Below are 144179 nucleotides of genomic sequence, written 5' to 3' on the forward strand. Positions count from 1 at the left end.
ACGCGTGTATGTGTTTTGTAACATCGCCTTAAGCCCAACTCAGTTTATTTACTGCCTTCCCCATCTGTTACGCTTACATTTCATTTGTTTGTTTGAAAAGAAGATTCCCGTCTGTTCCCATCATGACAATCAGGCGATGATTCTCTGAAGCGGACAGGGCTCACAAACGCAAATGTGCAACCAGATGAGGCACAGCACACCAGACATTTCTTGCCAAAATCATTTATGAAAGACACCGAGAGATGGATTCTATTGATCTAGATTTCTACAAGACAAGTTAAATAACCGTGTGTATATTCAATAAACATTCTCAACAGTCAATCAGAGGTAGGACTAGCATAGCCTTGGTACAAGGAGTGAAAGGCCATCGACTGTCTGTATAGTGTGGACAAAGCATAACCTTAATGTTAGCCTGCATTTTTGTCTGGGAATGAAGTAGCCCATAATAGATTCAAGTAAGCCTATTAACCATAATTTTTGTATGCTTGATATTCATTTTTAAGTCTGAGTTCATTCACGTTTATGATAGTCGAATGGCAGTAATGAAACTTTCATTCGTTCACAGCCATCATCAATTGAATATAATGCCTTCTCTGTGATTATGGTCAACGATTTTATTATTTTTTTTATTTTTTTGTGTGGAAACATTACAAAAACCATGGGACATCTGTGACAGATGTCTGTGTTTTTCCTCCCGTCCTCGAGTCATGTTTACGCAACTCGTTTGTTATCTAATGCATTCTCGGCTCTTTTCGTATAAACAAAAAACTTCTGAACTCTCTCATAACAGCAGGAGCGGGGTCTGGCTTCCATTACATCGTAACCACAAACATCAGACAAGCAAAACAAATACACTTAGCTCGGCATAGGTTACATAACGGCATTTGTGAAGACGCCCGCTTGGGTAGCCTAGTAACATAAAACAGTTGCGTTCTGTGGGCCGTCATAGACTAGTCTACTAATTCAACCCTAAGGAGCCGATGGTTTCGTATTAGAAAACGTTAAATTCGATTATGTTTCTTCGTGATGTTCATGCATGGCAACTAGTATGATGCTTGGCATAAGAACAGACATGGAGTTTGCCAACGTCAAAACTACAATGGTAGCCTAGGCTACATGAGATTAAGATTACGATAGTATCATTCCCAGAAATAAACAGCAATGATTAGGCAGGTTTTGTTTACCTTTTGAAGAATCCAATATGTTTCCTCTCAGGGGAAATTGTGATTGGTTCAACGTTTATTTTGAAGCAATATTGCATATGCGCATAAAATGCTTATTTCAAGTGCATTGGGCGAGAACCAGATGTCCATAAGCAATGGACGAGTTCGTATGACATAACTTCTCACCAGCTGCTAAAAGCTTCTGAATCTACATGGCAGAAAATGCCGTTCCTCTATGACTCGCACGCATCTGCAGGTCCACGACAGTCATGCGTTCCCGGAGTGGCTCATTGATATTTTGGTTTACGCAAAAAGCTACAAGGCTAATAATTGACATCCTACGTGTTTCACAACACAACGGCGCATGACCCGAGCTCGCTCAGTAAACAAGGGACGTGTTTGAACTGGACGGGACTGGCGCGGGACAGTCAGGATCCGAATGAATTTAACTTTTCATTCATTAAACTTTCTGAATACCTCCTGAGGTCATGTTAGTTGTATATTTTTTTTCTTATTCATCGAATCACAGTGATGTTATATGCCTTTCAGACTGCCCTGCTTCTCAGAGTAGAAAAAAAATAACCACTTAAAAATCCATCACAAGGCCCCATGCTAATATTCATTTTTTTCCTTCTTAAGAAATATGAAATTCATTGTAGCAGTGTGCCTCTGAGTGAGGACAAAATGGATGAAACGACAAACTGGATTAAATGCTACCATGGTGAACCATGTGTAATCAAGCCATTTCTATCAACGATGTTATGAAAACACTGCCTGTCTTTGATTAGCTGGTGATAATTAATTCACAATTAAGTGCCACTTGCTCAAAAGGGAACTACCTTAGAACATTTTAATACTGATTATTATAATTTTGCAACAAAATTATGTAATTGCACGGACAGAATTTTATGAACTTGCTTTACAATTGACCAAAACAACTATGATGGTGACTTGCTGAAATTAGCAATTACCACCCAAGAACAAAATGGAAAAAAGGCTCCAATAGTTATTTATTTTTTTTAATGTATTTACAAATTAAATCTGCCAACAAGCTGCATGAACAGAAACAGGGGTAATCTGTAATACATTGCAAACCGTTTTTAAATTTTGCCATTTCAGCAATCAAGCACTGCTTATATGTATGGCTAAAACAATACATGAAAAGACCCATTCTGGCCTAAACTTTTTTGTATGGTTTCCATCATATTTAACCAATGTTATTAACATGGACAGTGCACATAATCGCCTCAACACAAGTGTTAGGATCAATCATAAAATAAAACAAGCAGTTCTATGTATTTATTGACAGTATGGCACAGCAATAACATGAACACAACACAAGTTAATAACATTAACAACGGTTAAATTCAGTTGAATTACATTAAATATGGATGAATTAAGTTGTGGTCTTTTGAAGCTGGAGGATAACAATGAACTGTGTAAAGTTCGAGTAGGTAAGCACATTGTTGTTCAAGATTTAAGTGCTTCTGAGGCTAAGGTTAATCAGACAGGGATTATTAATACTTCAGATATGATGTGTGTGCGTACAAGTATGTTTGGATAAGGCAAACTAGACATACAAAAATAATCTATTTAAAATTAAACTTAAAAATAATACACTCTTTAGTTATTCAGTGCTACCCTGTACATTCGCTGCCAGTCTTGAAATGAAATTCCAAGGCCTGCAGGCCGGTGTTATATCTGAAATAAAGCAAGGTAAAAGCTGGCTGTTCTATCCTAACACCCCAGGCATTCTGAGAGGAGTCAGATATTGACTCTGGCCTTGGCTGCCATTTTAGTAGTGTAGCTTTTTATTATTGCCAGGCCCTAGCCTGAAGATAGGCAGCGCAGCAGAACAGAACGTTAGCAACGACCTGTATGACAACGCTGTCGAGGCGGTTCTTTTCGGAGATGAAACGCAGCCCTCTCTAAAAAAAAGAGGCAGGACTGGGCGTGTGCACGAGCGCGTGCGTGTGTGCGTGTGCGACTGCAGCCTAGGGATCGCAGTCGGGAATGCAATGAGAGAAGGTGGCTCCGCCCACTCTAAGAGAGCGCCGGCCTATAGGAGAGCTCCCCGCTGAGCATCCTGCGCCTCAGCTCCCCCCACAGCAGGGTGCGCTCTCGCTGCGAGCCCTTCATGAAGCCGCGGTTCTCCTGGGCGCGGCGGGACAGGTAGGGGATGACCTCGTTCACCGGGCCGTACGGCACGTACTTGTACACGGGGAAGCCCGCCTGACCTGCGCAGACAGAAGAGGGGGGGGAGGGGGGACACCAGGAGAATATTACCACATTATCGAGACCCCCCCCCAGACACCCAGCTCCCGCTCCACTTCCATCCCCTCTGCTTCATAAACACAGGTGATCCCAGGCCGTAGCAGGAGTTCCTGGTGCTGTATTACAGTACCCATGGTTCATTGCAGCACCATTACACTTCGGTGAGATCAAATAACTATATTAGTATAGCGGTTCTTTACTGCTAACTGTCAAAGACACTTTGCAAAGTACCAGAAGGAAAATTGGGTAAAACCCGAACCCCCAAAATGCAAGCAAAGGTTAAAAAAAAAACTTCGCACGGGCTGAGGCCGCTGAGTGACTTTTCTGGTGATTCAGGACCGTGGAATGTATCATCTTCAGCGGTAGAGTGAGACAGGCTTCCAGTGTGAAGAGTGCGGAGCTGGGTATTGGTCTAAAGAATCAGAGGTTTCGCCGCTTCCGGAGTTAAACATCCCTCTGAATACGGAGAGCTAGACGCTCTCGGATTTGAGCGCTCCCTGGGATTCAGGCACCTGGATAATCCTGATAGTTCCTGTAATTATTTCAGCCTAAGCTGTTTAAGGCCTGTCGGAGGGTAAACAGGGCCCGGTCGCGTCAGCGCGCCGAAGACGCTGAACCACAGCTGGATTAGGGGGTTTCGTAAGACGTGGCGCGGCGCCCGTCCGTGACGCACTGTACGCGCGCTCGTTCGCCGCGGGTCCATTTAAGGACAAGGCCTCGCCGACGCCGTCCCCCCCCCCCCCCCCGCTGCGTGCTATCCCGTTACCGCCCGCGTGTGCCAAAGCTGGCGCGAACGCGGCTGGCGGTAAAGGCGGATATCCCGCCACCCGATGGCCGACGGGACGCGCCCACAGGCTCGGGGGGAAGGGGCGGGCGGCCGGATTAGGGGGGGGAGGGAGAAAAGACGAAGGAAAGCGTGTTAGCGACCGCGGGCGCTAGCGTCTGAGCGGCTCACCGAGCGGGAAGCTGATCTGGTCGCACATCCCCAGGAGCTGGCCGAAGTAGACCTTCTTCTCCGCGGGCGACAGGCCCATCTCGTTCATCCTGTTTCGGCGACACAGAGAGAGGGAGGCGGAGCACGGGGTTAAAGCCAGGACAGTTTCGCGCCTCGTTTGGGCAACGGTTTCGGCGTTTAAAACACAAGCGCTACGCTACTCACGCGTGTGGGCGCAAGAGTAAACACTCGCTAAACCAAACTGCAGTGAGTCAGGAGAGGGCTGCCTCCTTTAAGGCCTTACCTCTGAATGGTAAACTTGACGGTGTCCTCGTTATGCGAGGCCACCATGACGTTGGCCTTTCTGTTGTGCTCGATCTCCTCCAACACGTAGTCCAGACACCTGCGAGGGACAGAGCAGATCGCGTTCAGTCAAACGGACCTCATCGATGACTAACTTCCTCCATCGTTTTCCATTCACAAGTTTTTACACGGGCCCGTACGATTTTACGACTTGAGCTGCCGGATGATTTATGACCGTTTCTTTGGAGGCGTCTACAAATGGGTGAGCAGCTGAACAGGAACCCGAGTGATTTCATTATTTTTTTCGTGAAAACGCACGGAGGTGGCTCTCTGGGATTGAACCCTCCCGAGGCGGAACATGTTTTCTTCGTGTTTAATTCCGCTTCTGCCATAACGCACAAGTGACGGACCCACCATGGGGAAAAACACAAGCTAAATAAAGAGCATCGTTTCGTAGTTCTCTGAAAACTCTGACATAGTAAACTTCTAAAACATTACCAGTTCTTATCTGAATATTTTGAGGATGTCCTTCAGGGGTAGCCTGAAAATCCCTGGGCGGGGCGAAACACTGGTGATGATGATGATGATTTATGACCACGTAACGTTTGATACGCATCAGTCAGCTGTGGAGCGGCTAAAAATCCCGAATGAACTCAACTGATAAGGAAGACTCTGGAGTTATCTGTCCTTCAGACGCAAAAGAAAATAAAAAAGGAAGAGAGAGAAAGCGAACGGGTTTGGGTGCGGCTGTTTTTGTTCTCTCCCCCCTCACTTGTGGTACATCCGGTTGGTGGCCTCGTAGTCGGGGTTGATGGGGTCCTCGTAGCCGATCTCGGCGGCCCGGGTCCTCTCCTGGTACATGTAGGCCCCGCGCACCAGCTTGGCCCCGAAATACCAGCCCTCGCGCCGCGACAGCTCCACGTCCAGGGACACGTTGTCGTAGGCCTCCTGCGGAGACACGGGGGGGGGGAGCGTCACAGAGCTCGTAACCCACATGCGACCTGGGCAGCGGTGCCAGATTTGAAAACGGATAACCCGCCCAAAGCCATTTTCCCCCCACAGAATAACGCTTTAAAAAGTAGCCCAAATGGGCGGGTTTTCGCCCAATCTGGCAACGTTGGTCCCGGCCTCACTTTCTGGCCCATACACATATGGGAGCACAAGCCTTACCAGGCTGAGGTCACATTTACTGCAACTTCCAGGGAGGCGCTTGTGTTTGGCTCTCACCTTCAGGTAGCACTGGTAGGTGTTGAAGATGACGGGCCTCTCCCTGTTGAAGATCCTCTGCATCTCCAGCGTCAGCCTGCTGATGGCCGGCTGGAAGTAGGTCTGCTCCGCGTCCACCATCAGCCGCACGCCGTTCTCCTCCGCGTGCTGCGAGACGAGAGCCGCCATTTTACTCAGCGACGTTCCCAAGGCCCCGCAGTTCCTTTTGCCTACATTTCCCAGCATACACACTGGCTCTGGATCACGTGCACCCGCACGCTTTTATTGAGATGTTAGCGCCAGCAAATGTTAGCCCCAACCACAATCAACCGGGAGTGATTTGACCAAAATAAAGGCCTGTGTAGGTCTAGTGACACATAGCTGATACTGATAATTTTTCGTACCCTTCAGCAGCTTGGTTATTGTACAGTCCAGCTGTTTTATGCAATTTGCCAATAAACAAACAGACAAGTATTGGAATGTGTGAAAAGGCTCAGGCAGAGGCGGAAACTGCGTGACCTCTGACCCTTGCCGCACCTTGGCCAGGATGTCCATCCTCTGCAACATCCTCTTCATCTGCCTCTCCTCTTCCTCCGTGAACATGCTGAGGAGCGGCTCCAGGTGTCCCGTCTAGAGAAGGAGAGAGAGAGAGGGGGGACGAGTTTAGCGACCTCCATCGCTCCCTCGCCGCCGCGGCTAATGTAACGACGCGCAAAATGGCCGCCGCGCATCACCGCGCTGCCGCGTGTTAGCGGAGGCTGAGGTGAGCGCTCTACCCTTCCGCTGCAAAGTGCCCTGAGATCACGGAGAGCTCGACATAAACGCGGTCTGTTATTACTGAAGTGGAAAAGCCCGGCCGGCTCTGGAGCGAAGCGCGCGGCGAGCTAAGCTAGGTGGATCGCGCTAAAATAACTCCCCGCACCGCCTGCGCGTTGCATAGCAACAACACTCAAAATACGTCCATTTGATTTCTTAAATCCGTGGGACTTAAGCAGAGGGCCTGTGTACCCAGGCCGGATTAGGAAGATCAATGCCTACCTCCACGTTGGGTACAACAAGCAGGTTGGATATCTTTGTTCTTTCATCTATCAGACTGTTCCAGTCCAACAGGTCAATGGTCCTGCAGGGTCAGGAGGAGCACAAAATACAATTTTAAGGCAGGAAAAGGACAAACTGTGGACTGCTGAATATCATTTTTATGAGCGTGCATTTGACTCAGTGCCAATTATCAGGTGCGACCATACATTCAGGTGATAAGCATTATCTGAAATTAGGAGTGCTAGAGCCCATGTGCTGATTAATTGTGCAATCTGGTTTAATTAGGCAATCGTTCTTACCCAGAGGATCCCAGCTTCTCGCCTGTAAACCAGTTCTGAATGTCCTCCTTGGCACCAAGTTTAATCAAAGTCTCCTGTAACAGAGGGGGAGAAACACAGGCCAATAGTCTTTAAGCCAGGAGTTTATTTTTTTATTTTTTTTTTAACCTTTTCCGATCCCAGGACCCTCACCCAGGCTAAGGCAAACAGGAAGCACTCATCATAAATTGCGTTTAAAAAGATTGCGGCCCGGGATTGGGGGGGTTAAGATTGTGATCACAGATCGGGAGGGGGGGGGGGGGGGTTTCATATTGCAGTTGAGGGCCCCCTGCAGCACCTTCACGGGCCCCCTGTTGAAAACCCAAAGCCTCAGACTCTTTAGATCACTATTACTGACATAGTGGAATATGTACCAGAAGCCACCCGGTATCCAGAGAACTGAAGTGCCTTCGGCAAATGAGAAAATTTCACATGCAAGAAAAACAACTATGTAAATAAGCATATTCGATAAACCCTTGTTCTACAAAAGAGCGCTATGAATGGAGATTTGTGTTGGCCCCAAACAGCTCTCTCAAAGGAGGTGCACTGGCAAACAACAGCAGATTTCAGGGATATCGGGTGTTCCGAAATGGCTGATGCAAGCTGATGCATGTAAATGGGACACATTCTGACATGATTAAACAATGTCAGAGGAGAGCAAGAGACAGGGCTGCAGCAGTGGCGTTCCCTCCCTGGATCACACACATACACACACACACACACACACACACACACACACAGACACATACACACACACACCACACACACACACACACTCACACACACACACACACACGCACACACACACACACACACACTCTCACACACACACACACACACACACACACAAACACGCACACACCCACATGCACACACACGCACACACACACACACACACACATGCACACCCAAACACGCACACAGCCACACGCACACGCACACCCAAACGCATACACAAGAACACACACGTACACACACAGCCACACACACACACACAGCTGTCTACACCCTTTCAGTGTGACACTGATCAATTTCCACAGCGGCCTCAAGCAAAATATTCTGCAAGAGACTTTAGAATCCTTAAATTCAAAATGCCATCATGGCAAATTGATATTTATAATGTACCGCAGTGTACACTGTGTAAGCATACCGGCTTCCATTTAAAAGTACACATTCCCCCCGTCCCCAACAAAATGAAAGTATGCTGAAAGAAATACTTCAGGAGGATATGCTGTGCTTGTACAATGACTCAGCAGAGATAGTGCTTTGGGGAAGGTGTTCTGTAATCTTTTAAACTGGGAAAAAGTCCTCTTCATTTTGAGGTTTGTCTTCATTTCAGTGATAGCCAATAGATAATCCTGCAGAAAAAAAAATTAGATTTGCTCGGAAGTTTTGTGTTTGTGTCTTTGTTTTCACTATTTTTAAAATGTCAGCGTGTGTAAATGAATGTACACTGGTTACAGTGATCTTTTGGTAATCCTAAATCAATGCCTAAATACCTACATCCAGATTGAGATAGCCAGTGTGTTCAGTAGGAAGCAGAACTTCCCAGTGATTGCTTGAGTGCTCACTTTTACAACCGTTTGCCGCCATTAATTAGCCAATTATATGGCTGCTCCTTATCTCACAAAGCCATTCTGATAAAGACTCTGCCCGCCGACACTACAATAAGGAAGGACTAATTGCATCATTACGAATACACTACTCGTTCGATTCGGTTTTATAATGTTCCGGTGCATTCCGAGATAAACTTCAAAAGTTAGAAAAGACCGTGTACTTTTATGAGCCTGCCTCCCGTTTGAGGAACTCCAAGAAGTTAACACGAACACGGTTCTGCTTGTGATAGCCTCTTCCCTTTAGGAAACGCTGCATAGCTCGCTGTTTGAGTTCACTAAAATTTTTAATTAACAGTCGGATCCACGCCGAGCCTCTTCAAGACAGGGCTTAAGGGTAAATCCTGTAAGCCCGCAACTCTGGAACTCTGCCCTGCCCAGGGGAGGTTATGTTCCAGAAGCAGCGCGGAGAGTTCATGAGGTGATTTTTTAATAATGTCCTCCTGAGCTTGTTTGACCCTCACCCCCTGCTGGTGATCAGCGCTGTAGGTGCTGAGTTCAGCAGTAATGCAGGCTAACTGCGGGGGGTTCGCAACGCTGGGGGAAGGCCGTGTTTCAGCACGGCCACCATAAAACAAAAGGCAGGGCAAATGATCGCATTTTTTTTACGAGAGGCGTGTCTGGAGACGGTCATCTCAGAATGAACGACTGCTGGAATCTGTGATGTCGACAAGGCAACGAAAGCAAAAGTGAACTTAGAAAAGTTAAAATTAATGCAACCCACTCTCCCCCCCAATCCCCCCAATTGCTATCAATCCCCCTTACCCAGACTGCTATTAAGCCCCACCAACCCCCCGGTCACAATTAGCCCACCCCCTCCCCACTGGTTGCAGTCAGCCCCCTCCTCCCCCATTTTGCGTCACGTCACGTCTCCACAGATGACCTCCGACCCCCAGGGGCAGCCCAGGCCGTACCTGCAGCTGCTCCAGCTCCAGCTTCTGCTCCAGGGCCTCCATGCCCCCTTTCCCCTGCTTGTCGGCCAGGAAGCTGAAGAACCGCCTCCACTTCACCAGCACCTCTGAGAACTGAAGCTGTGGGGGGTGAGAGGGGGGCCGCGGAGGGGGCGGGGGAGGCAGGGAAGAACGAGGGTAAAGTTCGCGTCAGAAGCGGCGAACAAAGACTTCAACAGACCGCCGGCCCGCCTTCCCGCCAAAACTCACCAGGAACTGCGGCCGCCCCAGAGCCGTCATCTTGATGGCGGAGAAGCCGTCCTGGGAACTTCCGCCTGGGTAGCAATAAAACGCGCTCGTTATCACATTCCACTACGGGTTAAAAAAAACCCACACAAAACACACACAGCTGAGGGAAACGTAGCAGTGGCAGATGTGACAGCGTCCATTTTGAGCGTTTTGTGGTCTTTTCAGACGGCTTGGTCCTTTGACTCGGTGAGCTTACCCCCCCCCCCCAGACAATAATGCACAGCACGGGACATGGGGGTGTTTTAATTTCACTGAAAACCCTAATTAATGCGCTGAAACCCTGCAGCCGTTCGACTACGGATGATTTAAACGGGGGATTTAAACGACGAACTAGGCTGAGATGGCCTCTGCCACTTTGCCGCTACGGCTGGTGACATGTGTGCGGTTTTCAATCAGTCTCTGCTTCAGGTGATCCGACCTGTTACGTCCTGGGGGACGGGGGGGGGCGCTCACCTGAAGCTCTGATGCAGTTGAGGAAGGTCTCCATGTGGTGGTCGCACTTGGCCTCGTCGGCGTAGAAGTAGGTGCGGGCGCTGATCACCCCCCCTCTGCGGTCCCCGAACTGTCGGTGGGCCTTGTACTTCTTCTCGCGGTGGTCCTCACCTGTGGTCAGAGGGCACAGGTGTCAGCCGGTGACCGGGACCGAGCTAAAACAGATGGGACAAACTTTTTGTCCTTAACTCTGACTTACAATTAAATGCAAACCTGCACTGTTGTCTTCAAGAGCAGTTTGCAGAGCTCAGAAAACACTAGAACTAACCTGCCAAACTGCGTCTGTGAAGGAGTGTAACGTTTGCATTTATTTTTGTAAATCAAACTTAAAGGACAAATATAGATCGAATACAGAACAAAGCTCCTCCAGCATACTGTACCACCACAAAAAGAGCACACCAAAGATGTACAAAAATCTGGCACTGATTCCCATGGAACTGATCTGCTTAATCTGTGGATCAATCTTTCCCCAATACATAACCAACCAATCAGATGTGTCCAATATATTAAACACGGCCATCTCGGTGCGTTTCTCAGCGAGGGAACCGACTAAAGAGAAATGGAAATTATGGAAGTTCCACGGATAACCGGTGCCATGGTTAAAATGGAAGAAGAGAGGGCAGGAAACAACCCAACGTCAACCCAACATCAGGAATCCTTTAACCAACCACTGCATGTTAAACCACATAGACACCCAGCGGAAGTACATTAATAAAGCAACAATATCTGACAGCGAATGTTTTAGCTTTCCTGTACGTGGCTGTTCCTTGGTAACGTGGTACTCTGTACCAGTATCTGCAATACAGAAAAGTGGGTAATTGTCTAAGTGAGTCACAAATCATTTACGGCAGAAGTTAAGTCAGTTATGTTCCATGTGCCACTTATCAAAACTGGTTCTGGATAACAGCTTCTGCTAACCGTATCAGTATACAGTTAATAAATTTAAGTGATGAAACCAAACAAAGTCACATATGTGGCTTAATAGTGACGAAGCAACTACTGACCTCTGCTCTCTTTCTCTGCTTCGGATACACATGATCTGAAAGGAAGGGGGGGGGGGGAGTTAATTATCTCAGGTTTGTGTAATTTGGTAACTGCATGACAGAAAGGGTGGAAAAACACACATTATGAAACCTGGTTTCCGAGTGCTGTTATCCTTTAACTGCAGTAAGGTCGAGAGCATCCGGCAGCCCGGTTAATAAAGCGTGTTTCCGTGGCCTGTTAAAACGAGCTCAGCGCTTTCTGTGTTTTTTTTAGCCTTGTCTGACAGCGTGTTGACATCGGTGAAAAAAGGGGCTGAGGAACCTTGACCCTCCGCTGCCTGCTCGGCCGGTCGCCCCCGGCAACCTGGCCCGGAGCCACGCCCCCTGCCCCTACCCCCCACCTGACGGCTGACCTCTCCCTCGCCGCCGCCGCGTTTGGGACCTCGCTGTCTGGGGAAGGAGCGCACGGGGCCTGACACGCTCGCAATGCCTCCGTATCTAATTTTACACCGCGGCGTGTCCGCACGTCAGCCAGGCGTAACCTCGGGAATTCATACGCCCCCCACACGCCCCCCGCCCCGCCCCCCGCCCCGCCCCCAACGTGCAGGAGGAACCCTCCTCTACTGACAGGTGCGGTGACCTTCACACACCACCGGCCAGCGCGATTCCGGCTATTTCTCCCCCGCGGTGGCGAGAATGCGGACTGGTCAGAAACCGAGCCTGTCCGATGAGACAGCCCCCGTTGCGTAACACGCTCGCACACGCACGGAAAACGCCCTTTGGCGTCTGGGCAGCTGACGAGAGACTGCCAGACATTCTTTACAAAAACACTCGGGAGGGCATCGACACTCGTAAAGGCGCGGGAACAACAACGTTAAACTTTATTTTTTTCCCCACACCGTTTTACTGTAACTCTGGAGTCTGTGGCAACCGCGTTCAACGCAAGATAGACGGGAGAGGAAAACGGAATCAAGAACTTAAAGCCAGGCTTTTCCTTTGCTGACCCGTCTGGCTGGCAAACAAGCAAAATGGCCGACTTAGTCTCTTAGCTCCTTTCTCCACCATTCCGCCGTTGCACACCGCACTTACACGACAAAGGGACCGCGTGAAATGCCCGCTGTGCTATCTTATCTCACCCAGCAAACTCAGTGCTGTTCTGCTGCCCTAATAATCTCGTTCTAATCCCGCCACTGGCATCGTTCCCCCTGTGGAAACTTTCCTTTCCGACTGTCGCTTATCGCCGGAGAGGTAGCCATGCTTCGTTATCAAACATTAGACTGGCCCGTGGCGGTTCCAGAGTGACTTGCCCCGTTGCAATGATGCAGCGTTTCCTACGCTAAATTCCTTCAGAGCTGCATAACTGTCCCGTGAATGGGGCTTATTAAAATTCCACGCCTGTGATTATAACTCCTGTGTGGTTTTCCTTGTCTTCGTTACTTTATTGCAGAGTTCACTGCTGAAAGTATCCCATATGTTAAGTAAAACAAGGTTAAATACCTTGCTTGATACATGACATCAAATGTACGTAAAGCAAGGTTAAACACATTATTTCATATATGATATCAAGACTCTAATCTTTAGATATTGTCTTTATTTGAACATCAAAACATTCTCTTCTAAACTAGTATTGTTATTATTACTATTATCATTATTATTATTAGTGCGATTTCATACCGGTCAATGGAGGCTACGAATCTTATCACAAATCTTATGTGTTCATTAGAACTGTACTGATTTAAACGATTCCCAGTGTGAATCGGCCTGCGCTATTTCGGATTGATTCGACAAAGAATACACTTCACGAGAACATTCTAGGTTATCATATGATTATACCGCCTATTTGTTGAACACAAAGTGAAGCCCACAAACGAAAACAAAGCAGGCATTTATTAAATCCCCTTTTCTGTCAGCATGACGCAGTTGAATTTACGGATTGTTGTTTTACGAGGCGGTCTTTTCTAAGCAAGTAAATCAAAGCATACGGGGAAAATATATTTTACTGATCTGCATAAATTTTATATCAAAACCACATTAATGTGCAGCAAACATGCAACAGTATTTTCTAAAAGAGCCTAACTGAAGCCATTCATTGTTTAGCATGCTTGCACACACGCTCAGTCTATTTCTACACTGCGCAACAAGGCACTTTTCCAAAACACATTACGCAACAATTTCCTAGGCTGCCGCAACCGGCTCCAAAGGCATTCGGCTTCGCTTGTGGTTCTCATGTGACAGCATGTCCACAGACGCCACAACTCCACACCAGCCAATCAGATGAGGAGGGCCTTGCCCAAACTGGCCAATCGGCTTTGGGCTTTCTGTTTACTTTCCGATAACCTTATCGAATTACGCCTATATCAATGGTGAGAACTGAACACATACAGAATGTTCTGTCTCCTTATATAGGCTACTATTTGTATAATACTGTAATACACGTACAATTGCATGAGGATTTGTTATTAATGAATTGACTTTCAAGTCTTTTCCTGAATTTAAATGACATTGACCCCCAACTCTGATATCCAAATGGAGCAATGTTGCTTACAAAACCCAAAAGTATGTCTGACAGAAAGGGGGATTATCAACTGACTGGTATTATTCATGGAATGCAATGTGTACACTAAGCATGAGCAGGCTGCTTCAAATCGCTGGTTCATAGATGCTACTTGTCTCCCTAATTTCGCTATAGTAAGGGGATAGCTAACGTGAGCGGGAACTCACTCCATCTCCTTCTTCTCTGCCTCCTCTTGGGTAAGGTCTTCCTCCACACTGTAGTCTAGCACAGACCCCACCCCAAAAGCCTCGTTCTTCTGCAGCAGGGGCTTGATGGTCTGGTGGTCCTCCCCTGCCACAAACTGCCCGTAGAAAGTCATCTTCATCATCTGCTCAAAGGCCTTCTGGCCCAAGAGCTTCCTGCTGAGGTCCATTAACTACGATAGAAACAGAACACCAGGGAGTCTCATCTCAAGTTGGAAAAGTGGAGAGAATGCTACTGGGACAAATTATGCAAATACAAGACATGCTACGCACTGAAACGAAATTAGTGGCGCGATGTGGAAGCGAGGTCATTCTTTATCTGGATTTCACACATAAACACAGAAAATTGGGGAGGAGGAACACTACTAAAAAAAACTGTTTTCTGGCTCACGTTTCAATCTTTTGAAGTATGGCGCCATTTTCTGCGGTTTACATCCATTATAGCATTGTAGCTCATTAAATGAATTAATCACAACCCCCTCCATTTTATCCATTTAAAACGCGAGCGCTGCATTTGCTGCTAAAGCACTCAAACACTAGAACATAAGAGGATGTTTCAGTGGCAATAATACTCCGTGGTTTGGCTTAAGAGCTTTCATTTACCGTCACTGGGAACGTTGCCAAACACTGTTCTAAATGCAGCGGTAATTTCACATTGTCAATAGGAGCATATGACAGCATAGGGTCGGATGCGTAACACGATAGCTCAGCTTTAGTTGATGGACCGTTAAATCGCCACGAATCTTATTAAGGAAGTCTAGCAAATTTAGAAATACTTTTCAAAAACAGGTGGCGTTTGCTGGCTTTATAATGACGCGATTGTATTCTCTTTATCAAACCTACTTATTTCTTTCTTTGAATGTTTCATTTTTGTTACCAACGATAAACAGTTATAAAGTCAATATGGGTCTCTTCAGGCAAGACTTCACAACATCATCACCGATGCTTTCACCAGGGAACGAAACTTTAAAGACCGTCACACGAGCGCCGGGGATGTTGCACACTACGACAACGGAGAAGGCGACAGCCATTGGAGTCCCCAAGCACGAAGTTCGTTAAAACTAATTCTGCGCTCTTTTCGAGAACAATTATTGAAAGAAACATTTCTGTCTAAAATTCACCAGCTAGCAAAGATGTACAGTAACATTACCTCCTTGTTCTTGTCGACCAGGAAGTCATAACTGCAAAGTTTGAAAACCAATAAACTTCTGAGCAGCTCGAGGGAGCTTTTGCTCTTGTAGGCTTCTTTGGTATTTTCAAAGTCAATAGCGATCGTGCTGTTCGGTGGAGCATCAGCAGTTTTTGTTTGGCTAATGAGGTCTGTTTTTGCTGTGTCTACAGACACCGTGCAGGTAGAATCGTTCTGTTCATCCTTCCGTTTCGTAGAGGCCAACGTTGATCGCAGTCGTCGGCCCGATGACAAAGTCAGCCTCCTTACGTTAAATTCTGAATTTGCCCTGGCAAAAGTTGGCGCTATTTTAGCGTAAGACATAGTATTCGGATAACAGAGATCGATAAGATGGGCTGTGAAGTAGCTGGATCCAGAAACTTCCGATGAAAAACTTCTGCAACCGTTGAAGGATGCTCACCAGGACAGATATTTCCAACTCTCGGAAGGCACATGTATACTCGACGAGTAGAGACCGCCCATGTGTGAAGGATGGTTAGCTCAAGCACCGATTGGTGGAAAACATGCTGACGACATAAAGCTGAATAATTAACAATACTGAAAAAAACTACTGTAACAAGACTAAGTTGCCTTAATGACACGTGAATTCTTATTTACGGAACATAATGAGTATATTGTGGGAATGCAAAATGTTTCTATGCGAAGCATGTAATGTTTTCAGAAGATTTTTTATTGGTTATCCTTCATATATTGTGACTAGCCTTGTATATGCTATGTATCATGCATACTACAATTCAATTAAGTTACTATGTCCCATAAACTCTCCTAACTTAGTTGATCGAATATCTGTCTGTCTGCATAAGTCATGACAAACAATCCAGTCGACCAGTAATGGGCTACAATATTGATCAAGGAAATAAACCGTGAGATTAATTTGCAGGCACTGGAATAAAAATTAGACTTAGTACCTTATTCATCCAGCTTCTATTTATGAGAGCATTTAATTTAATTTAATTGCTCAGGTCTCAAGAAAAAAAAAGTAGAATTTTTCTTTCATTTTATTTTCAAGTGTGATTTAATTGTATCGAGCTTAACGTATCACTTGAAATATTGTGGTTGATTTTCCTCAAGTCAGAGGGAGCTCGTAACGCAACGATAATGCTTAGTCACAAGCCCACATAAGCAATCCACCACTCCGAGGGACCATGTAACACAATGATGACACCTAGTCCCAAGCCTACATAAGCGAGAGTAATTACATTTATGTAAAACAGTGGCGACCTTGACTGCGTTCCTCTTCAGCACAAAGAATATTGATGTCACTGCATTTTGTAAGCTCCACAAGTAGCGTTTTGTATCACTTTATCTCAAATGTTTTTGCCCGGAAAAAAACACCCTGGCAACAAGCACTCTGATGATAATAATAATAATAATAATAATAATAATAATAATAATAATAATAATAATAATGGTATACCAATGTTATTCTCAGATCTTGTGAGAAATTAAATACAGTATTTTATTTATTTATTTCGGTCATCCCAGCTTGCTACAGCTCTGCCATCTTTTCTGTTTTCATCACAGAAGTGGGAAGGGTCCAAATTGAAATGGAACCATATTCTTGCACTACTTTCCAAAGTGCTTCTGTTCCAGAACAGAACAAAATACATGCAGTTGGAATTCCTTATCAACTTGAACCAAGTTTTTTTTTTTTAAAGCATAAAAAAGCACGAAATCATGTCATGTGTCTTATAGTTTTATTTTGTTTTAATCACATGCCTGTCTTATTAACTGTCTCGGTGTGGAACCAATGCATAACATTTGGTTTTAGAATTTGTCTGCTGTTGGCAAGACATAAAACGACCTCTTTTGACACCAACTTTGACCATGTGGTTTGAGCAGTCATTGTATTGCTCTGTGCTCGAGTATCACCCACAAAGGGCTGGCATTATACATTGTGGTTGTAACAGTACGCCAAACTTACAAAGAGTATACAGGGACCCTTGTATCGCCCAGTAAATAATTCACAGGCACAGTTGATGTTCAGTATTTTTATCAACCAAAATTCAGATTAAGACGCTCATGACACAATTGCCGTCACAATTATTGTACGTGGGCAATGAAAACAAGTTAAAATGAATGCAATTAATTCATCTCAAACGTGGCTTGTGACAACTATACTGTAAGAGATACAATAACTTCCTGAAATTCAAAACTATATTGTTAGTTCATCAGCAAAACAGAGGGGGGAGCCGTTGCTACATTTATATGTTTACCTTTCACTCGTAAGGCATGTTAGCAACTTAGCGTGCTGTTAAAGTAAACATCCCACGCAGAACGCGTGTCGCAGAATTCAGTGAACAAATTTCATGTATTGTGAACAAGGAGGTAAAACCTAACAGCGGGGTTTTGTCCGTTTTATAATACAGAACTGAAAATAAAACAGCCACTATCACTGCAGCAATGAGTTCTGCCATCAGTCTGCTACTACTACTACTACTATTACTACTACTACTACTACTACTAATAATAATAATAATAATAATAATAACAATAATAATAATAATGTTGTTGTTGTGTTGTGTTGTTCTTCTTGTTGGCGGTGGTGGTAGTGTTGTCCATGCTTATTTACATTTCTATTTTTTTTATGATAATGTAAGCCATGAAATATCCCAGAATCATGGGCGAAAAAAAAAAAAAACGATAGTTAGAACGTCCATCAGGGTTTCGGACTGTCCCATTTGCAAGAACACACCCACTTCGTAGCAGTCTGTTGTGTGTCTGTTGTTAGAACAAGTAATCAACTGTTGCACACATATTTTACGAAGGCAGCCTCTCTTAAGTCCCTGTTGCCTGGGCCAAGGATAGGGTAACAAATCAGGAATTTCCTTCTGCCACTCCTGCAAGTGCAAGGGAAAAGAAAAAGAAAACGACCAGGCAAAGCATTTTTAAGCTCCCATTTCCGCCCTGAAAAGGCGATCTGGGCAGCTGCAACAGTTTTTGATGCGTATTTAATTTTATTTTTTTGTGTGAGTGCTTGGTTTAAACCACTCTGTATCAAATCGGTTGGGAACATGTCCCCACTTAACGGTGCAAACCGATATAACTGTTTCAGCTATTGTTGAGACCTTACAGTTTTAGCACTTTGATGATGTAGCCTACTACTTTTTCTCGCCTCGGAATAGTCCTCAAATTATTGGAGCATATTGGAGCGTACTGTTTTGCAAGACGGCTTTGTTCCAGAGAAGACGAAGAAAATAGTCCCTAACAAGAGGAAGCCAGTGACAGCGTGTACAAGTTTGGGTTTTGTAACTTTTTTTCATCCCGTTCTCGGAGTGGATTGGTGTCGCTATTTTCTGTCTAACTCTTAGGTACGTGGATGGTGGCTGTCTCCGTTTTTCTTCTTTGGGATCCTGGATTTACCCGTTCGTCTACAGATACCGTTACTTTTGAACGTTTGATGCAGTTAAAAGCAACCTGATCGACGAAACATTCGAACTTGATCAAGAAAGGGGAAAACCACAAAATATCCATCGAAAGTCCCCGTTTCAGGGAGGAATTCTCATCAAAAGAATCGCGTGGAAGGATGCTGTTTCTGGTAAAATGGCAATGAAGAACACCTTTGTAGCTGCTGTGGTGCTGAGTTTATTCTTTTGTCGGAGTTGTAGCCAAGAACTTAACCCGAAAGGCAGAAATGTATGCAAAGTGCCCGGGTAAGTAGTGCTGTGATACGTCGCAATGACGAATGGAATAACGGTTTTCTGCAAGAAGCAGGGAGCATTTTTTTTTCTCCCCATGCTGTTGAAAGTTTTTATTTATGACTTCTGCATTGAATGTGCAAAAAATAAAAAAATAATAATGGAATTTAAAAACGAGTGAAATTGTTTGAGGAACATAGGCCTAGCTTATTGTAAAATTGATCCACGTACAACCGTTAATTATAACAGTTCGTAGATTTTCACAGTATTGTTTGTTTTCTTCTTTTAATTCTGTTGTGTATCCAGTTAGAATTTATTATATTTTGTTTTTATAAAGTATGTTCAAGAAATACAAGAAAGCAATCTATAACAGCCATCCAGATGTGCACAACTGGATTTTCCGTGGGTGTCGAACGTTCACAAGAGGGCGCCACTTTTGAATGACGTGGGGCGATTCGTGGCAATGACACTGTTTTACTGAAACCTTCGAGAAATTACTGTGTGACAAATAATCTCTAATATCTTCATACGTGAGCCTCATCTGCCATCTAGTATGCCTATTATATAACAGTACAATGAAGTTCTAACATTTTTTGAAGTTATGATTCTTTGCGATATTTGCTTTGTCTTTGTAACCTACATTTTCTACCCTTGGCCTGATTGAGCATATGTGAGTTTGAGTCTACTTCACCCGTGATGTTATTTTTCTTTAAGATCTGAGCGTCCATGTTCCTACCAGTGTCATTTTGGGTTAATTTGTTTAATTCTGTTTTGTTTGACTTTGAATTGAAACAACATCTTCCAGTTTATAAAATGATACCCAAAAGCCTCTAACTTATGTCGAATCTGAGGGAAACAAATCAAAGATGGAATTTCCATCCTGGCAGCGATACTGTGAGACCTAATGCATAGTGTCCTTAAGATGGAGGCAAAGTGCTGTGTACTAAGCTAGATAACGAATGAGTAGTTGCCAATGTCTTTGAGAAAAATATTATTTTATTTTTTGAGGTGGATAGGCTGCTTGTTTTGGCAGAATGTTGGTCTAGACCTCACAATCTCCCATCAAATCTGGCACTCGTGCTATTGGTTAATCGTGTTCAGCTTTCGCACTGCTCAGAACACAGAAAAAAAATTGTGTTTGGGTGCCGTTCCCGTCAGGTGTGTCCCTTTCTGGAGACAGACTTAATGCTGGTACGCAACTTTTGTTCGTCCAACAACAGATGACATTAGAGATCTGGTGTAGAGGTCATTTGTGGGCATTATATTTTGCCACACAACAAATTCGCAGTGAAACGATATGAAGATGTTGTTGATCAAGTACAAGATGTTTGCAGCCAACAGTAGACACGTATCGTCTTTAAGTGGCCGTTTCTGCCTGACCGCAGAGCAAGATGCGTTGACCTGTAGTCACCCCTGGACCGAGGGACCAGCCAATATCTCTGGCAGTCTCTGCCTCCTCATTGGAAGATGTAGGCCATGCACAGAAGCACGCCCCTCCCCCCAAATCCAGGTCCTAGCTCTAAAAGACACCACGCATACTGTTCTTAGGCATACATATCTGATAGACGGTGTAGCTACAGAACATGTTTTAATCCTCTGAAGAGTAGGTTTTTTTTGTAATGTTCTTTGGAAGGTTTGTGTTCTAGAACTCAAGCAGTGATTGTTACATCAGCATTAGAATGTTCAGTTGAGATCATTCTAATCACATGTTTGTGGTCTTACCCTGCAACAGGTTGAAGCACTATTATCAATAGATTTGCCTATTGCTCCTCCCCCCGTCTGTTGTGGTTTTATGGGCTACCCTAAATGTTTATGTACGCAAAGAAAATGATATATATATATATATATATATAATGTTTGCCTTGAAAATTTAAATTGCTTAAACCTAATGTGATATCTCTAGCTTTGAAATTCCTTTTTGCTGAATTGTTTGGTCACTGTATCATTGTTGAATTGACCTTTTTTGCAACATAGTCTTAATCATTCCAGTTGAACTGCAGTTGACCTTATGGCCATTTTATTCACAAGTGAAGCAACGGATGCTTGTTCGCAATGGATAACATCCCATTTCTGTTTCTGTTTGTTCGCTTGAGCCTCGCCGTTATAAACCGGGACTCTTTCATTTCAGCATTGACAAAAACACGCAGAAGGCGGGAGAGAGAAGCCCGTGGTGTGTTATCAGAGCTGTACAGCGTTTCCTTCTCGCCTTCTGGTGTCACCGAACAAGCTTATTAACGACACATTGGGGCCGGGGCACTATTGTAATTTTCTTTTCTTTCTTTTTTTTTTTCTTATTTTGCCCTTGTTTCAATGAGAATGAAGTATTTAAGAGGCTTCACTCGTCAGTCTCGTTTCTCGAGGGGAATTCCCTCGCGGCTGCCGTGACAGAGAGAGATGTCCCGAACGAAGTAGCCGGCGCGCTCGTGCCCAGGGATCTTTCGGTTAGCGGCGCGAACAGAGACCTAAAACTTCAGCAGACGCAGCAAAACGCTCCCTCTGGGCGTTCGGTGAAGGGAAGTGAGTCACAATAACACGAGCGAAGCCCCATCTTATTTATAGATCATCTCCATCTGGCGCAAAGGTTTTGAAATCTAGATTGCTTTGTTTCCTGTTGCAGGAAAGGTCGGCGAGCTACTCGGTCCACGATAAAAACTGACCATCACAACGTAGTGTTGAGGCTGCTTTTAAGAAGAGTATGTGTATTTATCATGTGTAGGTGTTGCCCTGGGAAGCATAAAGAAAATGGTTTCCCCAGACAAAGATGTTTTTTTTTTTTTACAGAATGTTAAGCTTTAGCTTGAGAAAGACTTTGAAACATATGAAAAACACATATGCCTATGCACGTGTGGCACGGATGCAAGCTCATTGCATTTGTCTGACAAAGTAAAAAAAAAAACAAATAGGGTGAACCGAAAATAGCTCTTAAAAAAATAGTTCTGATTTTTCCACATAACCCTTGAGTTACTGCCTCGATGTAGCAGAACAAAGATTTTATTTTTCAAAGGACATGGTTTAGAGGCAGAAGATTGGCCATGTCTGAGGCAGTGTACCCCCTGTCACCCGCCCCCCCCCGCCCAAGACATAAAACCCTCAATGTTACCATGGTAACAAATGTTCCCAGGCTTCACTTCATCAAAGCTTTCGCTGGCCAGGTCATTGAGGACACTGACAGACGTCAGGACCACCTGAAAACCGTAGTGACATTATTGATATTGATAAATAGTAAACCCAGTAACAATGTCATTTTTTTGTACCGGCATTGGGGAAACAAGCTTTTGCAGACCATGCTAGTGAAGCCGGCAATGCTCCTGACATTTTTACAAGAAGAACACAGAGGCCTTAGGAGGCGGGACGCAAAGATGCAAAGATGCGGTGGCATTCGAAGGCCATACTGTACGCAGAACCGAGTGTGCAGTCACGCGTGACCCTCAGCACATGCCTCCCGCAGTGAACCCGGAGCTTCGTCTCCACGCGCGCGCGCGTTAGCGTAGCGTAGCATATTGCGCTTCGCTTGGAACTGCTGTTTCTCGTCCTGTTTATTGTTTTGAAAAGCAACGCGAGCCTTTGAGACGGAACAGAGACGTCAGCCGGTTGGGGTTTTTTTTTTTTCCGCTTTTAATGGTGGAAAAAAAAAAAGAAAAACCCACTGTGACTGAACGCAGAAGGCCTCCCGGAGCTCTTGAGAGGATATAAACGTGTGGACAGGGGGGCCTCCCGGAGGTCACGGGCGTAGGAGGGATGAGGAGATGAATCTCGCGCTTCGGAAACATCTTTCTCATGTAGTGAACCTCTCTGTCTTCCTACCATGAGGCCTCCTCGGCTTGCGCAATCCAACCACCCAGCCCCTACCCCCACCCGCCCACTCAAACGGTTCGCAGCTTACACCCTGACGCATGTGCCCCCGCACGGCTGGGATTCACAGCCTTCCTCCAGGCTGACCTCTGAAGTAGAGGGGCGTGGCCTGAGAGTCACATGGGCGCTGGTTGCCATCGATCAAACGTGTCGAACATGAAAGCGCGGGGCACCTGAAACGAGTTGAGCCCGAAGAAGCCACAGATGGCACTGAGAAATGTGAAATATGTGAGGAAGGCCACATGAGGTGGAAGTATGTGGTGGATGAAACGAGGCGGGGGTGAGGGGGTGGGGGGGTATGGGGGCTAGGGGGGAGGGGGACACTGGAGGATAGACTCTCCAGCAAACATTTGCTGTCTGTTTGCTGTGGTGACATCTGTGTGCCACCGAGGTGATTTTCCGAACCAATGCCTGTCACGCCCGTTTTCCCGCAGGTCCCCCGGGTTGGCGTGCTGCGCGGGGTGGAAGCAGCAGGGAGAGGAGTGCGTGACCCGTACGTACCTGCCGCGCCAAAACCGCTAACTAAACCGCTAACCCCGCCTTTCAGTGTGTTTACTCACATGAGACTGGCCCTAGGGCCGGAGCGTTGTTTGTCCCGCGAATGACAATGTCTTGTGTGTCTCCATCCCCCCCCCCAGCGCTGTGCGAGGGCAACTTCACGTGTAAAGAGAATGAGGTGTGTGTCAGACCCAATGAATGTCGCTGTCGCCATGGTTACTTCGGAGCCAGCTGTGACACCAGTAAGAAACCTCTCTCCGTTTCTTCTTGTTTTTTTTTTGTTTTGTTTTTTTTCCCCCCTCCCCTGAGACTCTGGTCTCAGCTGATAGACCTGCTGGGCAAATAGAACCCTGGAACAAACAAAAGCGAGGAAAATAGCAGGGTCTGTTAATTATAACGCGAAACGTTAATTATAATTTTGGTCAGGGAAGGGATGGGAAGGAAAGAATGTTAAGGAAAGTATAAATCAAAGGTGAAGGTTAGGGTTAGGGTTAGGGATTGTACTAAAATATAATGAATAAAAAAAACAAGGAAAGCATTTCATTTTTCAGTTTCTGACATCTGCAGTCCTAACAGTAGCAAGATGTACGGTACCAGAAATGCAGAAGTGTAGAATACACTGTATGTGTATGGATATGCACATTAGCAGTCCTGATTAAGAGGAACGAGTGTGTGAAAAGGTTTTTTTTTTACCGTCACAGAGTGCCCGACCCAGTTCTGGGGCCCGGACTGCAAGGGCAAGTGCACGTGCTACCCCAACGGCCAGTGCGACGACGTGACCGGCAAGTGCACCTGCAACCCCAACCGCTGGGGCTCCAACTGCGAGAAGGCCTGCCTGTGCCAGAAGGGCAAGTGCGACCAGGAGACGGGCAAGTGCACCTGCCACGCCGGCTTCTGGGGGCCACAGTGCGCCAGCAACTGCTACTGCAGCGCCAACTCGGTGTGCGAGCAGACCTCGGGCCACTGCCTCTGCCAGCCGGGCTGGTACGGGCGCAACTGCGGCGCGCAGTGCACCTGCAACAACTCGCCGTGCGAGCAGTACACGGGCCGCTGCCTCTGCCGCCCGCGCATGTGGGGCCCGCGCTGCGAGCGCTACTGCCAGTGCGTCCACGGCAAGTGCAACCCGACCGACGGCTCCTGCACCTGCACGCCCGGCTACCGCGGCAAGTTCTGCCGCGAGCCCTGCCCCGCCGGCTTCTACGGGCAGAACTGCAGGAACAGGCAAGTGGACGAGGAAGTGACGTAGGCCGGAGAGGGGGGGTTAACTTGTCAGAATAAGAGCGTAAGAACTGCAGGAACAGGCAAGTGCGCCCCTGGAAGAGGAAGTGATGTAGGCCAGGGGGGTTTACTTGTCAGAATAAGAGCGTAAGAACTGCAGTCACAGTACACCCCAGGAAGAGGAAATGACATAGGCTCGAGGGGGGTTAACTTGTGAGAATAAGAGCGTAAAGCATTAGGTGGCCATCTTGAGAACCGTGTGATCACCAAAGCAGGCCATTGGCTCATATTGGGCTTGTTTAAAGAAAGTCCTAGGCAGCAAACTGAATTTGGGAGCTTTTTTCCCTGTTTTTCATTTCTGAAGTGGATGTGTGTGAGTGTGTGTGTTTTCTGAGGAAGGAGGTGGATGAAGTCATGAAACGGCAGCTCACATGTCTTATCTGATTCTTATCTGTGGTCCAATTGCTCAGGTGCGCTATCTACTGCAAGCCCTTAATGAAGGGTGGCACGGGGATTAGGAGATACTGAGCTGTTCTGTGATAAAATCAACCTTGCCTGCCTATTCCCGGGGACTGAATTTCAATCTCTCAAAGGAACGTTTGAGTACAAACTTGAAAAAGGAAATATTGAAATACGCACGTTAGCTCGCAAGACTTATAACTAACAGAAAATGAATTAATATTAGTTTGGGTTGAACTCGTGTTGATGTTGGTAATGTTACTCACCTCGCCAGAGATTTTGCCCGTTAGAGACGAGAGAGACGGCCTGCATCTGTGGCAGCTGCAGTGGCCGATTGTGACATCAGCTGCGAGCGTGTTGTTCATATTCAGAAAGTTCCATCGGTGTTAATCAATGGGAAATTTTCTGATATGAAATCATAAATATATCAACAACAAAAAAAATTCAGCTAATGTCACAAGAAGCACACACAACACAATTCCATACTAGGTGTAGCTCCAGACCAAATTTAGAATGTCAGGCTGAAAAGCTGTAGGTGGGGTAGCGTACAGAATATTGATGCGAAATGAGGGGTAGCAATGAGGTAGAAGAGTGGGGCTGGCTTTTATCCGAGCTGAGCGTGCGGACTGACGGCGGCCCCCGCCCCCCCGCAGGTGCGGCCACTGTAAAGGGCAGCAGCCCTGCAAGGTGACGGAGGGCCGGTGCGTGACCTGCGAGCGGGGCTGGAACGGAACCAAGTGCGACCAGCCCTGCGCCCCCGGCTTCTTCGGCGAGAACTGCGTCGACGAGTGCCCCCCGTGCAAGGACGGCCACCACTGCAACCGCATCGACGGCAAGTGCACCCACTGCAACCCCGGCTGGATCGGAGATCGGTGAGGAGCCGCAGCGCGTTCACCTCGACTTTACACCACCGCGCTTAAGCAAAAAGTGTGCAGACATCCAATATATTGCCGTTATAGATTGTTATTTTTTTTTGTGACACTGAAAGACTGCAGCGATTCTCAGCATTAAACATCATTTAGAAATATATTGCAAAAACGACAACACGTTACCGCATATTGAAAAATATATTTGAGAGTCTCTCCATCTTTTCAAAATTATTAGTCGATGTTTTACAGCATACATTTCAAGATAGGGCAGTGTATTTATTGTGTAAGGGCGACTATATCTCAGCATAAATATTTTAAAGTTATGATGATTGAAGTGAATGAAATCCAGGTTCTGTGTTTTTTTTTTTGTTTGTTTTTTAAACGTAGCTGTGAGATGAAATGCCCGAACGGAACGTACGGTGAGAGCTGCGCAAACGACTGCAGCCACTGCTTCAACGGGGACTGCCACTTCGCCACGGGGGAGTGTCTCTGCGATCCCGGGTTTTATGGGACATAGTGAGTGTGATCAGCCCGTCTCATTCCCGCGCTGACGCGTCTTTTATCTCCCTTACAATCACGTAAAAAAAAACTGAGCCGGATCATATTTTCCCTACTTTTCTGCCCATTTATTTTTTATTCAAGCAGCACTTTAGACTCGAATCAAGCAGTCATTTAATGTGGTAAGGATCGTGCTTGCTGCAGTTAACCCTTGGGTACCTTATGCTGTGCACATATATTTAACATTTAACATTTGTGGTATTTAGCTGACGCTCTTGTCCAGAGCGACTTAGAATTTGTGCACAAAGAAAAGGCCCAGATTTGTAATTCACCAACATTCCAAGTGGCAGTTAATGAGAGAGCAATGGTAGGCCCATAACACACTGGCGATTGGCGATCCTTTGCCACTAGAACTAGCATATTCACTTTAGCAGCCCTTTGACTTAAAGAACATGGTCATTCGGGTTTTTTTTTTCTTCCAGCAGATGAAAATGTGTTAAAGCTCTTACATATGGGCTGCTCTTCAAATGGAAAGCAGTTGCTTTAAAAGGCAATGTTTTCAGTATTTTCACAAATACTACAAATTGTACTCGTGTCCTTCGTAGGAATGTCCCACACCAAAATCATCAAAAAATGCATCCTTATAAGGTGCCTTATTGTGGTTAAATTTGATGAAAGAATCAATGTTTCCTTCATCAGATAGGATATCCCATAGACGTCATCCAGCTTTCAAACTGCAAATTTGCCGTTTGAAGTTTCTTGTTAGGAGACTACCTTCGAAGAGAGCAGTTTTTAGATAGCGAGGTAGCTGCCTTCCGTTCTCGGTGTGTCTTACTGAAGTATATAACGTATGTAAGTGTAGAACTCAGTGTTTTCTTTAGATGATGGCCTGTCCGTTATGTCTCAGCATGAGTATTGAATTTCGTTCCATCAAAACCGAAGCCAAGGTAGTTGAGCCAGGGGCCTCGCTATGTTGCTAAGCAACATCGATAAGCATTACCACTGTCAGCTGATTTCTCAACTGCCAAAATGTCAAGATTGACATAGTCTAAGAAGTACAGAAAATGTAAACAGTTTAAAAACACTTACCCAGGGATTAGAGCGTAGTACATTGTGTTTCTCATGCTTGCATGTCACTTCTCCACACTAACTTCTACTTGATGAGTGGGGATTGGCTGGTACTCTACCCTTTCTTTCCGCCGCCATCACTCAAAGTGAGGTATGCTGGGAAATAATGCATTTCCCCCAGGGCATGGGCAGGTTGGGGTCAAAAACATTACACTATACTTCCAGTACTGTAGTGCAATTTGTGCATGGAAATGTACAATTATGTCACAGTTTTTGAATTTGTCATTTCCCCCAGTTGATTGCAAATTGATTTTATCTGTTTATCCCATTATGAAAAGGGTACTTCCGTACCTCTGCATCGCAAAAGAATTTCTGACGCACTGAATCTGATTAAATCTGATTAAACGATTAAAATGCTTCTCCCGTGTGTCAGAAATTCCTGTATTGCGAAGAGATTTAAAAAAAAATAAATAAAGAAATAAATAATTTCCCCGGAGATTGTGTTGTTGACATCCTCGCGGACATCTGTTTACTCTTAGCGCCTGGTTGCTACGGGTCGCCCCTGCGTCTTCCCCGGGCTCGATAGCGTCTCTGGGGCGGGAGCGCTGCAGTCACACGGATGAGTCAGAGCAGGCTAATTATCCCAGCATGCCGTGTTCCCAGAGCTCCCGCGGTCCCTCCGACACCGAGGCCGCCAGCCGCTGCGTTGTCACAGGCCGTTAGCCGTGATTAAATCAGCCTGGGTTTCGGGAGAACGGCCCGTCTCCTCCAGTCAGAACGTGCCCTTTTCACACTCTACGCAAACCCCGGGAGTTCATTTTTATCTGGGTGTGCTTTTTTCTTTGGAAAGTGGAAAAAGAACAGCCGAAAGCTCTGTGTTTGCGATTTGAACCTGTACCCTGCTGGTTATTGTTCCGATTTAACGACTGTTTGTACTGCGCTACTATTGTCTCTAGCCAATGACACCCTGGAATTTATATGGTACATGTTCCTTCTTTCATTTAAAAATGGCAGAAAATCCCTTCCTGCTGTAGTCGTTCAGTAGAAGAGTGAGCTTTTCACCAACACTGTTCAGCTTTTTTTTTCTAATAACAGAAATATTATTTTCCTGGTGTAACCTGTGATTCACTCCCGAGCTGTTATGTCTTCCTTTTATTTGTCTACTGTAATACTAATCCATTTATATGGTAATTTTTTTCTATCATTTGTATGCTAGTTAATTCCTTTCTGCTTGTTGTCAGTTGCATTGTCTGGCTTCTCAATGCAGTCTAATACATAAATATTATTATATATAATAATAATAATAATACTAGTGTCTTTCTTCTCTTTCCAGCTGTAATCTGACTTGTCAGTCTGGTCAGTACGGTGTGAACTGTGCACAAACCTGCTCTTGCCACGACAGGACGTGCAATCCGGTGTCTGGAGCCTGCAACCTCCGTAAGTCTGTTTCACTGACTGTGCCACTGGAGAGGGGGGTATGGTGGGGGTGGGCGGGGATGGTGGAGGGAGGGCAGGATGGGGTGTGGAGGATGTGGAGGTGGGGTGGAGATGTGGAGGGAAGGAGGGATGTGGATGTGGGTGGTGGGGGCTTTAGGGAAGAGATTGGGAGGTGGGGGATGTGGAAGGGATTGTGATGTGGAGGAAGGAGGGGCTGGGATGGGAGGAATTGGGAGAACGGTATTATACTATTCATGATGAGGCCTCCGAGCTCCATGAGTCGTGTTCAAAGCTCTTAGCAGCATTAGTGCGCGCATTGATTCCATGCGCTTGTAAAAAGCTTTGTTGAGGTTCACGCAATGGAGCGGTTGTGGTAGTGTGATAGTCTTATTGCGGGAAGGCCTTTGAGCTGAACGCAGAAGGAGTCCTTCTGGCGGGAAGGCTGGCTTAGGCTGAGAAGGGAGGGAGATTTGGGAGTACTGAGCAGGGAAGGCTCTTGATCTGAGACAGGGAAGGCTCTTTAGCTGAGGAAATGGAGAGAAGGAGTGCTGTAAACGAGGGAAGGGAAGGTCTTTAGCCTGAGACAGGGAGGAGTCTTTAACTGAGACGAGGCTACTTATAGCTATGACAGGGAACTGCAGCCTTACCTGAGAGCAGGGAAGGATGTTCCCTTCAACTGATACAGGGAGGCTCCTTGCCTTGAAAACAGCTTGATAGGATCCTCATTAAAACTGAGACGGGTAGGCCTACGTTCTAGTCTGAGACAGGGAAGGCCTCCTTTAGCCTGAGACAGAGAAGGAGTCCTTTAACCTGAGACAGGGAAGGCCTCCTTTAGCCTGAGACAGGGAAGGAGTCCTTTAACCTGAGACAGGGAAGGCCTCCTTTAGCCTGAGACAGGGAAGGCCTCCTTTAGCCTGAGACAGGGAAGGCCTCCTTTAGTCTGAGACAGGGAAGGCCTCCTTTAGCCTGAGACAGGGAAGGCCTCCTTTAGTCTGAGACAGGGAAGGCCTCCTTTAGTCTGAGACAGGGAAGGCCTCCTTTAGTCTGAGACAGGAAAGGCCTCCTTTAGTCTGAGACAGGGAAGGCCTCCTTTAGCCTGAGACAGGGAAGGCCTCCTTTAGCCTGAGACAGGGAAGGCCTCCTTTAGTCTGAGACAGGGAAGGCCTCCTTTAGCCTGAGACAGGGAAGGCCTCCTTTAGCCTGAGACAGGGAAGGCCTCCTTTAGCCTGAGCGGGTCGGAGCGTGCGGCTGTGCTGGATGACGCATCTCCAGCAGGAACGCGAGCGCACGTGCACTCAGAAACGCAGCGGCAGGGCGGCGGCTGCGGCGGAGGAAGGTTTGGCGCGGCAGGCCCTAATGGCGTTTCCAGACGGAGCGCGTCTCCCGTTCTACGCTCGTGTTTCGCTGGCAGCGTTCCCGCCCCTGCCCGAGAGAGCTGAGGGCCAGCGAAGGGGAAGAGGGGAAGAGGGGAAGAGAGATTTATGGGGAAGCGGGGTCGCCAGGGGTCACGCCGGCGGACATGTTGGGAAACGCGATGATGTCACAGTGTCAAGGCTTAACAAGCCCTTCCTTTATTCAGCTGCGAACACGTCGGACGAACTCGAACCCCACCTCCGTCGCACATCTTTCTCCGTCTCCTGACGTGATAACACGGGGCCTCTCGTTGGCGCATGCATCCAGGACGAGCCCTCTCTTTCACTTCTGTCCGAACGTGGGCTCCAGCATAAAGCGAATGTAGGTAAAGGATGTGTCCTAGGTCAGCAGGACTGCGGGTGGCCCCCGTCCGACAGTCAGATTGATGTGAGATGTGGCATTTGGGAACAAGCTGCCACACAGAGGACTTAATACTTCATGTTAACTCACAGCAAATGCCCAGTATTTTCAGGAAGAATTTATTTAAAAACTTGACTATGGAAAACGGTTAGAAATGGACACGTTTGTGTACTTTGACGTGTTTGTTCCGCGTGTGTTTTTCCTGCTGTCATGTTCTTTCTTCGGCACGGTTCGGCCATTTCTCATTCCCCTTTGCATTTGTTTCGTTAAAATTTTAATCGCTTCCAACTGTGTGGGAAATATTTTTAATTTATTAGTTGAGAGAGAGAGGGATAGATTAATCTGTGAAGCATGAAGGAGAAGATTTAAGATGAAACATTGGTTACGCATTACGCTGACCTTGTTTGACACCAGTTCGGAGTAGGAATACAGATTGTTGTTGCCGTGACGATAGAATGAACAGCGCAAGGGGACGCTGGGTCTGTCAGCGAGGTGGTGACACTCCCCGTCCTTCTCTTTCCAGAACCCAACCAGCGGATGGGCGTGATCGCGGCCGGGACGCTGGTGTCCTTCCTCCTCATCGTCCTCCTCTCCCTGCTGTGCTGCTGCTGCCTGTGCAAACAGAAGAACGAGAGCAAGTGTGTGAGCTGTTCACCTGTGGGTCGGGCTGTTCACCTGTGAGCTGAGCTGTTCACTTTCCAGCTGGGCTGTTTGCCTCAGAGCTGGGCTGTTCCCCACTGAGCTGAGCTCTTCACCTTAGAACTGGACTGTTCGCCTCAGACAGCATGAGCTCTTTCACCTAGAGTGAGCACTGAACTGGGCTGTTCCCCCTTTCTTCACAGAACTGGGCTGTTCATCCAAGCTGAGCATAGAACGCTGTTCTCCTCCAGCTGGGTTGTCTGCATCCCAGCTGGACCGTTTGCCTGCGAGCTGGGCTGGTAACCAACAGGTCAGACAGGGCCAGGGAACAGCCGGGGGGCCCCACTTTCACTCAGGGTCCCTCAGAAAGAAGCCTAAGGCAGTAATTCGGTTGTAAGTCCAGTATGGCTAAAATATACTCTGCCAGATGAAAGTGTTGACTGTCAGAGTTGATTTAGCACTGAGCTTTTAGCTACGTGAAGCAAAGTCCTCCATTCCTTCCAGAGCACAAACACGGTGCCTATGTAAATATTTGGTCATTTTATTTAAGCATACTTTACATTCTCCATTGTGTATACATCACATACTGTATATATACTCTGTGTGTGTTTACACAATGAGCTGAACAACTGAATACAAAAAGACCTTGAATGTTCAGTAGAGACATACACTGGAACACACACATACACACACACAGTTTGTTTCTATTTAACAATTTTAGCTTTTCTATCAGTGGGTAGTCCGCCTGAATTATCTTCATTTGAAAAGCTATGAAGAGTGATCGTGTCTGTCCTGCATAACTGCACTGAAGCTGAGCCACATGTGTATCCAACCCGTTCCCTTCCTTTCTGTTGTCTAAATCTGCTTCCTTTCTTTTCTTTTTTTCCCCTCACTCCCTCCATCCCTCCCTCCCTCCCTCCCTCCCTCTCCAGCCCAGACCGTGAAAACAGTGCCAGCAGCAAAATGAGCAAACGGCTGTTTTGCGGGAGATTCAGCAGAATCAGCACAAAACTGCCCCGGATTCCACTCCGACGGCAGAAGCTGCCCAAAGTTGTCGGTACGCACCCAAAACCCCCCCCACCCCCCACACACACCCAAAAAAAGCACATTTCTGCCCCCGCTTTACCATTTTACGAGTGTGAACCCCCCTCCACCCCCCGCCGTTTCCACAGCCGTCCTCCGAGGTAGCGGGGAGAGAGAGAGAGAGAGTTGTAAATGTCGATCAGCCTGCTGGCGAGAGGAGGGGGGGATGGGGGGCGCGGGGGGGGGCTGGGGGTGAGGGCGCTTAATCTGAGCGCCGTTTGGCCTTGCGCATCTTCGCCTGCCGCGCGGCTTCCCCGATAACTCCGACGTCGGCGCGTACGCGGCGCGCCTGGGACTAGATATTGTGTCTGGAAGACCCAGATACCGCGCCTGCCTGGGAACGTGCCTTCGAACCCGGGCACGTTCCCACACTCTCAGAGCGGCTCTTCTGGAAAAAAAAAGGTAAACGTGAGATCGGTGCCACCGCGGTTTAATAAATAAAGATCTGGATTTAAGGGGCATTCTGCGTGGACGGGGTTTTAGCACTGTACAGAGCGCTGAAAGAGCCTGCCTTTGACTGCCAAATGGGTATGCTGTTTCATTTGAATGGAATGTACTGGTCCCAAGCCTTATTATTTTTGGCTGTCCTAAATGCCATGTGTTCATATTATTACAACCCTAAACAGGGCCTTTTCTCTTTTCTTTTCTGCCCCCCCCCCCCCCCTTAGAAAAAGTCCCTTTTTCGGCCGAAGGCCGTGTTGTTAAAAAGCTGGATGCAGTGAGAGAGAGTGGTGAGAGATCTTTAATCAAAGGCTGCTCTGTTTCATCAGGTCAAAGCTCCTGTTTGGAAGTCTTGTGGTCTTCATAGTGGTGTAGACCACAGCACTCGGCTTAGCAGAGGGGAAAATGTGCACGCACACACACGGAAACACACACAGACACACACATAAGCACACACATGTACACACAGAAACACACACGTACACACACACGTACACACAGGCACAGACAGAAACACTCGCACAGAAACGCACACACACGGAAACACGTACAGTACACACAGAAAAACACAGACATACACACAGAAACACACACGTACACCCACACAGGGGCTGTCAGTGGGTGTTCTTAGGAAAGCCAGGGTTTTTCTTTCTAGATCAAAACAGGTTTTGTTTCAGAGTCTGGTCCTTTTAAAACACTGAGGTCAGGAGCAGGAGAAATCTTCCCTGCAGATGGGACTTTTGAGTTTAGAGCCAGCAAAGTCGACTGTGGTGTTTCCCAGAGAGAACTTAGTTTTGTCCAGGGAAAACGCGCAAGTGAAAAGCACCCAATCTTCTGGTCATTTCGATGCACGTAATGCATTATGACATCATTTAAAATGGCTGCCACGAGGGCAGACAGAAAGAGTATAGAGTGCTGAAAACCTCAACACATCGTGGTGGCCCGGAAAGGTCAAGAGCTGTTTGTAATATCATGTGTGGCCGTGTGACTTAAAAGAAGCCATTGTAACCGTGGAGATGCTTTCACTAGCCATAGATTGACGGTAGAGCGAGCAAGCCCCTCTTACTGCTTTAGGAGAAGGGTCGTACCCCTCCGCCCAGTCGCCCCTGCGCTCTCCGGGGTCTGTGTGTTTCGCCCCCTCCCTGACCTCAGCGAGGTCCCCCCCCCCACAAACGTTAATTCGAGAACGAGGCGCGCGAAGTGCCTGCGCTTCTCCAGGCCGCTTCAGGAGCACGCGCCCGCCCGCGAATCCAACCGATGACACGGGCCGAGGAGAGCCGCCACAGAGCCGCCATTGTTTGAAAACGTCCGCCGGCCTCGTCCTGTGGTCTCAGGACGATGGATCAGTTAACTCTTTCCTCTTTAAAGAACCGAAAGGAGAACAAACAAGCTGTCTGTTACAAGGCAGCGGTTAAAAAAAGACACATTTTTTAAAAAGTGGGCCAGCCAACAGTCTTTCATCTCAGCCTTGTCAACCAGGGACTCTAGTTAGGCGGGCTGTGTGAATCGCGCAAATCTGGAACGCAAGGCTAATTTGCTATCGGTGTTAGCATCGGAGGCTCAGCTGGGTCCGATATCCAAAATTTCCCAAGCACTTTCTCCTTACAAACAGACAAAGCTATTTTTTTTCAGTTATTAGTTTTGCTTGATGTTTAGCAAGATAAAGGTTTGCAGCGATGCAAAAATATTGGGTTGCGACATGGTTTTGTGGGAGTTTAGAGTTTAAGTATCCAGTTGTGTCGCGGCTAAGCTTAGCGTCGTTTAGCAAACGCGGCGTTCGGTTGTGGAACCCGGGCCCCACCTCAGCCCCTCGTCCATTAGAAGGAGAGCTCGGCGATCCTTTCCACTTTTTCTCCCTCCTTTTTCTCTAGAAACCGGCTGCTCTGCTTTCCTCATTGTCTTCCTGCAGGAGTGAGACGGGCTGTTGTTTGAAACTCTACCCTAACAGTGCGCCAAAATCCTGCACATTCCGGGGGTGGGGGGGGAGGTGAGGAGGGAGGGGGGGGGCGGGCTGGGGAAATGTGGGCCTTCGACAGGAAGAGGCCAAATTTATCCCAGCCCATGTCAGACCTGTGATTTATCCACACTGGGGTTGGTGGCAGCAGATGTCAGAAACAAAGGGGGTGCGGGGTGGGGTGTGTGGAGTTGCAGAAAACGTGTCGCCCCTGGGAACATCTTTCTTTCTTCACCGGCCATCACATGGCTTCACTCTGTCCTGGAAAAAAAAAAGGGGGGGGTAAAAAAGTCCTGCTGAATCTCCAGAGCCCTCAAGAGCGCTTTTTTGTCCTGAAGCAGTTCCTGATCCACCACAACAGTGCATCTCTCTCTTTTTGCACCCCCCTTCCCTCCCTCCCACGCATGCACACTTCCTCTGCTTCCCACCACCACCCCCCCACCCCCCCTCCGCCGCCTGCCCCGTGCCCTTCCGTCTTCCGCGCCGCAACAAGGCTTCCAAAAAAAGTGCCAGTGATCCGGGGCACCTGCTGCTTCAGGCCTGGGGAGGGGGGGCGGGGGTGTCGGGGGGCCGAGGGGTTCGGGGGGGGGGGCAGGGGAGCGCAGGATTCGGGGGGACCGGGGGGGCAAGGGGGGCCCCCGGAGCAGCTGCGAGCCGCTCCCTCCAGCTGGGGCTCGTCAAGAATGCGCCCTTGTCCCGCGGCGCCGTCTACCGCCACCTCCGGCGGGGCCTCGTCCTCCGGTAATCCCGCCAAATGGCGTCCGCGCGTTTACGCCGCGGCGCCTGCCGCTCGCCGGCCCGGCTGAGAGGCAACTGGCCGCCTTCTTCGGTCCGTTTGTCGTCTCTGATGATGATGATGGTTTTTTTCTTTTTTAGATTGTCTTGCCCTGTAAGACTGTGCCATCACATACCCTCTCTACCCAACCAGAGGTCCTTGAAAGACCCTTACAGTTGGCGCAGTTTTTCTGTGAAGGATTTTAAATGGATACTTATTCTGTTGTGTGAAATAGCACATCTCAGATCCAAAAACGTCTTCACCTAAACACTATTTACAGACTATTACTAAATATAGTAACAGCTATGCCTGTTTGTATTAATAATTATGATAGTACAGCAGTTTTTTTATCAGTTTGCAAAAACAAAAAAGGTGTGGTGATATCTTTCGTTTCTGACATTTTGAGCTGTGAACGATTCAACCTATTTTCATATCAATTCAGTGTGTAACTACCTCTGCAGTCCTGTTTATCAGTTCTCTCAAGTCACATTTGTTCACTATCTGTGTGAACCTGGACTCACTATTTAGCTCTTTTCACTCGGGTAAATCATTTGGGGGTTTTTTTAATCACCTAGGGCCAGGTTGGCCAAAACAGAACAGAGGCCGAATTTCACTCCTGGGGCTTTGTTAACATGAAGAAGCTCTGAGGGTAATCTTGGTGAACTAACTTGTGCAGATTTCACATCAGTTCCACACAAATCCCATTAAGGTGATTCTGTTTGCTTAGCATTAGCATTTAGCGTTGAGCAGATGCAGAAGTTTAGCAGGGTACATTTTGTGCAGCGATACTAAAATATCAGATGGCAACGTGACTTTGTGGTGTTCGGTTCATTATCAGTTTGTCACGTTACATTTCATTACAATTACATGTAATTTGTGTTTCTCAGAGTGTTCTGATTACTCCAGTTGTGTCACGTGTGGGGATGAACGAGTTTGCTTTAGTGTCCTGAAGGGCCTAGATCTCGCAGTACATCCATTTAATTCTGTTTCTCTGCAGCAGGCTGGTGTTCTGATTCTGTAAATAGTCGTTCGCTGTGGAAAGTCCCCAAAGCAGAACTGTCCTCCGGCCCTTTCCTTATGCGGTTACCGAGACACCACCGCCCTTGCCGACTTGCTCATCCTTCCCCTTTCTCACGTACACTTTGTTTCTTTCTATATATACTTGCGTTGGGAGATGTCATTGGGGGGGGGGGGGGGTGGGGGGATTGTAGCCAAAGATAAGGCAAAGAGTCGAGCTCAAAATCGGGAGTTCCCAGGGTGGAGAAGTGATCCTCGGGGAAGAAACGGACGGCATCATGTGCCACGGGCATGTAAACAGGCGTGTCTGCGGTCGGAGTACCGAGCTAGCTAGCGCTCTGCGGCCAGATGGGGGGGGGCGGGGATGGCGGGGGGGGGGGGGGGAGAAGCCACAGCCGTCCTCCAGCTGTCCTCTTTGGTCAGCAAAAAAATAAAATAAATAAATAAATAAAATTCTTCCCCATCAAAGGGAAGAGGAGAGAAGTAAAGAAACCCCTGACCAGAAGTGAAATGGTTTCCTAGAAAAGCGAACTGGCTGGTCAATGCTAAGTGTTCCTCGGGAGACTCAGTTCCTTAAGCTCACCGGGTTGTGTCTCTGTTTCAGCCGCGTCGGCTCAAATCTGCTAGCCCATCTGGATTTGACTTGCGCCAATGTGCTGGCGTTCGTGTTAGCATGCCATTAGGAAAGTCCGCTTCTCTCCAACCAAACCAAACCAAACTAAACCAAGCCCCGCCCCTTTTTCACTCACCGAGCAGTAGAGCGTATTGTACAAACACATGCTAGGTGATGGATGGGAGCTGCTGCTCTTTGGAGCGGCGGGGGGGCGGGCACCTTTGGTCGGCTCCGGCTGACCCGGTAATTCTGTTTGTTTGCTTTCCGAAAACGCCCCAGTGGCCCACCATGACCCCGAGAACACGTTCAACTGCAGCTTCATCGAGCCCCCTTCTGTGGTCGAGCAGCCCTCCCCGTCCTGGTCCTCCCAGAATTCCTTCTCCTCTTCTTTCGAGACCAGCGATGATGGACCGGTCTACTGCGTGCCGCACGAGGGTGAGTGACCGCCCCCCTGACCCACAATGCACCGGGTGTGTCCTGCACCAGCTATGGGGGATCGTTCATCAAACCAGAATGAGTGTGTGTCTAACACATGCTTGAAAAGGTCATTGCGTGCAACTTTTTATGTGTGGACATGACCCTCTCTGAGTCATTGACATAGTAAGATGGACTGTTCTACTCCATGAGCACCACTATGAAAATATCTGCTATCGTTTGTGTATGCTAGATAACAGTTTTTTTTTTCAGCTAATATTTATTCCGTAAAGCATTGTGGATGTGTGAATGTACATTGTATTTCTTTACTAAAAAAATCATTTTCAATTAAAATGAATTAACAATGGTCGCTAACCATAGCACCCCATCTGGGGGGAAATTACTCATCAGAATGAGATTAGCACGTGTCCGAACGGCTGGAAAGCACCCAGAGTTCGGGTGTTAGGGGTCACTGCCATTTCAGTTAAGTCCATTCCAAAAGATAAACTAACTCAGTTCATTCATAGGACCCTACGGTCATTTTTAAATTCATGAATTTAAGCTCAGTTCATTTCCTGAATCGAGCGGAAATGAGTTGACCTCTGACCCCGGCAAGGCAGAGAGAATGTAGTGGGTGAAGTTAGCATGGACCAGGGTTTGAGCTCAATTCCATTTCAATTCAGTCAGAAGACTCAGTCAATTCAATCCATGCTCTGTAAATTCCTCATGGAAAATTAAGGGTGTGTAATTCTTAATTTTTTCAATGAACTGAATTAGAAAATTCCTTTCCTTAATTGGCCAGATGGAAATGGAAATCCGGGGGCGCATGGCCCACCCTTGTAGGGCTGTAATTGTGACGATAGCGTCTCCCCTTTATCGGGTGGCATCTCCTCCAGCCGGTCCCGGGATGCTTGTGCAAACACAAACAGGAAACGCAGCGAAAGGCACACTCAGCACGTGGCACGCATCCAAATTACTCATTTCTCGGGGGCAAACCGTAGAACGGGAAAGAATCGGAAAGAGGGAAAAAGGGGATGTGGCTTTTTTCAGGGCAGGGTTGGGTCGCGTTTAGAGGTTCTCAAGCAATCAAAGCCGGTACTGAAAGCCTAAGCAGGAAGACTTTGATTGAGAACAGAGGGTAAAGTAAGCACAGAAAAGAGTGAGTCCGTCTGTGCGCTCGCTCCTTGCGTTCGGCCCTGGCGTGTGAACGGTCTCTCTGTGTCTCTCTGCTTCAGACTCCGTGGCGGAGAGCAAAGACAAGGGCGGCCCCCCCGCGGAGAAGACGGCGGCCCCCCAGGAGGAGGACGCGGGCGAGTACACCTCCCTGAAGGACGCCGGCTCCCCCAAGCGGCCGGCGGGCGACGCCGGCGAGACGCCGCTCCTCAAGTCGTCCGACAGCGAGGGCTCGGCCAGCGAGGGCTCCGAGTCGGCCATCGGGGCGCTGTACGCCCGCATCGCCCGGCTCTCCAAGCAGTCCCGGGACGAGGAGGACAAGGACGCCGCCGCCGCCGGCAAGCCCCCGTCTCCCGAGAGGACCAAGCCGCGCCCGCCCGACCCGTCCACCAAGCCCAAGGTCTCCTGGATCCACGGCACCGCCGGAGCCGCCCCGCCCGAAAAGGCCCAGGCCCCAGCGGCCCCCAAGGAGAGGAAGAGGAGCTCCGGGGAGGCGCCGGGGAGGAGCGAGAAGGAGGCGCAGAGGGCCAAGGAGAAGGGCGGCAAGCACCGGGAGCACCGGCACCAGGAGTCCAAGAGCGCGGCGGGGGAGGCGGGGGCGGGTGGCTCCCCCAGCAAAAACAAGGCCCACAAGCCCCGGCCGGGCCAGGAGCAGATGGAGCACATCAACGGGGCGGTGCAGAACGCCCTGCGCAAGATCGGCAACTTCCACGCCGACAGGAAGCCCGCCGAAGCCAAGGAGGCGCCCAAGAGCCCCGGGAAGGCGCGGTCCGAGGTGCTCCACCCCCACATGAACTCGGAGGCCGCCACCCTCCTGGCCGCCCAGCTGAAGGAGAAGACGCAGAGCATCAACCGCAACGAGGGCGTGGCCAAGCAGAACGGCCTGTCCGCCCCGCAGGCCCACCTCCGCGAGAAGCCCACGCCGCCCCAGAAGGCCAAACGCTCCGCGGCGGGGCCGCACCAGGCCGCCGCCAAGCCCCTGCTGCCCACCTCCGCCAACCTGCAGAAGATGGTTGCCCCCGCGGCAGAGACTGCGTCCCCGGAGCCCAAGGGCCCCGAAAAACAGGACTCCAACGGCCCCAGGGCCGCCGACTCGGGGGACCCCACGCCCAAGAAGACCCCCATTAAAAAACCCCCCAGGAAGAAAGGCAAGGAGGGGACCTTGGACACGGAAACTAAGAGCAGTCCCAAGACGGCCATTATGCCACCGCAGTTGGTGAAATAGAGCCGTCTCAAACTGCCAAAAGCTGTTGCCACGGTCGCGGTTTTCAAATAAATCGGGGACGACTCTGACCTACTTTTTTCCAGGCGTAGAAGCAAATGGACTCTGATAGTTTTTCGATCCAAATGGCTGAGGATTTGACTTTTGTTTTATGAAATTCTGTGGACCAGAAAAGGATGCATAGAACATGTCCCGCAGGAGCCAGATGTTGTCAGCGGCAATTTCTGAAACAATGGCGAGTTGTTTCGAAGAACTGTAAACCTTTCAGTATTACTTGGATTTAATGTCATGTTTTTATTTTCTCCAGTCTTGTATACTTGCAATTTAGTATTTTCAATTTTTTACGTTCGGCAAAGGATAATACTTTCTCAAACAGATCTGACGGTGGCAAGAAAATCCTACATTAGTGTTGGACTGCATTTCTGTCAGATATATATGCCCGCCACTATATATATTTTTAAACATAATCTGTATCTGATATACCCCAAACATACATTTATTATTATATATTATAATATATAGTGTATATATACATGTTGTATTTGATACAACAATAATAATCTATGCAAAGGACTCGTTTAAGGTTTTACTCCAAAAGGTACGGAACGTGTGATTGTTATTATGTTCAGACATCAGTTCCAGTCACGTCACGTTTTTTTTGTTCTTGACATAAAAGTTGGTTGACACTCGGTGGTGAGCTGTAAATGTTATTTATATGCGCATGTGTGGTTGACTTTTGGTTCCACGCGCTGTTAGGAGAATTCTTTATGCTACAGTACATTGACCGGTGAGCAAGATTATTTGAACGTATATTGGGGAAGAGGTGTGTCGTATGCCGGCACTGTACGAAGGGTGTGTTTTCCTTCCCTTTGAGGCATTTTATTGTGGTCAGTGTTGCATTATTAAAAGACAAACGTCATCTTTCAGATTTAGGTGATTTTTGTGCCTTTTCTTTTGGCCAGGACTATTTTTTTTTTGTTGTTGCTGTTAGCCTATATTCCTTTGTCCTGCTACGGACGTTGAACTTTCTTCGTTTGTGTTTTTTTCACGTTGTCATTTTCATTGTCATTTTTTTTTTTAATGTCAAATTTGGGTTGACGTATACCGAACCGCTTATGGTTCTGTGAAAGCTGGACGTCCGTCCGTCCGTCAGGAGCGAGGGATCGTCCGTTGTGATGCGGACGCTAGCCTAGCTGTTTGAGTAAAGGGAAGCAAAACAGCAGCTGAATTATGATGCTCTGTTTTTTTCCTGTAGATCAACAGCAGGGGGGGTCTACCACTGCTGCAGTCAGCGTTTTGAGGTAAAGATAGCCCTCCAGGTGCGGGAAGAAGAACCACCGGTGTGGTTTTTTTTTTTTGTACTCAGTGCTAGTTTCGAGGCGAGTCAGGATGCTGTGTGGCCACAGGTTTTGTTTCCATGGGTGTAAAAGACGACCGGCCTGCTATTCGGGCGCTCGATGCTATCGTCTTATCACAGTGCCCAGATACTGGCGCCTACATGGGTCTCACCTGGATTCCAACCCACAATTTTTGGTTCTCCAGAACATTCTGGGAATGTTGGGAAACGTAGGTAAAATGTCTCTGGGCTTCCTGGATGTCCCTCGAATGTCAAGTCACAGAGGGGGTTGCACGGAATGGCCTTACAGTGTTTTTCATTTTTTCATTCAGGTTATCGGAATTGGGGATTGTCATTCAGGTTCATTTTTTCCCATTTACCAAAGTTACACAAATCTGCCATTTGCAGTAATTTATTTTGGAACGTTAGTAAAATGTGTTTTCCCCATGTCCGCCACCATGTTTCTTTCAACGCTAAATACCTGGAACATTTTTCAGTGACTTTGACAGAAATGGTTTGGAACAATGAAATGTTCCAGAAATGCTGTTTGGGGAATATTCCCATCATAATGTAGTCTCACGATCACATGGATCTGATTAAGTGTTGCCCAATGTTTCGGAAATATTTCGTCTATCTAGAATGGGCCTGTGTCTGTTTCATTAGCAGGTATAGCTGACGGGGAAGGTTTCAGCTATTTTTGGCATTGACCAGAGCCAGGCACAAGACTTTTTCTGGCACTGAACAGACCCCTTCCCCACCAAAGATTTACGGAAAATGTCACGCGGCAGCCTTTTGCCTCTGTCACGGAGACACCTAACGGGTTCGTTTGAAAGAAAATGGCGGCCTGAAGCAGGTTTCGCGATTGGCGAGTTCGGCGACTGTCTGTCCGCCTCGAGAGTCGCCCTCGCCTTTTTCCGCCCTCCGGGAATTCCCACGCTTCTCAGACGATCAATCAAAGTCACCGGGTCAACTCCAGGAGCTCCTCTGGCAGGGTTTGCTGATGTTTTCTTAAAACCGGTTTCCCTTTAACTTTTTTTTTTTTTGAACACCCATGTTGCCGTGCACAAGTCACCAGATGCAAAGGACACTGTGCAAAACTTGCTTTCCAGGATTTACTCACCGAGGATGCCTTACTGCATGACAAGAAAGACGTTTCTTCCTCTTGCATGTAAATCGTAAAAGGGGTTTTGAGGTAACCATTATGTGTTACATACATTCACAAATGATAACAACATAGGTATCACATGGTACCGTTGTACCAATGGGTGCTGTCCATATCAGAAAAGGTCTGTTGGTATAATAGCTGATCGATGAGACCTTAAAAAAAGTAAATGGAATTAGTTCCATTTGCAGACAACGAATCAAACGCATCTCTTCAAGCGTGATAAATGATCGGAGGACATTTTGAGAACTGACATCCCCATAAATACCGAGGGCTCTATCAATGAACTGGATACTCCCAAAGGAATGAATGCAGTGTATCTGAATTGTGTTTGAAAGGATTACTTTGTCTTTACATTGCCAGCATGGTACCAGTATTGAGTGTAAGTGTACAGATATTCAGTTGAAATTGTTCTCTGTTGGGGTGAGTTCACACACAAAAAATATTTCTGAATGCTAGTGAGTTTTTTGTTAATTTTTCTTTTTTTTATTATTTTCAAGGTACAACAGGTTTTTTTTACATTACAAAATTTGTTAATGTCCTACTTGTAAAGAATTGTTTTTGTATCAGTATTATTGTAAATGTGCGTAAGCTGTGCTTATATGAATCAATTTGCTATGTTTTGTGATTCAGTGTCAATGAACTGGCTTTCATATTTTATTAGATTTTTTTATATGTAAACGTCTGGCTCGAAGGCAAATATGAATGCAGACTTGCTTTTTTATTGTTTTCTACAATGAAATTTTACTGGGAACTTTTTGCTTTGCTTTCAAGAATTGCTTCTTAAAACTTGCCAAAAACAGAAATGAATGGAAAAACAGAAACAGAAATTAATGAATTCTTTATTACTGATAGCCATTAAAAACAAATATGTATTTGCCAATTTTCGAATAGGGGAATTATTCAGGAATTATTCAGTGAGACATTACAGGTCTCTTTGAATGTGCCTTGTCCCAATTGCCACTAAGAATGCTAATATGCATTTTTATTGTTAAATTTATTTACAATTCAATTGAATAGTTAATTTTGCGTGAAAAAAATCAGATGCACAATATATACAATATATTTAATGCCTGCAAGTGGAAAGCAAAAGCCCTCTAGTCTGACCGGCCCAAGTTTGAAGCAGGGCCTCAAAATGGTTGTTGTCGTCATGGTTATTCCGTCTGTCTGTTTGTTGTTGGTTTTTGTCGTTGTTGTTGTTGTTTTTTTAGTTTTTTTTTGGTTTGTTGTTAATGTGATGTTGGTTTTCATTTTTTTATGATACAATAAAAGGAATTTGTACCCTGTGAACTCACGATCTCCGATCTGTGTCGCGCAACTCTTCGCATGAAAAGGTAACAACGCGGCGAGGGGGTTTTTCAATTTAACGCTTAGTCATCGACACGCTGAATCTGTCGTCCCTCCTGACGGGGTCGAGGGTTCGAGGCCGAGGAGCGCTGCGTCAGGGAACCGGGACGGGAGCCCAAACGGACCGGGACGGAAGCCCAAAGGCGTGGTGGCGGACCCCTCAGATGTGACTGAAACAATCAGAAAATAAGCCTTGCAATAATTGCTGTTTTACGGCCCGCGGCCGACTCCTGGCCGAACTCCGACCGGAGACTGAGGGGAGCTGTCTTAAGAGGGGCTCGCCGCGGCCCGATCGGACCATCAAAGGAACCGGAGCCGGAGGCCCGCCGCCGGGCCGCCCGGTCGGGACAAGAGGCCCATTCACTGGCGAACAGTCGGAACTCTGTGCGGAGGGACCCCGGAGTTAAGGCATCACGCGCTGGATATTTGTACTCTTTTGGGGGGGGAGCAAAGGATGGAGGGACGTGGATCATGTGGTCTCCTAATTGAATCCAGACCCCCGGCCCTCGCTCCACCGATACTCCGCTCCAATTACCTTTCGTTTCTTTTCTGTTGCAGACTAAACAAACCCCGTGGCGCTTCTTTTTTCGGGGGGGGGGGGGCTGCCATCGCGAGCGGAGTACAGACGCGACGCGGAGATCGACCTCGCGGGTCTCCCTCCTCATCCCGGGTAAAGGTGAGGGTCTATTCTTCCGCAGAGTTTTCGACAAAACAGCTCACACTTGGCATCGGCTACAAGCTCTCTCATTTATGTGTGCTGGTTAAATTAGCATATTTCTTTAATCTGTGCTGACCTATGTTCAGTGTACTGATACTGCATAAACATCCATTGTTGCTCAACCCCATTGCATGAAGACGGTGGTGCTTCTCAGCCCGACATGATCCAAGACGTAGCTCACAAAAATAGTTTTTGCATCCAAATTAATCATTAAGTAGCTGTAGCTGGAGGGCATCAGTGCACTGTGATTAAAGAAAAATATGAAATTCCAATAGTGACTTTGAAACTGACACTGTGTACGGAGTATTTTTCCCATGATATCATGATTACCGTGTACACTGTAATGTTACACAGGTTATGCTGTTTTTTTCCCTGAAATTGTGCAATCATCCCCCATATTGTCTTAACATACTGAAGTTTATAATTGTAGGCATACTCACCTGGCCTTAGGCCAATAATTTGACTTAATTCAGACAAAATATTCATCAAATGCAAACCTATTTTTCTGGTGAGTGGACCTCTGAGATATGGATTTTGAATGCCTGTGTTTCACAAAGCGACCATACGTAACAACTTCCACATATGGACTTTAAATATTTGTAGATTTAGGGGGGGGGGGGGGCTCTGAAAAGTGACTTGTTGACTGCCAGTCTAAACATATTTTGGAACTTGGCCTATAATCAAGTGCCAGGTCTGTAGAAACAACCAGGCCTTAAGACTAGGCCCTCTAAGTCAGCTAACAGTTTGGGCCCAGAAGCCTAATGAGATTCACCCCCCCTTTCCCCCCCTTTCCCCCAAGTTTCTATGGCAACAGGCACAGATTGCATCCACATCTGGTAACTATTTCAGCCCCCCCCCCAAAAAAAGGAGGGAAGAAATTTATGAGTGGAGGGGAAAAAAAAGGCAAAATATTTTCTGCAACGCAAAGCAGAAAGCTGGAAGTAATGCTGCTGTCGAAAGAAGCTGAAAGTATGAATTTTCAGAGCGCTATCAAAAAAAAAAAACGCCTTCCAAAATATAATGGTGTTGAAGTGAGTTTGCTCCACTTGTGTAGTGTGCACTTGTAAGCCGACATCTTAAGGCCAGTCAGAGAGTTTCTGTGCAAGGTTGAAAGGGAAGCTCGAGGAGGCCCCACTCCCATGGGGGAAGATGGGGGCTCCTGTGACTCATTTATATAGGCTCTGGCAGAGTGCGGCAATAAATCACGTTTGTTTTCTTTACTTTTTATTGTCACTTTGGATACAACGTGAGTATGCAATGGACTTTATTTTCAGTGCCGTATCATATGTGCACATAACGCTTCTGTGTGGATTGCTAGTGTGCCACGTTTTAAAGGTACAAATTTTTGCCTTAGATAGTGCCACAGTCTTAGTTAGGCCTTTGCTTCCCTGTCTTCAACAGAACTACTCTTCAAGGGCTTCATTAATAAAAAGAATTGCTTAGATTTCATGTTAAATCTGATCTTACCCTCAAATCAAAAAACGTGAGTTACAGTATAGAAATAATTTATATATGTGATTTATGATTTATATGTTTGTGCATGTGAATAAAGATATGCACGTCATATGAATGTGTGACCTATAAATTACTAATGACCTTTAAGTTTGTGCATGTAAACAAGCTTAATTGCTCTGCCCTGTGAACACCTTCAATTTGCTATACATGCTGGCTTGCCATGTCTCCTTTTAATATGAAATTAGTTTAGTTTACACGGCAAAAGCTACAACTTAATAAGGTAGACATGTAAAGGAAGAATAATGCTATAGCTGCAATACAGTTGTCCAACCACAAAGGGACAGTTCTTATGTATTGTCTGGACATTGCTTAGTGTAAGCGTATTTTCACTTCAAGTTCAGATTAATACATTCACAGCAGCGCTGTTGCGGATTTCATTTTACGCACAACTTACAAGGAAAAGTGTCTGTGCAAGCATTTTATAATGAGGCCCCCCAAGTCACACTTTCCAGTGTGTGCGGTCTCTTGAGTGTGTTCTTTGTGTAAAATATAGCGACCAAAAAAATGTACTTTTACTGGAAGTGCATTTGGCAGTCCAAGTGTTAACCACCAACTGCTGAAGTCAGCCTTGAAACATCAGAAACTCGGGGTTAGCTAGCGTACGCTTCATGTTTTTGTTTTTGTAACAATAGTGACATCCATTTTTCCCCTAAGCTCAGATGCCATTTATTCCCAGTTTTCAGACCCGGCTGCCAACTCGGTGTGATTAGAATCTGGTTTCTGCTTTTTAACTCCCCGAGAGCTTCTCTTTGACTTGGCACAAGAAAGAGAAAAAACTGAAAAGGGGGTCTTTTTAAAACCGACGTTCACACCTATCTGCCCCCATAATGTGCTGTTTCCTTGCCGTTAAACAGAGTTCATGGAAAATCAGACAAGGGGCCTGAGATCGAAAGGGGAGAATTGCCCTTGGTAACCCACGCCATGCTTCTAACGCTCATGAAATAGAGCCGCACTGATTTGCTGTTTGCCAAACGTATTTGAAACGCTGCGGTCTTTCTCTTCTGACTTTGTTTCTCTCGACACAGACGAGTCGGATGCTCAAACAAATACACGGCTCATTCATGAATTCATGGAATTCCCCTAGCATGGTTTAAAGTTGAAATGCAGAGCAGATTCGGAGGTAACAAATAGCGGGGGTGGGTTGGTTGGGGGGGCGGGTAAATTTGTAGGTTATCAGATGGAAAATCTGTGAGCAATAGTAGCCAGTAAAACAACATGCCGTTCGTGTTTTCTATTTTGAAATTGAGTGAATCCTTTCATTTCCTGTTCCACTAAAATATAGCCAGTACTGAATTATATGATGTGCAAAGCTTTGACTGATTACCAGGAGCAATCATATTAACGTTCTCATATTAATGATCAATGTATAGTATAGCGTATAGTACGCATGGTAGTAGCAGCTTACAGGTATTTTATTATTTCCCAAAATGTGTGCCCTAACTGCCACCTGTAGTTTTGCCCAGAAATGATTTTTTTATTTATATATATTTTTTTGGCAGTCATTTCCTGACTGCTTAACAGTTTAATGGTCCTGTCCGTTCAAGCGAACTCCACCCGTACTGCCGAGTGCATGCCAACACTTAGCTGTCACGTCCGTGACTTATCACCACTGCAAAAAAAGCTACTCCTGGCGCACTGAAAAAGTAGTCCTTTACCCTCTATTAAATCCAAACAATGAAACTGGTTTGCCTTCCATTTATCATGCTAAGCCTCCCCCCGTAAAATCCATTATTATTCCACAGAAAATTGAATTCTGTAATAATTCGGAATATTTCTGAGCCACCTTGAATCGGAACGAAATAGCATCGATTGTAAAAGATACACTCAAGTTATTGAGTGGAAAACTGAATGCATGGCACTACTTTAGTTGAAATGAGTGCCATATCCATCTTCATTTGAGCATTTTTTTTTTTAGTCAAACCAAAGGAGAGTGCTAACGGTTGTCTGTGACAGTAAATTGCATTAGTTTTTTCCCTTTTGTCAGCATAATGGCGGGAGAGTTTATTAAGGAGGATCAGGATCTGGGCTTAATGGAAAACAGTCAAGCTCTTTCTCTCGCTCCCTCCCTTTCTCTCTCTCTCTCTCTCTCTCTCCCCCTCTCTCTCTTTCTCTTTCGCTCTCCATGCTGAGGAAGCTGTGTGGTTCAAGGTTTCAGTTTTCACATACTCAAAAACCAGACTGTGGCCTTTTTTTCTCCCCCTTTCCCCCCTTGAAATCCGGCTGTTGCTCTCCAAAAGGTGGTGGGGGGGTGGGGTTGGGGGGGGGGGGGGTGGGTTGGGGAGGGCTCAGTCCTTCCTCTCAGCTCGGCTCACAGCGAGGTTTGGACTGAGGTGGAAAACAATCGTAAGCTCCATCCCTGCCTCCCTCCCCCCCAACTAGGGCGGCTTCCCGCAGCGCACGGAGCCAACTAGAACAGCGGATGACTTGCCTTTAAAATGTATTTGCATTTGCATTTTCATTTGCATTTTCATTTTCATTTGTATTTGTATTTGTATTTGTATTCTAAATGCTGCAGAATGAACCATGTCAAACAGGCCTGTCGGTTGACATGCTATTTCATTGTACACTAGTGATGCCCCCCCCCCCTTTTAAAAACATCATATATTTTTGATGCATTTTTGCTTCTGAAGTAGCAGGTAGGGGATCAGATCTATTGAGCCTGCCACCTCAGCTCGAAAAAGGCTTTGACTCCCGGTGTAGCAGAATCTGGCCTCTGTGCACTTATGACCAGCTGTAGGCGTTCACTCGGCAATGAATTATTTTAAGGCCTGATGTTAAACAAAACTCCACAGCTGTGAGAGGATTTGTCAGAGTTTCTCAGGCGATAGGGCATGTTTATTTCAGTGTAACTGAAATACAGTACATTATGTTTTGCATCTATAGCATAGCACGGCCATTTTGTTCTCCGAGACTCATTCTGTTGAATTGTGAATTCCTGCAAGTAGAAATACTTTCCACATAAGGCATTGCCAAAATATATATATTAAAATGGACTCGGTGTGCGAAATGTAGCGGGCGTCCAGCGTTTCCGCTGATTCCACGACGATGAAAGACCGAACGTCGGCTGCGCGAACGACAGAAAATCCTTTCTGCGCGCGGCGCGAGCCGCTCACACTGAAGCCATTACGGAGCTTCAGACATGTGTTTTGAATTAGCCGCAGCAGATTACAGAGAGAGAGAGAGAGAGAGAGAGAGAGAGAGGAGCTGCAATGGCGGTCCGTATGCCCCAAAGACCTCTGATGTGGCCGGCTCCCCGGACGGTGCGCACCGAAAGAAAGCCCAGCATCCGGCTCGATGCTACAGCTGCCTCGTGTTTCTCCAAATCCGGATTCGTAAACACGGGGGGGCGCCCGAAAAGGGACCCGGCGCCCCTCGACGAGGCTCACGTCGGCTGCGTCGGCCGCGTCGGCCGCGTCGGCTGCGTCGGCTGCGTCGGCTGCGTCGGCCGCGGGCTTCCTGCGAGCAGACGCTCCCCGGCTGTAATTAGACAGGCCTTGCAGGAGGACGCGTTAGACAAGACAGCGCAAACGTGTTCACAGTTAGGACGCCCGCCTTTTCTGTCCCTTTGAGTGCTTGAGCTTTGATTTATGTTTTGCTGAATCATTCAGTATGTTCTCTTGTGCTCTGTCAGATTTCCCAAATACACACTCCCAGAAAAGAAAATGGTACAAAAAGTGTCCAAAAAGGTTAAAATGCTTGTCAGTGGGGTGGTACCCTATGGGTACATAAAACTACACCCCTAGCCAGCAATACATAATTAATTTGTACCTTTTTTGCTCGAATATGGTACTCATTACTGCCCAAATAGAACATGATTGTGCTGTCAGAGGACATTTGGGAAATTGGTTCCTTAAAGAAGAAAAATGTACCTCCACTGAACCTTTATTTCTGTGAGTGTACTTCACATGTGTGTACAATCATCCTTGCATGTCATTTCTTATTCTGTTAACCTTTTCGACGTCACACACGGCGTCTTTCCTCCCTCTGAGGGGAAAAACCGAACACAAATCTTGTCGGACCTCCTGGTCCTGGTGCTGGTCTGGCTTCTGGAAAAGTCCTTGCCTGTCCAGGATGAATGTTTCCCCGGCACCCACAAGGCAAACATATCTGTAAAGTAAAGCTTGATGCTCCTTTCCTGCAAGAGCACTTTGGTGGTGACCTATATATACTTAAAAAAAAAGTTTTTTGGATGCATCTTACAGTCCACTCTGCCAAGTCACTGGTTGAAGGCCTTTGGCTCTGCAGCCTCCAGCACTGCGACTCCTCCCTGCTAATGTGACCCGATTCCCAAAACTGCTCCAGGGAGCCACCGCAGACTCCTACTCCCCCCCCCCCCATTTCGCCTGCTGCTAAACGTAATCAATTTATTATTGTTTCCCTCTCTGGAACAAATGCCTTTCGGTTTGTTTGTACTGCACGTAAGCACTTCGAAAGCCCTGAGTCTAGATCTCCCTGTGTGGGAGAAATCAAATATTTTTGTATTGTGTTTTATCGTGGAGACATACTTGCCTCCCACCTCCCACCCCCAGTTACATTTTCAAACTGCAGACCTGGCATACTGTGTTCTCAATGGGACTGCCTGCCTGATGCCCGGCCTATGTGAATGATGCCTCCCTCCCATCTTGCCGGCAAGGCCAACTAATCTCCCCCCCACCCCCTTCCCCGCCCCCTGCCAGGAGTCGGCCTGGACATAGGAAAGGCTCAGTCATTTTAACTGCTGATTCATTGCGGGTGGAATTTTAATTGCTATTCCCTTCGGTCCCCTGTCTATAAAACTCTGCTTATCACTAACTGCCTTTTTTTCCTTGCAAAAAAAAAAAGAAAAAGTTAAGGGAACCATCCAAAAATCAGGAATTATCTGGAACTTTGGTGGTTCCTGTAAGTCTCCCATTTATTTTTCTGGTGAACTTTGTCGATCATGTAGGTGGGCGGAGTTTGGGAGGAGTCACGCAGCTCATAGGCGGGTGAAAATTTTGTGACAATTGTTCTTGACCAATCACTGACCTACAGTGCTGTTCCTGTGGGGCTTGCAGGGTACCTAACTAAGAGCATGGACTACATTTCGTATGCAGACTTATGGTGTGGCTCTGTTGGTAATGGGTACACTGACAGAACCTGCCATATGGGTTGCAGTTGACACACCAGTGCAGTGTGTTAGACTGGTGGAAACCTGCTGCAGTAACACACGCTGATGTCGTGTAGAAGCAGATGCATTGCATCGATGTCCCTGTCCAAGGATTTACCACCGCGGATCGTTTAAATGCTCTAAGATCTTCGCGAAAAATGTGCGGTTAGCATTCCAATGGTGACAGAGCCGCTGCAGGAATCTCGACAATGCACCGTGCATAATGGGGAACGGGTGCCGGCGACAATTGGCCTGAACGTTTTTTTTTTTTTTCTTTTTTCCTTTTCTGTTTCGTGACAAAAATATTTGCAGAATGGTAACAAGGCCCAGAGTCCCGCTGCCAAAAGGCACCCTGACTTCAAAGACGGCCGATGACAGCGACGGTGCCAGTGTTCTCCGAAGAAAAAGCAACTGGAGGGAAAGGATGCGTCATTCTCAAAAATAAGAATTTGTTCTTAAACGTTGCCTCCTGCCCCCTCCAACCACGCCTTAAATCACTGCAACGGGATGGGATGTGTTCTTGTCACAGAGTGTCAGTATATCAAAAAGGATGGAAGGGGATGCAAAAAGTCTATGCCTTTCAGCTTCTTCAGCCTGTTTCCTATGGTTGTGCAGATTTTACTGCTCTCAGTTTTCTTTGTCTATATTGTCGTACTATTTTATGACTGTAGGTTCCTAATGAACCTTTTGGAACAAACCAGCACACCAGTGCATTCAAAGATTTGAAAGCCCCGCAGAGAGAAGTGACTCAATATTTGTGTCAGCCAACATTACAGTATGTGTAAAACAAAAACATATCAAAGACCTTTGGACGTAGAGTATGCAAACCGTTTGTTCTTTGTGGTCCCGATTGTTTCCTTCTGGATGAATAATGAAATTGTAATAACTGCGGCTCTGAGCTACAGGAATACACTCCCCTTTAAAAGCTTTTCTGGAGCTATTTCCAACAGAGGAAAAAGAAAGCCTGTTTTCTGTCTCCCCAGGTTAAAAGAACCCAGCCAGTCAAAAGTACAGTATTTCATTTATGTTGTGTGGTCATGGTTTCATGCCAAGTGGCGCATGAATTTTGAAACCACAGCAACCAAACGTCTGACTTTTACGTTACTCATGCACGCATACACTTCATGTATGAGAAAAAGGTACAGTACTGTAGGTCAGGGGTGTCCAGTCTTATCTGAAATGGGCCAAAGTGGGTGCAGGTTTTTGTTTTAGCCCAGCACTATGACACCTGATTCTACTTACCAAGGTCCCAAAGATCTTGGTGTTCGATCAAGACCTTGATAAGTAGAATCAGGTGCCTGAGTGTTGGCTAAAACAAAACACATACAACCACATCACCACTTTTCAGATAAGAATGGACACCCCTGCTTCAGATAACACATGACACGATAGCCAGACTGAATTACACACCAAAGGGACAAAAATACAAGTATTTACAAAATACAACATTTTTAAGTGTCCAGTTCTTTATAAAGCATAATTTAAGACACCCGATTTCAAGCAAAAAAGTTGAAATGGTCTTTTTCTGTGGAGCTGTTTCATAGAAAAGTTCCATCTCAGCAATGTAGCAGCTTTAAAAAAATTAAAAAACTTATACAGCATGTAGTAGTTATTGGTTACCGTTGGCAGCGTTTGTTATGACATCACCCACACTGTTTATACTCCATATAACTTTCCAAATATCACATTTCTAAATATATGGCTACCATAATCATCTTTGGCCTTTATGGAAATTATGGAAAAAATAATGTCTGTTGTGCTTAAATGAGCAACTGCAAACATTTAAGTCTGTTCAGTGAAGTGTTTTGATTTGGGCAGATGTTTTGTAGAGAAGGTTGGATCATTGATATAAATTTCATGCATAAATTTAAGGGTTCCTATCGGTGGTGTGCTGTAAAGTATTGTAAAGTGAGCACTGCGAATAGGTCTGTTTGCTTTCTGTTGCTCTGTATGGAGGATTGAGTGATTCAGGTAGGATCAGCTGTGTATGTGACTAAATTAGACCCAGTGATTTCGGAATGTAATACCAATTATTGATTAATTGAATGCACCTGTTCATGTTAAGGACACACCCTAGCAATCCCATAAAAGGCATGTCACCTTCAGGGTCGTGTGCAAACATTAAGCCATCGCTCTCTCTGCAAACGGGTCTGCTCCTCATATATGCGCGCTTCTTAAAAGAAGCGCTTTTTTCCCAAGCACAATTAGCCAAGGAAGCCAAAAGCAACAAATAGTCAGCTGCTAAGTGTTGGGTTTGCCTGTGCATTTTTTGGGTCTTTATAGATAATTATCAGTCATCACAAATCACTTCTATCAATAAACACAATTAATTCCCAATACACACTTCAAACAAGGTTGCAATCGTGAAATAAAGACAAAAAAGTGTGTGAGGGGAAAATAAAAAAACATCGGATTGTAAATCGAAATAATAAAGGGTTTTCAAAAAACTAAACTAAAACTGCCAAACCTACTCTTAAAATAGACCTAAACTGAAACTGAAATCAAAAGCCAGTGAAGCGTTTCAGGTAATTAACAATTAAATTTGATCGTATGCATGTTTCGTGAATGAGGCCCAGCCTGTGTACAGCCGCTATGTATATTTATTTGGACGGCTACGAAAAAAGTCCTGAACAGCAAACACCAAAAATAAAACGTCTCAGTCATGCCCCCCCGCCCCCCCGCCCCCCCCCCGCCCAATCCGCTGTCCCACACCCCCCAGGACATGTCCACACAGCGGGGATCAAACGAGAGCGGGCTCATTTGTGCAGTCTGTGTCTGAGATGAAGGGAAGCGCTGTGGTCTATAACGAGCCCAGACTGCTGAGCACGGGGAAAGGAGACGAGGCCGGGAGAATCCGGTTAGGAAAGAAAAAAAAAAAGCACTCTTCCCCCCCCTCCCTGCCCCCCCCATCTTTCATTATGCATGCGGGATTCACGACGGGATGGGGGGGGGGGGGTGTCTCCGGTCGTGGTGCACACCGGCGAAGGACGTGGGGAAAGGGGCCCTCTTTTTACGGGCCTCCACAGTCTTCGCAGGAGGGGGGGCAGGGAAGGGGGAGGGGGAGGGGGGGGGGCGGCTTGTTTTGGCGGAATAAGCAGGGGCGTTCAGGAGGTGGGTAGGGAGCTTCAGAACAGCTTTCAGAGATGCTTAAAAGAAAACAAACAAAGTACCGACGCAAGGTGATAGTTGTTTGTCATTGTGAATTGAACATTAGCATTTATGGGAGGTGTTATTGAAGAAAACATATTTGCTTCTCACAGGGTTCCGAAAAAAGAATAATGGAACTCATAGCAGTTTACCGCTGAGCTGCTGAAATGCTTGAAAACACTCAAAATAAGATTCTGGGCCAGCATTCTGCTCTCCTAGTACAGCAATAATTTATTCAACCAGTCATCCGAAAATGAACGTGGATTCCATCCGCATGTGACTTTGATTGAAAACCTGAGAAAACTGGTTTAACAGATGAATCTCTGGATTAGATGCTCATTCATGTGAAGGATTCACCTGGGTATTCATGTTCTTTTCTCCTCCTGGCCCATGTAAGAGTGAACGCAGAACAAAGAGAGAAACGGAAATAATCCCTTGTTAAAATATTAACCATGTGCATGTGTATGTTTGCGTCTGCTTGAGTGCAATGCACGTTAGAGTACACGTATCTGTGTTTGTAAGAGTGTTTGCAGTTTGAGAACTTGCTCATATTTATTCCATTGATTTTTGAATAGAGTAGAACGCTGAGTTCTACCACACGTTAATTCCACCGGGACAAGATGCTGATACTGTGACTTGTCGTCGAGCAGAACTCTGTTTCCACATTTTCACCGGCTGGGAGTTGCGGCTGCAATTGCTTCCTTTGCCATTTGACCTAAACCACACAACCACACAAACCTTTATGTTTTCAGTCAGTCCGTCTCTCTCTTTCTCTCTCTCTAACTCTCTTTCTCTCTCTGTCTACCTCATGTCTCCCTCCTTCCCTTCCCCCTCTTTCTTTACCTTCCCCTATCTCCCTCGCTCCCTCTTTCTAACTCCTCCTCTCTCTCTCTCTCTCTCTCTCTCTCTCTCTCTCATTTCATTTATGACATCAGCATAGTGGAACAGGATGAGTATGGTTCAGGCATTATGACCGCACGTGAAACAGCACGACCGGTTTCACAAAAAGAAACCTTCACTGCAGATCCAAGCGCTCACTTTTTGCGATGTGCAGAGGGTATACAGGAAGGTTTCCAAAATGGAGGTCAAGGACCCCCTTTCTAGTCGGTCCATTCGCAGAGCAGAGGTAATTCATGCCCTTTTAATGGGGTCTGCGTTGCTGTTTGACACATCAGCGCTAGCGCACGTAGCCTGGAGCGTGAAGGCTGAGGTTCAGGGTCGACTGGAAAAGATGGAAAGAGACGGTTTCGCTGCGGCATTCCTATCTGGAATGGTTTCTTTTCGTTGGAAACATAATTGTCTGTGGCGAGAGTTTGGAAGTACGTTTCTCCTTTTCCCCCCCATTGCCAGGACAAACGCATCTTTGAGCTTTGTCGCCCCCTAGGGTTGACCTACAGTAATTATTCCGCTTGAAAGACCCATCCCATCAAAATTAAAGGCGGTGTTTTCAGCTCACGCTTTCATTAACACTATGGGGAGGCTCTCCCATAGATTTACATAAACCCTGTCTAGAAAGCCAGCGCTTCTTTAACTTTATTCTGATAACAAATCCCACATTAATACCACCGGCTCAAAAGTTATCTTTGAGTTATTTTAGATTCTCAGGGACTTGTGATGACTCAGAAACACCTCAAGCACCAAGTTACCATACATATACCCAAGTCGAATATGAATACGCTTGACTATAAAAATCCAGCTGTGTCAGTATTACAGGATGTAATTTAATCATTTCATTTGTTATGGTCATACCTTGACGACTTATTAAATGTTAACCCATTGTTGTGCCAAACCTAACATACCATTAACTTGCTATATATATATTTTTTGAAGACATTTTTTTTAAACTTCTTTCCAAATAGTCCAACTCTGATATTATAGAAGAGAAAAGCACTGTGCCAACAATTTCCATTCTCGTGCAACACCATTTTGTGGGAAAAACCGATAAGAATGCAGATGCTTTCAAGGACTGTCCACACAGTTTACTGGGGGAAAAACTCTGAATATTAGTTAGGGGTGTGAAATTGTAATGTCCACGTTAATTCATAGTACATAACGTTTTCCTACTGTACATTGATCGAGCTTGGGCTAATGAGAGGATTATTTTGGGTTATAGTTACAGTCTGTTTTTTATTATATTTTTTTACATGGCCTTAAAGCAGATTAAACAGAGGAATCAAAACTCACCTGCCTTCAACCCCCCCGTTTCTGGTGACACCTGGTTCAGTCCATTGTGCCAGGAGCGTTAGCACTGATACACTTAGAGCAGTAAAATACATGCAGTTTGAGAACTTGAGCAGTGCGCATTTCACCAGAGATGTGGGCAGCTCTCCTGTGCCTTTTGGCTTTAGCCGGCGTCGGACGACCAGCCGAAAACGCCTCTGAGAAAGCGGTCGAAGAAAAACCAAAAATAGCCAGAGGAAAGCTGCTGGTGAGTATGTAGGGGAGCCAGAAGGGCCGTCCAGATCTACAGCGAGGGGTTATGAGGTCTCCGACAAGGAGCAGAACGATTATGGCCTCAGCACTTACTTTATCGCCCAGCCTTTCTCCCTGGGCGACCCCAAGTGCAGGGCCTGGGCAGTTCACTATCATTACATTTTATTTTGGCTGAATAACTGTTGTTCATTGGCTGTGTTTTGGCCTCCTTCCCAGGCGCCCAGTGTGGTGGGATGATCCATCAAGAAGATGCCGGAGCTCAGGGAGTTTCTGATGGAGCGCTGGGCTCTGTAGTATCCTCTCTCTTGGCACGCCACCCCCGTGCGGCGGTGCCAGCGCCCGTTCATCCGAGTCCGTTACTTCAGCGGGTTTAAAGTTTAAAAAAATGTTTTTTATGGTGTCGTAAAAACCGCGCGCGCGATATTTACGCACTTCTCTGTTCTCTCATATTTCCATATGACATTGTTTGCCTTGATTTTCCCCTCCAAAGTCATAACCTGGAATACGACTCCGGGGAGGACAAGAACCCCCGACTCATTTTCTACGACGAGAAAGATGAAGTTGTAAAGGCGAGTGATACGCTCCTCGGAGACTCGCTGCTCAGGCCTTATTGGTGCCGCTTCCTCACAGGAGCGGAATGAAATAAATGACATTTCACGGAATCGATGTGTCATTTCCAAGTTCTCGACAGTCGAACAAGCGCACTGTCACACGGACCTGGGAGTCATGTCTTTCGAGCGCCTCGCTGTTCCATAGACAGACTTAGAGACACAATGGTGTCAGCTTGTGTGCATTCTTCCATTTTACCAATAGAGCAAGCTTAAAAAAATTTTCAGAGGGTGAACATTTTAAGTTCTGAGGTGCATATGACTGTGCTCCCGGAAGCTGAGGACACATAGTATAGCCTGGTACGTGATGTCAATTTTGCAGTGTCAGAATTACTGGGAAATGCAGACCATTTTAACAATCATGCATTTGCGGTGTACTAATATTTTTATGTGGAATTAAAAATGAAAGGGAGCACATTTAATGGAAAGGTAGCACTGTTGATTTAGGAGTCTAATAAAAATTTACTACAGGGGAGATTTCTTAGATAATTTCCTGAACATTCAATAACAGTCTTGGAAAGAATATAGTAATACAGTCACTTATAGTAGTATAGTCACATTTAACTTATGAATGTGCACCAGACCTGCACTCTTAGAAGAAAGGGTTCCAAAAGGCTCCTCTGTGTCTCCATAGGGGAACCCTATCTAGTTCAGGGTTCAGGCAAAATGGCTCAATCTGGGCACTTTCACACTTAACACCTACCTACCATAGAGTGTTCAACAAAGAACTAAAATGGTTTCCCCTGTGAAGACAAGCCAAAAGAACCCTTTTAATGTCACATAAAAATGTGCGCGGTCAGTATTTTAATGCCCTTGATAACACGTGGCCCTGGGCGTGCGTCTCCGTGCTTCGCAGACCGTCCCGGTGAAGAAGATGAAAGCGGACGAGATCAGCGCCCTGCTGGACTCTCTGGGCTTCTACCGGAGGACTCAGAAGGGCGAGGACATCCCGGAGGAGTTCCAGAACTTTCCGCTGAGCGCACTGCGGGACGAGCTGTGATCGCACGCGCGCCTCCGCGCGCCTCCATTGCCGCTGCACGGTCGAAAATGACGTTGGGGACCCCAAGACCCGACCGCGTCCGGTCCTCGACTGAAAATAAGGGCTCCCTGCAGACTGCGCAAAAGATGGCCGCCGCGTACATTTTAATAATAAAAAATATAAATAACTGTAAAAAATTCGACAGTGAGTTTTCTTTCTGATCAGGATTTCTGTCTGTCATCCATCATGTCAAATACATGTAGATGTACACATAGCACAGGAACTGCATCCTTTCACATACATACAATTAGGCAAAACAACCTCCTAATCACAGTGACGTGCAAGTTTAATACAGTTTGAAAATGAGATATCACAGGCACAAAAACTGAATTAAAATGGACACAGAGAAACCAGAATGATAGTCAATAATATGTGTCAAAACAACAAGAAGACCTGCAATAAAATCATATAACAATAAAAACATCAGTAGCATCCAATATTAAACATTCGACAGATGCTGTTACATAGAGTGATTTACACAAATTATATTTTTACATGTAATCCATAAAGGGCTGAATATTTTTCAGTTTAAGTACGTTGGTTTAAGTACCATCTGGGAACCATCTGATTTATAAGCCCATTTACCTAACTATTGTGCTACACTACACTGAGATTATCAGATACTGGGTTCTAGCCAAAGGTGAGGTCCAGGCAGCTGTCGTTGCATAGTGTGATAAATGCTTAGGAGTCATGTACACTCATTTTTTAAAACCTACAGACCAAAACGTTTTCCCAAAAAACATCAATGCTGCTCACCACCCAACTGAATACCTCCTCCTGCCTGTAACTCCCATAACGAATATTTATTCAGATTAAAATGCAAACAGCGTAATGGAGCATTACCATGCCACGCTTCTGCCGCTTCTAATCCCTTGTCAGACAGCCTCCCCCGACTTAATCAGATTAGCGGCTCTGTCGGTTAGCTAATCCCCGTGGTCATGTGACTGACAGACAGCCACAGTCCTCCGAGGACCGGGGGGGCAGGAATGGCTCCGACAGACCAGAATGCCGGTGTACTACACACCCATCCCTCGGAACCTGCGTCTGGGCCTGGCCTACGCCAGCGGCTCGGTCTTTGGGAACAACAGGACAGGTGACAGCCAGGAGCAGAACGACAACTCAGGTAATATCTGTCCTTACAGCACCGAGACATCCACACCCCCCCCCCCCTTCCCGACACCGTCACGCTCCCAAGAGAGCCATCTCGAGGCACTTACAAGGTTTCCCATGACTGGTTTTTATTATAACATCCAGGTTTCATCTTCAGTAGTTCTGTCAGAACTTTCTTGAAGTTTTAATAAGGCTAATTTGCATGCTAATTTTTCCCCTTGTCAGTGAAGTTTTTTTTTTTTTTTTTTTTGAAGGCTCACAGAATTTTTCTTTTTTTCTGCAGCGAATGAAGTTGTCTCACACCTGCCCCTTCAAATGCTGATGTACTTCAATGCCTTCTTCTTCCCTTTCTGGTGGATTTCTGAAGTATTCATGTTGGAGCTAAAGGTTGGTTCACAGATTTTTAAGTTATAGCCACCTGTTACAGTGTATACTGTTATGACTGATTGATTCTGTGCATGCAGCTATTAGCATTGACACACTTGCCCCTTTTTCTCCCTCAGTTTGATCTGTTGCCAAGATACTACCAGTGTCTTCTAGTGGCAGGGATGGTTCTGCTCACAATATTCGAGGGCCTAAGGCTTTACCTCGGCTATGTGGGAAACCTGAAGGAAAAGGTGAGAGTAATTTAGGACATTATTGTGAGATTAACTGCCTTGAGTTCAAAGCAACTTCCTTCATGCTGGGTGGAAGAAATTTTGCTATCAAAAGGCAAACTCTGATTTCCTGTGACATTTCATTTCCTGGATTTAAAAAAAAAAAAAAAACTTTAATCAAAGGATGGGTAGAATGCAATCTCTCCCATTCATCAAAAAAAAAATATGCCGGTTACAGAAATAGCGCTGCCCTTTCATGCTTCTGTGTTAATAATCCTCACATTCGTTTGATCAGGTTCCAGAGCTGGCCGGGTTCTGGCTGCTCAGCTTCCTGTTCCAGCTGCCCATCCTGCTGTTCTTCCTGACGGACGAGGGCATCCTCATCCTGCCACTGGAGCGGGCCGTCCACTCCGTCTACCTCGTCTTCGTCCTCTCCGAGCTGCTGGCGGCCTTCCTGGCCCTGCGGACCGTGAGCCGCAAGCTGTCCCTCCAGTTCCACCTCGGCCAGTTCAGGCGCGCCGAGGACCGCCAGCCGCCGTTCGCGACCCCGGTCTTCGGCCCCGCGTACGGGAGGACCGTGCTGCCGGTGACCCCCGCCAAGGACATCCAGGCTTAACTGTACGTCAGGTTAATCTTTCAAAAGGGCATTTCACATACGCACGCAGCACCAAACTACCCACCTAGAGCTCTCCATTCATTGCCACAATAGACACATTACTGGTGCAATTTTGAAAATGACATGTAATGCTGTCAGGGTAAAAAGACTAACTGCTAGAATCGTACCACATATACTGTGGACTTAATTTGCACCGAATAATTCCATACAACTGAATAAGACCACAGATTATGGCATCCTGTAGCTTTTGCATTTTGGCAATCCTATTTTGAGGCAATAGTTTATTGTTTTTCAGTGTGTTACTAGCCTATAGGACTCAAGTGATTCTGATCATCATATTTGCATGTAGTTCAATACAGGAACTACATCTCACAACAGTTCCTTGAAACCATGTTTCTCATGCCTCACATAACACTTTATCAAAACACTAAAGGAATCACATGCACCTGGGGTTTTAGTTACACCAAGTAGAAGTCTGAGGCCCAGTTTACATATATTACATTGTGAACAAGACTGAATGGATGGATGCACCAATTTTTGTCAATGATACACTGATTTAAAACAATCATTGCTCAGCTATGGACATATGTATTTTTGTTGGTTAAAGCAGGTCAGTGACTGGAAGCAGACGATAGCTTTACCCATAATGAAGCCTCACTCCACAATCACCTCTGTACACATTACAACTCAAGGAAAGGATACCATAACCATGTTTATTTCCATACTTCTGGGCTGTAAACTCATGAAACTCGAGGCTGTGGAATAATTAAACTCTGTTTCAAGTTTGCCGCTCCATTTGTTCTGTGTTATTTCACAGTCCTGCTCATCTTGCAGTGCTCCGTTAAACTCACAGATGAGGTGGTAGAAGGTATTTCTCCAAATAAATGCCATCCTCCAATGTCATTCTCTCTCTACACTGCCAATTCCTTGCACCACATAGATGACAATCAGGCATTTTGACAACTGGAGAAGTGCCTGAATACAATTAAAGACAAATAATTCTTGCAGGTACAAGACAGCATAAACTTAATAAATTCATAACAGAACACAGATTCAGCGACACTTTATTTAAAAATAATTTAATCCAACGAAGACCGATGAACATGGCTTTCTGTTGATGTGAGTTGCGGTGGTGGTGTGGGTGACTTCACAATAATCAAGACTGTGAAGTCAAGGATATTCAGTCCAGTTTCCCTCCTGGTGGATCAGGGTCGACGTGGCTGGGCACCAAGTGTTTCTTCAGGAATGATGAAGACGCCAACGGGACGGTTAGTCACATCTGTGCATTACTCGTCGTCCTCCTCTTTGTTTTCGAATCTGTGTTTGATGTGCTTCCACAGTTTCTGCGAAACAGGAAAAAGATTTGAAAGTTCTGTCACACGCAAAGCTTGATGGACAACGTCATTTAACTTAATTGCCGAGCTAACACTAACAGTTAGTTCGGCGTCTCTTCAGCCTCCGAAACTAGGTAGCTTAGCTTGCTCTAAAAAGAAAGCTAAGGTTAGTTAACGCAACGCAGACTCTAGCGATAACCAGCTAGCTTCTGGATTGCTAACGTTACCCAGTAAGCCTAGTGGCTTGCTAGTCGCCACCTTAGGCCCAAGTTAGCTAGACTAGTCTACATCTTTCACGTTGTGCTGCTAACGTTAGGCTATAGCTATCGGTAGCATACTAACAACGTATCTAGGTATGTTAGTTAAATTAGCAGGAAAGTTTTTCTTTAACAACTAGCCAACTAGTGACTGATATGCCCGTTGACGTCTGCCATTAACTGTTGTCAATTTGTACAATTTAAAAATTTCACCATGCATAGACTAGCTAACCAGAGCTCCGAGCTACTGTCCTGTACGACAATATGAAAACCAAGGTCGTGTCCCTCAAGCTTTACTTCATTCAGAAAAATGTCTCACCCCACGATTCATTTCTTCGAATATCGCGTCTCCACCTTGATCGAACATTCTCTCGAAGACAACTGCTCCCACCATTATGGAAATGGCAAAAGTAGAAGTTCGCCTGAAGAGTAAATTGTAGACTGCACCGGTTATCGCCATTTTCTGCTGCCGCAGATGCGAACAGTTGCACTGAAGAAAGACTACAGCGACTACTGTGACGACAACACGTGACCTAGTGGAGTCAGCCGATTTGCTACTAAATTACCCTTGACCAGGGAGACTACGAGGACATACTTTACGTGAACACGTGATCAAAGACGCTGAGGTCACGGTATATGTGACGTCACATCCATAGCGAAAACAGGAGGGTGATATTTCCGTTTTAACTATTCGGGTATTAGTGCATTGTTTGTCTAGTCTTTTAAATGCCCTGGGGTTTTGGTGTAAATACATAGTTGCATAAATTATATGTACTGTTTACTTATTTTGACAGCAGTGCCTTTTTTATTGTGCATTTACTTTTGCGTTGTTATAAAATGCTTTATGGTTTTATTAATATGCAAACATGAATATATCACTTGTGGTAGGTCTATGGTGCTTGGCATTAATTTACGGTTATTGCGTTTGTGAGCTTGCACTCACTGATCTGAGAGTTTGATAATGAATGTAAACTAAATAATTTAATGTTTGTTCTTGAGTGTAATGTATCTCAATGCTATCAATGTACCAAAATGCCAAGATACTCTTGCATAAAAAGCACTGTCTACAAGATTAAAACGTGCCAGATCTAGGCCTGCCGTTAAAAGCAGTGATATGAAAATGTTACAAAAATTATTAGGCTATTGTTCAGAAAATTGTGTTCACAAATACAATTTTATTATTTTACATTTTAAAAATAAATTAATTATAAAAATAAATTTATGTCTGGATAGTTAATCCTAACTCTGATCAACTAGACCATGACCGCTTGGAACCTCCCCTGTCCTAAAATGATCTTCTTCAGTATCTGCGCATGTCTGAGTCCAACGCATGCCGCCACCCAAAATCATTGCATTTACTGAACAGCTGCACTGTGAATAGGGATATAATTCTCACCTAAGTGTTGCTTAATTTGGCTCAAGTATTGTGACCATAATCCTAAAAGCAGGGGTCTACGGTGATTTTTTTCTTCTTCTTCTTCTTTCTCTTTTTATGTGATGTGAGCACAAACAGCAAGCTTCACTGAAAGCACAGGCAACGAAGCCCCTGCTGAAAAGCGTTTAGCACAGGTACGTCTCATTACAGTCTTGTCTCAGAGGCTGATGATTGCAAATAGAATTACCATAATTATAGTGCTGTGGAAGCGCAGAGTCAAGCCTGCCAGTTAAAGTGCGCATGGCTCACACTGCGGATTTCCTCTCTAACGATGGAGACGGCTGGAAACTACATATAGACAATTAGTAATCCTGGTCTCCACTGGGCGGTGCTCAAAGACCACGGTGAAGCTCACTGCAGACATTCAGACTGCACCAAGGTTCTAATCCCTGGCCAAGAGAGCAATCGGTTCACTTGCGGCACAGATTTGTCATTGATGGCGCCGAGAACCTGTTTGTCTTTTTTTCACACCGTTACGTTGAGTTATTGCTGTTTTCTAGGCATGTCCAACCACCAGCCAAATAATAAATTTCAATTGAGACGATGAAATATGATTGAAAATTATTATTTTATGGAAGCAGGGGTAAACATGACATTAATTGGCATCTGCCGTGGTGCTTTAACTCGGGCGACATGCGCAGGCTGTCTGAGAGATTAGGAACAGCGACAGTTTCTCAAAATGTTTAGCCGGAGTGGTGGCAGTTTATGAATCCCATTAGAACGATTTCAATCAACAGGAGAACATTGTCAAGTTAGGGCATCAGCCTCATATGCAAACATGCCCTGTTTGAGAATTGCTCCGCCTCGGTTTGGCAGTCTGTCTGGGAAAATCATTTGGGAGTATTCAAAATGCAAATGAGCAAATTATAGCCTCTTTTCTGTGTGAGGCTCCCTTCAACCGTTTTTTAATTTTTTAAAGGGTGGAAAGAGATGTAAGGCTGTTGAGAAATACTGGTCAGATAGAATAGCAATACCCTTGAAATCAAGTCTAATTGCTTTGATGCTTCCCCATGGATCACAACTGTGGCTTGAGCCAACTCTGCATAGATTGTCAAGCAGAGTTGCTGGTCATGAGGCGTACAATACGCAATACAGAATCTGAATGATGTGACTAAGTGGCACGGTGGAGTAAAGATGCCTACATTTCAGTACATTTCTGCCACAGGAAAATATACTGAGATGGGTCACAAGTCCCATGAATGAGGCATATTGGACTGTCTTGGGAGGACAGAGCACAAGGATGTCCTGAAAAGCGACAGGTAAAGGTCGGGAGCCTCCTGAATCAAATTCCTGGCTCAAATATTCCACAGGGTCTGTGCCTCTATCATTAAGAAATTCTGTGGTTTCACTGTTTTGCAGAAGCGTAGCGTTTGTGACGGGCAATGGCATGAACAATGTGCATTACCGATATCATCAGTATATTTGTCCTTATTGCTGGAGACCACTTGAAACGTATGCCTTAGGGCTTTAGTCTCATCTTGCTAAGATGTTATGGTGGGAAATGATCAAATGTTTGTTTTTAGCTTTTTAGTTGTATCATGTCCTGTGGTTTAGATGAATATATATATTTCATTTAACCTGCCATGACTGTAGTGTATCTCAGGGGTTTAGCTGTTAATTTACTGAATAGTATTAAATGGAGAAAAATGCACATTCTCATCAACTGTTTGATTACGAAGGCAATTGTGTCTGGAATAGTTCGACAATAGAATGTGGTCATTTGGAACCCATATAAAATACATCTGCTCACATTAATGAAGGCAGGTTTTATTGTGATTCTAAATGTGTTCCATAATCTTTTGTAAAGACTGAAAGTATAATTCAACCAGAAACATCCACAATATTAATCAAGATGATATCCAATTGAACACAACTCTGCTTGTCCTTCCAGTGCTTTCAGAAGAGATCAGACTAGTAATAATTTTAAATGGAGGTAGAATCACGTTTCTTTTGCATTGTGTTACAGATATAAATAAAAAAAACTACAGGGGAATCCTGTAGAAATGGAAGGAAATTCCCTTTTGAAAATCCAAATTCCCCCCCGAGCTTCTCATTTGCATTTAGACTCTATCCCCATACATGTGCTCTTATGTTAAACCTCTCCAGAAAGAAAAGAGGAAATTCAGCAGAGAAAACAGGCATGTCTTGTTTGGCAAGCATCATACGTTCTTGATCACCGCACAGTTAAATTGCAGGAACACCATGGAGGGGTGCGACTCCCAAACCCTGTGTGGCCAGTAGGTATCTGGTTCCATTCCGCCCTAACAGAGCCATTAAATTAATTGTGGGTCATATACTACTTACTGAGCATCCATGGAGACGTGGTTGAAAGCTAGGAAATGCCTAATTGCAAGCTAATGAGAAAACCATTAAGTTTTCTTAGAGATCCAAGCATGTCCTTTGTCTTAACAAGACAACTCTAGTGGAGTCTCTTGGGAGTTGTTCCAAATTAGTTTTTAAATGCGTTTTTTTAATGATTTTTCTTTTTTAATTGCTTGTGTCGTGGTCACTTTATGTAAATATTTACATGTTTTAACTTCAACCATTAAAGAATATACTGCCAATATGCTTGATCACATGTCTTGTGTGTCCTTGAAGATTCCGTGCATTGGATTTTCATCGATCAAGTATCTTCAGCGTGCAAGAATGTGCTCACACTTAGGTCTAGCAAACCACTTAATGCTATTTGACTACTAAACAGTACCACGCTCCCAAATTGCTTTCATTATAGGAAATATATCAGCTGACACGCCAACTAATATCCAAGGGATATGGTCCCTCAGTCATTGTGGGCTGGAATTTATCTAATTTATTTTTCATCCATTTCAATCTTCATTACTCCTGCACTTAATTACTTGATTAACTCATTATTTGTGGAGAGGTGGAATCAAAGAACTGGTAATTGAAGACGCTAATCGGATGGTTCTCCCCAAATCAAGGGGTCTCAGCCGGGACGTGCGAGTAAATGTGAATAGATGAAAAAAGAAAACCGGCGAATGGCACGGGTCCACGTTCCTCAGCACTTTAGAACAGCCGTGCACTAAAGGGTTTGGGTAAATTATTTGTTTCATCGGTAGATTCACTCTGTGGATGTGAACAAGTGGTGGGTAGACCGATCGGTGGTTGCCCTTGACTGGTTATTGTGTGCTTTTTTTTTTTCTTGACATGCCTTGAAACCCATTTATTTGAACGGGTGAGCACAACGGAGGTTGAAGCACAAGCGCTAATGGAAATTAATGTTGCCTTTTTAAAATGTCAGCCAGAAAGCTGGGGGAGGCCTGCACTCTTAATGCCTCCGAATTTGCTATGCTAGTCATGCTTCTTTTAATCAAAATTCTCAGAAAAGCTGAAAACAGATCAATGATTCCTTCCTTCTGGGCGTGAACTGAATCGGTTCCCTCAAGGTTTTCATACATTTTTTTTTTTGTGTGTGCTGTGCAATATTTTTTCCATAATTTGTGTCATGGTATTAATAATGTGCTGGAAATAGTTGCTGGTATCATGTATCTTATGTAAAAAAAAAAAAATGGCGGGACTACATCTGTATTATGAAAAAGTAACAAATCATATATTTTTCCCACGAGCAAAGGACTTTATCTAGACCTGCCTGCCAGTACACTCTTTCCATTTTCTCACCTTTCTGGAAAAAAGTAATCTCCCTGGGACCTCACCCTCTGTGGCCTTCGCCAGATTACTTTTATTAAGTTTGGACGTCATCACTAAAGGAATGAATTCCATAAAAAAAAATAAAAAAAAATTGCCCTCTTGAGATTCAAACACATCATGGGCAGCTACTTAGATTTCACTGCAGCAAATTGCTTTTTCATTGGCGAAGCTCTGTGAATAATAGTTTCCAATGAGCAAAGGGACATAATGCCCCTATCTCACAAAACATATTGTTTCCCTTGTGATTTCATCCTCTTTTGAAATGGGCAATGAATCCAGAGCATTCTGTACTGGTTTTTTTTTTCTTCTTCCTTCACTCTTCTTGGGGGGAGCTCTTTGGTATGATCTGTCGCCTCCGTAATTAAAACTTCACCAAGCTTTGAAGTGCGTTATGTTTCTCTGGGGCAAGAGTAGGTTTTGCGGCAATAATGAGAAATGCCATCCGGACTGGAACCACAGACAAATGTATCTTTATTTTTTTCACAGTATCTATATATTATGTATTTGGTGGTTTCGTAGTTCAGTGTGGTAAATTTCACATCAGTCCTCAAAACCTAAGTTTGCTTAATCCTTTAAGGCGTACGATCACAAATATGTGATTAGAATGCTCTTAACTGAACGTTCTAATGCTGATGTAATAATCACTGCTGGTAATTGAATACAATGGAGTTCCAGAACACTGACATAGAACATGAACACTTGGGGGGGGGGCCGGGAACATTCCAAAAAACCTGCTCTTCAAAGGGAAGAGTGTAAAATGACCTTCAAGGTGGATTAAGAAGGCACCATTTTATATTCAGGTGTAATTGCGATGTGCTGTGCCTTGTTTCCTAATGTGCTCTCTTTGTTTGGATATCGTGGGGCAATCCCAGCAAAAATTAGGCCATGGGCTAAATCTCAGCCCCAGCTGCCAACCATGCAGACCATGGCCAGGCCTATCCTTCCAAAATGGAGGTGTTTGACACCATACGGCCTCTCAGATTCATTTCAATAAATACTGCCATAGAACGTTGTGTTTAGTTCATTAATTAACGTATTCATTTATTAATTCATCAAATACACACATGTTGCTAACCTCTTGGGATTTTAGTTTAAAACATGGAACACAGAGCCAAGACAATTCGGTAATTTAACTTGAAAATTACACAAGGAATAGTTGACAGAAATAGTGATAAATTTAACTGCACTAATAATATCAAACATTAAATGAATGTAATGAAGCGAGCCCTATTGAGGATGCTGCCCACAGGATGGGTGACTCGCCTTTATACCAATCTTCCCCCAGTGCGGTGGAGGGTTCAGTTCGTCGCCATGGTGCTTTCTGCACTGTGAGTTCAACACTGCCTGGAACCCTCTGTGCTTTCCCCCCCGTCTGAATAAAGTTTTTTTTTTTAATTTGAAAAGATAAGCAGGGTGGACTGGGCTTAAAAAACGTGTGAAGACTATTGCTGCTGATGACGAAGATATATACCACACCACATAAAAATCTATTTAAGATGAAATAAGTGTTTCGTAGAATGTGCACATTGTGCTTGCCAAGGGGCTACGTACGTGCAGATTTAATGAAGGCATGCTGTTCTTTTGATGTATCTATTCTCATCTATAATTTTGCTATGCTGGTTCCAAAAAAAAAAAAAAATGTCCGGATCTAGCTTTCGAGAGGCTGAGAAACCGGACAAATCCTTACATGAATTATCTGGCTGTTGTCAGAAAGAAATTTTGGCTTGGACAACTTCCCGTATCACTTTCATCCATGATAAGATTTCCCTTGATCGCCGGTAGTCAGGGAAATTATTGGCAGAGAGATTTTCCTTACATCTGCCCTGAGGTTTCTGCTCCTCGGCTCCTAACCGGCTTAAACCGGTTAAATTAATGCCCCCCAACCCAAAGCTGCTGCAGTTCCTGGCGTATGTGTACACTTTAAATATAGCCGGCGGCTGGGATTGCAATTCTGAAGTTCCCGGTCTGAGTCAGCAGAGCACCATAGTATGAGCTAGCATAGCATAGCACAGCATAGCATAGCCGAGGGAATGTTGCTCAGTCTTGTGCACCAAGAAAGAGTCTAAAATGTATATTTAGTTAATGTTAATAAAAATAAATTTTCATTGCCAAATGATGTGTTGCTACCCTAAATTTGTTGTGGATGGGGGGGCTTTTCTTGAGGGGGGGGGGGGGATTACATTACTGCCCATCAGCTGGACCCTTCTGGGTGTACGCATAACACTGCAGCAGTAAATCTTAAGCTTAAGGTTTGGCAAATGCATTCCAAATTCACTGTGTCGTTAGAATGAGATGTGCCTTCATCACCCAGTGATGGAATGTGTATTTTATTTCAGTGCACATAAGCCAAGGCGGTAGTGTTATTTTTAACCTTTTGCTTTGTTGTTCCACTCCACAGCAGAAAGTTGTCAGTTAGAAACACATTGTCTGATTTCATGAAAGGGATTCACTTTGGAAAATGGCTGGCTGTTGTGAAATGCACCGCCATTGTATTTTTTTTAGTTTTGGACAACAATGCTACAACACTGATGGATAATTTTGTGTACGTATGGTATAAAACGGAAAATGAGAAGCCAATCGTGCGCTTCTGCTGAAAGCACGATGTCAAAAAAACGAGGCTGATGCGGAGATTGTGAATGCGGCAGCAAAATAAGAAATAAAAAAATAAAAAAAACAAGCACGCCGTGCCAGCGGCCACGGTAACGCGATCCCGGGCTTCTGTCGGGCGGCATCGGCGCGATTGCCTGAGGGTTTTCCGCGCGCGTCCCTGCCAGAGCGCGCCGTATGCCAGGATGGGATAAAGCTCGGCGGAATTGTGACCCGTCGCTTGTCACCGCCGCCCGTCTGAGCCGGCGAGATTGAAATTTAGCCGGAAATCAGCTGGGCGAGCATTTTCAATTTGTTTCTGATTGCCTCCGTTAGGGAGACGCCAAAATAATTCACTCCTCTCGATGGTGGAAACGTCCCTCTTTGTGCTGATGAATATTACAGCGGGAGCGGCTTGTATTAAATCTCTGGGCTCAGGGTAAAAATGGCGAGCCGTGTATATTAGAGCAGAACCACAGTAAATGACTTGTCTTAAAGCCTTAGCATCTGTCCCCGGCTGGACACCGACCCTCGCTGCAACGTTTTTGTTTTTTTTTTTGCAAACCGCGGGAAGTGTGCAATGGCTGTTGGTGTGAGTGACTTGAGGCTTTCATCAGGCCGCGTATAGCCAAGTAAGAAATTCATTTCTGCGCCCCATAATGCCATTGATGTGCTTGTCAAACAAATTTGAATGCTGAATATTTGCTCTCACTACAAGTGCTGCTAAGGCAACATGCTCAATGTACCAGGAAATGTGTGTGTGTGTGCGTGTGTGTGTTGGCACGCCTTTTCTAGCCTGGCCTTTCAACATGTTGCAGCATATTTAATTTCTGTAAGGGTAATTTGAAAATCAAACCGCATTATAGCATATATACAGTGTCGCTCCAATTGCATCATTTGTATTGTAGTGTTCATTCATTTCCATTATTTAGACACAGGATAAGGATTTATTATTATTTATAGGCAAAGGATGATGAAGAAACCAATGAGGGAATTGGGGAACCAATCACATGATAGATTGTACCAAACCATCAAACATGTATATTTGCCACTTGCGATCATAGCATTAAAGATATCCCTTAAAGACATCCAGCCTCTGCGATGTTCAGATGATTGTAATCTTTACTGTCCTCAGACGGATGTTACCCAATATTTTGATCTTCTGAACTGTTGCAAATGATGTCTTTTTTTTACCTTAGCAAGTGGAACAAATAAGAACAATGAAATCAGGTCAGAGACTAAAAATATGCACATCACTGTGCCCAGGTACTCTCTGTAGCAAATGGAGAAGACAACACAGACGCGTTGCTCCCAGGCTTCAAGTTCTGTTGATCGGAAAGCATTTAAGGCACGGGTTTTATTTAAAATGGTGGGGCGTCGCAGCACAGGAAACCAATATCGGTGCTGTCAGTCATGACTGTGATTGATGGACACACCGTTTTGCTGAGTGAAAGTTCAATTTTTGGGATTGCGTTTTTTTTCCTCAATTTTTTTTCCGACAGTGCCTCAAAGATAAATTGAGTCATGATGTTTTCTACTCTTCATTTTGTATTACACTTAAGCCTCTCTTTCATGTTATGCATGTTTGCACTTTCTTTTATTTTATGAATGCGTGCACGTTTCTGTTATGGGTTGACACAAAAAACATTTCACATCGGTGTTCTGTGTGTGTGTGTGTGTGTGTGTGTGTGTGTGTGTGTGCAGGTGTGTAGGTGTGTGCATATGCGTGTGTGTGTGTGTGTGTGTGTGTGTGTGTGTTTGCTTTTTGAATGGGCCAGTCAAAGAGGGAGGGTGTCAGTTGACATTGTTGTTATTATTCAATGACAGAAACAGAACACTGAGTGAAATGCTTGTGTGTTAACCCGTAACTGAAACGTGAGTGCATTGGCACTGCAATTTAGAGGGAAGAGACGTTCAATTTAAGAGACCCCGAAACATTTAATTGTGTTTTAAAAGCAGATGGGCCCCTTCAGATTCGACAGGAAAATGGTGCCTAAATAAAGGCGCTCAGAATAGATTCTGTTTTACTCCAAAGTAGAGAGACGACTCCGCTCCCCCAGATGCTACGCCCTTCGGTGCGGGGCTGAGTCTGACAGACACGTCGGGAGCAGAAAACAAACGAAATCCCCGCCGCCCTGCCGGCGACGTCTGAGGAGACGGAAGATAAAACAAAAAAACGCTCCCCTCAAAAACCCTCTCCCTCAGAATCGAATTTTAAATGTCATGCTTTCTCACTCGCGAGAATATTAGCTTTTCCAGTGGATCCGTGTTCCCCCCGTCTCGACGATATCGGGGCAATATCGCGCGTTTGTGTCGCTCTGACGCTCGGAATGAAGCAATTCTGGAGGTTATGGATCTCCGTCGGCCCACGCTCGGTACGCCGTGATTGTTGCTGCGTTCTTATCGATTGATTTTCCGAAAACTCGTGCGGCGTGCGGACTCCGCACTGATTATCCAGCGCCCGTGGGTGATTTCACTGAAGGATCGGTTCGATTCATTCGATATGTGTGATGGCGATGGCTGCACCCGGAGAAAGATCAGACTCTCAACGATGGCGTGGTTGAGTACAGATCGATTCTACGGGGCACATATAGTTGGTTCTTCGGTGTGTTTGAGACTCCCTTCTTTGCAGAAGCGTTGGTAGCGTCAGCGGGGAGATGGAAAGGAAGGTCATGCTGAAGGCCGTGTTGGAGAGACCTGCCCCTCTCTTGGGTTTTCCTCTCCACTCTCTCCCACATTAATCCTGGCGCTACAGATTCTAGCGCCCCCTGCTGGGCAGGCTCCAGTTCCGTTGCTCCGGCCCAGGGGTTCTGCCAAGACGGATGTGCTAACACCAAGGTGGAGCAAGGTTCCTGTACAACAGCGCCTCCATGTGGTTGCTCGATAGTGTTGTCTTTGGTTGTTTTGTTTTTTGTTTGTTTTTGTTTTTCCCCCTCCCTTCTTTAGAAATTCCCCCCTCAGTGTTGGAGCCAGACACAGGCTATGTAGCAGTGTCCAGGGAAGGGATGTTCACCGTTGCGGTTCTGCTAAGATATACTTCTCCCTTCTTCTGGTTTTGGCTCACAGGTCTGTCCAGTATTTTAAGTGTACCAGCACCCGGCTGGGCAGTGAATAAAGAGCAGCTTTATGCCTCTGTTTTAGTGCACCGTGATGGATTGTGACCTTTGAGACCCTTGATTTTTTCGAGTTCTCAGGTGCTGTAGTCAGTGGGCTCATTTGGTACTGCGTGATATATTTTCATCGGATGCCACATTTGTCGTATTGAGCACCTGAAGAAATGCACTTTAATTACCATTAAATGCGAAACCCTCTATCACTGTGGTCCATGGTGCATTGCTACGATACCACACAGACCACTATTCTCAACATCTCTCCTAAAACCTGGGGAAGTTTCCAATTTGAAATGAGAAACAGTGCTTAAGTGTGTTTATTTTTTTTTTTTTAATTTCCACCCCGCTGCCCTTGTTCCTCTAGTTTGGCCGTCCGTGCAGCTTGAAAATGGATTGCGTGCGCTACAATGACACTCCTCGAACATACTACCCTATCTGAACCACCCTTTGAAAAATTCATAGGGGCTACAAATAATGTAGGACTAATGAGACAAGATACGTGTCAATAATTCATCTCGGACTCAAGCCCAGATGTTTATGGCTTTAATGATTGCTGCAGTGGCGCTAGCTGTAACTGAGGTGAAGTAACCGTGTCCATAACAAACAGCCGAAACGCCCCCCACCCCCCACCCCCACCCCCCGCCGTGAGATCTTGAGCAGCACCTGTTTGCATTAACCGGGGTTTCTATCTGGAAACGATGGGGTGAATAAATAAATTGGGTGTGGGTGAACTCAAAATGTGGTCTGACGATTCTTTTGCAACACTATTATCTATCTATAATGTTAAAAAATAAGTTTTTGTTTGTGACCCAGATCTGGCTTCAGTTCTAAATACATTCTAAGAAGATCTTAAGAAATAAAAAAACAGTTTGCTGTGCATTTAACTGTTTCCTGAAAGAACAATTGACCCTGCAAGGACAATAAAGTCTACTCTTCCTTAATCTACTTTTACTTCACTGTACTCTACCCTACCCTACCGTACTCTACTCTACTCTACTCTACATTGCTTGATGGACTTGGTAGGTATTAAGCTTGACTAAAACTGGCTTACAGAAAAGCACAACAGCCCCAGCTAGCCTCGGCCACATACATACGGCCGCTTTTCATTGCAGTGGCCACACGTCCCCGGCCTACAGGTCAGTGGACTGCATGGGAATAGAGCACGATAACCAGCACTCCACAAATCAATGGGCAGCACGCAATCAATCAGCTGTGTGTTTTTCCCTCCGCGCGCCAAGGCTCTCTCCCAAAGAGGAACACGGTAAGACTTTTACATTATCCCCGCGCAGGCAATCCAATCTCCACTTTCTCAGGTCAGATTGGATGACATTTTCCCCAGGCTCGCCGGCGGTGTTCCCCCGGTGGCCTGTTGATTGCCGCGGCTTCGCTGATCCATGAAATGGAGGCTTGTCGGGGGAAACCGCGAAGAGGGGTCAGGGACTTAATGCTGGAGATCCCCCCCTCACCCCCCTACCCCCCACTCCCTACCCTCCCCGGTCCAGAAGGGATGGCGAGGTCTGCAGTGCCCCCCTATCCCCTCCCCCCAGCCAAGCTCTCCCTAGCTGGGGCTGCTGCTCATTAGTATGCGGAAGGGTTGAGGTTTGATTAGCTACTGCCTATTAGTATGCGGAATGGGTGGCGTTTGATTGGTTGCTGTCAGTTAATATGCGGAAGGCCTGGCGTTTGATTGGCCGCCGTATATTAGTATGCGGAAGGGGTGGTGTTTGATTGGCTGCTGTCTGTCAGTATGCGGAAGGCCTGGCGTTTGATTGGCTCCAGGGGTGGGACGTTCAGCGGGCCGGGCGCGTCTGTCGCGTATTCAGCGGTCGGCGTATCTGCGTTCGCCAGCTGCCGCCGGGGTCTCTGGGCCTCACGCAGACGACGAGCCGCTGTCACCTCGTCCAGATATGGAGGCTCGCCGGGGGGGGGGGGGGTCCCCGCGCACGGGTGGCGGACAGAGAAGCGCTGGCTAGTTGCCGTGGTAGCGAAACACCGCCGCCTCAGATTCCTCTCATCCCTTCTCACCCCTCTCTGTCTGCCTGTTTAGCGAATTCTCTGCATTGGCTTCCGCTGTATTCTTCAAAAAATGCTTAAAATGGAGCGATTGGATGCTAGTGCCAGCAGAAAACGTTGCAATAAAACTCCTGCTGGGTCAGAATGTGACCGTTACCGTTTAGAATCCACTCCAAAATATTCACTTTTGGCTCAAAATGCAGTACATAATACTACTGTGGGTGAAGTGTAGTGTTGTATTTGCCTGTATAGTATGTGTTTTGCCACGCATCCACAGTGTACAGCGTGTAAATGTGGCATGCTTACTAAGTGCACACTATGTAAATTTGCCATGTATGCTAAGCGTACAGGTGATTTATTTTCAAAGAAGCACTGTGTTACTGTTAAACACGGGCAAACACCAGAGGTATAAAAGGAAACTAGTAAAGCATTAAGAAAATCTGGCTTATCTGCAGTCTATTTACAAATATGAGTGTCGGAGACGGAGAGCACCTGAGAACTAATCGGATCATGCAAGTCACAAATAATTAATGAAGTCCAGGCACTTATTTCAAAGCTCATTTGGCAATGCAGAAGTGAGACCTGTCCATTTCCCTCGAGAAGGGAAAAGGATGTGCTTTTTAATGGCACAAAGGTTCGCTTGGGTGATCGTGATGGACCAGGCCAGTTAATCGATCCCAAGCGATCAACAAAGGTGTGATGCTTACCAAAGTGGAATTTAGCCGTCGATGCATTTTTAATTGGTGATATACACCAGCTGTATGAGAGAGCAGTCATTCACATACAGTCCGAGGAGTGTGGATGTAATATTCATTATGATGGTGCATTAAGTAAAAGTAGGCACATTAAAATAGAGATACAAATAGAGCGGTCCCACACTTATATGCAGGTAAAAAAAAAAAAAAGTCAGATTAATTGAACGGACATTTTGCCCATCAGAGCTTCATCAGTGTAGGCGGAGGAAGTAACAGGCCTTTTAAGCGATTTAGCCACTGCTTGCGTGGGGTGAGGTGGGGCAAGTGAGAAAGGGCTTGTGAATGGAGAAGCCCATAAATCAGCTGCATTAGCTCCCATTAGTGTGTTTATTAAAGACAGCATCGGTCCCATGCCACTCAGGCATCAGAAATTACCTTTCCTCTCTCACTGATCATCCCCATTACTGCCAAACATAAACTTGAGTGGGGCGGGGTTAGGGGAGAGATGGATTGGGTGGAATTTTAAAACAACAATATGATTCTAATTTCAATTAAAGAAAAAGGCTGCCATACTTCTTTTATGGACAAGGGCTGTGTTGTACTGGTGTAAATAGGTCCCTAATTAGGTTATTGGTGTATAGATGAACATGCCAATCACTTTGTTTATTGATTGTTAATATAGATAAGACCTATCAATACATATTGATTTATCGATAGCTGGCTAGGTACATTGGAGCTGCATTGGTTTCATTAATGAGGCATCACAAAGCTTTTAAAACATGGGATTTATCTGTAGGTATTTGAACAGTATTTTTAAAAGACTGTGGCTTTATTTTAAAAATCAATAGTTCTTATTTTAGCATCTAGTTTTCAGCTGAAGTGTATCAGATGAATGGGGATATTGCTATGTGAACTCGACCTGTTCTGGTCTTTTGTCTGTAGAGCGGGGCTATTTTTTTTATATCAACTCATAACTCGGTGCATAACATTTCAGCTTTATTGACACTGGAGAGGGAGAGATTATAAACTTTATATTATTCACGGGCCTGGCTACAGAACAGTGATAATGGTCATATAACTGAAGTACAGCTAATCCGGTCATTTGCTACGAGATAACCTGTCCTCCTTTACAACCTTCGATTCCGTATTTACATAAAGGGGTGATAGTCATTCCGCTAAGTCTGTCTGATCTCAGAAAATGTAATTGCAAACCTCTCGGCTCTGAGGTGTAATGATGTATTTAGAAAATTTTTCCATTTCCCTCCAACCCCAATCTCCGGAGGAAAATCCTTGAATAACCACCCCAGAGGAAAGATCAGCTTTGTCTCCGGGTTTGCACAGTCAGTACGACCATAACGCTCACATTTCCCATTAGTCGTCTCACTCCGCTGCTTTCCCAGAATCCAACGAAAGGTCCTTAAAAGGTTTTTTGTGGCCTCCCGGAATTCCCCGGCGAAGTCCGTTAAGACACCGAGTTCAGCCAGCCCTGTCGCGTGGTGTCCTCGTTGATTTGAGAATCGCGGGGGGTACCAGAGTAAAGCTCTTTACCTCACACCCATTGGTAACCCCAGTAAAAACAACGGTAAACAGACCGTTCGTGAAGAAGTGGCACTTGGTCTGGAAGCGGGTTACTGCCACTTAGAGTCGAATGCTTGCCAGAGCGCCGGACACTGAAACTAACAGCCGACACGGGACCACTGCAAGGACACATGCCACGACCATGCATTTTTTATGCGGCAATTATGCAACGTTCATTTTGTGTTTAGAGTCATTAAAGATTAATTGACCGAGAGCTGTTCTCCTGTTCGTGTCGCTTCCTGTGTGCACACGGCAGAGCAAACAGTCACTACTATCAGTTCCTACTTTTGTTAGTTAGATCAGGGACGTCCGATCTTATCCAAAAAAAAAAAAAAAACGGTTGGTGTTTGGGGGCTTTTGTTTTAGATTCAATTAATTACCCAATCATAGGCTTTAATCGAGACCTGCAGAAGTAAAAGCCGGTGTTGTAGTGCTGGACTAAAATAAAAACCTGTGTCCATACGGGCCTTTTTTGGAGAAGACTGGACACTACTGAGTTAGAGAGGTAGATGCCAATACCAGAGGGTTCCTGTCAGTCCACCCTGCCTCTGCAGACATCTCAGTTTAAAGTGTCAGCTTTATCAAAATCATGTGCCAACATTAAAGGGGAACATCATCCTAATTCACCACCTTCTTCCTTCTTCCTTTGTTGTGGTTGCCTTTATATCTTACTTGCCCGCACTTACATCAAAAGTGTGTCGAGTTCATCAACCAAAATGAACTTCAAAAAAAAAATGCACATGTGAAGAATACACAAGTGCAATTAAGTCAAACCTAAGGACAAGCCTTTGCATAATTAAAAGCTTTTGTACCTTATTTCAGAATACACAAAAAGTGATTTGAGTAAAAAAAAAAAAAAAGCCTTTTCTGGAAATAGCTCTTTGGGATTCTAATCCATCAGAATGGCCTCAAATGTAAATCGGTGCCTGAAGAGGAGGTGAGGCGAGGTGTGTCTGGGGCATTCGAGAGCGCCTCTTTGCCAATTCGAGTGGGCTACCCGCCTCTCTCCTCGGAAAACTAAATCAATTTGCCCCGGAGTTACCCCTCCCTCTCGGTCATCGGCATTGTCTGCGCGCGCGCTCGCAAACCAACCAGAACGAAATTCGCGTGGAACCGGCGCGGACTCCTCCGCGGTCTCCACGGCGACTCGCATTGTGTACATCATTCATGGAGGAGTGCGGGGGGGGGGGGGGAGGGGGGGGATTAAAGCGGATAATGTTGTCCTGGCGGCACGGGGGGGGGGAGAACGTAGGAGCCGGGAGGCCCGCGGTGTTAATCACGTCGGCCTCGAGGCCGCTCCTCAGAACAGAGGCTCTTCTTCTTTGTCGCGTGACCTTGAGCGCCATCGCGCCCGCGCTCCGTATCCCACTGAAGCACGCCCGGGTCGCGCGGCCCCTAATCCGCCAAGGATCCGCGGAGTGCGCGCGGAAACGCGCTCCTCGGGAGGAAAGAGAAAAAAAAGGACCCCCCGGGGTGGGAGGAACAAACGGGTTCTGATGTTTCGACCGCTGTCTCTCGGCACGAGGACGAGAACATGAAGAAGAACGACGGACTCTGCGTCTCTGTGCGCTGACTTTAGTCTTTTTTTTTTTTTTTTTTTTGATCGCTTCATTGGAAGTATTCGGGCACCGACTGATAAATGCGTCGCGGCGCAGACGAAATGAGATTGCGCTCCGCTATTTCGCCTTTGGGTTTGGGAGGGGAGGGGAGGGGAGGACAGGGCGTGTAGGGTTGGAGAAGATGGAAATTCCAGCTGATTCATGGTCGTGCTGCAAAGTTACTTTTGCCATTACCGCTGACTTGAAAGTAAAATTGAGAAAGGAAAAAAAAACATCTCCATCACAGGTCCGGTTTAATTACTGCCCCATCCACCGATGGGGTCAGTGGGAGCTCATCTCCAGCAGAACGTTTCGGCATAGATCACAAACACAGGTCCTCCTCAGGCCAAGTCCTATTTCCTTGACCTTCACAGCAGCGTTTGTTGTCTGTGTGTATTTGAGTGAGGACATGGTCTGATGACGTGCCTCAAAATTTGTCTTTGTGTTTTTGTTGTGCATGACTCTCCAATTTGGCTTGGGTATGCTCCGGATTCTGGAAAAACCTATGGAAAGAGAAATGAAAGCGACACTATTCCTTCCTTTAAAATTTTTTTTGTTTTTTACATAAAGTGTGTGTCGAGTTTCGATCGAGGCACAGGCTTTTATAAGCAAGGGTGACTGAAGACATTGGGAATTGAGTCAGATCAGGTGATGTATTGAATTGTAAACAAGTGTGTGCCCAGCCAAGCACATTAGAGGCAGAAACTCCTAAAGCCCTTTGTGACAAATTGAGTGGATCGAATAGGTTACCTCTGAAAAGCCTGACTGTGGCTGCAGATTGAATGATGCTGCATATGTTTACTGAACCTGAGAGAATCCATCATTCAGGCAATGTCATTGCCTGCATGCACCACCAAAGAGCGTGGGACGGTGTGCCCATTCAGGCTAACTGTAAAATAAGACCTTCACCACTATCAGACATATGGGTTATGGATACATACACACACACACACACACACAGACACACACGCTCACATACACCCACACAGACACAGACACACACACTCACACACCCACACAGACACACACACTCACACACAGACACACAGACACATACACACTCACAGACACACACACTCACACACACACATATGGGGCGACATAGCTCAGGAGGTAAGACCGATTGTCTGGCAGCAGGCCGTCAAACCCCCCTGGCATGTCAAGTGTCCTTGAGCAAGACACCTAACCCTAACGCCTGGCAAAACATCAATTGTAAGCGCTTGATAAGCGCTATAAAATCAGTCCATTTACCATTTACATATGCACAAACACACACACACCCACACAGACACACACACATACACACTCACAGACACACACACTCACACAGACACACACACACACAAACACAGGCACACACACAGATGCGGACACACACACACACACGCACACTTTCACACAGGTGAATTTTTCTTAGTTTCTTTTAAAAAGTGTGTATTTGGAGACACAGAGCTCTGAATATGACCGGTTGTAATAATTCTGCACTGCCATACATATTGCCCTTTTTAAACTGGCGAGAAGTCTCGAGTGTGACTCTGCCTTGTTCCAGTACCCTTCCATGGAACAATACGAAACCGCTTTAGCATTTTTAAAGGGAACATCTATTATGTTGGACTTTCTGGCATGGACCCTACTGGCGCAACCCTGATGTCTTTACAGTTTGGTTTTAAAATCTGTCAATAAAACCAGTTTAAGCCAGGCACAGATTTAGTTGTTTTTGTGTCCCTAAAAACCGTGGAATTGGAGGCTCCTGTGCACAGCTGAATCTTTTTAATCTCGTTAGACTGGCTGTTAAGGGAGATGCTGGAGTTACAACGTAAGGTTTTGACTCCGTTGTTCTAGTGCTTAATGCTGAACGGCAGCACTGAATTAGTCACACTTGTTGTTGTGATGTAGGTTGGGTGACACTCTTCGAAGCTTGTTTGCGTCCTTTAATTAGACGTGTTTACAGACGGGGAGAAATGTTTGCCTTGGGAGTCTTTTTGGGAGAGCCCCGCTCGGCTTCTTCTTGCTTCTCCACTTTGCAGGAAGTAATTTATTCGTCCTCACGCTTTTCCACCAAATCCCTTCATCTTTTCCGCCAAATATGTCCATGAATTCGCTGTTGAAACAAGCTAAATATTTTAAACAAAAACTAAAACTTTATGACACACCATATTTACAAAATAACAACATAGCTTGAATTACGTAACTAAATATGTTTATTCGTTTTACTTTTATTAATATTTCACATTTCTGGCAACATGTGTGGTGTATCCATTGAAAACCATAGAATTGTACATCCTAGAAATAAAGGAGGTCTATTTCCATTCTAAGTTGCCATTTTACTAAAAGAATATGCTGTTGTATCTCCATACATAACTGCAAAATTGATAAAATAAATTATTTTAAAAACAGACCAGTGCCAACTATTTTTATGTTTTCTATATAGCCAGCACCTGCTTATAAACAACAGAACATTCGTGAAGCATAATTTGATCAATTCAATTTTGTAAGTACCCTATTTGCTCAACTATTACCATAACTACTGACAATTATGAATGCATTTTCTATTGTCATTAGTCATTAAGTATTAATTACAACATACAACATGTAACAAAACATATGACAAATGGCTGACACTAACCCAGTATAAGAACTGTAGCAGTAAATCAAATTTCTGTGTGTGTGTGTGTGTGTGTGTGTGTGTGTGTGCATGTGCACAGTTACACAACTTTGCCCTGCTCTTTTGTCCAGACCTGATTTTGCATTTGTTTTTTTTTTAAATGTGGAGAGATTAGGTACAGATCTACTGTACATTTCCAGGACACTGGTAACCATCATTTTGGAGCAAATGGTCTATACTGTATTTCAGTTTGCCATGAAATATTTAAATTTAAATCCTTGAAAATGCTAGTTCAGTTCCAAGATATTTCTGTATTAAACAGCATTTTATACATCTATGAATAATAAATGGTGAACAAGGGAAATTTGTTCACCCTGCCGTTTGCTAGACGCAGAGAGGCAATTTTTGCGATTTTTTTTTTGTCAAAATCGAAATCAGCAAAAAATGGCTTCGCTTAGTTTATTATCAGACTGCCCCATCTTTGGCTCCCTTCAGCTCGCTAAAGCTCGTCTTCATCAGACATCGGAAGCGCTGCAATGAGACCGCAGAGGGAATTTCTAAGTGCTATCGGAGCCTTGGAGCTCTGTGCTCTATCAAAGGGTCTCTGTGCCGCACAGGCAGAGCGAGATACGCAGCGTTTCCACAGGCTGTGCTGTCACCGTTATGGAGCATCCCAAACGCTTTCACCCGGGGAAGGCGGTCCTCGCCGTCCGTGGTTCCGCCATACTGTTGTGCCCTCCCCCTCCTCGGAAATCCGCACCACACTAAACTCTTTTAGATTTTCACATTTGTGTCGAGTGGCTGGTAGAATCTTCAAAGTTACGCTTGGAACTATCGACGCTGTTTTCACTCCGCCTCAATTTTCAAGCGTCTATATTTCTCCTGACTGCCCCCCCCCAAGCCTTGTGCCCCACACAGTTGTCACTCCCTCCCTGCTCTCCTACATCTTCTCCACTTTTATCACCAACCCTCAAGGCAGGCCCAAGAGCCACACTTCCCTTTGGCTGCGTCTTCATTTTTGATGATAACCGGTACCTTCCTCTTTTTTTTTTTTTTACCCCACTGAATCCCGGCCCTGTGGCTAAATGGGCTCCTCAGAGTATGGAGATTTAATTTCAGCCGCTCTCTTCAAGTGCTCAGCTTTATAATGCTCCCTGTTAAAATGTCCTCTCCTAAATATCTGGCTAAATATGTCCACAGAATTAATCAGGGTCCCATCTGAGCTTGGGGCAAGATTCCAGCCGTTCGACCAGACAAATGGGATTTGTTGGATTTATTTATTTTTTCTTTTATTGCTTCATGGCCCGTCCTTCAATTTTTCATTTGTATTAATTTTCCCTCCCCACAGGCCAATTGATATTTATACTTTTGAATGGCAGGTCAATGTCAATCATGTAATGTGTTTCTCTGGCTAGCTTCATTTTTTTCCCCACATGACTGAACAAGACTCGTCCACGTACAAGAGCTGCTGCATTCTCATGTTTTATAAAAATGCTTTACAAAAATACACCCTACATTTCGAGTTTCACTGTAGTTATGTTTATATTATACGATTCTGTTTCTCCAGACACTGACACTGTGCATTAACCCTTTGAAGAGTAGTTTTTTTGGAATGTTTTGGAAAGTCAGTGCTCTAGAACTCTCATTGCTTTCAATTATCAGTATTGACTGTTACATCAGCATTAGAATGTTCAGTTAAGAACATTCTAATCACATATTTGCAAGCTTACACACTGTAAAAAATAAGGATGAAAAATAGAAGTATGAATAACTGAAGAACCATTGGTTGCTAAACTCAAGATTTTAAGGCAGCCAGGTTTCTCAATATTTTAAGTACAGCCACCTTGAAATTTTTACAGTGCACCTCATTAGGGTTAAAGGGTTTTTTTTTTTTTATACTGTAATGCAGCAATCGAGGCTGGTGAAGCATGGAGGAGGAGGCTGTGAAACAGGCAGTGCTGTTCTAATGGGATGATAAAGCGATACTAATCGAGGGGACGGTTTATCCAATGCCATCTCCTGGCTCTCCGTTTTGCCTTGCCATCCCAGTGGTGTAGAGTCTCAACCTGATGAATGGCCATCGTCAGAGAGCATGTGTTCCAGAACATTCTCCCCCTACCGAGCCCGTTCTCCCAGTCTTCAGTCCTTATTAGTATCCCTCGTTCACAGTTTAAATCCATTGGGGGGAAAGGGGAGGGGGGGGGAGGGAATCTCTTTTGGACAGGCCCAAAGGCAGGAGAACATCCGGAACTGAGCTGTGGGGGGGTGAGCATTTTGATTTTGTGGATCACAGACGTCCGGCACTGCTTTTTTTTTTTTTTTTTTTTGATAGACGGCACAGAGGTGCGCTGTACTTAGACACAGCAAGACAGACCGTCGCGAGAGACGGCCTCTCCCGTGTCCCAGAGCAAGGCTGATGCTGAGAGGCAGCGACAGTTACCCATCAATCACGCATAATTAAATACAGAACGGGACTTAATGAACCCCTTGTGCCGTTTAACCTGTGTGTCCGTCGAGACCCAGGATGGACTGCAAAGGGAGGAATAAACTTGTCATGAATTATAATGGAAGGGCTAGCCGGGACAAAGCCTGTCCTAAGTGAGTCCATTACTGAGCAGCGATACAGCTTCATTGCAAATCAGTTCTTCAGACATCCAGGGGTGATTTAAAGAGGTAAAGTGTCCAGTAACAGAGCGATTGCCGATCTTGACAGTGGGGGGTATTGTAAATAAATGTGACATATATTGTTAAAAGTGAGATATAAATCACATCATTTCTCTGGACAGAACAGAAATAAAGTTAAAAAAAGTAGTGCTGGTTGCATGTTACTTTTATTTATGTGAAGTATCATCCCACAGACATTTTTGAACTTACAGAGAGGTACATTTCCAATGTTCAATCAACATTTTTTCACAGGGTGGTTCAAACATGTTTGATATATTATATAACATCATTTTCAAGGTTCAGAAACATAGCAGGAAACAGATGTTGAACCTGGCACATTTGGAAGTAGGTTTGATTAACATTTCAAAATATTATTTTTTATATTTTTTTTCTCAACATTATCAATAAAATAATACATTTGTTTGGTCAATGTTGTCACACAATGTGGGGTAATATTAGTATTTTTGCTTTTTTTTTTTTGCACAAATGACATTCCATGGGAAATTACTACGTGTAAACACTTAGGGTGTCGTAAAGTGAACTACATACAGTAAGGCGACATAACCTGTCATGAAGCAACATTCAAATGCTTTCTATCTCCAACAATCATATTATCTCAGGTACAATCCTTTTTGAGGATAACAATACTTTTTATAACTTTAAAGTAACATTGACTATTTTATATCATTTTTGTTAAATAACATTTGTGAGTTAAAAAAGCAAGTTTGCAAAATATATAATTTCTATCTAAATCATACTCAAATACTATTTTGATATAATTAATAAATAAAAAGTGTAAAAGGAGAAATTTTAACGATGACGTGAAAAAGACCCGTGTGAAGAAGACAATCTATACTGTGCACCACAGAACTCTTTTGTGCGATGATAAAAAAAAACAAAGCTATTGATTATGATTATGATAACATATGCTATCCAGTGCTCTCTACCCTTCACATGTTTTTTTTTTCCAAAAAATGCCAAGGAGGCACCAGATACGTTCTCGTCATACATTCTGAATATTGCAGTCACAGAGCTACCCCATCTCCATTTTAGGAAATATCATATTTATGCCAAACATTAGCACATATGCTAAAATGCATAATGCTGCGTGTTTGTAACGCTTTGGGGAGGGGGGGGGGGGGGTTTACAGTCGATGGGTGCTTGGGCAAAAGGACTTGTGGGGATGAGGGACTGCCTGCAGGCCTGTCTGATGATGTTATGCGTTCAATCAGAAACCCTTTTAAGTAAACCCATTTCTGTGCTGGTCAGTTTAGATTGCAACCCTTTCCCCCACATTGGACCCGGGTGACAGATTGTGTTTACCCGTGTCCTTCAGCCCAATATTCAATAATGGTGACAATTTTACGGGATCGACGCCCTGCTTGTGTGGGGTGCTCTGACCTTCCATTCTGATATGAAGACTCCCTTACGAAAAAACCACGTGTTAAAAAACCACATGTGAATGCCCAACATGTGACGAGTACACATGTGAACAGTAAGAACAATCCCAGTTATAACATGACAGTGGAAAAAGGTAACGTATACTTATTTCCTATAAGATAATCTATACTAAGTTGCATGTTTTGTTTTCACGTGAAAATTGTAGTTTACATTTTTAAAGTCATGTGAAAATGAGAAGACGGCAATGAGACCTATTTTCTTTTCACATGTGGAAATTTCCATTCACGTGAAAAAAACCAATTGCAAATGTTGAAATGTTCAGTTCACATGTGACATTTTCTTTTTCATATTGAAAAAATATTCACATGTGAAAATGTTAGTCACACATGAAATATGTGATTTCACACACGAAAAGGCAAATTTCACATGTGAGTTTATTTAATTTATTTTTTCGTAAGGGCTGGCACAGTGGTTTTAAAACGAAAAGGGGTCTACTGCAGACAAGCAAAGTGGTGCACAAAGTCTATTGCAATAGCTCATTGGCGCATCATTACTGCGTATCTGTGCATAGGCTCCCAGCGATATGGATGTGTGTAGGTTCAATAAATATAACCCTCTTTGGATGGCAGAGTTTTGCTCCTTTTTGCGACGCTAAGCTACCTCATGTTCTCTCCGTTGCAAATCGAAAAATTAATCCGGTGAAACCCCTGTTCCGCGATCCGCCCCCCCCCCCAGCCCATTGTGAAACTTACCAATGTTATAGAAAACGGGAACAAAATGCATGTATCAACAAACATCCATCGACTGAATTCACCTGTAATCAGTATGCTTAATGGGACAGTTCACTTCCCGGGGTTTTTGATATTTCATTTAAAGTGCCTGTTCTGTTTTTGATTGGCCCAGGTCATTCTTTGTGTGTGATCAAGGATATTTTACATTTATGATGGCAGGTACAGGGCATGTGGGCCTTTGTGATTTAAAGCTTGATTTATTATTCAAATCTGATGTCTTATATTACTGTATTTTGGCTGGAACTACTTCCTGTGGCGTATGCATCCTGAGACCACTGTGTTTCAGGAAAGAAGTACCGGCACAATGTACCGGACTGTTTATTGTGAATACAAGTTTTGAAATTAATATGTTCTTATCTATGGCCTCTGGAAGCATAACATCACTGTACAAGCTGGTTTGGAGTTACTAAAAGTGTGTTTTCTTGTTTTAGGGTAAAATTCCCTATACCAGCCATTTATAAAGCCAGCAAATCATCATAAACTGCTCTATTTATTCGTCTTCACCAATTAAAAACAAAAATAATGTTTTTTATTTTTAAACCCAGTGAGTGAACTGTCCCTTCAACAATTTCATTTCAGTTTTATCCTCTAAATCTTATGCTCTGTATTTTTGATATTGGCTATGCCTTGTTGAATCACGCTTCACTATGTAGGCAAAACATCAATGTAATTACACTGTGGTTACATAAGTTATAACTGTGTAGCTGGAGTGTATCTGCACATTGTTAGATATATTTCCCTCCAAAATGTTTCACACCCTTGATAAACATGAGCAAAGAAGGCTGTATAAAAGAAACAATAGAATTAATGAGCTGTATTTTATATAATACAGCTCTTTAAATAAGTTTAAATTTTTTCCAAAAAGAAATGTGAAAATTATTTAAACCCATAATAATTGATTTTTTAATAAATCTAATAAAACAAATATCCACATTTAACATGCTACTTTGGGTTAATTTTAAGCTTAATGAACTTTATTGTGGCCTCCTTTCCTGTTTCACTAGGCTATAAAAATGAAATATCCAATGTGCCATCCATTACTCTGGTGAAAGGCATTTGAACAGAAGAATTCTCGGGAGAAACAAGCTAAATGGTTATCGGGAAACAGTTACAAATGAATCAAAAAGTTTAAAAATAAAGTTTTGAAACACTGGAACCGTCCTGGCAGAGGGTTCAGGTATAGCTTGCCTCCATGTACAGTGAGGCAGGTGGTTTGGGGGAAGCAAAGAAAAACCAGAGTTTGAGATCCACAAAAGAAAAAAGTGCTTACATCTTAGGGACATAAAGTCTGTAAATCTATAATGAGATGCCCCCTCGCTGCCAAAGGCCTTTTTTTGGAAGGGTTTCCAGAGAAAGGGGCATTGGCTGGTCCTGCGGTTCTTGGGGGCTGTTGTACTCCAGCAGGTGCCAGAGACATTTTGGCCAAAAACTTGGCTTCCTCTGCATGGGAAACTGAAACCTGGCAGCAAACTGATCTTTTCTTCTAATCATTATTTAAGCAGAATTCCTCTCCCCCCGTGTTTGAGAATTAAAATACAGCTGACTACTTGTATTATATGTTTTATACAGTCTTTTTTTTTTAATTTTTATCAAGGGTATGAACCACTTTGGAGCTTACTGTACCTTGTATATATATGATGTAATGGTCAAGATTGGTTATGTTTACAGTGTGGGTAATAGAGGTTGGGTAGAGGACAGAAGCTGGATTAGACCGCAGGTTAAGGACCGGGCTACGCTCGGTCAGGTAATCCGTGAAGCACAGACGTGCGTTCCACAATTAATGCCGTCCAAGGATACGTAAACCGGAGTTACTGAATAGTTTCAAAGTAATTACAATGTAATTACAGGGCTAGATTGCCTACTCTGCAGAGTGCCATGGATTTAACCCACAGCCAAACCCCCCACTGACTCACCGGCACGGCTTCATGTCGACAGAGGGGGCACGAGAGGCCCTCCCGCAAATCGCTTGTTAATTTCACTCCGCGCTTCTTCGTAAAGCTCTTTCCGTTGGCAGCCGTTTGGATTAAAGCTGCCAGGTTAATGCTGTACGCGCTATATAGAAATGTGATTTATTCACCACCGTCCGCGATGCGTTCGGATTAACTACCAGTGATCTTTCGGGTGCCATCCGCAGGCACGGCGCGTTCCAGAGACACCGATTTGTTTCTTTGTAAATCGTTATTTATATATATATTTATTTATTTTTTATTGCTGGTGGGTTTTTTTTTTTTTTTGTGTGTGTATTTTTTTTTTAATTTTTTTTTTTTAATAGCCAATGCCTCCAAAGCAGTGGTCTGTGAAATATGGAAATGATTGCAGTGTGCTCAATTACTGTTTTGCAGCTATTTCTAATGCATCATTAATGAGTTATAAATGCCCTCGTTGTCGGGACGACGGATTATTGTTACAGAGTGCGATGAGCGACCCATGTTACCGCGGGTGACAGTTGCTCCTAGGACCACGATTATGTCTTTAACAGCCCTTACAGGATGCCCTTGCAGTTTATATTTTCTGCTCTTTTTCTTTTGTTCATTCTTTGTTGACGCTCCCTTCTCCCCCCCACCACCCTGATCCCCAGCCCTACCTCAAATCCCCAGAGAAGCTCCAAATTCTTCCTCCTCTTCCGTTTCCTTTTTCCAAGTCCCAATGCGTACACCACTGATCACAGTTGTTTCATAAGTAAGTTATAATCCTCAGTTATATAGCTGTATATATTTATATTTATATTCATATATATATATATATATATATACATATATATATATATGGATAGTAATTTCTACAAATGGAGGGCGACTGTTGTGTGGAGATGACTGTAAATCCATGCATTTCATGCATCGAGTTGAAAGGCCTCTGCCAGGATTTCATGCATCCCTCCCCCCTCGCCTGATTGGGCGATAGTGTAAGGGGGAGGATGACAGTGCTACTGGGCTGCCCACGAGTCCCTCCTCTCGTCGCCATTGCTTTGGCCAATCCTCTTGGTCACTGATTGGGTAAAGGCAGAGGGGGGGAGGGGGGAGGTGTGGTGGGGTGGGGAAGAGGGGAGTGGCCCTCGCCAGTTTGTCCGGTTGGGTTGAAGGCGGGGCCACCGGATGGGGCCCTCCTACTTCATGCCGCTGCGCAGGACCTGATTGGCCGCGATGAGCATTACGCTGATGATGAACGCGATGGCGAAGGCGCAGATCAGGCTCTTCCTCACGCACGTCTGCTTTACCTGCGGCGTGGGGCTGGCTAAAGACAACGAGAGAGAGAGAGAGAGAGAGGGAGGAAGGAAGAGGGAAGGAGAAAGAGGGGGGAGGTAGGGAGAGAAAGAGAGAGACAGAGGTGAGTGTCAAATTCTATAGATCTGTTCCTTTGCCCTATCCAATGGAATCTCACCAAGAAGAGACGGGTCTTTGGTCCTGGAGTGTCAGAAATGTTATCAGATTTTTTTCTCCAGCCAAACTGCATGATTGGATTAATTATTAATCACATTTATTATTAATATACGCAGGTAATAATGCAATACAGGTACCCCACGTTTCACTGATCACACTGAATATTCAGGCCCAGACTCTTAATAATATACGGAAACGGTATGTGAGATCGAGCTTAAATGGTGCAAAAACCGAAAACATCTTGGGCAATTCCGTGCTTTCCTCAAGACTGGCGTGGATTCATTGGCTAATTTTAAAATTACAACAATTATAACAATACATTTCCATGTTCCAGTCTAGTGGCTCCAGTCTTTATATGGAAACGCGGCTTTAGTTGCTATAAAGTGGCTGACAAATGAAAAGTGTTTTTTAAATATATAAAAACATATTTAGAGTGCTATTTTTGAATATTTTGCATAAGTATTTATGCAGCCGTTTGTACTTCGGTAAGGCATAATGCCTTGGGGATTGTCATGCTGCCTGCTACTAGCCTTTTAGCTGGGGCTTCCCAGAATACTAAACTGCAGAGAGACACTGACAGTGAATGCTGTAAATTGAAATACCATGATGTATAGATTTTCTGCAGTAATTCTCTCCCATCCTGGAACACTTCATAGCACAGGAATGTCTTTCTCTGTACTATCTCTATTTTCTTCCAAACTGCATTCGGCTGATATATTGCAGATCAAAAACCGTGATGTAGGTGCGGGGGAAAAAAAACTATCAATAAAGTTTTATTGTATTTTCAGTCTGGCAAAGGTGTTCATTGTTTGTGACCAATGGTTGTACACAAAAAGTTTTGCTCTGAAAGATAGCGGTAGCTTAAAGCTGCTTCTTGGAGATAAAACTTTATGTGGTGAAGCATTTATTTGGTTTAGGATTTTTCCTCTCAAAAAAAACATAAACTCTCATAAACACCGGTTCCAATTTTCAGTTCAATTTTGAATGGTGCACAAATCCTTTCCCGGATCTGTGTTTTAGCAATTGTGTAAAAGAAAATAGCACAATAAATAGACGAATAACGAAGAAATCATGAAAACCCGGGTCGAACTGTTGCCCCTTACTGTCGATGTCCACCTGACACTCCTCCGGGTTCTCGATGTGGTTCTCCTCTGTCATGATTATGTTCTCGATGTCCTTCATGGACAGGTGATCGCAGAACGTGTCGTACAGAAGCCTCTTCAGCTCCTCCACGGTCAGTTTCTGCATGTCACACTGTAGGAACACAAGAAAGGGAGGCGGGAAAAAGAAAATGGTCACTCTCTCAAGCTGCGAGTTACGCCATGAAGAGCATGCAGAGAGGCTTACATGCAACAATTCACACATACGGAGACTCAATTCATACATTGGTTTTGTTGATTTGCCATTTTTTGGTGACAATGGAAAGCTGTTCCAGTAACGTCTTCCATGTTTAACTTAACGTGCCTGTGATATTGAAACATAACACTGACCTATATCTGACAAAACAACAGCTTCTTGAAACGGACAACATTGTAATTTGTATTGATAAATACATTGAATAATAGAAATATAGTGGAAAACATACCAACTATTGCACTCAATTGAATACGTCTGAAGATAACCAAGAGAATATATTGGTAAAAATGTATTGCCATACATTTGTATGTGGAGTGCCTCTGCACTTGGTGTATTGTTCAGTGTACTGGCAGATGTCGTTTAGAATTAATTGGTTTGCGTGAGGGACTCTGAGGTATTTCTCGCAGTGTGTTAATTGCCTCACACTTAAAGGAGTTGTAAAGCCTGATTGTGAAAGATGTGCCTCTGACACACACTGCACTGTGGTCCTCCCTTAGGTTGGTTTTTTTTTTTTTTTCTTGTTTTGTTTTTCTTTACGGGAGTCTCTCTGGAAGCCTGCGATTTTAGCACAGGACTCAGCCTACCCTTGAGGGGAGCTCGCCTGGCTGTTAATGGTGCATTTTGGGCTGAGGCAGGTAGCGATCTGAATACCGATGTGCTAAATTAGCAACCCGGTGCTTTGTTTAGTCTATCATGAATACGATCATGTATTTTTTTTATTATATTTATTTATGACTATATCTGTTGCCTCTTTTTTTGCAGACCCTCCTGGATATTGAAAAATAACATACAGTCGCATAAACAAAACTGATAATAAAACTAGATGATATAAACCTAATAACACTGCAGCTTCCTTGTTCATTGAAGCATAAAATGAAATGCTGAAATGTTCCTCTGAATAATGTTTTTTTAAAAGGAAAGGAAGTTCAGTTTGTTATAGAAAAAAAAGATAATAATAATAATCACACTCTCACAGTAGATTAGAAAAGGTCTAAAGCCATGTTTGCACATCTGTGAATTGCACCTTGTTCAAATTAGAAGTTCTGGGTTCCATATAAACAATGATTTGGAGTTCGAAGCCGGAGTTTAAGGACTGGGCCACACAGGACTGGTTCTAGGCATAGGCATTATGGAGTAGGCGGTTGTCAAGGGATGCTGTCCATATCACGGGGTGGCGGGGGGGGTGGGGTTTGGGGGGATTACCCATATGACACTTTATCACTGACAACTCTTTTAAATGAAATTATAATTATGCAGATTCTCGTTAATATTTTATTTTATTACAAACGTCTTTATAATGTTACTGATATTGCTCAATATTGAAGCGATTTACTATTCACTGACATGATAACATTTGTGATTTGAAGTTGACTACTATATGATTTTTCATAGCTCAAATGTGTGTGCTGTTTGATATGCAACATAAAATGTAAAGTTTCCTGAACTGAAATGAACTTTGACCTTCTACGCTCGTTAAAATCCTGTGCATTGACCTCTGATTTTTCCCGGAAAAAAGCTCATTGATGCAACTAAACATTTGATACATGTGTCCTCAGGGACTTCCTCAGGAGCTAATTAAGAAATATTTGTGTTTTTTTATTACAAGGATTTCCTCAGACTTTGATGGTTATTTGTGTTTGAATTTATTTTATGGTAATATTTTAATCAGGATGTCGGGTTTATAATCACAAAATACCACAATAATGCCCCAGGAAGTGGAATTCTCTCTTAACAGAAACAATATCTTCAGAGAGCTCTAATTAACACAGATAAAAACGAAAGAGAGATGTTAATAAGTAATTATTGCCAAATAAAGGCACATAAACCAATTAAAGGGCTGATAATAACATGCCCTATCATTTCACTGATATAAATGAATCCAATGTTTTTGTTTATTGTTTTTTTACTGTGACAAGCAAAGAGTTGGTTGGTTGGTTCTAGACAGTCAGTGATTGACTGCAGTGAATTAGGACGTCCACCTTAATTATCGCCAAAATAGTGACCAAGAGTATTAGCAGGACAGCGATGAAAATTACCTTCCAGAACACGGAGTCAAAGTCCGTTCCGTTGAATTTGTCAGGCATTCCAGCCGCTGTCAGTTTCGGTCCGAGGAGAGTGACAAATTCCTCAAAATCAACTTGACCGTCACCTACACAAAGAAACGGGTATGTGGAGTTATCCGGTTTATATCACGGGGAGAAATACATTTCCGAAAAACACACCACAGGCAGCAAGGATAAAGGTCAGCTATTAAAGTTTTACTGACCTATTGAATGAGTCCAATGTACTTCTCGATTTTAAAGTATGCATGGCTTGAGAGTGTGAAATGTATAACATTTTTCAGCAAAGTGCAAACTGAATAATAATGTTTTATTGCTCACGCTCAGCTCCATGGTTTCTTCTATTTATATGGTCATAATAAAGTTTGATGATGAGGAGAGGCCATTCAGCCCATCCAGGCTTGTCAGCTGGAGGGTCAGAGAGGGTATCTAGCACTGTATAAACTCTGCTCTTCAACATCCAAAGGATCTCTGCTTCCACTGCCTTAGTAAACTATTCCACACGTATGAAGGAATACTTCCTGTATCAGTGTGAATTCCCCTTAAACTAAATTATCTATTATTTCTTCTGCTGACAGAATAAAATGCATATTTTATATTTGCCACTATAACAGTATAATAATAATGTAACCGTCCTATATATAGAGCAGCACATTAATACAATTGATCAAAGAAACCCAATCAGCAGACAAACCAATTATTGTATATTTGTTGTATCTTGTGTGTACGTGTAAATGATATTAAGTTTATTGTCAGCTGTATATATAGGCATGTACAGCATGTGTATATGTTACAGAGGTATTTCCAAAAATGCATGTAGTTTGCAATCTGTACTGCCTTCTTGGTCATAAGCTGTTTGGATGACTACAATTTAGGGCTGGTCCCTGAAAGTGTATCAGTAGTTTCTCTCATAATTATCAATTCATTAGAACACATGAAAAACTGGATTTCAATTTAAAAAGTCAATGTGTAATTTGCAGTGAACCACAGGGAAAAGTGCAGCGTGTTTAAACTAATTCTGCACCTCTCTCAGGGCTGATCTGGAAATCCATGGAGTGTCCAACCAAGAAATAACTAAACTTTTCATCGCTTCTGATCTCTACTGTTGTTCACAGCTCATGGTGGGTGCAAGTTAAATAATAATAATAATAAAAAACACTCCCTTGGTGGGCAAATAAGGAAGGATCTTTGGGAGCTACCAGACTCCTCTTCCAATGAGCAGCCATGGGCATGATTGCATAGTGACCAACACAGCCAATCAGCCGGTTAGATCAGACCAGTCTATATCAGCCTGTAAGAGAAGGTGATGGGCACGGAACCTGTGCATGGTGATGTGCATGGAGGGTTTCGCGGGGGAGGGGCGGGGAGCGACCCCGGTGGCTCACCATCCATGTCCAGTCTCTGAATGATGACCTCCAGCTCCACCTCGTTGGGCATGTAACCCAGGGAGCGCATGGCCATGCCGAGCTCCTGCTTGGAGATGAAGCCGTTGCCATCGCGGTCAAACACCTTGAAGGCTTCGCGTATCTCTGCAGAAGAGAGCTATATTTAAAGACACGGGGTGGTGAAACATGCGCATAAAAACAGAACAGAAGAAGAAGAAAAAAATGCAACTGTGGTTTCTCCGTCTTTAAAAAAAGCCGCCTTGGCGTTCGAATGGAAAACAAACCCTTGCAGAAGTTGCACTGTCGCACTGAGCATTTACACAGCAAAACGCTGCGTTAATTCAACTCTAACAGAGTTTACTTGTGTCAAATATCAAATATACTCTCTGTTGGAGGATTAATATTGTCAGGGCAAATAGAGTCTACAGTAGAGTCAGAATTGATTTACACTGAACATTTTACTATGCAGGAATCAGTTTATGAGGGCAACTGGGTTTACTTTTCTACAGCTTATTGACTCCTTCCAGCTTAACATTAACGTTAATTGCAATTTCAATAGGACATATATATTCATAAACTCATAAGGTGAACTACTGACAACAGTTTTTTTTTTCTAGCAACAGCCTTGGGATCTCGTAGAATAATTGTGGCGTAATTAGATAATGCATTTTGTTTCCTCACACCAACTCCAGTGGCTAGCGTTGTGTATCAAGCCAGACTGGGGGTATTTCACTTTAAAAGCCTTGCGATTCCCCTTCTCCTGGCTGACTGAGCCGTTTCATTAGTATGCATTGTAGATAATGATCCAGTCTCCCGCAATTTTCCACTTGTCAAGTGATAATGTCAAATGCCTAATCATAAAGTATGTAGGGTGCCCGCCATCGGCTTCCAGTGACAAAGTGCTGACCATATGCCTCTCTCTTTAAGGGACACATAGATTTAAGTAGACCCGCAAAAAAAGTCTCCATTCAGTCTGTTTACGCACAAATTGAACCCATTACAAATGGAGCTTGGGGAAAGCCACAGTTTGTTCTCATTCAAGGTTACCTGTCAGCTTCTCATTCATTTATCGAAGTGTGGATCTTAACTGCAGTATCCTCTAAGACTCAGGAGTCTGCCATAAATTTTAGACCAACAGCGCCCCCCCCCCTTCCTATACACACACACACACCCACACAGATTGACAAAATTCCCTATAAGGACTTTTTTTTATAAACAAACAACCAAATACTTGTTTTATAATATGCCAGTACTGGTTCATTCGTAGCCAATATCATTGCGTGATAGTGGGATATTATCACAGGTAAATGTTTTGAACCCAGGCTTGTAATGAAAGGGTTTCAGTTTCATTTTGAAGGTAGGGACGCTTCTATTGTACCCTTGAACAAGACACTTCACATAAAACTTCATCATTATCCTACAGTGTTAGTGGCTGATGTTTAATGACATCAACCTCCAAATAAGTAAAATGCAAAGCTAAGTGTCACTACAAATGTAACTCACGTGTTACCGCTCTTGCAAAGAGCCTTTAGAAAATCACGTGTTTTTGGAATAGCAAATGGTCCAGAGTTGGTGCCGCCCACGGGATTGTGTTCAGTCCTATTAAACGGTGCACTAAAAAGGCGAAAGGTCACTGCGGAGCCAAGTTAAGCGCAATGCCGTCATTCTCCACAAGTGCAATTACACAGAATGGGGGGTACCATGATATCAAACATGAACTGATTGTTTTTCAAGTGCTGGAAGAGCAGTAATGCGCTGTAAAGCCACTTGGAACTTTGTAGCACATTAACACGCCAGCGCTTGCTTTTATGTAAGCACTTTGATTCACGTTTACTCCACGCTTTTCATCATAATAGCATTTTTGACAGCGGAACCACTTTAAATTCCTGCTTAGCTAATTGAAACGTTAGCAGCGCAATTGAAGGGAGACCAGTTTTCGTTCTGTCCTTTGCCCGTGTGTGGTAGGCTACTAATGGATTTCGTCTTTTTTTTTTTTTTTTGTTCCTCGATAATTTCGAAGTTTGATGCAAAATGTGCGTTTGAATATAAATGCGAAAAGAAACAGGTTTGTTTGTAAACATTTTTATCATAACGCTATTAATAGCATTGCATTGTTACGCTAATCACCAGTGGATTGCACATAAATCCCAGTATATTCAGTCTGATGGGCTCTAAACTGCACCGTATGAATTAGGATAGAACATTTGTCCTTATAAACCACACACGCGCACACCCACACACACACACGCGCGTACATATACACACACACACACCGAGTAAAATGTTTTCTTTTAAATATTAATGCTCTCAGCATGTGTATTGTCCCTCGGTTTCTTTTTTTCTCAGAGAGTCACCCTGGGTGCGTTTAAACCGTCCTCATTTTCAATGTAAATATTAAACGGTTTTTTATTATTTGGACACGGCGCGTGTGGGAAACCCAACAGCTAGGAGCGCATTATGAGGGGAAATCCGTCTCAGCGCCCCCTCAATGATTGCCTCCAGGCCAGAGGCTGGATTTGGAGACCCAGCCGAGTGCTTTAAATGTTTTCAACCTCTCGGAACGTGTTTATATCTTCTCCTGGCTACAGCCCTTGAAATGCCATGCAGCAGATTAACACTGCTAAAGCATTCTTCCCCCAGAACCGAGTACTAGAGGTAAATTGCGTTTTATTGTTACACAGTTTTTTTGTTTTTTTTTAATGTTAATTTAAAAAATAAATAAATAAATCGCTTTGCTCCAAAAAAAAAAAAAAAAACCTACAGCGAAAAGAAATGGAGGAGAGAAAAAGACGGGGAATGTGATACAATCACTCAGCTGCTAAATATTCTGCATAATACTGGGAGATTAGCATACCAATCCCAGTGGATTTTACATAATTGCCTTCATTATTTTATCCATTGCTCAGTTCATTATTACAATTGCTCAGTCATTTTTAATACTTCATTTATTTTCAAATTCTATTGACGATGATACGCACGGAAAAATAGCGCATGCAAAAATTCCATTGTGATGGGATGGTTGGGCAATGCAGGCTTGAAGTATTTAACTGATGCTATGCTATTATATATAGGCCTGTATCATAACATGAGGATGGTTTTATATATTCAGTCAACTCTCGCCTTTAACTAAGGCCTCAATTAAATCAAAAAATGTGTCCTAAACTTTGACCTTAAGTACAAATAATTTTCTTCATTTCACAAGGACAGTTTAGCAAGTTAGGTTTTATGATTGCTGATCTCGCCAAAGGTTATTTGCTGGCCATGGAGGCACTCGAGTCAAAGCTCACTTGAAGATGATTGAATCTGGACCCTTGGACTTGCGCATACATTCAAGCATTCACTCACTCCCCACAGACACAGTTAGGCAAGGTCAAGATTAAACGCTGAACTCTGAAAAATACACCTCGCCATGCTAAATAAAGGATAAAATGGTTGGCTGATTCCAGGGTGCTGTGTTAAATACCAGTTAAAACTAATTACATCTTATAATTATGGTCTGTGCCTGTGGTCAGGGTCTGTAGGTCTCCCCTTAGGCAATGGTGTTTTTTCAGACAGAGAACACCGGAACAGAATGAATGAGGAGAAGAAATGGAGTCGGAGCAGCAGCTGTGGGTCTGAATTGAGGAGGGGGTGGTGGGGGTGGTGCTGGGGTTGGGGGGGGGGGGGGGGCGGCTGTAACCTATAACGGCGGGTTAGAATGTGGCACCCCATTTATACGGTCAGACAGGCTAACCATTCGGAAAGCCGAGCTTTTCTCCGGTCGATGATGCATCCTGACACCCAGGACTTGATGCCTCACTGGCACTAAAGCCTGAGTTATTGAAAGCCTCCAGATACGTTTATGCTGTCGCCAGCTGGGATCCTCTCCATATAACAATATTGCTCCGGCGTCCACCTGCTGTCCAAAAACCGCTCAAATTTAGACGCTGCGTTCTGCCGCAGAGCAACACTGTTTCATATCGAGCGCATTTCAAACGCATGCGTCGAGCATATATTTTCTAGTCAGCCAATATCTATTGATTTCAGTATGAAGTATTTACATTAACACTGAAGATCTTTAATCGACTGTACTGAAATGGGCAATTATATCAATTTGTGTAATCAAGAGTTTTTTTTTTTTTAAATCAGCTGCTGTATCAGACAATTTATGGTGACAAACTTACCAGTAATTACAATTTGCACGATTCTAGCTCAATATGCAATTACATCCATTCAAATAATTTCTTATCTGCTCATCTGGAATAATTAGTTTTCTGAGAAATGTCAACTAGAAAACCCTCAAACAACGACAGAGGAGTCAATCTGATAGTGATAGTTAGTCCACATGTTGAGAGATGACAGCAACAGACTCCAAAAGCGAATTCCCACAAGTTGAATCAACTCTACTGTATACTTTTTTATTAGCTTTCTTGTGCAAGAACTAATGATGCAGACACACAGCTGGCCAAAAAACGTCTGAGCAGCCAATTGTCCAATTACTTGTGTGTTGTAATTCCTGTACGGATTACCTGATATGGATGTAAATACCCTCAAATCCAATCCAGGTTTTTTGCAGATGTTTTTTTTTTTTTTGTTCTGGTTTGTCAAGTTAAATCACTAAATCCCTTATCTCTAAAAATGGAACTGCGAAACTGTGTGGAAAACTTGCGTTTATTAATAAACGAAAGACACTTTTGGAAAGCCTCCTCTGGTGCTCACACCCATGTGAAAGCATGCACACATTTAACTATGACCCAGACACATTCTGGAGACTGTGGGAATCGGCGGCGACTCTAATGGCAAAGTAGAGAAATGCAGATAAGAGTCCAACAGACACGTTTAACTCAATTCCTTTCACTTCATATCAAAGTACACAGCCTTCTAATCTTTTAACAATCATATCCCTTGTCAAAGGAACATCTAGGCGTAAGTAGTTTCTGTCTTTTTCGGGAGTTGAAAATCGGGACATAAAAAATTCGGGACTGAAAATCTATATTTAAGTGTCCACACTGTTCAGAAAATAATAATATTGCCCGTGACACCTCCCATTTGTTACATTGAGAGTTTCCGTTTATGCCATCAGGAAGGCAGTGTCCAGCTCCACGGGACAGACGCATAAGATTCAACAGCACTTTTATCCCAGAATCCATTCGAATGCTGCCTGCGAGGTGCGGTGATGTGATTTCAATTTGATGATGAGGGGTTTTAACAGGGAGATATTCACATGGATGTAGGCCTAATATCTGTATGTTTTGTGTGGATGCATATTTTTCATGTTTATAACTGCAGTATGTGAAACTGTCCCACTTAAAACACACAAGATAAATTTCTGTCTCATCGGACAGTAAAGTATTATCGCGCCATATCGTGTCATATTTTGAATAATGTCTCATCAGGGGCTGATAAGTGCTGTGACTCAATATCAACAATTATTATGAATAATTCCTGGCTACGGTAGTGTAACCTTATGAAATTAAGAGAGGGGAGAGAAGTGCCTATTTTCGGGGCGCTTTTGCCCCCTCTCTCAGTTCTTTAAAATTTCTGAAATGGTTCCGCGCTTGTGACAGGCTTGCCACTCCACAGATTTTCGTTTATTGGCTGCGTCCCAACTATTTCCACCCAACAATGCAGCCCCGATCTGGCCTCTCTACCTGCAGGACGCGCGTCTCGATTTCACACTCCGTGAAGTTCCTCTTCTTTGTTTCGCGGTCTGACATCTCCATTCTCCTTGACAACTCATCGGAATGACAAGCTGATTTATATGCATATCAACGGCCCTTCGGCTAGCCATTTATGGTTAACTGTGGGAGTTGACAGGGTAGGATGCTATGCTCACGCATGCACAAGACATTTTGAGTTGATTGTGATTTATGACGATGGTTTTATGGATCAGGATTTTTTTTTTTTTTCCGTACACACTTTTCTTCATTTTTGCATATGTAACCTTTTATTGTACAAAGTTCTACAAATGACCTCCGAATTTTAAACAGGGAGCAATTCCCCTTTTTCATTAGCTATTTTCACTGCTGTTCCCAATGCTCCATTCTGAACCTGGTTGTTCAGTTATTTTTCACAGATTGTTATGGTCTACATGGTTCATAAATAGCTATGTATATACGTTCAAATCTATTTAATGGTAAATATAGATATGCATATTTGCCTCTGCATTCAAAGACTGTTGTTCTGTATCATATTGCTGAAACACAAGTTGTTCCTGTGCATTTTAGCATTTGCATGGTGTTGTTACATATTTCATGAGATATCCTTGGTTGTTGGTTCCCTGAATAAGCTTTAGACAAACAGTAGAAAAACATGTCACATCATCAAAATGCAGAGTCAAGGTGTAAATATAATCCAAGGTATGTTTTGTATTACCATACATTATGCAGTAGACAACATATTCCATTTCCAAATGAAGAAACAAAAGTAATAATAATGAAAAGGAAACAGCTCTTGAAAGAGTAACAAAACACAGGCTACACAAACGACAGTCCAGGATTCCTTGTACCGCCAAACCGTTGTGTCTTTAGTGGGTCATTCAGTGCTACTATGATCATGCACCCTTTTTTGAAGTGCAGGATAGAGGATTATGGCACTATCTGACAGAGTTTGCTTTAATTTAGCTGGAAATTGAAATTCAGATTTCACACACACATGCTGATTTGTTTTCTCTACCGAGGGTATTGAGTTCTGCACAAATAGAGTCAACCACTTGGATTATTTTCTCAACCTTCAAGAGATCTGTGATATCAGCAGAATTTGGGTCAAGCAGTGTGACATAAACGAATCCCCTCGTTGTCACAGACTGCACTCATTCATCTGCAGTCATAATTGCAAAATCCAAATCACAGGCACACAAAGAAAGCAGCACTAGATTAGATAGTCCAGATTTGAGATTTATCAGAGGTTGCACACAAAGCAGAGAATATGGATTTGTTGTAGCACGGCTATGTTAGGCTTTTGAGAGAGATGCTCGTTCTCTCAGCTTCTGACAACGCATGTGACGTTTCCGCCTGCTCTGGTCTTTTTTTAAGGGGGGGGTGGGGGGGGGGGCAGGAAGGGGACTATGGGGGGACGATGGCTGTCAGCTCCCCTGTTGCCGTGACTCTCTGGGCCATTCGCCCCAAGGTGTTCTGCTCTGTCTCGGAACAATTATCGTCAGCAGGGTGTCCCCTCACATTTGATTGTATCAGGATACCACATCCATCAAATCTGGGGGCTTTAGGACGAGCATTTACAAAACGTGAGAGCGTCGAAGCCCTCAGAAGATAAAAGAGACGGGACTTGAACTCTGATTCAGGAGAGCTGAATTAATTCTGTCTGTGGGATTGCATGTCTCCAGCTGCCTGACCACAAGACTCAATTTCAAGTGCAACAAAGCAACAGCTAATTTAAGTTCTATTTTATAACAATGTAGTGAAAGGCAGGTTCTACGTGTACCTGTCTTGTAACTTCCATTCTAAATGTCAACAGCAGAATATAAACTGACTCCTCTCAAAAAAAGTCTTGTCCAAAGGGCATTTTTTTTCCAAACATGTTTGCATTCAATTCCGCAACCCTTACTTCCAAGGTTAAAGTAGCTCCTTACGCATGCTCTATCTCTGGCTTCTGCTGTTGTTTTGTTGCCAATCTGTAGGCTTAAAGTTGGTGTTTTTTTTCTTTCTCTTCTTTTTTCCGCAATCTTCTGGGAGCTGCTTGAACCTTTCTCTTCCTGCTGAAGTTTACACTGCCATGAAGCATCCCCACACCCCCCCCCACCCCATCCCTCACCCCCCTCACTGCTGCACTCCCTTTGAAGTGGAAAAAGGTGCGGTTGGACTTCAAAGATGCGGTGCTTCTCTGTCCCCTCGGGCTTTGATAGCGGATGAAACACTCAAGTTTAGATCTGGAGATTTTAAAGCCATTTTTAGCTTAACCCCACAACTCGACGGTTTTTGAAAGCAATGCTAAATCGATAAAATACAAACAGTGCCCTTTGGATGGATGCAAGTAGGCACAGAGCTTACCCATGGGCACATAGAGAAGGAATATGTGAACATAGCATAGAATTTAATCACTCTGTGCAACTGTGAGCTGCCAATGTGTAGAATGATCATTTTGTCTTAAAATAGTGCTCCATAGTAGCCAATCGTTCTTCAAAAATGTTTTTTTTTTAAATGTCAAGGGCTCATTGAAATTCTTTCTGCAAAAATGAGACTGCTTCAATTTATACTGTGTGTGTGTATGTGCTTGTGTGTGTGGTATGGAGAGGGGTGTACCTGAGGGGTGTAGTGGGGCGACATAGCTCAGGAGGTAAGACCGATTGTCTGGCAGTCGGAGGGTTGTCGGTTCAAACCCCACCCTGGGCGTGTCGAAGTGTCCTTGAGCAAGACACCTAACCCCTAACTGCTCTGGCGAATGAGAGGCATCAATTGTAAAGCGCTTTGGATAAAAGCGCTATATAAATGCAGTCCATTTACCATGAACCATCAGCTTTCTGTTGATTTTTTTTCTTTTTTTCTCTCTCTTTTTTTGGTAAATGAGCTGCCAGGCGTTTCACGGACACCACTTGGACTTTTTATGTCGAAGGAGCCGCTGCGTGAGCTGGCCCTGGCTCTTCCCTTCGTCGTCCGCGGGAATAAACCCTACCCTCCGAATTCCAATCCAAGAGCTCAATAATCACGCTCCCCTCTGCGCCAGGTCGACAAATTTGGCAGGGAATTTTTACAGTGGCAGATCGGCGCTTTTTTTGTAGTAGGCCCAAAAGTCGATGCCTCTTAAACACCGCTCCAGTGTGTAATGCTGCCGACTATTTTTAAACCTCCCTGGCAGCCATAATCCATCTTCTTCGGCATAACGGACCTCTTTTCCGGCACCCTGAAGATTTTCATATCGCGGTGACCAAGTTTTAACAAGGCTCTGGAGTATTCAAATGGGCATTAGCTGAGAGGAGTTTGTGTTTTTTTTGTGGAAATTGCTACTACTGTTTTCTTGTGGACTGTCTGCAGACACAAACTCACGTGCTGCACGAAGTCCCTGCGATCGATGTGACTGGTCTTGCCAGGCATGTCTATTCACTTATTGATAGCGCATGTTTCCGTGTTTCTGAGTCCTTCAGTCAGTCATCTCAACTGTCTTCATTTGCTCAAATATTGATTGAATATACATTTATTATGCATATATGAGTTTTAGAACGCAACAGGACCAACCGATTGGATAGGCATTGACCACAAATAACTCCAAGTTATTATAATAAAACTCCAAGACACTGTCCCCTGACTTTGAGTAACAGATTTACAACTGACTAGTCTCTATATTGATTTGTATTCCACATATGCCGTACATGTACTCCCATGACATTTCGTAAGACATTCTGTAAAGTCTAAAATGAGTAAAACTTACTTAAACCTGGATAAAGGTATAAATCAATATCGCAAAATGTGCAGACAACTGGAATTAAGGTCAAAGCCAGAGATAGTGGCTTAAATCACATGCAGGGTATGTTGAGGACAATATATTTATCTGTAATAGTCAGAGATTATTTCTTTTGTGCAGACTTCACACTTGGATTTGGAGGTGCTGCGTATCTAGAGAATTAAATCAATGCTCGGAGAGTGTCAGTCTCTTCTAAAGAATAAGCCAACAGCTGCATTTGTCAGTCAATACCCTTTTGTGGGTCCAGAAGATATTACTTGAAAAATAAATGTGACAAACAGAGAAAAAGCAGTGGTGTGCCAGAAAGAATGGATTCACAGTTCATCGAAATAAGGGCCTTTCGCAAAAAAATATTGACAAAAAAAAAAAACGGTCTGGAATTGGAGTCATGCGCTAGTATTTCTGGAATCCCAGAAAACCCGCCCCAGCTGTTCCAGACCCAGGACAAATGCATGGCATTACAGGGTACAGGGCCGCCAATTCAAATTCAATTCATTTCACCACCCAAAAAAAAAACTGTCTACTTGGAAGGCAACTGATCGTTCTCGAATCGCCTCTGCAGTTTCTCAATTTCGTCGGCACATACATCTCGAAGGGGATTCTCGGCTGACTGATAAACAACTGCTCCGGAGTGCCTGGTCCTGCTTTTCTCCCTCTCCCCTCAGCCTTCTTCAAATATGAAGGCCTGTAAATGTTTGCCCAGGCTCTCATAAGACGGATGTCGCTGTTCAACAGTGCAAAAAAAAAAAACTGTCGTAGGAAATTCTGGATTTAAATACAGGCAAAGAGGAAAAATGTGATCGTGCTGGGACAATTCACGATTCATGTTCAGAGGGGGAAAAGCAGCCAATGGTAATGTTTGGAGCGGACTTTCCACTCGACTTACATGCAGTTATAGATTTTTTTAAATTTGAAAAATGCTGACATGTCATTAGGACAAGGACAATTGTGACTTTCAGATCATTTTTGAAGTCGTCAGGCAAATGTTGAGCAACCGCTGTACAGCTTTAATGCTCTATGCATCGTGGCTCATTCAATTTACGCTAAGTTAAATTAAGTCCTGATTTGTGTCATTAGCCTAAATTAAATATGGTGCAGTGACCACGTCAAAGCATTTATTGGTAGAAGTTATAACAGAAACCAGTTAATAACATGAGCTCCCGCAATATTTGGTATAACTCACTGAAACCTATTTCTGACATATTTAAACACAGTGTTCTCTGTTTAAATATGTCAGAAATATGCCCCGTATTTATGTCGAAATAGAGAAAAAACGGCAAATGGAGTCTGCGTCTCTGACTAAAGATGAAGCATTTTCAAAATAGAGTAGCTGCCACACACGCACACACACACACACACTGCCTCATCTCACATCTCTTGTCTCCTCAAAGCTAACATGACAGAAGGAAGGAGAGGTTTCCTCTGCTTACACTGCACAACACCCACTCAAAAAAAGTTCTCAATGAACTTTTACACAAGCGGTAACCCAGACGCAGTTAATGCCCCACTGCATCAGTAGTAAATTGTGCGCTCTCTCCTCATCTCTCATCTATGTTTCCGCTCAGGACTTGGCTCCACCACAGCCTGGGCCAGGTTGGGTTTTACACAGCGTCTGATTGATGACACCATTAACCTGACAAATGTGTATCCTGTCGACTATTGTGGCTGTCAAGCAAGTCGTGAATGAGTGAGCAGTGCTTGTCATGCGATAAATGACCCTTACTATCACTCAGCGGAAACATCGTCACCCTGAAGTGTAATATTTAATATCCCTTTCCCTCTTTGCTTTTTTTTCCAGGGGACCGCAGACGATTTTTTAAAAGCCATTCCTCTAAATTAAACTCACAACCGCGAGGACCTCGTAAAAGGGAGTTATGAAAAACGATTATAGGCTATGGCCGTGCCCTGTCAAAATGGCGCTACACCGAATTCATGCGCCTGTTTCGTCAATACAGTGCCGTCGCGCGTGGAACTCAGGAGGCGCTCTGTGCCCTTGTCCTCGGTGGGTCTTTAGGCCATTCCCGCTCCAGCTGCTTGTGGAAGCCAACTAAGGCCGGCAGTACAGACGCAGTAAGGACGTGAAGCATTAACGCGTGGTGCGCTTTCGAAATGTGAGCACAAAATGCATATGCGACATTCATTTTCATCGTATGAAATGACAAGTGTGAACAGTTCTGAAGGCCTTTTATCAAAGTGAATGAGCAAAACATAGTAGTTTTATCAGAAAATGGGCAGTGGCTTGTATTTTTTTTCCTGTGTCTCTCATTTAAATAAGAGCGCGCTCACAATCAAAGTCCCCATGGAAACATTTTCTCAGTCAGAATGGTCCAGTGTGGCTGCCAGACAGCTTGACTGAATATGTTTCCCAAGACACCATCTTAAGTGCAACACACTATAATTTATATTACACCATATCAAGTGATCATTAATAAAAAGATGGCATGAAATGCTTAATATATGTTATCTTCTTTAGCCAGATCAATCAGCACAAAGCATGCTGGCCTACAGAATTTATAAGCGGGATATATTGCTGTGTAATTAAACATGAAAGTCCTTCAGAATCTAAAATCTTCTAATTATTATTTATAAGAGTTTAGGTTTTATTTATTAATGTATCAATTTAAAATTTTATTTTATTTATTTATTTATTTTGTATAGAGGCAGTGCTTTGACAGTTTAATCAAACTGAAATTTTAATCTGTGGTCCTACTAAGATAAGGCTTTTGTGTCTTGAAGACCTCTTTTATATTCTGCATTCTGTATGTCTGGTTTTTCTGACAACTTAAATACAATGCTGATACTGCTGGAAAAATGAATTATTTGTTGTAAAACTTCTACAATGTTAGTGTAATCAGTACTTACACCAGTATTGAGCCAGATTTTTTTTTCTTTGATTTACTTCAGGCCTAATCAAGTTATTTGGTCATCGTATTATAAATTTGTTCGCAGTGTTCTCACATTATTTATGCAGACATGCACTTAAATAATTGAATACCTGTCAGCACCTTCCTTTGTCACCTTTGTACTCTCCCCCCACAGACAATCTATAAAATTAAAACTGCAGCTTGAGTGTGTCTGTGTGTGTGTGTGTGTGTGTCTGTGTGTGTATGCGTGCATGTGCATGTGTGTATGAGATGAGCTAGTGATTACTTTGCACACCACAAGCTACACGGTACTACAGGAGAGAGGAAGCGCTGGCTAGCGGAGCGCTGGTAACCTGTGCTTGGGAGAAGCCGTTTGTTCTGCCTAAAACGTGCAGCCTGAGGAGCCTCAGTCAGCCCCGCCCCACCCACGTCCTGGCAGGGCACGGCACGCTGTGTCCCGCCAGTCTGTCCTTTCGTAGAAATTTGTTTGAGCGAGGCGTGATCCTGCTGCGGTGTGCTTCTGTCTTCGCCCCTCTCTCACCCCGTGTTCTAATCTGTGTAGGAGTGCGAATTATCAGCGTTACAAGAGGTGACTCCTCCCCCTCTACCCATTCCGCATCCCCTCTGCTTATTGATCTGGACTCTGCCACAGAATTGAAATTTGCCTTATCGCATAATGCAGTTGGGGGGGGGGGGGATGGGGGAGGGGGAGGGTGATTTTTTTCCCATTCCTCCCTGTTTGTTGTCCTGTCCTCACTAACAGTGCCCTTACCTCATTGTAAACCCACGCTCAGTAATAAACGCGTGCAGAGGTAGAGGCCCATTCGCCGAGCTCTGCAGAGATCAAGGAGGACAGCGCGTCCTGTCCCGATCTCGGCTAGAACCTCCAGGTGGGCCGCCCCCCACCCCCCCCCCTCCCGGTTAACCGCGACGGGCTCGACCGCCAGTGTAAATACGTGCCGCGGTGAGGTCTCTCGGGGGCCCACAGGGGGCGGTGGGGAGACACGAGAGAATACGCTGTGTGGGGAAACTCCGCAGGGTGGGGAAAAGTCCAGGTTCACTCAGGGGACTCCATATTCAAACATTTATATGCTTCAGTCCTGTATTCTGGACTGAATGCAAGAATCCTGCATGCAAGTATTAAGGACATCAGAAAACTGAAGAGTAGGCCTTTAAATATATTGCAGTGCATTGAACTAATATTGTAATGTACGATACAGTTTGCAAAAATGTGCCAATTAATTGTAATTTTTGCTTAATAATAAATTGAATTGGATGAATCCAGATAGATTCCACTGAGACCAAAGTGGCAGCAAGTGATATATCTTAATCTCTGATATATTTCTACATACTATTCATTAATTCCTCAGTACAAACAGCAATACATTTTCATTTCAAGTAACAGTTTCTCATTTTATAAATAAGTAATTATTTTGTCTTTGTCATTGGTATCAGTGATATGTGCAATTAAATGCTGAAAATATTATCACAGCAGCCTTCCATTGTCACAAAAATGACTAATCAAGAATGCCGATATACTGGATCAATGAATATAGAAAAACACTTTTTTGTAAGGGGAGGTCAGAAGTTTCCATTTAAGCTGTTATGGAGCCTATTAAATTCAGTGGGAGCCAATGAAAAAAAAAAGTGCCTAGTCACTTTAAGTCAGATTCTCAGAGACTTAAGTCAGATTCTCAGAGACTTTTCCCATTGCTTACCTATTAACCACACATCCACAAGGATTATATGCTGTGTAAAATACATTGGTCTACACGAAAGATATGAAATATATGTAAAATTTAACGTGGAATTAAAAATATACCTAAAAATACATGGTGAATGTTCAAATATGGCTCGTATGGTAAATCAATCCTTTGCTGTTTCCTTTTCCCTTGATTTGTGGGGACATTATGTCACCTGATTTAACGCAAGCACTTACTTTATAGCGCATACGGTTAAAGCGCTAGACGAAAAAAGGGCAGCAATTTACTTTCGCGATTATATCTCGTGACATAAACCTGCCTACTTTATTGCGTTTTGAGCATATATTACATTTCCGTTAATGTAGTACTCGGGGGGCTCGAGCCTGCTACTCGTCTGGATGAATTTATGTTAACTTGGTGTTTTCTGTTTTGCGGGACTTAAGTAGCGAACGTTCGAGCGAGCTGTCTGTTCTCGAGCCGAGGGAACGGTGCCAGGGTTTCTCGTCGTGGCGCGACTGTCAATTTATTTCGGCGTAATTACACGATGTTCGCCGCGCTGCTTGCAGGCAGACGACGGCTTGCGTCTGCCGTCTCTTCGTGGCAGCGCGCAAAAAAGAAGCCGCGAGAAGCTTGACATTCGCCAAAGACTTTCGAAGTGTTAAGCAGTCTTGACGGACGAGGAGGGACGGGAAGCTGAGTACACAGCAATGCCCAGGGCTGCCATTTTGGCTCTTTTCAGCAAATACCAAGTCAGTTTCAGTGTTTGCTTCTTCATCGCCCCAGCGACTGGAGGCTCTATTATTTGTCGCCTGTAACATCGTTGCTTTTGTGTGTTTTTTTTTTTTTTTGGGACACCTGATTTGCATTGTGTTGCATTGCTCTGATTCCTACTAAATATTCCCACTCATTGATTCCACAAGGCCAGACCTCTTCTGACTGTTTGGAACATGTTGCATGTGTATATATCTTTTTTTTATTTTGTAATCCCCAAGGGTGTTTTAAGAGCGATTGAAACGAATACTCCACCTCAAAAGCTCCACAATCAAGAATCTCAACGTTCTCTGTGCATCTCACACCACAAACAGGGAAACGGCATCAGTGCGTATCTCCTGCACATTTATCCTGCCGGTCCATCAGTCCGTCGATCCGGGAGATCAGACGATGGCATCAGGCACACGGCTGCGTGTCTCTGCGAACGACCTGAAACGAGCGCTCAAATCCAGCGGGGAAAAAAAACGCTCTCTCTCTCTCTCTCTCTCTCTCTCTCTCTCCCTGCGTCTGCTTGAATTCCAGCTGCTTCTGTAACTAGCTGGAATTAGAAGGGAAAAGGAAATCCGTCTGGAACCTGTCCATCAAAGATAAAAGGCTTGCCCTCTATTCCTTTCTGCCTCTTTGCATCTGCGTCACCCGGTTACTCGCCTTCAAATTTTCCGACAGCAGCGAGCTCCAAAAAATTTGAGCTGTTTTCTTACCGGTAACAAGTCCACCACCTGCCCAATTACACAGATCTACACACACACACACACACACATACCACACACAAACAGAGACACACACACACAATCAATTAGGCACCCAGCGTGACAGTTGCTGGAAAGAAAACTTATGGAATGTATAAGAACCGGCCCCCTTTCGCGGCCCGGAGCAGTGACACGGAAAAATAACTTCTTCCAATTATTCTCAGCACCTTCTCCCTCCGTTTTCCCCAAGCCTTCCCTTCCAGAGAGAGCTGGCAGGTGCTTTCTCTTGACCAAATCCTCTCCCGTCCACGGGCCAAGGATTCCTTGTCATTTTCTGTCCGATAAGGGAGAGAGTTTATTGCTTTGAGCTGTGCTCATTTGGGCGTTTTCTCTGGGTTGTCCTTGATCAGTTGCCATGATTATTGTCCCCAATGGGACTCATAAGTATGGACCCTGAATGAATAAAACACAGCACGTGTTTCCCCTGTGTTGAAAATAAGAGTTTTCTAGTTAGCATCCCCGCCCTTGCATCTCGAAAAGAAAGGGAGAATGAGAGTGTGGGTGGCACGGTGGTGCAGTGGGTAGCACTGTCACCTCACAGCAGGAGGGTCCTGGGTCCTGGCCGGGGCCTTTCTGTGTGGAGTCTGCATCCCACAGTCATGCAGGTTAGGTTGCTCGGGGTGACGTTAACAGGGTGCAAATGAACACGTGTGCTCAGTCATTCTATCCCATACGAATGCAGGTCAAAATATTTATCTGAGAGTGCTGGGATATTTTTGATATCACCCTGCATGTGTTGTAAATACCCAAATGCCCGGCTCTTTATCCGAGTTCAGTATTATCATTGCTTTTTTGGTTATTATCCCACCACCCAACCCCCCCCCCCTCCTCCCCCCGCCCCCCCGCGCCCTTTGGGTCCAGCGCCGGGCCGAGGGGGGGATGGGCAGACGTTTGGCTCGTCCTCCGGCTCTAAACGAGGCCCGGCAGGCCGACGGGGCGGCGGCGCGCCCCCCGCTGAGGCGCTGATGTAATTGAAAATCACAGCCGCCGGGCCGCCTGTTCCATCAGCGCCTCCCTCCCCGCGTCGCGTCGCGGCGCAATCTGACCCGCGGTATCGAGCTCCGCCGCTCCCCCCTTCCAGGCCCCCCCCCCCCCCCGTGCAGCCGATTTGGAGAATAACACCACCCCCACCCCCCATGCAGCTGATTTGGAGAATAACACCCCCCCCCCGCCCCCTCCCTCTCGTGCAGCCGATTTGGAGAATAACAAACCCCCCCCCCATCCCACCTCCCTGCCCCCTCGCCCTCTTGTGCAGCCGATTTGGAGAATAACACCACCCCCCCCCCCACCCCACACAACCCCTTCCCCCTCGTGCAGCCGATTTGTGATTCAGAGAACAACACCACCCCTCCACCCCACGCCCCCTCCTCACAATTAAAAGCAGCACTTCTCCAGTAGGCCTTGGCTCGTTGACAGGCGGTACACATCTAAATCAGTAAGGAACTGCTTTTTGTGGACAAAGCCGAACAGTGGCATTTCTCTGCAGCGTTTGCAGAATGGGGTTTTAAGTAGGTGTACTTGGATCTACAGTGCAGCTGGGAAATGCACTATACAATCTTTGCCACGGCAGTGAGGCAATTTAGACTTACAAATGCACTATACAATCTTTTGCCGCAGCAATAAGGCAATTTGGACTTACAACTGGAAAGTTATTGCTGTTACTGCACCTTAGCAAAGTGCTTCATCTAATTTGCCTGGGTAAATGCCGCCTGTGTCCAACTGTAGAAATAGGTACAATCGGGACAGTAGTGTAAATCTGCGCAAGCCGCACTGAAAAAGCCTGCCTCCTACTGTAAGCAAGCGTAATGTAATGTTAAATGCAATCTGAAATTCTGAGAAACGGTTCTAAACATCTGTCATGAATAGCCCCTCTCCCCTCTCTTGGGGATGACTAATGTCACAATTATTCCTCATGATTCTCTGCCCACACCCCCCCCCCCCCCCAAACCCGCACCCCCCCGCAGCGTATTCGGGAGAGACAGCAGGGTAATTTTCCCATCCCTCGAAGGGGGACCGAAGATGACGCCGTGCATATTTTTCGACAGCGAAAGTGTAAACGGGCGAAGCAGCCTTGTGTGTAAAAGTCATTTTTGTGGCGTTGCGCTGCAAACTGGCAAACTGTTTCACGGTCCTCAGAACTCATGATGGTCTTTTTTTTTGCCAGGCACACGCCACCCCAGGCATTGTTTCCTCTCTTCGTTTGCTGTGCCTCATTCTCTCTACTCTAGTGCTTCAGGGAGGTTGCGGGTTTGAATTCCTTGGCTGGGCAGAGAGATTGTACCTTTGATCAAGGCACTCAACCTGAATTGCTAGATTATAGGTGCAAAGTAAGCTACATAGCTCACCTCTGACAAAACAAGTAGATGATAGTAGTAGAACTTGTATGGTCACTGTGTTAATGTAAAAGTTACAGAATTTCTCAGTAAAACAGTATTATATTGACCTTGTCTAGCTTACATTTGACATCTTACTGATATCAGCATCTGAATATTTGCTTAATTCAGGTTAAGTAATTCTCTCTGGGGAAAAACAGCAGTGCCATACACCTTAATTTGGCCATCTTTTGTTTCTCAAGTACCAAATCACATTGCTTCTCTGCAGTTCTGCCGGGATAGAGGAGATAAATTATCTGCATTCAAAGATGAAGTGCAATGAGGATAATACTGTTAAGTGCAACCCCATAAATACTAATGTATGCACAGATTCTGCAAGCCATGCTCTGAGCAAAAGAAGGGAGGGGAAAAAAATTGGGATTTGCAATTTGGAAGAGCTTATGTCATATTGCAGTAGGTGCTGGGTAGGTAGGAAAAAAATAGATCACAGAAGAGCTCTGCCTTTAAAGAAATGTGTAATCATGATAAACCCTCTCAGTTTTATACGTTGCATAATGTCCCTGGGTAATAACAGCATTTCCGCAGCAAATGAAGTTGAAAATAATAATAATAATAATAAAAAACATTTTTATCTTTCTGCTGAGGCAGAAGCTAGGAAAGTATCCACTGCTTCATAGCAAGATGAAGAAGAGGATGTGGGGAAAGAGGAAGATGAATAATAATGACAGTAGCAACAAAGATTGTGACATCGCCATCACCATCACCATCATCATCACAATGACAATAGTATAAAACTGTCAAAATCATTGTGGTATGGTCATTTTTAGTGCATATGGAAACATTGACCAGGAACAACATCTTTTCAAAACTCTCCAGGCATCACAGACCGGCCTGCTTTACTTGATCTTGAACAGGAAATGGCTTCCCTCACCTGCACCTTCCCTCACCTGCAATGCATTCACACTTGCATGTGCCTCTTTTGTTTGGAATAAAAAAGAAAAGAGGAAATGCAGTTTGACATTAAACCTGGAATATGAGGTCACCTTGCCACAGATAGTGACAGAGTCATGTGAACATATGCCTGCTGTATTTTTTGCACATAATAAATTCAGCTTTTCCAGTGACTCATCCACCAAAGTTTTATTCTTTTTTTCTTTTTTTCTTTTTCTCAACAATCCACAGTCAGTCACAGCCACCTTAATCCCTTTGCCTGAGCAAGATTTCAAGGTTGTAGCTTATTTTTCATAGAAAGAGCGAATTTAGACGCCTTAAAAGTCTGTTCCAATCATTAATATAGTCTTCTGTCAAAAAAAGTTGCGATTACTGTTTTTTTTCTACCCCCTGAATCCTCTGTTGTGTAAATCTCATGCCTGGCTGAGTTCGTTTAAAAAATGAAAATAAATTAATTGATTTCATGTAAAAACATGCGGAACCAAATTGGGAAAGAGTCTCCAATGGCACGTTTTCATTGTAAAAAGGATATCCCTGGCACAGACATTTATTTTGGTGCTTCCTTGTGCAACAACTGCTTCCTCCTTCTCTTCTGCTGCTGGTTTTTATTTGAAATGTCAGCCATGTTGACTAGATTAATGATTCCTCTCTTTTGATTCCACTCAGATTTTTTTTCAGTGAAGAGGCACACAAATATATAAATATCTTAATACTTCTGCGCGTTCATTTTTGGGGGAAAGCATCAAAGGAAAAAACAGTGCCGTCTTCTCCCCTCTGCTCAACACGCAGTTCCTAAAACCGTTCATAACACATCGGTGGTTTTTTGGAAATCAAATCGAATCTCTCCTAATTCCAACCGAATCAGTTAAATGGACCCTTGCCCAGCAAAGCAATTAAATTTAGAGCAACCAAAGCGTCTGAATGATTCCCCAATGCCAAACTGATTGCAGTGTGCTGTGTGGGAATCTGGGAGGCTAAGTCGATGTATTGGATCCGTGCCACCATTCCACAATCCACAAACAATTTTAATGGAAAACAGGAGCTTACCACCAACATTAGATCGGCACGCCGCCATTTTGGATCTTACGTCATTTCCCCCATTTTTATTCGGCCTCCGTTCGACCTAACTATTGAGCATTTTGTTATGGAACAAAAATAGGTACGCTTTTCATACACGCTGGGGTTTAAATTAAAGAAAAAGGATGAAGTTGAATGGAACAGAGTGTAATCGTCCTGAATGGACTCCCACCTTGGCAGCATAGTGTCTGTGCGTTTTGAAAAATGCTTCAAGCTGGGGAAACAGTAACTTCCTACCTCAACAGCATATGGCATGTGGCTACCGCTACAGTAGATCGCCATTGTCTATTAACCATGCCAAACTATTTCCACAGTACATGGATAATGTGTGGCCTTAAGTACACCTTTAATGTAACATAATTTTAAGGGCATTAAGAGCACAACAGGAGCCTCCTATTGGTGAACTAGAACAACTTCTTCCTCCACAGCTTCCCAACCAATGACTGGCCACAGAACCACCACAGCAAGACCTCATTTCTGCAGCCTGCTTAAAATGTGCATATTTTAAATATGTGTCAGGTGAATAATAAGCTGTCCCTGGCTACACTGCAATGCTTTATTGGCCAGATAAAGAAAGGCATTGATCTTGATTGCCCTTAGGAGGTTCAGACTGGAAATATCAGACTCAAGAATGAAACCTGAAGTAGGCCATGGTTTAGTATGGTTTAGTGTTAGAATAAGTGTAGTTAAAGTGGTGTATTTCTAACTGTGGCACTGTTAAGACTCGGTCTAACCAGGGCAATATAGGAACTATGTCTATATATATCTGAATTACATCTCTTGGCATCTTTTGGGTGTGTGTGTGTGCATCTGTCTGTGTAAACAAACATTCTATCTTGCCTGAAAGTCAATGAAGACATGGCATACACACATTGCAGGGCATGAATTAGAAAGATGTGCAGCCTCTCAAAGTACCGCATAGACGGCTGGACCACAGCCACGGCATTCTGCCTGCCGCTGCCACACACCACCGTTCAGCCATATTGAGATGCATTGTGGTTACGTAACTCGCCAGCCCCTGCTCAATAATTGATGGCGCCCCGTAATGTGAATATAACGCGGGGCGAGAGCGCCCCAAATTCTTAGCTTCGAGCGAGGCACGGCGCGCACGGTGTGCAGCGGCGCTGATGGGCCACGGTGGATTTTTCCACGGTGTGCCTTTCCAGCCTGGAACCGCAGCGAAACTCATTCACGCTGAGACGGGCGAAGCGTGGAAAACGCCCCCCCCCTCCCCTTTCCTTTGCAACGCTCTCTCCAAAGTAAGTGCGCACAAGTAGTGTGCCCACATCTTCGCTTCGCAGACCCGTTGCAGTGCACTCTGGGAACTCCCGTTCTAATCGAGGCTGAGCTGGAGCTGGCACCGGCGACGCCTTCCCCCACTGGGGGGTCGTGTTCCTGTCATTCAGGCAGAACGCCCCATTCCATTTCAATCTCTGCTTTCACGCCGTGAATGTCTAGGGAGGGGTTAGGGCTGAGATTTGGGGGGATTTTTAGAACAGCGCTAAATCTAAAGTGATCGATACTTCTGCACACCCCTCTTCTACCCGTCCCTCCTATTTCAACAACAGGAAACGGGGACAAAAAAAAAAAACAGTACAAAAAAAGGGCCAATGTCCAGGACAGTCAAGCTCAGCTTCTTGCCGTCACCTTAACCATAACAGATTGGATTCATTGAGAGCTGCTGATAGAAATTCAATGAAGTTTCACCCTCGAAAGATGGCTTCTTTTTATAACTCCCCATTGACAGCAGTGTCTCTGCATGATGACATGTACTGCCCCCCCCCCCCCCCCCAATACTTTGATGGTTTCCTTTCCTATAGCCTTAATTTGCAGTACATTCGAATACAGTCATATCGTTTTAATGGAACACGTTCACATAAGTGCTATCAGAAACAGCCTCAGTGAATCAAGGATGAGGCGTTTTGGAAAGATTTGACCCACACATGCCATTCATGTCTGATAAGGACAGTCCAGTTAGCATCAAGTCACAGTTACAATGTGCTAGAAAATGAACCAGGTGTGGGGATTATACTGAGATTGTACAATTTTCAACTTGAATCTGAGCTTTAACTAGACACAGATGGCTCACACTTGGTATCTGAATGACATTTATGGCCAAATTCAACTTTTTGACTCTTGAGGAAAGGCATTTCAGTATATATCTGAGTTAAGCAAATGGTTTTCCTCTGGAGTTCAAGAGATCAACTGACATTGTTTCCACAGAAATTCACCTTTCCTGTGGGCATCTGCACGCACTGCCAATCTTATCATCATTCCTGCTACACAATTCGTACACATAGAAAATAAGGGCCCACAGGTTTAGGAAGCTCACCACATCAGGAAATGACCCACAGGGTTGTGGGTAAATGTTTTGCAGTTTTAACACTAATGCTAATAGAAATTATATATCTAAATTCTCAATTATGGATTCTTTAACGCATCCCAGCAGCAAATATGTTAATATCGGTGTGTTATATTCAACTGAGCATTATTTGCTAAATGTAAGAACAGAACCAATTAGGCTTAAACACTGTGCACATGTGAAACAATAAGATTCTGCCTGCAGTATTTCCAGTAAAGCATGTTTGAACGATTCCCGTCATCTTTTCAGAACATAATTCCATTTGAAGGTGAAAATAGGTTGCACACTGACTCATGTACTGAAATTTCCCGATAACAGAATATTGAAATCTGTGGAAGAGCTTGATTATGCCCCGATGTTTGGATTTTTAATTTCTAATTGCATTTTATACAATACTGGGGAAAAAAAACCAGCAGTGGGAGGAACTTAATCACATAACTAAAGCATAAAGAGCAGTCGCCACAATGCACATTCTTCCTGAAAAATGTCAGCAGAAAAAATGCATACAATGGAAAACAAATGGTGATGCAGATAAAGAAGATTGTTGTATTGTTTTTCATCATTACAATTCATGCACAATGCAGCAAATCCCACAGGTTGCCGGTCTAGGGGAAGACTGTTTGATATAAGAATTCAGAGACTGTATGACGCAAAAGGATTTGTGTTTTTAATTTTACCGGTACATTCACAAACATGAAATCCATAAGTCAAATTGGCCAGGATTATTTTTGCAGAAGACATATTTAATTATGATATTTCCAAGAAAAACAGCCCCTTAACATGAAATTCCCCGTGATAATTTATTGAACGTATTGAGTAATATACATCATTAATCTAATAATTAGAACATTAATCCTTGAAAGCTGTATGAACACCCGCCCAACCACCCACACACACACACACACACACACGTGCACACACACACATACACAGACACACACACATACATACACACACACATAGACTGCCACTTGAAAAAATATCTGCATGCGTTTTATTGGCTCCATTGTTTCCCTCCCCACTGTCCACGAATCCCGTTTGACTGCTTTCAGTTTAAGGGGAAACTGTTATTTTGGGCTTCTGATTAACCCTGGCACAATTCTAATTTTAGTTCCATTTTTCACTATAGCTAATCGTTTCCATGGCGATCTCCTGTTTGGACCATATCACTCTATATCTACAGTTCCCTGAACCCAAATTATGAATGCTAATACGCAGTGAACACTTCCCCCAATACCACTGCAATTCGTCAAGCAGAAGCAAGACACGTCAAAAATCGATTTCTGTCAAAGTGAAGCTGAAACGACACAAGTCCGCTATATATACAAGATATTTTTACATACACTCAATTGAACATACCGGCTGTGCTTTGAAGTGTTGGGAAAACACATTTAGCGTATGAATTCTCGCAACGTGACCAGATACGCTGGTGTTGTCCATGGTGCTGAAAGCAGTGCCTTTTCAAACACATAGAGTGCGTTTCCAACAACAACAATAAAAATAGTATTAATAATAATAACATCGCATTAATTCAACAATGCAAATAGCAGGTGGCTGCACGCCAACGAAAGCAACCCTCAGTAGGTTACCATTAACAGGTGTTGCTCATCTTGCCGCGCTTTACAGTGGGCAAGAACTTTAGCGCAAATGTTATACGGTTTCACTTGATGCTGAGCGGAGATGTGGCTTACGTTACCAAGCAACGTGAAGCTGACATACATTCATTTCAGTGTTGAATTCGATATCAGGTGCACCGATGTTAGCGGTTACAGTCGTGTATGGGATTGCGCTTTTATTCTGACTTCAATATTAAAGGTATTCGGTCATACACTATGCAGCGATAATGCATGGACCAAATAAATACTGCCATACTTACCCTCCACTTCGTCCTCGGGGAGGTTTACGGGTGGCCGGTACGAAAGGATATCTGGAATAGTGCAAATTCCCCTGTACATTAAAGTTGAGGTCACGGGATGCATAGGCATTTCTGCGAGCAAAAGCCGACACTTCTGTCGCGATCTTCATATAGTATGCTTTAGTAATCAGACCTCAACTTTCCTCCACTTGTTGTAATGGTTATGGAAGCTCAAGTCCATGAGGCGAAATCCAGTCTGGATCCAGCCTTTTTTTCGTGTAGAGGGAAAGGGAACAATTGCTTCATCCAGAGATACTGAACCTTGAATACCGTAGCAGGTGTACTGTGTCTGCCTGTTCTTCGTCAATGCAGAACCTCAGCGCGATCACATTTTCAAACTTGATATTAAAATGAACACATGTGGTTTACCGAGACTGCATCAAGTGTTCTTCTTAATATTCAAATCATACTTATTCGCGTTATTTCTTGAACTTTTGTTTGGTTCACATTCCCAGTCAATTGCACGATGGCACTGCATTCATTTTCAACTCAAAGAATCCAAATAGTCTGATTCAGTCGCTGTGAAGGAAAATCCATACATGTGGTGACTATAAACTGCGAATTGCGGCTGTGTGTCTTACCGTGTGTTCTATAATCTCACGAAAATGTTTCCGTTTTTTGACTTAGCCTATGTTTACCCGTCAATTCCAGCCGTCGTGAAATTCAATTAAAAAAACAAATAAGCTAGTTGAACTTATGTTTTGGGCTATGAAACAAAACCAGATGAAAAATATATTCACCCTTGGATTGAACCTCTAAAACCACTTCCCAGTTGATCACAATATATTGCCAGACTTCTGGTTATTTGTCCATTGAGGGACTCCTTTGTCGTGATCGCTCTCGGTTTCTTTCAGGTGAAGGAACGCCCTGCCCGTCTGTTGCTCCTTGTGTATCTTCTCTCGCCACGCTCTCATTCCTATTCTGCTCAACCCTCGCGCTAGGCTCGCGTCTTACTCACCTCCTGCAGCAACACACGTGGTCCCTCGGTACCATATAAACAATACGAAATGTGATTAATGATTTCACAGTTGATGTACGGGTGAAGTCCTCCTGGCGATTTTTAATTTCAATTAACATCTTTTATATCAACTTCTTAACGTGGCAAACCAATGGATAACAGTCGTCATCGTGACAGCAGCCAATGCATCTAACAGCTGCACGTGAACGCAGCTGAGATCAAATGTAAACGCATGAAGCTGGCGATTCCGTGCTTTCAGAACAGCCATTTCAAGTCATTATGAGATAGATTTACAAATGTGATTTTGTCGTCAAAATGTCTTTCAACCGTATTCAGAAGGTTGAAATAATATTGTCTGCGCGCGCTGTCCACGGTCCTGAAATGTTAGATTCGCTTGCCGCAACTGTAACCCTCACGCGCATATATATCGGCATCGTCTAAACCTGATACATTTACTGTAACTAACTCTTTATCTTATAATTATTCCCATGAACTCGAATTAATTCCTCGGTTTACGTGGCAACATTGCTTTAAGAACATTACAGGGGTGGTTTTTGCGACAGTACTGAGCTTCTCCCAAATTCTGAAATGCTGAATGACTCGTATTGGCTTTAAGAACGAAAAACCCAGTGGATGGCTTCACAAATGGAAGTTAGAATGACCATCGTTTTGATAGGCTGCAGACATATGCCTACACACACAGGCACCTTAATGTCAGTGTTTAGTATAAAATTGTGTTTAGCCACATACCATCGAAGCAATTATCATCCATTTGTTAGTGCAGATGAATGGAGTGTTGTAATATGTTTGATTTGCAAATATATTGATGTAATAACAGTTTCTAGATAAATATTTTACACCGTGATTTCACCATAGCATGGGCAATTTCAGTGAAAAACAACATTTCAGTTTTGTCATTTATCATTTCATTCAGGGAGCTATCAAACAAAACGTAGCCATCAAAAGCTATCAAAAGTAGCGCTATACAAAGTTCCTGAGAATGCATAATCCATCTAATGACTTTTGGTTGGCTATTAATAAACAATAGCATACATTTTACTTCACATATATAGATTTTCCAAAAAAATGACGTATCAAAAAATGAAGTGCCAAGAAAATCTTTATTAGTGACAGATGAGAGATGGGTGGCTTTATGTTTGCCAGTTGTCTCATGTCTGGATGGTGGTATTTGAAGCTTCCTCCTCATCACCTGGCAGAGGTAGGTGTTACACCCTATTCTGTCCCCCCCACACCAGAAAGGTGTGAAAAGACTCAAGAACGACTTTAGATTTAACAACATCCATGTGCCAACACCACTTCTCCACACGGGAAGTATAGCTTCCATCTCAAATTATTTTCGCCCTTGTCGCAAATTGTTTTTTCAAATGCTATTTATGGAAACGAGCCTAATGGCTCGTCATTTCCATAGCCTATACCAGACAACACAAAAAAAAGCATTCATCCGCACCAGAGGAAAACGACATCAGCAGGTATCCTACCATTCGCTAGTTAAGCCCCCTAATTGAAAAGGAGTCGTTACCTATTAAATAATGAGGGTCCTCTAGCTCACACCATGTGGGCCCACAGGACCTTAATTCCATTCTTGAGGAGGGCAAGAGGTTCGTCATTTGCATGAATAGGCGGTCTGTTTTTTTTTTTTTTTTTTAACGATGTGCCTCGCCGCTACCCTCGTCTGTGGGTCGCTTACATGGAGTATGTTTTTTTTTTAAGGTATTACAGAGGCGGTTTCTTTCAAGGGAAAAATACCTCAGGCTGACGTGCTTGTGGGTTCAATGAGTTTGTTCAGTGAGACCCCTCCCCCCCCTCCCCTCAGCATTTTTAAAAGGTTCCCAGTGGCTGCTCTTCGAGACGATCTCAAGGGTTTGCCTTGAACTTATAATTTATTACCCAGCTCGTACCTAATCTGAGTTTGAGATTAATATACAGTATTTTTTTTGAACTCGTTAATATTTGAAGAAGAACTGAAGGGAACGTGCTTAGCGTTAGAGTAGCAAAGCGCATGTGGAACTGACAGCATCTTCTGTGGCTGGCCAAACACACACAGCCAAACTCTTTCCCTGGAGTCTTCTTTTTTTTTTCCTCCGCCAGAGTCAGTCTAGGTGTTTTTCTTGAATCTGTGGCCTGTTGGTCTCTACGCTGGCGAGCGGCAGCTGCCTTGTCCGCACTGGTTCCCTCATTGAAGTGCCAGAGGCTCACACACGCCAATACATACCTTTGGTGGTCCCCTTTTTGTTTTTGTTGAAGAAAAGGTCTGCGCTTGTTTGGAGTTTGTCCTTTCATTTCAAAAAACCAGCATTGATTTTCGCGCCAGCAGTGGGCCCCCAGTGGTAAGGGCATAAAACAAAGGTCCCTGTGAGCGGGTCCCCCTCTGGGCCAGAGCCGAGACCCAAAGCCCACCCCCGTCTCTCGTCTGTTCAGAAGCGCCGCTCCAGGTCCGCGGGAGGGCCAACGGAAGGTCAGGCCGGCTTTGTGCGGCCCGCGTCCCCGCGTCGTCCGGACCGCGTTCGAGCCGGAGCTCTCTCTCTCCTTTTGTCCCGTGAAACCTCGACCCAACGATCGAGAGCCACGCTGGGAGAGCTCCGGGGCAGGGGGGTCGGGCGGCCCCGTACCCAAACGACCCCGCGACCGTCGCGGCGGCGACGGCGCTCTGCGTCGTAACGCCCGCCGCTAGGTGACGCTGTTCCCGCCTGCAGTACGAGGTTCTACAGTCTCATTGGTTCTAGCCATTGGGGGTAGTGATGGGCATCAGCACTGAGAAGAGAGGGGTGGCAGCACTCTGAGGAATAAAGGTACATTGGAGGTACATTTTGTTCTTTAGGGAACAAATCTGCCAAACGTACCCTGAAAGTCCAATAATATTATATTTGGGTATTACATGCAAAAAAGGTACAAATGAATTATGAATTTCTGGCCAGGGGTTAAATTTTACATACCCATAGGGTACCACCCCAAGTGTTTGTACCTTTATAGAAACTTTCTCACACAATTTTTTTCTGAGAGTGAGGAGTGCCGTGAAGGTTTTGTAGGGGGGGGGGGGGTCCTGGGTGAGATCTTCTCCTCTCTGCTGCCCATCAGTGATCTGATGACAGCCAGATTGGACAGGTTTGACGCTCCGTCCTCCGGGCAGTCATATCTCCGTAGCTCCTGGGAGACGGAAGGGCTCGCTGGTGTCTGGTCATAGCCTTCAGCAACGAAGCTTTCAGCTGACAGTTCACAGGAGAGCAGACAGACAGGAAGCCGGGAAAGGGGGAGGGGGGGGCGAATCGCAGAGAAACGCACGCCCACACCACAGCACACATGTCCCTCTTCATATCGGAAGGGCTCGTCGGGTCATCGGAATCCGACTTCCCTGTAATTTCAAAGTGGGACTCTGGGGTAACAATGAATCAAGATGTTCCGTGCACATAATGCTGAAGACTGTACTGACATCCCGCTAGACTCTCACTTCCACAGAGTTGTCTAATACCATAATAACGTCAATTTCTAAGTGAAATGGCACTCAGTAGAGCAAGTTATATCAGCCAGCCACAAAATGTAATATCCAAATGGAGGAGTTAAACACCTATTACAAATGAAAGGATCCCTTTTTGAGCATTAAATGTGATTGCCTCTGAACTACCTTATAACCCCAATAACAGCCCTGAACTATTCCAGTTATCTTGTTCACTTATAGGTACTTAAAATGAATCACATCATGTAATCTTCAATCAACCTACAAGTTTTGGGACCATTTTTGACAAGAAACTAAGAGACATAGCCAATGACTGAAAAAACGTAAAACTCTAAATATGTGTTGTTTTTTTTTTTGTTTTTTTTACAGTTGGACAGTTACAACCTGGTTATTATTGAATGTGATTAAGCCTGATTTATAGTTCCATGATCAGAAATATTGTAAGAACTGGAGTTAAACATAAACACAACAAACAGTACTATTTGAGAGAGTGGACTAATGCACTGGGCCCATTCTAGGCGTTTGAACACATTGAGCTTTCCCCTTTGGTTCGACATGAACCGAAGGTTTGACGGTTTTCTTTTCTGTGTGACTGCTTCAAGGTCCACTTGTTTTGGTGTTGCTCTTTTCAGCCTGAGGGCATCTGAATGTTATGAGTTTGTCCCTTCGATGCTGTATTTAGGCCTAATGGCTTCTCCCTACGAGCTACAGACAACACTTTATCCTTAGGGCCTACCCACTTGTAGAGTACAATGGAAATTTTGGTCTTGGTGTGGACTGTGAATGCTCAGTATACTATAAGTACTATGCCATTAGTAATATGAGAGTTGGTTTTAGAAACATCAGTGATATAATGAGGTGACTTTAATTAATAAAATCTTTTAAAATGGAAGTAATTCAAAATGGGTGTCTGTAACTTGTTGGGCAAAAAACCATGCATACTAAATATAACCAATTGAGTAAAAAAAAAGGACTGATAAGTTATGGAATGACACAATGAAACATTTAATTGGTTCAAGTGGATGTCCTTAGTAGCAGATGGTTGCATACTGTATAGATACTTCAAATATGTTTAATCAAAAGTACGTTTGGATCAAAGGTCAAAACAAGAGAAGCCTTTAGAAAATGAATTTCTACGTATCTCTGGTGAGTAGGCTTAGCCAGACTCTCCCATCATATTATCATATAAATGTAAAACAGCCCTTAAAGCAGGGAGAAGAAAGAACTGACGAGCAGCTAATTTTGTCCAAAATGATTCAGTGTCCCTCTGGTCCCGTATTGGTCCACGTTGTTTCGGGCTTATTACCTTGCTAGCGTGTCCCTCGGTGTATTTTCTGCTGTAAGCCTAATCAAGCTCTGAAGGTTAGTGGCTCAGTTAAAAAAAAAAACAGCTCTCTGGGACCTGCCCCAGCGGCTCTCCCCATACTGATTTGGACTTCGCCTCAGAGCGGCGAGGGCGGCGCTCCACGGGTGACCGCCGCTGATAAACTCGCTCCTCCAAATTTGTCATCTCCACCGAAGCTTTTCAAACGATTTCCTCGACTGTGTACCGGCTGGGGGGGGGGGGGGGACTCGGTTTGAATAAATAACGGTAAACACCGTAACTTGCTCAGCGGGCTGCGAATCGCACTGCGGAGCCACAGAGACAGCCTCGAGCTGAAAGAAGACGGAAAATAAAAAACGACGTCTTTTACAGACAGGCAGACGGCTGATTCGCTGATGCGCAGCTCCGTCGTGTATAGCCCATGAGCACGATGCGCCATGGCGCTATTCTTGGTTTGGAAGGGGGGAGGCTAAATCGTGGATTAGCTGTATTAGTTTGTTGTGTCATTAAATCATTTCGATTTTCTTCTTGCCTGCGCTGCATCGAAGTGGTGTCTGTAATTACACTATCGTGTGGTTCTGCGTGGGTGATTTTTTATATCCTTGTTTCGGTTTTAGATTTTCGATTTATTTCTTCGATTTTGTCGCATCTGAGCATATATGCTTTCGCAAACTCACGCGGACTTACTGTTTTCCCCAATGACAACTGACATCAGTATCAACAGAACCACAGGGGCTTATAACGCTTGCCTTCTACTGGCATCACAGGCATTCGCGACGCGGCCGGCCCTGAAAAATTCAAAGGCGGTGTTGCCTCCTTCAAGCATTTCTGAAATGTTTCTGAGCCCAGCATTCCTGGCCCACATCTCTCCTCCAGTGCTCCTGATCGCGTTTAACGTGAAGCGTGCTTCCGGTCCCCAGGCGAGGCTCAGAGCGGACCGTATCGAGGTTGTCAGAGGACAGGCGAAGTCTTTTTTAACTGTGGAGTCAGTTAGTCAGGTACTCTTCTGCGCTATTCAGTTCCGCAGGGAAGGTTGGACAGGCCCTCGATGTGGAAGCGGCACACGTCTTCTAAAAAGAAGGAAAAAAAAGTCTAAAAAGGTTTCTGGTGCATCGCCAACAAACAAACACAACCCAGCTCCCAAGCGGCAGAGATCTGATCTCACGCAGCAAAATAATGCAAAACAGAGTTCAAGCGAGTCTTTGAAGATATTCGTGGTAACATTCCGACATACTTCCGTGCGTCAGCAGCGTTCTGTTTCTGTTTTCTGAAAGATGTATGGAACACGTATGGAACACGTGTTTTCTGAAAGCTGTGTGGAACAAAAAAAAAAAATCTAAAATGGTGCATCCACTAATTATGCGCAGCATAAAATATGAACTCTCACATTCTGTCATAGTAATCTTTTACGTCAACTTTTAAAATACTTCTGGGTGTTTATGTTTCAACATATCATATTACAAATTGTTAAGACTATGCAGAAAACTATCTTTCTGTATATTTCTTTTGCCTTGTCATGGTGACAGGTGACAATCATTCTGACAGTTGACTAGACAACAGACCAATATAAAAACCCCAGGAGCCAGACTCCATAATGTAATACCAGAAAGTAATACCGGTCTGTGTCCAGCTAGACCGGTGGTAACCAACCCTGTTCCTGGAGATCTACCATCCTGTAGGTTTTCACTTCAACCCTAATTCGGCACACCTGAATCTGCTCATCAGCAGCTCATCAAGATGAGACTGTTGAATGTGATGTGTTTTGTTAGGGTTGGAATGAAAACCCACAGGATGCTGGATCTCCAGGAACAGAGGTGGTTACCACAGAGCTGGACAATTCTATGAGGAAATAAACCTTTCTACCTTAATTGTGATTCGAGCTTGAAGAGTAGAGATGTACCCTTCCTCTGCTGCTAGGACACTACAGGTTATAAAGGCATTTTGGTTGTATGTCTGAGCAAGCCCTTTTGCAAACAATCAAAAGGCACAGTTGTGCACCGCTCTCCAAAGTGGCCATGTTGACGTGTTCATGGCTGCGATGAAGGCTCTGAGATAAACAGACAGCACAGCTAAATTTTGGTGAAGGTGCCAATCTGACATGAGCCAGAACATTCCTTAAAAAAAAAAAAGAAACATGGAATATTACCAAAACTGTATGTCACAGTTTTCTCAAGTATAATTCATAAACCAGTGGCCGTCATACGATGTAGATCCGAACTTCCAAGGGAACAAAATCACTCAGTGACCTTCAGCCCAACGCATGCTACACAACGTTAGCTTCAGTTCAGTCCCGTTATCTGCCTTTCATTGTCTCGCCCGCGACTCGTTTGTAAAGCTCAGCGCGTGCGGTCTTGCAATCGCGCCGTTGCTCAGAAACCTTAACTCGTGTAATGTGTCATGTCCTAAAAGCGCTGATAACAATTCCAGCGGGCACTTCCCGAACAGCTCCTGGATGTTAAACCTTGCCTGAGCTCCCCATTGAGTCTTCACAGAACGGGACCTTTCGGGCGCTGGGATAAAATACAGACTGCCAATGAAAAATGAGTCGCCAGGTACGTACGGAAATTAACTCTGGAATGCGCAAGTGCTTATTCACAGCTGAAAAGCAGCTTCATGCAAACAGTTGGCTGCTTGAAGTGTCACGATTAAAGTTTTAAGTTTTAGCAGGGCCTGGCTGGATTCCATGTTTCCTTGAGAGGAACCTTAATGAAGATAAATTTTTTATCCCTGTTCCTAAATCTGCAGTTTACTAGCAGAACGTTGTGCAACCAGGTGTTGTTGACTTCTAATAACTTCAGAGGTTAACAAAAGAAGAAGATTTAAATAATTTTCTAATACGCTTAAAAATATGAGTTTCACCAGACCTGCTTCACTTTTCAGTCTTCATTCAACACTTGGTAAACCACACCCAAAGGCATATCATCATTAAACTCATATGAAGATAAGAGTTGTAAAACTGAACTCAAATCAATGTTGCTATATGCAAATGAAAAGATTTTTTTTTTTTCATTTTTTATTTACTTATTTACTTTCACTTATGTAAGCCTAGTTTTGTGCGAACGTGGTGCAATTGAAATAATTATGTATGTTTTGTGATATACTTCTTGAGCTCAGCCAAATGTCTGTTTTTCCAGTTCCAATTTACACCGGCTCTACAGTACGTGTAAAATGGCCACATCTTTCCAGTATATTATCATAATGATAATTTGACAATAATCATACACTTCAGAGTCAGACCTGGAATTGTGGCTTTTTTCAGTGGTAGACATGAAAGTAGTTTCCGTGTAACTGAATGGGGAATGACTGGATAGTGATGAGTTTTTCTACACCACTAAAAAAACACTTTGAACATTTCTGTAAAGAAAGGATCTTTGTACAGTTGGTATAATTGGAAAAAAGCCTAAATCTAGCTGACATCTTTGAGGAGTGAATCACTTTTTTAAATGGTGTGTTGAAAATAAGGCCACTATTTGACTGCAGTTTTTTTAACAGCAGCACACTGTTTGGGTGGTCAAAAAGATGTTTCAGCTGTACAATTCAGCAGAACATTTTAAACTGGTAGAATATTGAAGATCAATTGGGAACCTGAAAGGCCTAGATTTCTAAAGCAATCTCACTGTGCAAATTAAGAGGAATAATTTCAAATCACGAGGAACATGGTTTCCATAGAGGAAAGTGAAGAGTATTGTACCAGCCAAGTAGATCATCCATTCATCCATTTTCTAAACCATTTATTCCTTTTTGGAAGGGGGGTTGCCAAGCCATCATAGGACCCACATACTTATGGGCAATTAAGAGTGTCAATTTTGCCCTACCTGCATGTCTTTTGACTGGCAGAAACACAGGGAGAAAATGGAACCTCCACACAGGAAGGCTGTCAGTTGGGATTTGAACTCTGTTCGCTGTTATTGTGAAGCGACAGTGGTATTCACTGCGTCATCATGACCACGCACGCACGCACACACACCCACATACACACGCACGCACGCACACAAAAATCATTAAGGATCGAAGTGCGACAGGTACAATTCAAAGGTCACCACATTGGGGTGTTTCTTTTTTTGCTTCCTGGATCTGATGTCCAGCGACAGGCACCCTTTCTTCCAGCTACAACAGCAGCTGACCAGCAGAGCAGCAGGGCTTTGTGTCTAAAATGAAATGGCTCTAACAAGGCTCGTGACCTTTCCTTTCAGTGAACTCCACACGGAGGTCAAAACTTCCCGCTGGAATTATTTATTTTTTTTGCTTCTCTTTCACTGTGTGAGAAACAGCACCTGATCACCAGTGCGATTGAAATGCAAAGAAATGTTCTATCTATAGACTATAGTACAGTGTTTATTTTAATAACAGATGCTGTTTATATTGTTTTTAGACTTGCATTATCCTGCTTCTTGACTTTTTTTTTTTTTAGTGATTCTTGTACTTACTGTTGCCCGTTTTTTCCAGGAAGCTGGCATGTCTCAAGACAATTCTCATCTATTTAAACTTTCATTGGAGATTTAAACAAACAAACCTGGCTTTTGCAGAAAATGGAAAAATCGAAATGCGCACCCGTACAGCAGACGAGGGAAATGCGGGAAAATAAGGCACAATGTAAACAGTGCAAGAATGGGGAAAAAAAAAAAAACGAAACAATTCACAACTTTTCCGTTCTTCACTCACTTCGGGAGAGTCTCATCACGTTAGGCTCATGGATTACACGCCAGTGGATCTCACTGATTGCAGATGCAAATGAGTCTGCGCCGCAGATCTGACTTTCTCAATGAATTTTTTGGAGGGAAGAAGTGCTGGAGCCTAAAAGATTGGCTTTGGTTTTTGTTCCCGGGGATTTCGTTTTGTTGTGATTTGCTTCGGCGACTGTTATCGCACATGCAAATGGCGCTCGGGCTCCTGAGAGCAGCAGCGCTGATGCGCTAGAGCGAGGCGCGGGAAGGCACGATGCTCAAGGGCACAGCAGCACTGCCCCAACCCGGGAATCAAACCTGCAACCACCGCGTTACCACACGCCCACCTGACCGCAAGCTGTCCCGCTGCAAGGCGCTATGAACGGCGCTATGAGTTTGGTGCTTATACAACATCCATTAGTATTTACGTTCCCAACAAGATTGACCTCGGGTTTAATGAGGTGTAACTGCTTGTGATTTGTGAGCTTTTAAAAACCTGTTAGTTCTGCGGAAGATTTCCCTGGGCGACCGAAAATATTAAACTGACCGTTACATAAGGGTCCAACAGCTGGGGCCACAGCTGGTCAGGCCGTTTTCTGCGATGGGCGTTTTTATTAAGGATGGGGAAATGTATAAATCTTGCATCTTTTGGTACTCTGGGTCTAAACTCCTTATGAAGAGCTCTATTATGAGCAGACTATTTAAATGAAAAGAAATTTCAACTGAAAATTGCCTGTGCCGCGAGATAGCGTGTCTAAAGTGTTTAAACAAGACGCACCGTTATTAACCTGGTTTATATTTTCCAGCACAGACTCCCTCATGCAGTCTAGGGCACACGCATTTTCTATTTTTGCACATTTATCCTTTTATGTGCATACGGATATTTACAGAATCAATTTGGGTTAAGTACCCAACTCACAGGCACAGTGGCAGTTGGGCCTGCTGGGAATAGAACAAGTCTCCTTCTGGTGAGGAGCCAAGCCCCACCGCCACTACGGCACACTCTGAAAGAACCAGAGCGGCTATTTGTCTCGCTGCAGCATCAGAGTATGGAGTTAGCGCCGCGTCCTGAATTTTAATCGGGGTGAATGTTGGGGGGTGTGTGGGGGGGAGGGGGGGGGTGTGTGGAGTGTGGGGTTTAGGAGGGGGGGGGGGGGGGATCCTCCGCCACATCAAAGCCAATGAAATGAGGACAGCATGGCTGTGTCATTTTTTTCCCCCTCCCTCCGCGCGCTGCACTCTGTTTACAGACACATTCGGGCGAGCCGATCTGGCGCATCGAACGGCTCGGTCCTCCGGCGACGATTCCGTCGGTTACCCCAGCCAGCAGCCGCGGCGGAACTCCCGCGCAAAACGAGCGAGCTTGCCCCCCCCCCCCCCCCCATCCACCCCGTCCATCCCCCCCAGCTCCCCCTCAGGTTGCAGCATGCGCCGTTTGTGTCGTTTGAACTCACTGCCTGCTGATTCTGTATCACTGATCTCGTCCATCTGCTCTACCTAAACACCTTCGCTGCGTGCTTCCTACCGCAGTTAAAATCAAGTGGGGGAAAAAAATCCATTAGATACTTTCACAGTGATTTAGAGCATTTAACAGCCTACTGTATAAAGGGACGTCCCTTTACTTCTGTGGGTGTTGCTGTGCTTAAGACAAACGGAAGCTTAAGCTTGAATTTTTTCAAATAAAAAAAAAAAGCCTGTTTTTTGTAATTCGTTTCATTAATTGATCCCTTGGGACTGTAGTACGGTGGAGGGGCGTTGCTGTTACCCGGCCGACGGCCCCGTTGAGCTCGTTAGTCCGAGCGGCGTTTGGACACTGCCGACGCGGTGATTAAGCCTACCGAACGCCAGGAAGGAAAACCGCAGGAAGGGAACTAATGCGCCCTGCTTATCAGGCGAAATGCACGTCAGTGTGAGTGCAATGCACCGGACGGGAACCAAAGGCTGGTTCATACGTCATAGGCTACTCAACGACTGCTGGCTTAAAGACTAGAGAAAATAGACTGGAAATAGACTTCAAAGAGGGCGAACTGCAACTACATTTCCTGTGGTCTGCATTTGTGATGCACTCATAAAATGCACATGCTGAAGCTGTTTGTGTTTTTTTATCATTATTATTTCTTTTCTTGTACTCACAATCATAAATCCACAAAAAAACTAGGCTGCAAACACAGCAAAGCGTTCGGTGTTAAATCAACTCCTACAGAGTACGTGCGGTCTGTCCTGGACTCGTACGCACTCCATCAGAGTCGAATTAACACCGGACGTTTCGCCGCCAAGTTTTCGACCCCGCTTTGGGGCCCGCTGCGCGTCGCTTTATGCTTATTCATCAGATGGCTTCACGCAGAGCGATTTGCAGAAGGAGGAGAGCGGCTTTGAGCACCGCTCAGAGACTCCGGCGGCCGTCGAGTATGAAGTATTCATGGACGAGTGCCTTTTAGCGGGCCGTAGCGCTCGGGGGCCGGGGCCGTTCGTAGCGAGCGGCGGCTAACCTCGTGTGAACCCGCGGGCCGCGCGGAAGCAGGCCGCGGTCTCGTCTGGCATCGGTCAGGTTACTCCCCCCCGAGCGGGTCGTAACTCCCCGTCTTCCCGAACCGTAAATTCTACCTTCCTCCACGCACCGCAAACGCCCGGTCGCAAAACCTCGATGAACACAGTCCTGTGTGGTCAAGCTGAGCAAAAAAAAAAGTTTTTATAAAAGCTATATAAGTAAAATACTATAAGTAAAATACGTATTTAAATGAGATTTTACCGTGACTAAAGCTGACCATTAAATTTTAAATTTTTAAAGTATGGGTAGGGAAATGTCTCTGTTGTTCCATAATTCACATTAATTTTAACGAGCATATACTATACTAAATGCTACCGGGCCATATGTTCAGAATTTGCATTTGAGTGATTTTAAGGCACATCAAATAATACATTAAATAGTCCACTGCCTGGAATAGCTGTTTCACGTATGAATTCCCTAGCACATCATTTTTATTTGTGTCCTAAAAAGCCAGAATACTGCACTGAACAAATACAGATTAATAAAAAAAAGAAATATCAAAATATAGTTATGCCAACTCCTTTAAAGAAAATGTGTATCCTTGAGCAAAATAACCCTTCAAATATGAGTATGTTGAATAAAGTTTTAAAACGAAAGAGGCGATAACAAGAAAAAAACACAAGCGCTGAAGACAACCTTCAAATGAGAACATCTGAAAGCCGTAGCAAAGATTTCTCTTCATGTTTTTTCAGAGAGTGACCTTCCTTCCAGTGGAGCGGTTTCACAAAGCAATTTAATGCCACTCGAGCTCCATGTCCTGATCTCAATGCGCTTTGCTCAGTCTTTCCTGAAGGCACAGTGGCAGAAAAGTATCGATCAGTGTCATTTCAGCATTTAAACGACAAAGCCTTGGCAGAACTTGGATGCGAGCCAATGTTTGCATTTTATGAATGACTTTCAAGTAAAATCACACAAACTAATTCGCCAAAAACTGGGACACTGCAAGGTCCTTCTACCGTCTGCAGGGTGTAGAATATGGATACCGTGTTAGCAAAGTGACTCTGGGCTGATTCTGGTCCAAAGTCAGCACAGCCAGCGCAGGTCCGATCCGGAGTCGCTTTCTATCTGAACAGGGCCTGATTTGCTAAGACCTTTAGCACATGCAGAACCTTCTAGCACAGGTAAAAACCAATAACATGACCAATGATTGGTCGTGGAATTTTTTTTTTTTTTTTTGCACCAATCATTGGTTGTGTTACTAATTTTGTGCGTGCTAAAAGGTTTTGCACATGTTACAAGTCTTAGTGAATCAAGCGCACAGAGTATAATAATCACACATACCAAACCCAATAAAGGCACTGGGTGGACAGATGATCCATGAGACTGACAAACCCGTATGGAATATAAGGTGTACATACCGGGGTACATAAATAAAGTCTGCCGCGCTCACTCCAGTGTATTACAACAGATGGTGGAAGTTAACACATGGACAGTCAACAATCCTTCACTTGTGGTGCCTTCGCAATTCAATCTTTTCTACGCATGAATAATTAAACAGGGATTAGGCATAAGACCTGGAGCGGTTTCAGGTCTAAGGAGTGCACTGTGTATACCTGTGATCGACCGTACGCTGGTATTAAGTAAACAGTGCGTTAGATTTACTTTGGATGACATTTAATGTTGTCCCTGCAACCAAAGTGTTTGCACACAAGGAAGCAAGGCTGTAAAAATGTGTTAGCATATTTGTTATTATGTCTGGTACTTGTTGTGTTTAATTAGGCTTTTTATTATCAGAGCACGTGAAGATGGCATATCTTGCTTGCTAACATGCCTTCTACAACAATGGGGATTTTTAGTTAAGTTTGAACACATTCGCATTCAATTACAGCTTATGTCACACCGCCCACACTGTAGCTGTGTGTAACTGTTTTCCCTTCATAAACGTTGTGTGATTTCTATCACATTGCTATGTACACTCTACCATGTTAGAAGTTCATTATTGGCCTCTTAAACCAGGGATCTTCAGCCTTCTCTGACCCATCATAAAAAAAGTTATATTTAAAAAAAAAGGTTTTATAGAGGTTGCAAACTGGGAGGGGGGCGGAAGTTGAGAACACTGGAACATTCTGGACCCCCTCCAGTACTCATAGACTAACCCATGGAACTGCCCTAAAATCCAAATTGGCATTGGAAGCATAATTCAACAACTGTGACTGCCGTGAATGAGTTTTTGTGAAAAACATTGCTTTAGCCTCGCTCAGAGTGGCAAGAAATAAAGCCAATTTCTAAATATATGCATAATCCTCTGTCTTATTCTGACATTATTAGACTAATTATGTAGTTCAGCAAACCCATCAGTCATTCTTCGTATTTCGACTGCAAAGTGTCTTCTGGATAAAGTATACACAGAGGCTTCAATTATGTAGCATGGGGCATTTCCAGACTGCTAATATTAGCTTCTTGTCATCCATGGAGGTCAGCTTTCTGCCCCTTCTTTTCTCTTGAGTACTCCCCCCCCCTCCCCCCACTGCCCAATTGGTTGTGCTCCCTGACAGATGCATTCTGGGAAATGGGGAAAATATTTTTTGTTGTAAAGTACACGTGGTTACATACCAGAAAGGCCGGATCAATTTGTGCCTCACCGCTGTTAAAATCAGTGCCTCTGGGTCACACACAGCGCACGCGTGCATGCGGGCGCTGCTCTGCCTCGGGACCAGAGAGCGGCGAGAGAGCGGCTCGTCCCGTGCCAGCGCGCGGAAAGGGGCCCCCGCGGCCCGGTGTCCGTCCCAGACAGCTCTGGGTACGACCGGCAGCCCAGCAGGGCAGCGCCAGGTTGGCGCTCGAGTCTCCCGCGGGCGCGGGGAAGCGTTTCAGTCAACCGGAGCGATGGCGTCTCGTCGCGTGCCAACGAACCCCCCACCCCCGCCGGTCGTCCTGGCGACCGCGAGTCTTCCTGTTAGAGCTGCCTGTGAAGGGTCTCCCTCCAGCTCACGTCTGTGTGAGCCTGACGACTTGCAGACTGCGGTGTGATAAGAAGCGGCGAGTGACATCACATCCTTCAGAGGTGGTTTGTGACAAACGCTGCAAGGTGAGCTTGAACATTCCCAACTGAGGAGCAAAATGTAGAAATATATTTTTTAAATAGAAAAATCAAAATGAAGTTACTCCTTAAAATGCATTAAGACAGAGTGCTTAAGAGTTGCATTGCACCACGGCTGAAAAAAAAAGGAAAAGCAAAAATAATTACTTTGTTTTGTAGGTTTGTGGCACACAGGTACAAAATTGGCTTCCCGGAAATTAACATAAGAGACGGGGTGAATCCATTTTATGGCCAGTCTAAACCATCAATAAAGATGACAGTGAACTTAAAAATGAATAGCAGTCCTCCCATTATAAAAAAAAACACAGGAACCGCTGTTCCACAGAAACAGAAAAATTAAAGTAGGTCACTTAATATTACGGGCCCAGCGAAACAGAGCCTTGGAAGACTGCAGGGAACATAATCCGCCCTGATCAGCATTTAATACATCAAAGCTGTCAGCGAGGGAGACATTAACAAAGTTTAGATTATAATTGTTTGCACATTATCAGGTTTAGCAGAAACATGGGAACTCACAGCGCAGCCATGCTGGAGTGAGCTGTGAACCCTTGCCGTACGAATACGTATCTGTGCTGGTTGATCATCGCAGCGTCCGCAGGTTCCTAATTGCGATTCCCGTCATATGTTTCCCGCCAGCTGACTGGGAAAGAGACGTGACTCATTGTTTCCGCGAACACGGAGCGAACTGACCAAAACACGCAGCTTACGGTCGGCGTGATTAATTTTGATAAATACTAATATTTTAAAGCTTGGCTAAGACACATCTTAGCTAATCACGACAGCTGTGATTATAGCCTTAATTATGTCTATGAGCTGTGCTTGCGTTTGAAGATTTGCTTGGGATTTGACAAAGCTATAAAAATAGCTGAGGCTAAAATGGTAGTAGATTTTCACTAGGCAGCTTAGAAAAAAAAGCTGTTATCCAACCCGAAATGGTCTGAGACATTATTATCCTGAAAAGGATCATACCATAGGCTCTTTAGTGGGAGTCAGGGTCGCTTTGTCAATTCAGCAAAGGGCTTACTGCACTATATAATTGTACAATTCTTCATGCTGACAATTAGTAATTGTATAATTGTATAATTCTTCCTATTGAGAATTTCAGTCGACTGATGCACTAGCAACTGAGTGAAGATCCCAGTGCTGGACCAGACTCACGGTTTTGGCCAACCGTACCACCGTGGAATGACATCACTGAACCCGTCCGAATCTGGCTGGCAGAACACGGTCACAACTCAGCGTTAATGAGACCGTGTCACGCAAACCTCACATGTGGTCGGTTGCATCTGGGCCACATTTGACCTAGAATCCAAATGGCGCGATAGATCTTAAATGTGGTTGGGTACTGTAGGGCCACCTGTAGGAGGGTTTTTCTCACCACTGGGAAGTTGTTCTTTTTTTATTTATCTATTTATTTTTTTGTTTTTGTTTTACCTCATTTACTTGCTATTTGGAGGTTCAGGCTTGTTTTTGCTCTTTTTCAGCAACTCTGTAAGCATTTCTGTGACTGTTTTGTGTAAAGAAATATATATATATATATATTAAATGCATTATACAATACACTCAACTACATTTGGCCCTGAATCGTCGAAACAGCGAGGGTGATTGGTTGCCTCGTGTTCCGTTTCACACATCACAGCTTGACAGCAATCCACCTGCAGGTTTATCCAGAGTGTAGAAGAGATTCTAACGACAGACAGAAGGGGCACGGCATTGGTACAGTACCTCTAAGCTGTGCCCACCGGTGGCTCAGATCCCACCAGTGCCAGTCAAAACTACGGGCATGTACCCGAAAGAGCAAAGGCACTACACCGCTGACTTATATCTAAATATTTAGTTTTCTCTGCCGTTTCTTTCACTGCTCATAGTTATGGTGTTTTTCAATCTCACAAAATGGAAATGAGCTTTTTATTCCAGGAGTAAAAGTTATTTATTTTAGCTCTAAGGTTAAGCATATGCATTGCAGAGGCATACTATTTAAGGGGAGATAATGGTGATATCACAGACACAGATTTTGTTTATTTATTTATTTATTTATTTGTTTGTTTATTGTGTTAAGAACAAAGCTCTTAATATTTGGAATATTAGCATTTTGTAGTTATGTTGATGTGAATTCAGATTTTCAGGAACATTTATAACTGTTAGGATATTGCAGACCTTTTGTTGCTCAACATTTATTTATTTATTTAGCTAGCCAAGCATTTATTATTTAGCTAAACAAAATAATTTGACAACCTTGACCGCAGATCATATTTAAAGACTAAAACTGACTTTTAAAATGAAACACCTGCAATTTTCTTTCCTCTTCATAGTGAGATGTTCTAAAATGCAATCTAAAAACGTGCATGTTGTCTGATGGATTTTATCTTTTACTGAAAAGGTAAAAAATGAATGGCTTCAGCCTCCATCCCCCATATGCATTTGATAAATATATTTCTTGACACTTACGTATTTTTTTCTGCTTATTTGAATGCCTTGTCACCGTTGTAAGCCCATCACCATGACAACCCCCTTCAACACAGGGGAGTGCAGGCTAGGACTCTAGTCCTACAGAGAGAAAGCTGCCACTCCTATTCACTCCCAGCTGATCTTTGTGGTTACTGAGGACAGTGCAGGAACACCTAATGGCCACTGGGGGGTCGCTGGTGTGCGATGCAGCAAGGGACATCCTGCCCACCGAATCCCTGCCTCCCAAGGCAACACCATAGCCGCCGGCCTACGAGGCTCCGCTGGCCAATTCTGCTGGCGGTCTGGATTTGATTAAGGATCAAGGGGGTTCTTCCCTCCATCAAAGTATTGCAATTCTGCTAGCAAACCCCTGTGCCACAGACCAGCCCAGTTCCACGCACAGGCCCCCAAGGGGCCGATCGTCACCTTTGTGAATTATCGCTAAAATCTCTTGTCATTAGGCCATTGTGCGAAAAGAATACTCAGTTGTAACTGGGTGCCCCGCGTGTGTAATTTCATTTCCCCGGATGGAATTAATCACATTAATTCCAAGCAATACATTCCAGTCAATTAATGGCCTTTCCCTGCAAAGGTCTTTGAGTACAGGCTCTACCTCTTTAATTTCTTCCAAATTAAAAATCCTCGTGGACTCACTTGGGAGCAGACCCGTGTCCTTTTCATTTCTTCCAAATTACAAATCCTTGCGACTCACAAGGGGGTTCACAATACATTTTGAAAGCCTAGCCCTAGTCCCAACCTGTTTAATTTTACCAAGAAGATGTGTCTTAAAGATCATCCCTAAACAATCAAATGAAATGCAATATTCATGAAACTGTAGTTTTATTCCTCCCCGATGTTGTCTGGGTCAACATTATGTCAAATAGAAGGCTCGACCAAACCATTAACCGCTTAACTAAAACCCCAGCCTCTGGGCAATCTCATGAATTTTTTCACCTCATAATTTTTTTGGTTAGACTTTGAGGAATAATGATTTTCATTTTTTAATAAGTATGCTTACAGTTCTCAATTACAATGCTAATAAATCTCTTTCTCTTCAAAACCCTCTCCTCCACGTTCTCATTCACTGTCAGAAATGCGCTTTAATTGCCTGCTTCACAAATGATATGTGGTGTCAGCAGTCATCCGCTGAAGCTGAAGCTTGCACACGTTTCTGCATTTCTCAAATGGCCGTCCTAATTGTGCTTTAGAATTCATGTGTTCCGGGAAGTATCGGTGGGGGCGGGATCAAGTGTCACCTCCTCTTTCACCATCAGCAGGGAGTGACAGCGCGCTCGGCCAATTAAAACCAAATCCAATTAGACAGCCGAGGCTGTGTCGAGGCCACATCTTTTGTTCAAACCTTAAGCTCCACAGAGATGATTTATATTCAGGTGAGCAAAGCTTTATTAAAAATCTAATTTGGTTTACCGCAGGTAATTGAATCTGGAGTGGAGTGGTGTTGGTAGGTTTATTTATTTATGTACACTCGGCGACTGAATAAACTGTGGTGATCCATAGGAATCCTAATCAAGTCACAGAAAACAGCACATGAGCCTCTGTGGTGGGTTGATTAATTTGTCCTCTGGTCAACTGAGGGGATTTGCCAACTTGCAACACAGTGTACTGGCACCTTTTCAGCTTTTTAGAAAGTGTCCTTGTGGTTTTTAGGTTTGTTTTTTTTTTTTGTCATAAGTTATAAGGTCATAAGGTATGGGATGATGCTAACAAATAAGCTTGGCCATTCTAAACAGAGGAACGAGAGAAAAAAAATCAGTTTAAAAAAATAATAAATAAATAGTTTAAAAAGGGGTATCTTGGGTTTACACAGCATTTCTGAGTTCAGTCACTGCGCTGAGCTGTGCGTACAAACGAAAACGCACAACTCAGCTTTTTTTCCTTCCCGCTTTTGCTAGTAATAGCAGTGGGAACGAATGCTAAGCGTTCCAATTTCTCTTGCGCGACCTCCTGGTACTGCACTGCACACTACCCTGTTTCTGAGGCTTGGTACGGAAAGCCCTCTGTGCAGTCGTTACACTTTGCCCCTGTGCGTCCGTTGCTTTGTCCCGTCTTCGTTGGAAGGCCGAACATCCTGTTCCCGGTCTCCGGTAGGGCTCCCCCCGCGTCTGATTCTGAAGTCACGTCAGATCTTTTGACCCGCGCCGATTCGCTCTCAGAACGCAGGCCGGGTTACAATGGCTGAAGCGGCGTCTCTGTGAGAGAAGAGGGACTTTATACGCATATTAAATCTGTGTTAAAATGGAAGAAAATAAGGAATCCCAGGACAGTGGATTGCATTTTCTGTCAAATGTTCTGTTTAAACAGAAAATGGGGTCATGGAGGTTTGTGTTCTCATGGAATATATTACCAGTGCGTTTGTTCAGATTAACCTGTACTATTTCAGCTTTTTTTTTTGTTCGTTTTGTCTTGTCCTCCGAAGGGCCTTTCTTACATCGAACCATACACTATGATTTGGGGAGATGGATGTGAAAATGATCACTGTAGCAAGTGAGGTGGTTAGGCATAAAAACAGCAAAAAAAAAAGAGGAGAAGGAGAGCAGAGCGTTCGTGCTGTTGGCGAAACTGAAGCCCACGACCTCCGTGGTGTTTATTTCTGAGGAAGATTACAGACCTGAGAATGTAATCATGCTCCATCACTTGCCTTGGCAGACGGGGTTGGGTAGCAGGCACTGTCAGCCCACAGGCTTGCAGTCCCATCCCACCCGAAGGTTAAAGCGTCTTCTGCTGAGAGGGCAGGTGGCATAATGTTCTCAGCTGCAGACCGGTCTTAACGTAGACCTTTCCACTGATTATGTGTGTGTGCCTCGAATTACAGAAACTCACACTCCAAAACCAATTACTTTCAGTCAGCTCCAGGGAATCCACTTGGCATCTTCCCTGCATTTATTCATTTATTTATTTATTTGTTTATTTATTTATTTATTTTTTTATTTAAATCACATTGTTGTTGATGGGAATGTGCTAAATAAAGTTTGATTTGATGTCACATTTCCTAACAATTTTGTTTCTATTACATTTACAGAGATGCTGATCAGGTAACACAGCCTAGTTTACCACCTGCTAAGAGGCGACGCAAGAGTGGCAAGAGGACACCAGTCAACAAGCAGCAAGCAGCTCAGCCAGCTCGGTCATGGAAAACTGAGAAATCTGCTGATGTGGCCCCACCGGTGATGCGTTTCCGTCCTGCGCGGCAACCTGGAGTGCAGCTGAGCTCGACAGAAGCCCACACTCCTCTGGATTTGTTCAAACTATTTTTCTCTACAGATGCTGTCAGGACACTGTGCAAGAACACTAACGAGCATGCTGCCAGGGCAATAGCAAAAGGGAGGAAGTATAAATGGACTGACATTGGGATAGAGGAATTCTACAGGTACATTGGACTGATTTTTTACATGGCAATGGTAAAGCTGGACCAAATCAGAGATTACTGGCGGCAAAGTAGCATTTTCTCTGTCCCATTCCCAGCAACCGTAATGACAAGGGACAGATACAGAACTATTTGCTGGAATGTACACATGAGTGATGCAGACAAGGACCAAGAAAATGACAGGAAGCGGGGCACACCGCAGCATGACAAACTCTTCCGGGTCAGACCTCTCATGGACACAATTCAGCATGCCTGCAAAGCCTTCTATCATCCTCGCAGGAACCTTGCAGTGGATGAAAGAATGGTAGCAACCAAAGCAAAGACTGGTATGACACAGTACATGAAAGAAAAGCCGACAAAGTGGGGTTTCAAGTTGTTTGTGCTTTGTGACTCCAGCAATGGATACACTGTGGATTTTGCTGTGTACACAGGAAAGAACAGCTTTCAGACAGGACAAGGACTTTCATATAACTCTGTGATGTCACTTGTGAATCGTGCATTCTTGGGTTCCGGATATTATGTGTACATGGACAATTTCTATACGAGCCCAAAGCTCTTCAGGGACTTGTATGGACAAAACTTTGGTGCTTGTGGGACATATAGGGAGAACAGGAAGGAATGTCCACGCACTGCTTGTAATGCTCTGACTAAGAAGTCAGGAAGAGGAGCTTTACGGTGGATAAGGGATGGTCCTCTGGTTTTTGTGAAGTGGATGGACACACGAGAGGTGGCTGTATGTTCCACCATCCATGCAGCATTCACTGGGGACACAATACAGCGGAGGGTGAAGCAAGATGGTGTCTGGATTTCAAAGAACTTTCCATGCCCATCACCTATCATCCAGTACAATGCACACATGGGGGTGTTGATCTGTCTGACCAACTGATACAGTATTACACAACACAGCACAAAACAATGAGATGGTACCGGAAATTGTTTTTACATTTCTTGGACATTGCTGCCACAAATGCGTATATCCTACATAAAGAACTGTCATCACTGGGACAACAGGAAGCAATGCCTCACAAGGCCTTCATGGAGGAGCTCACTGCGCAGCTGTGTGGCGTCTCACAGAAGGCACCCAAAGTAACAAGACGGGAATGTTATGATCATGTGCCTGTGCCTACAGCCTCACAGACTCTGGATGCCAGCAAGGTGGCTTCGATTGGTCGCAAGACATGTAAACTCTGCAGGATGGACTTCGGGAAAAACAGAACACTCCATGGAAGTGCAAGGAATGTGATGTCCCCTGTGTTTACAGCCAGACAGGAACTGTTTTGCAAAATGGCACTTGCAACTTTGAAAGATTATTTTACATTAAGCACTTTTTATATTCATTGGCTTTTGTGTTTGTTGTTTTGTAAGGCACTTGTGGCAACCATTCTGGAGTCGAATTGTGTGTGTGAAGCAGAAATATTGGGTTTATATTGTGTAAATGCTCTTTTATATTATGCACTTTGCCTAATAAAGTTGATTCTGATTCTGAAATAACCTGGAAATGTGTGTGAATTGCATCTCCCATTCAGATAATTTACTTCAATGAATGTACCAAAATCAAATGATGTCTGCGTTTCTGTCTTCTAAATGGCTCACTGTGTATTGCTTTGTGAAAAGTCTTTGTCTTAGAGGTGGGGAGGCATGCGGCCAGGTGTGAATAGTCTACTTAGCAGGCAGGTCCTCCTTCTCAATAAATATTCATTACAGAAAGGCCATTAGCCCTCCCATTTTCAAAAATAATAGTCACAACACTTACTTTTAGCAATTTATTTTATATTTCTCATTGGATTTGCAAAAATATTTTGTCATCTTTTGATACCCAAGACCTTGATGAACACATTTCAGTGACCAAAATTCTTATTCACAATTGTTTAGTGTGTTTTATTACAACATTCCTGTGCATGTTCAAAACTACTGTTTACAATTTGTGTGATTTTAGAGCAGTTTACAATCCACACATGATTATGACCTACTTACTACTGCCATATTCTTGTAGCTGAGTTTGTGCTGAAAATAAAGATATGAAAAACTTTGGAATCACTGTATATGAAGTTGATGCAATTTACACAAATGTCAGAGCATCGCAGAATCACCAGTGTGCCTCATTTTACCCTTAGACCCCTGAGAGTTAATGAAATTAATTTTATTTATTTATTTTTTTTTAGGAAGTGACCCCATTGATGGCAACGTCCCGGCTGAGCCCTTCACTGAAAGCCCAATCATGTTGGCTAGAACATTTTTAAGCCAACCGCTCACGGCTCTTACCCCCCGTTCACTGCCATGGCTGTCCATTACAATCAGACGGAAGTTTGGAAAATCTGTAGTCTCTCATGCAGGAAATGTATTGTCTGTTTTGGTCATTTATAGCAATAGCGATGCAGCAACCAGCCTGCTGGTGATCAGTCCTGGTCATTTGTAGCAGGGGTGCCCACGACAGCTGGTGGACACACAAAGGCGCTTGCCTGCGTGTGTGCCCATCTGGACGTACAAAAATTACCCCCTCTGTTCTTCGTCCTCTTCCGTCCTCTCCTTGGCAAAGGCACCCGACATTTTCTGGCGGCTCTGCGGACATTTGCCAGCGCGTAATATATCTTGCGCGAGATGAGAGGCCCTTGTGAGCTCGGTCCAAGCTCTTGTGGAAAAACGCTCCACCATCAGCCGTATCGCCAGAAAACAGGGCGTGCGAACACTCGCGCGCCTCGTCGTGCTTTTGAAGTGGCACTGGGCTTTCGGGGGGAAGGTCGTCTGAGGCCTGCTCACGTTGTTTTACTGTCGTTTGATTCACAATGAATCCTCTAGTGCCAGAGCAGGGAAAGCTCTCTCTCTCTTTCTCTCTCTCTCTCTCTCTCCCCACGGGTCGCGGAACATTCCGGAAATTCAATAAAACGGCTCTCCCCGGTCCCCGAGGCGGCTGGCGGGACACGATAAGGAGGTGACGCCGCACCTCGCCGTCCGTCGGGAGAGAGAGAGAGACGGATCGGCCGTAAGCTCCTCCGTCGCTCTCGAACCCGGGTCCCGGAAGCCCCGAGGCGATTATCTTCGGAATTAAACACCCTGGATAATTGTAGCCGGCGGTGCCTCGAGCGCAGGCGGCGGCGGCGATGGCATCAAAGGCTCTGACCGGGGGACCCGCTCCCTTTCGTGTAAGGGCACGTCGAGGAAGAGTCTTAGCGCAATTTAAATCGGCTCCGTCACCCATTACCGCTCTGGTCAGACACTAATGAACGTGCGGTCGGGGGAAGGGGTGGGGGGGGGGTATTCTGTCACCGGGTTCCATTACACACGCCGAGACCTGAATGCTATTCGTGGGCAGTGGGGTGTGCATGTGTGTGTGCGCAAGGGTGTAGAGGTTATTGGGAATTGGGTGCAGGGGTAGGAAACCTTGATGTTTCTCCTCAACCTGCTTTATCTCGGCATACTATGTAATGCAGCAAGTAATGTAATGTGAAGGCA

At 44.5% G+C, this 144179-nt stretch overlaps 6 protein-coding genes across 6 annotated transcripts; 3 read left to right on the forward strand and 3 right to left on the reverse strand.

Annotated features, from left to right (window-relative positions):
• Positions 1-2156: 2156 nt before the first annotated feature.
• prodhb (proline dehydrogenase (oxidase) 1b) lies at positions 2157-15921 on the reverse strand. The gene is made up of 14 exons (XM_064353625.1): positions 15430-15921; positions 14244-14452; positions 11544-11578; positions 10501-10650; positions 10009-10073; positions 9763-9879; positions 7218-7291; positions 6919-7000; positions 6418-6510; positions 5902-6048; positions 5447-5622; positions 4676-4774; positions 4393-4481; positions 2157-3400 (listed from the first exon to the last, which is right to left on the reverse strand). The coding sequence occupies exons 1-14, from the start codon at positions 15769-15771 to the stop codon at positions 3207-3209; spliced, it is 1872 nt and encodes a 623-aa protein (XP_064209695.1). The 5' UTR covers positions 15772-15921; the 3' UTR covers positions 2157-3206.
• A 2245-nt stretch (positions 15922-18166) lies between these two features.
• Positions 18167-43897, forward strand: scarf2 (scavenger receptor class F, member 2). The gene is made up of 11 exons (XM_064353626.1): positions 18167-19121; positions 23393-23451; positions 23597-23698; positions 24158-24677; positions 25787-26005; positions 26390-26518; positions 28902-29005; positions 31302-31416; positions 32350-32474; positions 37580-37735; positions 38950-43897. Exons 1-11 carry the CDS (start codon positions 19012-19014, stop codon positions 40110-40112), a joined length of 2802 nt encoding a protein of 933 aa, XP_064209696.1. The 5' UTR covers positions 18167-19011; the 3' UTR covers positions 40113-43897.
• A 12811-nt stretch (positions 43898-56708) lies between these two features.
• On the forward strand, positions 56709-58675 carry selenoe (selenoprotein e). Its single transcript, XM_064353628.1, has 4 exons — positions 56709-56887; positions 57109-57185; positions 57383-57461; positions 58357-58675. Exons 1-4 carry the CDS (start codon positions 56774-56776, stop codon positions 58498-58500), a joined length of 414 nt encoding a protein of 137 aa, XP_064209698.1. The 5' UTR covers positions 56709-56773; the 3' UTR covers positions 58501-58675.
• A 135-nt stretch (positions 58676-58810) lies between these two features.
• zgc:112294 (transmembrane protein 17A) lies at positions 58811-61654 on the forward strand. Its single transcript, XM_064353627.1, has 4 exons — positions 58811-59662; positions 59933-60036; positions 60153-60266; positions 60541-61654. Exons 1-4 carry the CDS (start codon positions 59545-59547, stop codon positions 60859-60861), a joined length of 657 nt encoding a protein of 218 aa, XP_064209697.1. The 5' UTR covers positions 58811-59544; the 3' UTR covers positions 60862-61654.
• Positions 61655-61909: 255 nt separating this feature from the next.
• LOC135264785 (cytochrome b-c1 complex subunit 9-like) lies at positions 61910-62912 on the reverse strand. Its single transcript, XM_064353629.1, has 2 exons — positions 62772-62912; positions 61910-62204 (listed from the first exon to the last, which is right to left on the reverse strand). The coding sequence occupies exons 1-2, from the start codon at positions 62910-62912 to the stop codon at positions 62148-62150; spliced, it is 198 nt and encodes a 65-aa protein (XP_064209699.1). The 3' UTR covers positions 61910-62147.
• A 21638-nt stretch (positions 62913-84550) lies between these two features.
• Positions 84551-120136, reverse strand: LOC135264786 (calcium-binding protein 7). The gene is made up of 5 exons (XM_064353630.1): positions 118852-120136; positions 94773-94916; positions 93364-93476; positions 91075-91225; positions 84551-89825 (listed from the first exon to the last, which is right to left on the reverse strand). The coding sequence occupies exons 1-5, from the start codon at positions 118958-118960 to the stop codon at positions 89698-89700; spliced, it is 645 nt and encodes a 214-aa protein (XP_064209700.1). The 5' UTR covers positions 118961-120136; the 3' UTR covers positions 84551-89697.
• Positions 120137-144179: the final 24043 nt, after the last annotated feature.

This window comes from Anguilla rostrata, chromosome 10 (genome assembly GCF_018555375.3).
Source record: "Anguilla rostrata isolate EN2019 chromosome 10, ASM1855537v3, whole genome shotgun sequence".
Taxonomy (NCBI): Eukaryota; Metazoa; Chordata; class Actinopteri; order Anguilliformes; family Anguillidae; genus Anguilla; species Anguilla rostrata.

Excerpts from the sequence above, each read along its gene's own strand:
- prodhb (XM_064353625.1), bottom strand. The coding sequence starts at position 15,771 with ATGTCTTACGCTAAAATAGCGCCAACTTTTGCCAGGGCAAATTCAGAA. Across the intron at positions 6,049-6,417 it reads GGATGGACATCCTGGCCAAG|CACGCGGAGGAGAACGGCGT; the intron begins GTGCGGCAAGGG and ends CTCGTCTCGCAG. Across the intron at positions 4,482-4,675 it reads GTCAAGTTTACCATTCAGAG|GATGAACGAGATGGGCCTGT; the intron begins GTAAGGCCTTAA and ends TCGCCGAAACAG.
- scarf2 (XM_064353626.1), top strand. The coding sequence starts at position 19,012 with ATGGCAATGAAGAACACCTTTGTAGCTGCTGTGGTGCTGAGTTTATTC. Across the intron at positions 23,699-24,157 it reads CGGAGCCAGCTGTGACACCA|AGTGCCCGACCCAGTTCTGG; the intron begins GTAAGAAACCTC and ends TTACCGTCACAG. Across the intron at positions 24,678-25,786 it reads GGGCAGAACTGCAGGAACAG|GTGCGGCCACTGTAAAGGGC; the intron begins GCAAGTGGACGA and ends GCCCCCCCGCAG.
- zgc:112294 (XM_064353627.1), top strand. The coding sequence starts at position 59,545 with ATGCCGGTGTACTACACACCCATCCCTCGGAACCTGCGTCTGGGCCTG. Across the intron at positions 59,663-59,932 it reads GGAGCAGAACGACAACTCAG|CGAATGAAGTTGTCTCACAC; the intron begins GTAATATCTGTC and ends TTTTTTCTGCAG. Across the intron at positions 60,267-60,540 it reads TGGGAAACCTGAAGGAAAAG|GTTCCAGAGCTGGCCGGGTT; the intron begins GTGAGAGTAATT and ends TCGTTTGATCAG.
- LOC135264785 (XM_064353629.1), bottom strand. The coding sequence starts at position 62,912 with ATGGCGATAACCGGTGCAGTCTACAATTTACTCTTCAGGCGAACTTCT. Across the intron at positions 62,205-62,771 it reads TCGAAGAAATGAATCGTGGG|AAACTGTGGAAGCACATCAA; the intron begins GTGAGACATTTT and ends CCTGTTTCGCAG.
- LOC135264786 (XM_064353630.1), bottom strand. The coding sequence starts at position 118,960 with ATGCCTATGCATCCCGTGACCTCAACTTTAATGTACAGGGGAATTTGC. Across the intron at positions 91,226-93,363 it reads TTGACTCCGTGTTCTGGAAG|TGTGACATGCAGAAACTGAC; the intron begins GTAATTTTCATC and ends GTGTTCCTACAG. Across the intron at positions 89,826-91,074 it reads GTGTCAGGTGGACATCGACA|CCAGCCCCACGCCGCAGGTA; the intron begins GTAAGGGGCAAC and ends CGTTGTCTTTAG.